The 121,896-nt window shown below is 46.5% G+C and overlaps 3 protein-coding genes across 5 annotated transcripts in view; 2 read left to right on the top strand and 1 right to left on the bottom strand.

The window, feature by feature from the left end:
- The first annotated feature begins 5,265 nt into the window (after positions 1-5,265).
- KIZ (kizuna centrosomal protein) lies at positions 5,266-61,181 on the top strand. Its single transcript, XM_086626574.1, has 15 exons — positions 5,266-5,426; positions 10,351-10,413; positions 19,329-19,485; positions 23,634-23,726; positions 28,182-28,557; positions 31,112-31,361; positions 35,733-35,867; positions 36,894-37,058; positions 38,389-38,539; positions 41,830-41,989; positions 42,405-42,407; positions 42,995-43,057; positions 51,254-51,353; positions 59,121-59,164; positions 60,941-61,181. Exons 1-15 carry the CDS (start codon positions 5,266-5,268, stop codon positions 61,042-61,044), a joined length of 2,025 nt encoding a protein of 674 aa, XP_086482700.1. The 3' UTR covers positions 61,045-61,181.
- A 5,252-nt stretch (positions 61,182-66,433) lies between these two features.
- Positions 66,434-118,017, top strand: XRN2 (5'-3' exoribonuclease 2). Of its 2 annotated transcripts, none has more exons than XM_086631940.1 (30): positions 66,434-66,525; positions 72,921-73,048; positions 73,130-73,241; positions 74,236-74,347; positions 75,476-75,534; positions 75,614-75,703; positions 76,795-76,867; positions 76,973-77,023; positions 77,368-77,525; positions 77,936-78,010; positions 78,116-78,249; positions 78,342-78,399; positions 78,490-78,597; positions 79,678-79,722; positions 80,894-81,025; positions 82,379-82,497; positions 86,576-86,711; positions 90,298-90,405; positions 90,486-90,575; positions 91,067-91,139; positions 93,929-94,012; positions 94,832-94,929; positions 95,018-95,097; positions 96,699-96,755; positions 98,850-98,918; positions 99,017-99,151; positions 100,524-100,651; positions 107,465-107,525; positions 113,023-113,164; positions 117,721-118,017. In XM_086631940.1, exons 1-30 carry the CDS (start codon positions 66,451-66,453, stop codon positions 117,781-117,783), a joined length of 2,853 nt encoding a protein of 950 aa, XP_086488066.1. In that variant the 5' UTR covers positions 66,434-66,450; the 3' UTR covers positions 117,784-118,017. The 2 variants fall into 2 exon arrangements, with proteins under 2 accessions (XP_086488066.1, XP_086488067.1); XM_086631941.1 differs by having other exon boundaries at positions 94,832-94,933; positions 95,022-95,097.
- A 3,503-nt stretch (positions 118,018-121,520) lies between these two features.
- The window catches only part of NKX2-4 (NK2 homeobox 4), a 1,144-nt gene continuing 768 nt past the window's right edge, over positions 121,521-121,896 (bottom strand). The window contains exons 2-3 of one of the 2 annotated variants that reach the window (XM_086631171.1): positions 121,710-121,896; positions 121,521-121,642 (exon numbers count right to left, since the gene is read on the bottom strand). The exon at positions 121,710-121,896 is cut by the window's right edge and continues 281 nt beyond it. In XM_086631171.1, coding sequence (XP_086487297.1) covers positions 121,521-121,642; positions 121,710-121,896 — 309 coding nt within the window. Of the gene's footprint in view, positions 121,688-121,709 lie in introns of both variants that reach the window. The other variant, XM_086631170.1, reaches the window with a different exon arrangement.

Raw genomic sequence — 121,896 nt, 5'->3', positions numbered from 1 at the left:
TAAATGCCGTAGTCTTGTTCTGAAGTTTTTTATTTAATCAGCCATTATCGCTGGCTTCTGCCTTGACACCTTCTTGCTGCAGGAACTCATTCCACCTGTCCTGTCGGCAGCGACAGCCGCCTTCTTCAGTAAGAATATGTATTTTCTATTTATGCATCAGAAACGAGTAATGATAGGTTTCAAGGAACTGCAACTGCAACGTTTAATAAAAGCATTTTATTGCATTTAAATTTATTAAAATTGAAACGCTGAATTCAACACGTTAATTGCTGTTTCCTTCCACGCGTTGACACTGACAGTTGGAAATGGATCCACACAACTGCTCCGCTGAGATACCTTCACTGGTGTTATTTGCTCTTTGATTACTAATGTATTATTAGTGCTCTTCATCTGGGACTCGATTCATTAACAAAAAGACTTATATGGGCATTATGTAAATTTTCTGTATGTCTGTTACATAGCTACCAGGGCCTGTGTTATGAATCTAATTGAAAAGGGGGGAAAAAAAGAAAGGAAGAAAGAAAACGTGTTCAGTTCTGTCCTGGCGTGTGGAGCTCTGGCTGGATGTACGGACACTGTCAGGAATCAAATAATTGCCGAGAGGAAAAGCCTCTTTCCGGTACATCGCAGCCACGTTTCTGCACATCCCTGCCCAGAGGACCCGTGACAAACCCCAGCCGGTGCATTGGGGCAGAAGGAGACCGACGGTGGCCACGAAACATTCCGGCTCTCTCCACTCTCCTCCGCGCGGCCGCTGCGCGCGTCGGGGCTCGCAGCTCGTCGCCCCTTTTGGGTTTAATCGGCGATTTCTCTTCAGTGCTGTTGGAGTCGTGATTTGGTGCGTTCCAATCCGGCCGTTGCCAGGCAGTATTTGTATTTCTCCCCATAAGTGGAACTCCGCTCAAATCCTGCGCCCGGAAAGCTCGTCGTTACGGTTAGGGCAGCAGCGCGAGGCGGGGGGTGCTCCGGGGAGGCTTTGTCCCATGGCACCCTGCGGGAGGACACCGACAATTTCTGCTTGATATAAAGAGTTTCCCATCTTCCCAGGACCAAGTGGCATCCCCTCCATTTTCCGGCGTTAGATCAGAGGCTGCGGCCGGCATGTCCTGCGTGTGGATCTGGAACACGGGCACTCCTCGGGACGGCGATCTCGGAGAGATGTAGCCAAGGGCCGGGGAGAGGCCACGGGGGAGACAGACAGGCGAGCTGCAGCACCTGGCAAGAAACAGCAGGGAGCAGAGACCAGCAGGGCAGGAAAAAAACTACGGCAGAGATCCTTGGCAAGACCCCAGTAGTGGAAAAGGCAGAAATGCAAGATCGTTCCCTCCAGTTTTTCTAGGTGCGGCCGTGCCATCGAGCCCCAACGTGTTCCTCTCCGGCCCACCGCAGGCAGCGGGTCCTTCAGCGGAGGCACACGTCGTCAGCCTCTTGCCCCCTCGTCTTCCCCTACAAAGATTCTTTTTCACTTTCTTCTCTTTCTCTCGCCCCTTTTTTCTCCTGCAGGTGAGCGCCCTGCGGCCAGATGCTCATCACAGGGAGGCCAGTCCTGCACCTCCCGGGACACTGTTACACCTCCAGAGGGAAGCAGGACGCTGAAAGCACACATGGTTTTCTCCCTAAATGAAAAAGAGTGTGTAAAGCTGTTAAGATCAGTGCACATCAGCCCTGGCATTTGAATCAAAGGTACTTTCGCTTGGCAGCTATTGGGGGAAAAAAAATATAACTTCATTCAAAGTGCATTTAATCAGACAAAAGGAGACAGATTTCTTTGACAGTTGTACAGCTCTTATCAGATCACATTGAAATTAAATTAAAACAATCAAAAAGAAGTGTTTAAGTACTGAAGGGAGAATACAAACAGAACACTCTTGGTAGGCTGTCGGGGATGTGAGTAATAAGATTATTCTTGAGTCAGTTGTGAGCCCAGCAGTGTCGGCGAGGGGGATGCCATCGCCAGGCTGGGGCTGCAGAGGGTGAGCTGCACCGGGACAAGGAACAGGATGGGACAAACATGGGGAGGACCAGGCTGATGCTCCTTACTGCCTTATTTTTTGTGTAATGAAACATCAGGCTGTTTAACCCTCTCTGCTTTTCTTTCTTCCACTTTTTTTTCTTCTCCTTTATACTGCCCGCAGCGCTGGGACTGGTGAGGTCAGGTCAGCACCATCCCCGTTAGTGTTACACCCCCTTCCCCCTCTTCCTCCCAGTTCCCCCAGCCCCTCCTGGCCTCTCGTCTCCACCAGGACCGTTTTGCCACCATCCCCTCAGTTTGTCACCATGACCCCTAACGCTCCCTCCCAGCTCCTCCCCAATTAGAGGACGCTCTGCCGACCCTTTCCCCAGCTTTCTTCTCCCAGGTTTGGAGCGAGAGATGCTGCGGGGAGGTGGGCAGCCCCCCCAAGCAGGCACCTCGGCAGGGAGATGCTGAGCATCCCACCTCCTCCTGAGCAGCACTCAGCCCCTGGAGACCCCTGCCCCACACATTCCCTCCCCCGTGGTCCACAATCACAGAAACCTCCCAGGGTTGGAAAGGTCCCCTAAGGAAATAAACTGTGCAGACCCAGGGATCTCACCTCCTGCCCTGAGCTGTCAGGTGGAGATCAGCCCCTTTCAGCTCAAACTTGGAAATCTCTGTTTGGGAATAAGGTTTTCCAGTATGTAAATATAATGTATGCTCATAATTTTAGATAGCGCCAGAAGCCTTCAAAAGTTGCGGTATCATTTTAGCAAGCGCAAATATTTTTGGAAGCAGTTCAGTCTTCCAGAACCAGACCTGGTACGTCACGGGCACGGGCTCCAGAAAGCCAGATTCTTTGCCTGTTTTGAAAAACAACAAGATTGTCGCACATGGAAGTGTTTTCTTGTCCAGGCACCTACGGCATTTGACACTCTGCTGCGCTGACCGTCAGTGAGGCACTCGCGCCGTGCGCCAGCCCGGCAGCGCGCGTGTCACGGCCGGCGTTCCGAAATGACAGGTTTGAGTGTCTCCCCTCCGCGTCGAAGGGGAGGCTGTTTATTTTGACGTAGATGATGGCAATGAGAGCCGTTGTAAGGGACCTTCTGGGGGGGAAAAAAAAAGCCGTTTAACTGGAGCAACCATCAAAACCTTTTTCTTTCTGTTTTATCTGCCCCCATGCCTGAGCAGGAACATCGTGTTGATGCAAAGGCTCCGGAGAAGTCTTACTGCTACAGGTAGTAAGATCCGGGGTGATCTTATAGCAGCTTTCCTGTACCTAAAGGGGGCCTACAGGAAAGCTGGAGAGGGACTTTTTCCAAGGGTGTGTAGTGATAGGACAAGGGGCAATGGATTTAAACTGAAAAAGGGCAGATTTAGATTAGATCTAAGAAAGAAATTTTTCACTCTGAGGGTGGTGAGGCAGTGGAACAGGTTGCCCAGAGAAGTTGTGGCTGCCCCATCCCTGGAAGTGTTCAAGGTTGGATGAGGCTTTGGGCAACCTGGTGTAGTGGAGGGTGTCCCTGCCCATGGCAGGGGGGTTGGAACTAGATGATCTTTGAGGTCCCTTCCAACCCTAACGATTCTATGATTCTAGGTAACTCTCAAGGAGGGCAGGGGATCGTGTCCGCAGCTGAGATGCCAAAGCCCCAGTTTTTCCCCAACATATTTTTAAAGGAAGGGGCAAGCTGTGGTGGGTCTGGGTTGCAAAGTCAGGATCTGGGGGAAAAATGCCCAACTTTGGGAACTTGGGCGAGCTCAGGCCCACGTTTCACCAGTTGGTTTTTGTGAAGGTGGGAGCTGGCGCTGTGATGGAGGTCTCCACAACACGTCCTTGCTTTCCGTGAACAGACGAGCGGGAAAGAACCGTACGTCTTTTATTATGAGCACGTTTTACGTGATTTCAACAATAAAAGGCTCCCAAAGCTGCAAATCCGTTGCCTGTGTGTTTTCTGGAGTACGTGAGCTCTTCCATGAGCTAAAGCCTTCCGTATCTCATGGAGCCGTTTATTTGGAGCGGATGTGCAAAGGCTCAGCCAGCAGCAGCTATGGTTACTCAAGTGCCAGAAGCTAATTTGGCGACTGTTGAGACAAACATCCATTCAGTGAAGCTTTTTACTTTACATTTAAATTCGGTTTATCCGAGTTTGAGGCTGAAGGTGTTGAAAAACACTAGGAGCAGTGTCCCATGGCACCAAAACCTGGCAGAGTAACCCCAACACACAGGACGGGACCGCCCTGAAAGAGCCCAAAAGCTCGTCTGGGTGCTCTTGAGCCTCCCGAACCCCCCAGCACAGGCACTGGCACCGGCACGTGGCTTGAGCCGTGTCCTCAGCCGCGCTGTTATTACCTCCTCGCTACAACTGAGGCTTTCATGTGGCAGTTGGCAGACAGAAGTTCTAATGAAGGGTAATTACGATGATGATCTCATGCTAATTGTATACTGATTGCTGTTCTAATTACGCGAAAGCGTTTCATAGCTATCCACGATTTTGTCTGTCGATGTAGCATTTCTTCTCCTTAAATTCGAACACTCTTGCGCTATTTGAACTTTGTTTATCGGGGCGCTGGAATTTATGCACTAATTTGGTGACTCCCTTTCAAAGGGACCTAAGTTTTTGTCTGAAAGTGAGGAAAAAGTGGGTTTCTTTGCTGCTTCGTTTACCAGCTGGCGATGTAGACGCTGACCCAGAGCTCACTTAGGTGGTGTGGTGTTTTCCACTGCCCGCTGGGTGTTGGTGAGAGCAGACAGGCAATTCAGAGGAGGAGGAACCCGGAACCTGACGGAGGTGCTGGATTTCTGTGCCAGTGGAAAGACGACACTTGCATTAGTCTTTTCCTGAAAACATGGTGGACAATAAACTCGGTAAAACAAACCGTTAAAGGGGGCCATGTTACTGTAGCTGTTCAGCTGCTCCCAATTATTTTTGGAATTAACGTCCCAGCGCCTTGCCAAGTCCCAGTTTCCCGTTTCCAGACGCACCGATGCCTGCCCGGCCCCCAGTTCCCGAGTGGGCCCCAGTTCTCAGCACCAGTCTGAGACCCGGCAGGGCAGTGCGGCCACGTTCTCTGCAGCAGCAGCAGCAGCAGCAGCAGCAGCCGAATGACCAGATTTAACCCCGGATGAGCCGACGGAGCCATAATTCGGCAGCGCGCGCTGTAAAATCTCCGCGCCCGCAGGTTTCCCGCAGCTCCCAGCTGCGCGCCCGCCGCCCCTCGGCCCTTAAAGGCTTAAAAACGCCGCGAAGGCCGCGCTCACGTACAGAAGCGGCGGGGCAGCTCCATGGCGGCTCCGCGCCCGCCCCGTCCCCATGGCAACGCGCGCGCGGGGCGGGGCTTCCGGGGCGGGGCCGGCGCGAGCCGCCGGCGTAAACAGGGCGGCGGGAGCAGGCCCGGCCCGGCGGCTTCCCGCTCCCCCCGCGCCGGGCACGGCCACGGCGGCCTCCTGCGAGCGCTGCCGCCGCCGCCACAGGTGAGCACGTCGCGTTCCCGCCGGAGACGGGGCCGCTCCCGGGTCTCTGTCCGCAGCGGGCGCCGGGAAAAGTTCGCGCGGCCCGTGAGGCGCTGCCGGGACGTTGTCACCGGGGCTTTTCCGTGCGCGGGGCGCCCGGCAGCGTGCCGGACTTCCGTCCCCTCCCTCCGCTTTACCGGCTGCCGGGTGGCCCGAACTGGGGCCGGCCCTGGCGGCCGGCTCGCCGGTACCCCCCACTGCCGGTGCCCGTGCTCTGAGTGACCCGCTCGGGGCACCGATTGCCAAATTCCCGGCTGCTTTAAGCAGATCCCGCCGGTGCTGGCGTTTTGCCGCTGGCCGGTTGGCGAGCGGGCACGTGCAGGCGTTTCTCCCGCCGTCGTCATCTTCTTATTCTTTCAAAAAAGTTATTTTTGGGGCGTTTCCGTGTCTGGGTGCTCCAGGGGGGCCTGGCTCGGGAAGAAGGTGTCCGGTGGTGGGAGCTCCGCGCCTGGGCCATCCCCGCAGCGGTGTGCGGTTAGTGGTAGCGCGGCAAAACCGCGGGAATTGGTGTCAATTAGTGCTGGATTTCCGGCCGGAGGAAGTCTCCTGAGATCCTTTATGGTATACTGGTAGGAAGTTGCTTTTTGGGCAGGACCTGTTGTCTGTCTGACGCAGCAGACCGGTCTCTGGTGTCCTGCTCCCGTCTCAAACACGTGGAATCGGCAGAGGTAAGACCCCCACGGCTGGGCGAGTCGAGACTTGTGTGGTGGTGGCGCTTTTGCAAAAATGCCGTGTGTGTCTTTGCTAGTATCCTCTTCTGCTCTGGCAGGCCAAACAGGAATAACTTGCTGCTTAACAGACTGGATAAGGATGTGCAAATCATACTTTTATTGTATGGAAATTATTAAAGATATGGGCCCTAGACAGAAAACACACTTCATCTAAATCACGGTGTTTGAAAACGAAGAGAGGGCAGATGAAAATCTTGAGTGTTCCAGACCGTGTGCTGATTTAAACTATGTCTTTGCGTGCAGATATCGCTCGTGTTAGGAGCAGAGATGTCTTGTGCTTCCCGAGAGCTCGCTCTGCCTGAAGTTTGGTCGCCCCTTTTGTGGCTTCTCTGTTGTCCCATCTGGGGCTGAGCTCACGCTGCACAAATGGACCACCCCCTCTCCAGCTCCTGCGACACCTCTGGGAACGTGGTACGCTTCAGACGTCAGCTCTGCCGTCTAATTCAGCGGCACCGAAAGATTCGGGAGTTATTTGGGGAAAGGGAATTGCAGGCAGGCAGACAGCATGATTGTGTAAACTGTGGTTCCTTTGGAGACCCAGCTGGACAGGTCTTGTGGCAGTAAATAGACTTTTCTGTCTCACACACTGCTGTGGTATGCACTTTAAAATATAAAGTAAAAGACGTATTTCTACCTGGTGGTGTTGACAAACAAGGAGTAATTCTTACGCCAGACTGCAAGTTGTATGCTGCCCTTGCCTCTGGGAATGGTGGTGCAGAGGCAGTTGCCTCTTCAGAGTTTCTCAAAGCGATACCTTTTTTACACTTTGAAAAGTTGCTTAGATAATACAAAAGCTTTCATTGAATCACTGGAGCATTTCAGCTTTTTAAGTCCTGCTCTGGAGTTCTGCACCAATCTAATTCCAAGTTGCCTGTTCTAAGACCTGAAGTGCCCACAGCTGCTTCACTCCTGGCAGCAGGTGGGCTACATGGGCTGGTTATGTCCCTGGTCTGACTCCTGCTCAACCAGAAGGGAGTTTTCTCGAGTATTTTTTCCACCTGTTCTCATAAACCTGATTTTTCTTTAAATGCTCGAATTATGAAGTGCTTGAGATGTTAGCCATCAGTTATTAAGCTTCTGATAAATAGCATGGACTGCCTGGAGACTTGTGCAAAAAACCTCATAACCGTACCTTAAATTACCTGTTAGGCTTTATGATTGGCCATATTTCATTTCCCAATGGTGGTACTTTGTCCAGTCTGAATATAAAAAAAAATGCATATGCAGGTCAGTGTTATCTGTGGTGCGTGCAAAATTTTATGAAGAATTAGGTTCGAGGTGTCTGAGATGATGGGTGAAACGGGGCAGCTTACCTCCTGTGTTTTATGCAGACCTGACCACGTTGTGATTACTCAGCACTTAATCTTCAGTGGCTGCTGGTGAGAAAGGCAGCGTTTGAGCCGTGTGGGCGATGAGGTAAATAGATGATGTGGTTAAGTGCTGTCCTTAACGCTGTGACCCACTTTGCAATTAGCCTGGCTCTTCAGACAGGGAGGCCAGATGCTTCACCCTAAGGGAGGCTTGCAGTAAACACAAATAGTGATGTGTCCTGGGCAGAGAATGTAAACCGGGTAGGGCTATTAGCCTCAGAAATATCTGCTGGCACCAGTTGTACGTAGAAGCTGGTGCTCAACAGGCCCCCTCTAACCCGCCCAGGGGCCCAGCACCATTGGCTAAGGCTCGAGCAGGCTCTGGCTAGTAAGGTGGATGCAGCTCAGTGCCCAAAGTTGATTTAATGTCAGATTGGTGTAGCAAAACAACCGTAAAAATAACATTTCTTACTTTTATGGGAAGATTGCTTTGTGCCCAAGTGTTGTGCAATTTTCTGTGTACTTATCTCAACAGGGTTTCGTGACAGGAGTACTGTTATTGCTACATTACGGATGCGGAGCTGGAGCACAAAGAGACTAAGGCCTGGTATCTCCAAAAACGTTGAGGCATCTTAGTCATGCTGGTTTAAATGGGAGGTGAGGGATCAGATATCACTACAGATCGATGCCTGGTGAAATGCCAGAGATTAGAGAGAGCTTGTGGCTGACCAGGGAATTTAATTCTGTGCTCCAATCCCAAACTAACGCTCCTCCTCTGTAGACTGAAGATTCAGGGCTGTTTGAAAATGAGCCACCTGGATCCTTAAAAAGTTCTGAAGTGTGCTGGTTTTGCCCACGTAAGAAAAAAGTTGATAACAGGTTAAAACGGTGCAAACAAACGCAAAACTACAGGAACAAATAAAATTTTCGGGCCACGAGCTTTGATGTTTTCATGTAAAGGAGGATGTGCTGGTGCAACGGAGCGGCCAGAGTGATTGCCAGAACCTGGGCAAGCGAATCTGCAAGTGAAGTAGTGATCCAGTGCTGGGGCAGAGCTGTGCTGCCAAACACCCTGAGCTGCGTGGTGATGGTTTTAGGCATCGTTAGTGATGACACCCAAATGCTGAGAGGCTCTTACCTGGTGGTTTGGGGGTTTTTATACTGTTTTGTCTTGCCTGGAAGACCTCACCTGTATATTCTCGTGCTGTCCAAATAGCTGTAGCAGACGAACGAAGGGGGTACTGAAAACCCACGCTGGCAGAAAGGAAGCGGTTGTTCAGGAGCTGAGGAGCGTGATGTGCTACCTGGGGTATCAGAGAGTGAGAAATGGGATTGGAGCCAAGGGCTGCTCGCGTCCAGCGGCTTTTCCATCCGTCAGGATATCAGCGTTCTTCATGGAGTCACGAAAATTACTTCTAGAAGTGTAAAAACAAGATCTTGAAATCTGCTTTTGCTTAGCTGTCCGTCATGTAAAAGGAAATTGAAAGGATGAGATCCCAGATGAAGCGTGGCTTTTAAATTGCATACATGACATGAAAACCTAATCTTGTTTCAGACAGAGGCAGGATCAGATGGGTAAAATGGATGCCTTGATCTCTCCGGCTAAGAAGCCGGAAGGGATTTTTTTCCTTGCTTTCCTCTGTGCAGGGCAGCTGGGAGGGGGCGGCTGTGTGTGGCGACGACACGGACACGTTTGGGGGGGAGTGCTCCAATCCGTGGGTGAGCGTGCCCGCCCGAAGGGGTGCGTGCAGTCTCACGTGCCTGCCTCCAGCCTTCCTGGCTAACGAGAAATTAAGATTATGGTTTTAATAAGCAACTTGGGGTACTCGCTTTGATTGTCGCAGGGTTCGTAACGTGAATCTACTGGAAGCCTCTGTCTCATCAATCGATTATTTTAATTGTTTTTTTTGCTCATGGGGTGGTTGCTCATCTTCAGGTGCGATTTGTAATTGTTAAATAATATCAGCTTTGCTGTTTTCTCTTCCCGAAAATAGATTCTCTTTGAAGTAGGCTGTAGGTGAGGTATGGGGTTTGTTCTTCAGCAGTCTGGTCACCCCCGTGGGCCTGTACTCTTGTGTTGCCTCTGACAGACACGGAGGGCCCCGCAGCGTTGTCACAGCCATCAACAGTTTTGGTGATTACTGGCATCTGCTATGCCAGCACTGCCTGCCAGGGCTCCCTTCCTGAAGGGAACCTCTGGATGCACTTGGCATTAACGCACACGTGTGAAATAAGGACTTGATTTGAAGTTCAAAAGGTGAAATAAAATACCTGGAGAGCGCATTGGGACTGTAAGCTGGGAAAGAGTTGGGATTTTTTGGAAAACTATTTTAATGTGTGGGTAAATTCCTACGAGAAGTTCTGGGGAGCTGTCTGTTCAGACGAGTTCAGCGCCGTGTTTCCTGCGTTGAAAGTGGTCGGGACTGGGAGTGGGACTGGGAGTGGGGAAGAGAGGGAGCTGAGCGCACGAGCTGCCAGTGCCGGGGTTTAGAGCCCGTGCTGGGGCTGCTGGAGAGGGCACCTGGAGCACCAGCTTAAGCTGGGCACAACTCTGTGGCTGTTGCGGTGGGTCTCGTGTGGGTATAGACGTGTTCAGGCATCGTTTCCCTTTGGAACAGCTTAGCTCTTGTGCCAGTGAGGAACAGAGAGAAGGAAAAGCTTTGAGGGTTGGGTTTTTTGTGGTAAGCTCAGCCGGCAGATCGATCTGTAACACGACCGATCCAGCAAAGTCGTGCGCTCTGCTCTGAAAAGGTTGTGCTCTGTAAAACACTTTATTTCTTGTGTTTCGAGAGTTGAAGTTGTGAAATGCTTTCATCTTACTCTACGTTGTTTGTTTTCTTCCAGTGAAGTCAAAAGGCTGGAATTGGAAAGGAAGCTGATGGAATACAGGAAGTCCGATGCATACCTGTAAGTCTACTTAAAAGCTTCTTATAGGTTACTTTGGTTTAGTTAAGGTCTTAGGGATCATGGAAAGCTTTTAGAAGGTTATCTTAAAGTTATTTTAGAACAATACATTGTGCTTAACATATGAATATAAATGTAAGATTCATGCCTCCAAGTTATTGGTGAAATAACTTCAGCAATAACATAACTACCTTACTCTTATAATAATTATAATTATATAATTACCTTATAGTGAAATTTATTATAGTCAGTAGTAATAGTTAGTAGTAATAGTAGTTAGTAATAACTAACATGCAACTTGATTTTGTGCAACTTTTACAAACTCGCTGTAGCATAGTTTGTGCTAGAAAGTCCCAGGGGCTTGGAGAGTCTGAAAGTTTTAGGAAGTCCTAGAAGATATTCTAAGGCCAGGTCCTGCTCCTTGGGTTGTTTCTGCATTGTCTATTTAATGTAAATTGTGTATATAGTCTGCACAAAACCCCCGAACCACAAAACCCCCGAACCACAAAACCCCCGAACCACAAAACCCCCGAACCACAAAACCCCCGCGGTAGAAACCACGAAACCCCCGACCACAGCAGTAGAGACCACAGTAGCAGAAACCACAAACCACAGTAGCAGAAACCACAAACCACAGTAGCAGAAACCACAAACCACAGTAGCAGAAACCACAAACCACAGTAGCAGAAACCACAAACCACAGTAGCAGAAACCACAATAGTAGAAACCACAGACCGCAGTAGTACAAACCACAAACCACAACACCACAATAGTAGAAACCACAAACCACAAAACCACAGACCACAGTAGTACAAACGGCAAACCACAAAACGGCAAACCACAAAACCACGATAGTAGAAACCACAAGCCACAAAACCACAAACCACAACACCACAATAGTAGAAACCACAAACCACAGACCGCAGTAGTACAAACCGACAAACCACAAACCGACAAACCACAAAACCACAATAGTAGAAACCACAAACCACAAAACCACAGACCGCAGTAGTACAAACCACAAAACCACAGACCGCAGTAGTACAAACCACAAAACGACAAACCACAAACCACAATAGTAGAAACCACAAACCACAAAACCACAAACCACTATAGTAGAAACCGCAAACCACAAAACCACAGACTGCAGTACAACAAACCACAAACCACAATAGTAGAAACCACAACAGTGGAAAGCACAACAGTAGAAACCACAACACCACAAACCACAAAATCGCAAACCACAAAACCACAATAGTAGAAGCCACAAACCACAAAACCACAAACCACAAAACCACAGACCGCAGTAGCACAAAACCACAGCACCACAAACCACAGCACCACAAACCACAGCACCACAAACCACAACCCACTATAGTAGAAACCACAAACCACAAAACCACAAACCACAATAGTAGAAGCCACAAAAACACAAGCCACAAAAACACAAGCCAAAAACCACAAAACCACAATACTAGAAACCACAAACCACAAAACCACAGACCACTATAGTAGAAACCACAACACCACAACCCACAACAGTAGAAACCACAACAGTAGAAACCACAACAGTAGAAACCAGAAACCACAAAACCACAATAGTAGAAACCAGAAACCACAAAACCACAAACCACTATAGTAGAAACCACAAAGCCACAAACCACGAAACCACAGACCACAGTAGTACAAACCACAAACCACAACAGTAGAAACCACAACCCACAAAACCACAACCCACAAAACCACAACCCATAACAGTAGAAACCACAACCCACAAAACCACAACCCACAAAACCACAAACCACAACAGTAGAAACCACAAAAGCACAAACGTAGAAACCACAAACCACAAAAGCACAAACGTAGAAACCACAAACCACAAAACCACAATAGTAGAAACCACAAACCACAATAGTAGAAACCACAAACCACAAAACCACAAACCACAATAGTAGAAACCACAGTAGTAGAAACCACAAAACCACGATAGTAGAAACCACGATAGTAGAAACCACGATAGTAGAAACCACGATAGTAGAAACCACAATAGTAGAAACCACAACCACGAAACCACAATAATAGAAACCACAAACCACAAAACCACAATAGTAGAAACCACAAACCACAAAACCACAAACCACAATAGTAGAAACCACAGTAGTAGAAACCACAAACCACAATAGTAGAAACCACAAAACCACAAACCACAATAGTAGAAATCACAAACCACAAAAGTAGAAACCACAATAGTAGAAACCACAAACCACAAAACCACAATAGTAGAAACCACAAACCACAAAACCACAAACCACAATAGTAGAAACCACAAAACCACAAACCACAAAACCACAATAGTAGAAACCACAAACCACAAGCCAGAAAACCACAAGCCAGAAAACCACAAGCCACAAAACCACAAACCACAAAACCACAAACCACAATAGTAGAAACCACAAAACCACAAACCACAAAACCACAAACCACAAAACCACAATAGTAGAAACCACAAACCACAATAGTAGAAACCACAAACCACAAAACCACAAACCACAAAACCACAATAGTAGAAACCACAAAACCACAAACCACAATAGTAGAAACCACAAAACCACAAACCACAAAACCACAATAGTAGAAACCACAAACCACAAAACCACAAGCCAGAAAACCACAAGCCACAAAACCACAAACCACAAAACCAGAAACCACAAAACCACAATAGTAGAAACCACAAAACCACAAACCACAAAACCACAAACCACAAAACCACAATAGTAGAAACCACAAACCACAAAACCACAAGCCAGAAAACCACAAGCCACAAAACCACAAACCACAATAGTAGAAACCACAAATCACAAAACCACAAACCACAAAACCACAAACCACAATAGTAGAAACCACAATAGTAGAAACCACAAACCACAAAACCACAAGCCAGAAAACCACAAGCCACAATAGTAGAAACCACAAACCACAAAACCACAAACCACAATAGTAGAAACCACAAACCCACAAAATACAATAGTAGAAACCACAATAGTAGAAACCACAACAGTAGAAATCACAAAACCACAAACCACAAAACCACAAAACCACAAACCACAAAACCACAATAGTAGAAACCACAAACCACAAAACCACAAACCACAATAGTAGAAACCACAATAGTAGAAACCAGAAACCACAAAACCACAAACCACAATAGTAGAAACCACGATAGTAGAAACCACAAACCACAAAACCACAATAGTAGAAACCACAAACCACAAAACCACAAACCACAAAACCACAAACCACAATAGTAGAAACCACAAAACCACAAAACCACAATAGTAGAAACCACAAACCACAAAACCACAAACCACAAAACCACAATAGTAGAAACCACAAAACCACAAACCACAAAACCACAAACCACAAAACCACAATAGTAGAAACCACAAAACCACAAACCACAATAGTAGAAACCACAAACCACAATAGTAGAAATCACAAACCACAAAAGTAGAAACCACAATAGTAGAAACCACAAACCACAAAACCACAATAGTAGAAACCACAAACCACAATAGTAGAAACCAGAAACCACATAACCACAAACCACAATAGTAGAAACCACAAAACCACAAACCACAAAACCACAATAGTAGAAACCACAAAACCACAAACCACAATAGTAGAAACCACAATAGTAGAAACCAGAAACCACAAAACCACAAACCACAATAGTAGAAACCATGATAGTAGAAACCACAAACCACAAAACCACAATAGTAGAAACCACAAACCACAAAACCACAAACCACAATAGTAGAAACCACAAAACCACAAAACCACAATAGTAGAAACCACAAACCACAAAACCACAAACCACAAAACCACAATAGTAGAAACCACAAAACCACAAACCACAAAACCACAAACCACAATAGTAGAAACCACAATAGTAGAAACCACAAACCACAAAACCACAAGCCAGAAAACCACAAGCCACAATAGTAGAAACCACAAACCACAAAACCACAAACCACAATAGTAGAAACCACAAACCCACAAACCACAATAGTAGAAACCACAATAGTAGAAACCACAACAGTAGAAATCACAAAACCACAAACCACAAAACCACAAACCACAAACCACAAAACCACAATAGTAGAAACCACAAACCACAAAACCACAAACCACAATAGTAGAAACCACAATAGTAGAAACCAGAAACCACAAAACCACAAACCACAATAGTAGAAACCACGATAGTAGAAACCACAAACCACAAAACCACAATAGTAGAAACCACAAACCACAAAACCACAAACCACAAAACCACAAACCACAATAGTAGAAACCACAAAACCACAAAACCACAATAGTAGAAACCACAAACCACAAAACCACAAACCACAAAACCACAAACCACAATAGTAGAAACCACAAAACCACAAACCACAAAACCACAAACCACAAAACCACAATAGTAGAAACCACAAAACCACAAACCACAATAGTAGAAACCACAAACCACAATAGTAGAAATCACAAACCACAAAAGTAGAAACCACAATAGTAGAAACCACAAACCACAAAACCACAATAGTAGAAACCACAAACCACAATAGTAGAAACCACAAACCACATAACCACAAACCACAATAGTAGAAACCACAAAACCACAAACCACAAAACCACAATAGTAGAAACCACAAACCACAAAACCACAATAGTAGAAACCAAAAACCACAAAACCACAAACCACAAAAGTAGAAACCACAAAACCACAAACCACAAAACCACAAAACCACAATAGTAGAAACCACAAAACCACAAACCACAAAACCACAAACCACAAACCACAATAGTAGAAACCACAAACCACAATAGTAGAAACCACAAACCACAAAACCACAAACCACAATATTAGAAACCACAGTAGTAGAAACCACAATAGTAGAAACCACAATAGTAGAAACCACAATAGTAGAAACCACAAACCACAAAACCACAAGCCAGAAAACCACAAGCCACAATAGTAGAAACCACAAACCACAATAGTAGAAACCACAAAACCACAAACCACAAAACCACAAACCACAATAGTAGAAACCACAAAACCACAAACCACAAAACCACAATAGTAGAAACCACAAACCACAAAACCACAAACCACAAAACCACAAGCCAGAAAACCACAAGCCACAAAACCACAAACCACAAAACCAGAAACCACAAAACCACAAACCACAATAGTAGAAACCACAAAACCACAAACCACAAAACCACAAACCACAAAACCACAATAGTAGAAACCACAAACCACAAAACCACAAACCACAAAACCACAAGCCAGAAAACCACAAGCCACAAAACCACAAACCACAAAACCAGAAACCACAAAACCACAAACCACAATAGTAGAAACCACAAAACCACAAACCACAAAACCACAAACCACAAAACCACAATAGTAGAAACCACAAACCACAAAACCACAAGCCAGAAAACCACAAGCCACAAAACCACAAACCACAATAGTAGAAACCACAAATCACAAAACCACAAACCACAATAGTAGAAACCACAAACCCACAAACCACAATAGTAGAAACCACAATGGTAGAAACCACAACAGTAGAAATCACAAAACCACAAACCACAAAACCACAAAACCACAAACCACAAAACCACAATAGTAGAAACCACAAACCACAAAACCACAAACCACAATAGTAGAAACCACAATAGTAGAAACCACAAACCACAAAACCACAATACTAGAAACCACAATAGTAGAAACCAGAAACCACAAAACCACAAACCACAATAGTAGAAACCACGATAGTAGAAACCACAAACCACAAAACCACAATAGTAGAAACCACAAACCACAAAACCACAAACCACAAAACCACAAACCACAATAGTAGAAACCACAAAACCACAATAGTAGAAACCACAAAACCACAAACCACAAAACCACAATAGTAGAAACCACAAACCACAAAACCACAATAGTAGAAACCACAAACCACAAAACCACAAACCACAATATTAGAAACCACAATAGTAGAAACCACAATAGTAGAAACCACAATAGTAGAAACCACAAACCACAAAACCACAAGCCAGAAAACCACAAGCCACAATAGTAGAAACCACAAACCACAAAACCACAAACCACAATAGTAGAAACCACAATAGTAGAAACCACAAACCACAAAACCACAATACTAGAAACCACAATAGTAGAAACCAGAAACCACAAACCACAATAGTAGAAACCACGATAGTAGAAACCACAAACCACAAAACCACAATAGTAGAAACCACAAACCACAAAACCACAAACCACAAAACCACAAACCACAAAACCACAAACCACAATAGTAGAAACCACAAAACCACAAAACCACAATAGTAGAAACCACAAACCACAAAACCACAAACCACAAAACCACAAACCACAATAGTAGAAACCACAAAACCACAAACCACAAAACCACAAACCACAAAACCACAATAGTAGAAACCACAAAACCACAAACCACAATAGTAGAAACCACAGTAGTAGAAACCACAAACCACAAAACCACAAACCACAATACCACAAACCACAAAACCGCAAACCACAATACCACAAACCATAAAAGTAGAAACCACAAAACCACAAACTACGGTAGTAGAAACCACAAACCACAGAAGTAGAAACCACGGACCACAAAACCACGGACCACAAAACCACAAACCACAAAACCACAAACCACAGATAACAGTAGTAGAAACTACAAAACCACAGACCACAGTAGTAGAAACCACAAAGCACAAACCACAGTAGAAACCAGAAACCACAAAACCACAAACCACAAAACCACGAACCATAATAGTAGAAACCAGAATAGTAGAAACCAAAAACCACAAAACCACAAACCGCAAAACCACAAACCACAATACCACAATAGTAGAAACCACACTAGTCGAAACCACAACAGTAGAAACCACAAACCACAAAACCACAAACCACAATAGTAGAAACGACAAAAGCAGAAACCACAGTAGTAGATACCACAAACCACAATAGTAGAAACCACAGAACCACAAACCACAGTAGTAGAAACCACAAACCACAAAACCACAAACCACAGTAGTAGAAACCACAGTAGTAGAAACCACAGTAGTAGAAACCACAGACCACAAAACCACAAACCACAATAGTACAAACCACAAACCCACAAACGACAGTAGTAGAAACCACAAACCACAATAGTACAAACCACAAACCACAAACCCACAAACGACAGTAGTAGAAACCACAAACCACAAAACCACAAACCACAGTAGTAGAAACCACAAACCAGAATTGTAGAAACCACAAAACCACAAACCACAATAGTAGAAACCACAAAACCACAAAACACACTAGTAGAAAGCACAAAACCACAAACCACTATAGTAGAAACCACAAAACTACAGGCCACAATAGTAGAAACCACAGACCACAAAACCACAGACCACAAAAGTAGAAACCACAAAACCACAGACCACAGTAGTAGAAACCACAAAACCACAGACCACAGTAGTAGAAACCACAGTAGTAGAAACCACAAACCACAAAACCACAAACCACAAACCCACAAACGACAGTAGTAGAAACCACAATCCACAAAACCACAGACCACAGTAGTAGAAACCACAAAACCACAGACCACAGTAGTAGAAACCACAGTAGTAGAAACCACAAACCACAAAACCACAAACCACAAACCCACAAACGACAGTAGTAGAAACCACAAACCACAAAACCACAAACGACAGTAGTAGAAACCACAAACCACATTAGTAGAAACCCCAATAGTACAAAGCATGAAACCACCAACCACAATAGTACAAACCCACAACAGCACACACCCCCACCAACCCCCCCCCCTAGACCACCCCCCCAACCAACACCAGCAACACGACCACACCAGAGGGCTGGGACGTGTCTCAGCCCGTGTCCCTTTCCTCCCACGTGCTTTGCAAAGCTCAGAGGCGCCTTTTCTCTCGGGGCTCAAGGAACGGAGGGCGCGGGGCGGGAATGGCCGGGCCCTTAGATTAGAAAATGAAGGTGTAAATTAAAGAGAAACAAAGTCTGAACAGGTGGGGAAACAGCACATGTACTTTCCTTTCTATTTTTATTTGTTTTCGTTTAATCTGACAGGTTTTGAACTGAAGTTTCTCTGAAAATATAGGCTGCTCGGGGGTTTAGGTTGCGAGTTTACAAGTGGTGGAAGCAGACCTGTAGGCAGGCTGAGACCCAAAGATGCTCCTGGGTGCCCCGGCTCACGTTTTCCCTGTGGCGCTCGTGCTCGCGGGGCTGCCCTGTGATCAGATGAGCAAACAGGCCTGGCTCAAGTGAGTCTGTGTTTTTGGGTGGGCGAGAACTGGTTTAGATGGAATTTCAGCTGCATTACTTTTGGCCTAATTTGCCACGTGGCCACATAGCCGGTCGTGTTGGCACAAAAAGGAAAGGCTTGGAGCAAGGTGCCCCTTTTGGTGGCAGCGTGGGTTTAGGTGGGCTTAAAGCAGTTGTGGAACCACAGCCTGAATGTCACCGTTGGTGCTACTCGCAGAGCACGTTCTCCTAAATACAATTTTCATTTTGATTTGGTGTCCTAGAGGTGTCTGAAAGGTCCATCCATGACAAATTTACAAGAGTGTTTAAATAAACTTACCCTTTCGAACGCCAAACCCCCTGTTTAAACCTGAAGGGACGTGGCAGACGTCCTGTAGCTTTGGGCAGCCGTGCAGAAGAACGTGTCTGCTCCTTCTGGGAGGGGTGGGGGGCAACTCCTACTCAAGGGTTAGCACGTACGTGTCTGTAGTAGACGCGTTTGTTTTAATTTCATGCTCTTTAAGTACGGTTTCATTTTCCCCTGTAGAACGAAACTAAAATACATGAAGCTGAAAAAGTACTTGAAAGAAGTAGATGAACGACGGAAAAGAGCTCTTCTGCGAAACCAGGCCCTTTTAAAGGAATTTGCCCAATTTGAAGCTTACATGAAGACTTTGGGTTCAGAGATGATTCAGAAGATGGAGGTAACTTTCTATAAGACTTAAAACGTTAGTGTTTACTGTTACTACAGGGTTGCTAAGTTGGTTTTGTCGGGGTATTATACACATCAGGACTTCAGGTGTTGGTGCAACCTCATCATATGTTTTGGAGTGCTGAAAGCGGTAATGTTTGGGAATTTGGGATGAACCCAAACTCTGCTGATACATGGTGTAGTTGACCCTGCTGTAGCTGCAGAGGTAGTCAGCAGCACTTCACAGGACTCTGCGTTTGGTGCCCTGTGCTTCTGAGTCTCTGGGAAGCGAGGGAGAGCTGAGATCAGGAAAATGTGGAAAAGGATCATGTGTTGAAGTGTGAGCGATAAGATAATAAGCCAGCAGTATCCAGGTTAGGACAAAAAGACGACTTGAGTTGTAATATTTTCATAAAGGCTTTGTTATAAAACTATTTCAGCAAGGCTTTTAATGCTTAAAAGTATCCACATGTATTTCATGGAAGTTGTTTCAGGACATATTTTTAGTTTTGTGGGAGTGAACTCCCTAAATAGCCACAGTTGGTCCTCCCCTTGCTTCTTGCTCTGTCTCCATCTGCAGAGGAAGTTGTAAGAGTAAATAACTTCTGTTGCAACAAATTATTGTATTTTAACTATCTGGGCTAAAGCTGAGTTAAATGAGGTCACACTTAGTTCTGTTACTAAACAGTCAACTAGCAATACTTGAACAGTGGTAAGGGAGAAAACCAGTCCTCCAGTATCCCAGTTGTATCACTCGGATGTTCGCTTTTGGTAACGTTTCTGCATGCACTCAGAGGTTTGATCCATGTGCCTTCAGAGACGGAAACTTTGAACTTTCCTTCTGGACTGGCAGAGCCAGGCCCAGGGAGCGTTTCTTCACCTTGTGTACTCGAATTGTGCGCCACAGCTGACACGGTGGGAGCGTGGTAGCACCAAGTGACTCCTTCAGAACAGCCACCACCCGACAGAATATACTTCTTGCTGCCTTTGCAGCACCTTCGTTAGCAAGGACGACCGCAGACGCGCTGCTTTTCCGTTCCCCGCTCATAGCCTTGACCGCCGTCAGCTCAAAGGTCTGCGTTTGCCAAGGGGGTCTTATTGCTGACTTGGCTGGATGAAGAATCAGTTTGAGAACTCGTGCTGGGAAGAGTTATCCTCATGAAAGAGGCTGACGAGCTAACACGTGCCTGTTCTGGTTTTTGATGACTGGTTTCTTAAAAATGACCACAACAGGTAGAAAACATGGGTGGTCATTGCATATGAAAAGGAAGAACAAAAGCTCTCAGGAGGACACTGAAAGTGACCCTTCAACAGCTACATTAGCCACCCTCTGCTGTTGGTTCTCCTGTTTCAGTTGGGTTTGGGCTGAAATTCTCGTTGCAGAAACAGTTGTCCAAAGTCAGCTCGATTCTGTTTTCTTTTTGGGGAAAAGTATGTGTCTTCTGGCAAGCCCTTACTGGACTCTCTCTCCCCATGATGAGTGGAACTCATAACGAGATGGGGATTTCTGTACCTACAATGTGTAGTCAGTCTACCTTAATCTCTTAAAATAGCATGGGAGGAAAAAAAAGATGATGTGGAAGTAAAAAAAGCATTGATAGTCATTCCATTTGTGTTGAGATAAAAAGACGTGTTACCGTTAGACCTGAATTGCTATGGTGGGTGTTGGTTTTTTTTTAACACTGAAGTAGAATTTGATGATTCTCTCAATTTTCCCAGCCTCACACCCTCATTTGCAAACGTGAACAGACTTTTTGCTTTTCCCGTTTAGCCCTGTTGGGGTAAATGGCTTTGGTCTTGTCCGTAGGGTTATGTATCAGTAATGCTGTCTGTAGGTTGGACAGTTAGATGTGTTGCTTTTTTTGTGATTAATGCAGAAACAGGATGAAACTCTTCTGTGCTAGTAAAGAGATTTTTTGCATGTCTTATCTTCATGTTTGAAACAAACTCGATCAGGATCCGTATTTAAGGTGGTACAACAGCCAGGATTTTTGTTCCCCAACTCGTGACCGAAGCACTCCGTTTAATGGGCTGCTATGAGAAACAGCCGAGCCCTGAGGATTTTTGAGTCGTGTCGTTATGTTGTCTTGCTGTTCACTGAACAACAATTTGGGATGCTGCAAAGTGATACAGACTGGTGATGAGCTTGGATTTTAAAAAATAAAATTGTGAGGTGTGGTCACGCCACTAGTATCTGGAGTCAGATTGTCGAGGAGGTAGAAACTGGGAGGGAAATGTGCGTGTCTGCTTTCCAAGAGCAGTCACATTCTCCAGAAATACTCGGCAGGGGCTACATCTGTCCCTCTGCCACTGCATCTTTTGAACTTGCTGGAAGAAAGGAGAGGAGGAAACAAATTAGTTGAAGCATTTTAAGCCCCTGCGACGTGGTGCTGACAAAACACGTATCTTTGTGTGGCTGTCTAGTACTCCGTTGTGGTTGTTTTTTATTTCTCTGAAATGCAATTGCATTTTGGGCAGTTGCTTCCCACTCTAATAAGCCAACGGGCTGGCTAACATCCCTTGTGTAGCTACAGCCCAGCCAGTGCCTGGTCGTTCTTTGAAGCCTGTTGGGTCTGGTGGCATTCACGGAGCATCTTTTCCTGCTTCGGCTCAGTATGTGCAGTGTAAAGGCTGTGCCTGGGAGTGTGTGCACGATTCCTCCCCTTTTGTTCTTTTTTTTTTAATTTTTATTTGTATTTGAAGCAGAGCAGGACTGGGGGTATGTTGTGATGCTAGGTTTCCCGTGTTGGTTTTAAGGATTTTTATTCTTAGCAACCCTAATGCACCCCAGTTTGGTGAGAGGTTGTTCCAGCCTACTGGTGTGAGTCCTAGTTGTGCCACGGGTGGATCTGCGTGTGCTGTTTTTGTTCATTACTTCCATGTTGGTGTTTCTGTGCCATCCATTTTATTTTTGCCAGGTTAGACTTATTTTTTTCTGAGCTGTTGAGCAAAGCACAGATTCCACGTCCTCCATGCTACAGCTATGAAAAGCCCCCTTGTTGTGGATTGCATAAGAATTATGGAGCATGTAATCGTTTAATCTGTCATGGAAGTACACAGAAAGAAATTATTACTATTTCCCCCTTTTTTTCATAGAGAGAGAACACCCTTAAGGAGTGCTTTATCATGACTATGTGCACAGTTTGTGTGTGGCTGTAGCTGACAAAACTTCTTTTGTTTCTGAAAGATTCACTTCTTTTCCCCTTGTGTTTTAGAGTCTGCGATTTGTTCAGTAATTTTGGGGAGTGTAAGTAAATTCACTTGACCTTTCAGGAAAATACAGTAGTTATGCGTGAGTTTATTTTGAGCATCTTTAATTCTCGTGTGGATAGTTTTTGTTTCTTAAAATTTAATGTTTAGGATTTTAGGAGCAGCTTCTGGAAATAGCAGACTTGCCGGATGCACCGCTGGAGCGAAGTGCAGAGCTGGTTAAGTTAATTGTTTGAAAGATTTATTTTCCTGCACGTTACCTGATGCAGAACAGGTCCTGAAGTGCTTTCGCTCGGAGCCGGTGTAACTCGTTACTGGGGCTTGCAATTACTAACGAACAGGATTAATTACAGGTGCTGTGTGCTTGGCTGTTGAGCAGCAGCCCCACGTGAATGCGTTACCTCTGGTCAATTAAACAATGGAGTGGAGGCGCGGGCGGCTTGGGCAGTTGTTTTAGGAACACCACAGCAAGTTGCCTGTCATGCTGGGTGGCTCTTCCTAACATCTGCCGTGTGTTTTTCCCTGCAACAGCTCAGTGAGTTGTAAGATGATGTCTGTAAAACAAATTCTGAAGCTCATTTCATCCCACAGCAGCGCAGTCATCGCCTGGGTACAGCAGAAGTAATTTGGCGTTAACAAATACTAGTTGGGGTGAAATAAATTTGAGTCAACAAGTTGTTACTGTTGTGTAGGATTCTAAATTGTGTGAATGAGTAAATGTGTATTAAAAACCTGCAGAAGACTGTACAGGCCACGTCGGTTGCTCAGGGGAGCAGAAGAATCGGGAGGAAGTGGGATCTCTGGCTTTTTGAACGCGGTCCAAGGGAAAATGCTGCTAGGACATTGCGTTTAAAAGTGCACAATTTGCAAAGTAATATTTGCTGATTCGTGGCGGGGGTTGTTTTTTTTTTTTGGCCTTCAATTTTACATAACGGATTTGTTCGCATTTAGGCATGGCGTGGAAGAGAAATTAAAAGCGTGTTATCACTTGGAGAGGGTAACTTGTCAGCAGAAGGTGACAAGGGAGCAGGATCCGACGAGCAGGTAACGGGAGGGAAGCGGGGAGGGAGATGGGTGGTTACACTGCGCTGCTCTGCCCCCAGCTGCTGCGTGAAGGGCGGGCATCGCTGCCCAGTCCACGCGTGGGCATCTTGTGGGGGCATCCGTAGTGTGAAATAGCGTTTAGTGCCTGAGTGAGGTAGGATAACCTGGGTAAAAAGTGCAATTATTTCAGCCAAAGGACCGGAATTAAAGAGGGGAGAGAACCTGTAACTGTTTATATCCATCATCTTGTTGGGTTTTGTAATTCCTGTGCCGAGTACTGTGAAAATGATCTTGACCGAGGAAGAAACGTTCTTATTCTTAATGAACGATATTTTTAGAAATGCAGCGGTCGGTTCGTACGGCGTGTTCGTAATTTGGTGCGCTTGGACCTTTTCTCAGAAGAAGCAGGAGGAGATTGCCTATCTAAGTAACAGACAAAAAGACTGACAAGGAATACTTAAATATATTCTGCCATATATCTGCTGTAATGCAGGCTTCTAATCCCTCCTCCTATCTCCATATAAATGATACAGTTCAAGACCATAGCTGTTTTCTTCACTAAAAGCAGTAAAGCTCTTTCAGATGAAATGTCTAAAAACATCTTGTAATAACTTGGAGCATGCTGGCAAGAGTAGTCACTTGTGACTATGTGTGAAACCCCCTCAGCCAGTCGATTTTGTAATAAGCAAAACTGGTGGCATCACTCCATTATTCAGAAAAGCCAACAGCGTGCTTGTCCCTTAGGCTACAGCATTCATTAAGAAAAGCTTACTGGGCTGAAAGCTGGAAACAGATGATAACGGGATATGATTTTCATATTTAATGCATTCCTTGGAAGAGTATGTGTGCTGCAGATTGATAGAAGAATCAACTGCTACTTTACGAAAAGACTTTCTAGTTTGCCCTATAGCTACCGATGGAATCATTCAGCCAAGAAATTAACTTTTTCTCCTTTTACCTGCTTTATATATCTGCTAAGCAGGCTGCCTGGCTGCCAGTAAATGTTATTATGCAGTTAAATGTTTGGTATTTAAGACTCTTATCAGAAAAGAAACAGAGGCCACGCTATTTTGTTTTTATAGTAGGAGGAAGGTTTTTGGTTTTCTTTCTTCAGTGCATTAGCAGCTGTTAATCTGAGTTTATAGGAAGTTTCCCCCGTAGATTAAAAAGTTAAAAACCTTGAATTTAGAGCATTCTTTAAACTGTAATATACAAAGCAATGAACCCGAGCAACCTTGACCTATATGAGCAGGCCTCCAGCAGCTGCGAATTACATTTTTAATTCAGACGTACGTGAAAAGGTGAGATTCTGTTTGAACCCGAGATTCTTCAGTTAAAAGCAGTAGGTGCAGGAGACGTGATTTCCAACCTATGGAAAAGTTTACGTAAATACTAGAACATCAAAGGCTCACGGTGTGACTTAGATTTTTTTTTTTTTTTAATCTGTTTTTTTTGGACAGTACAAGACCTTGGTGCTTACCCAAATATGTCACTTTATGTTGAATTACAGTTCATAGCTTGATTGTGGTCTCTTTCCTCCTCTGTCCCTTCCTTCTCTTTCTCATCTCCCTCCATGAATGCAAAGGTAACTTCAGTTAAATTGTGCATCCTTTTGCCTTGCCTGTGTGCTGTGTCTCAAGCCTTTATTCTCTAACTCCGATATTTTTTTCGGGCCGATTGTGCCTGTTGCTCACCACTTTCACCTCACTTAAAAGCTGCTTATTCTTATGTCCGAAATACGAGAGTTTATCCTCAGTGATGTGGCACCAAGTCAGTCATAGTATGTGCGTTTAGCAGCTGCTCTGTCCAGGATGCAAATCATCACAGCTTGGAACTGGTTTTATTTACCAGCACTGGTATCATAGTGGTTTCCTTTAGGCTAGTCAGAATGCCAGTGATCGTGTGATAACCTCGTCAGAGATGCATCTTGGAGAGCAAGAAGGACAGTCATAGGAGCAATCTTCTAGAGATGGTCAGTATCCCAGTGCCCCTGAAACACCAGTGTGAATGTCTGGTACTTCTCTGAGCCATGGGATACGCACCCTTTTGGACTCCTAATTTTTATGGGAGTCCTTAAGCTCAGAAATTATATACCCAAGCAGCGTTTGTTTAGAAAACCATGATTCTCCATGGAAAGGACTTGAGCACCAGTCTTTTGAAGCCCAGTGTAATGCCAGTTGAGGGTTGGAGGAGAGGTCCTGTACCAAAGAGGTCCTTCTCAGCTGGCAGAGCTGCGTAACCCGGGCTTCCGAAACCTTTGCGCAATGAAATCTGGCTTCTTCAACTTCAGAGCACTTTCTTGCAGTCTTCTGAAGGTTTTGGACTTGTGCATCTTGGCACTTCGTGTCCGTTGGACGTGGGGCACAGGAGCAGCTGTGGGTGGCAGAGCATCCTTCCCCGAGAAAGGGGGTGTCAGCAGGCAAGAGCAACGCCTGGCGTCTGGAAGAGACTGGCCTCTGGCTCGACTTCACCCCCCTGCCTTTCACCTGGTGGTCCCCTGGGCCCGTTGGTGAGTCCGAACAGAAGGGATTTTTTCTTATCTTTGTTCTCTCCGAAACACTTTAATGATAATAAAAAGGGATGGTATTTGTTACCGGAGGAAGGAGCGGGGAGCCTGCACTCCACAACCAAAAAGAGGATTGTTAAGTGTGCTTTGTGCAGAGACTTCATTTAACTCCCAGCTGGAGTGGCATGAAGTTCAGTGATTTTGTTGACTGTTTTAAGTCAGTCACCTACAGGTTTTTACTGCTTTGTTTTTAGTGGGAAAACAGCACCTAGACCATCGTGATCTGTCATACTTTTGCTTTGAGAATGCAAAGGCGGTGAAGAGAGTATTTATTTTCTGCAATCGAAGAGGAGCTCGTTGGAGATGTGCGTCTGCTGTGACTCTGCCAAGCACTTGTACCTGTCTGAATTGCATTTGCTTTGGAACACTACATCCAGGAGCTGCCAAATCCATGAAGTACTTGCTAGATGCGTTTTAAAGCAGCAAATCCAAGACCCGAGAAGTAATTAGGAGGAACCCGAGAACAGTGGTGATGGAATAAGCTGTGAACTTAATCTGAGTAGCAAACCTTTACTCCTTCTTAAAATAACTTCATGGCTTTTTGTTCTGCTTCTTGTTACGTGGAATTTGAGCTTTTTTAATGAAACTTGGTCACAGACTAGACAAGATGCCTTTGTTTCCTTTAAGCTGGGCTTGGCAGCTGACTTTGTATGGTAGGAAGAGGTCAGGCAATGAAAGAGAGGAGAGAGGTGTGGAGGTGACTGTAAATTATCTGGCTGTGATTTGGGGCTGAAAAGTAAGCCCTGCTTAGTATGAACAATGGTATTACGATAGCTAATTTTGGCTTTGCATAAACTGGCAGTGACCTTTTAGTAGTAGTGGTGGCAGTAGCCACTCCTCCTAAATTGTTCTGATTGAGTAGGTTTACAAAGAAAGAAAAGGCAAGTGTTAAAACACTGGGATTTAGAAGCAGAGTGGTTATACTGTTGGAACTGGTTTTGTGCAAGTTCAACAGTTCTTGGAGGAAAGCGCCATTTAAAATGTTTCTGCTCGCTGCCCAAAGTTGCCTTGTGGAAAACGCGATTTCACCTGCATGGTTTTAGCTGAGTGGTCCTTCTTCCTCTGGTGTGGTTTAACAGGCAGGAAGAGCAGAAGATGACAATAAATACGGTGATTTTTGCCTCATTCTTGTTTGCTTTGTTGACATGCTATGAGCAAAACTGGGTATATAGACAAGTAAACGATGGCAGATACACATTTCAGGCTCCCTGGGGACCCTTCCTCATCCCGTGGACTTCTAGAGAAGACCATGAGAACAGCAGGAGAAGGCTGCTCAGAGCAGCTGCTGCAGGTGGCTCCAGAAAGGCCAGCTGTGCCAGGGGCACTGCCACAAGGTCCTGATGATCATGCCTTGGCTTCAGGATGCTGCGATACCCAAACCGCAGGCTCCCAGCGGCCGTGCGGAGGCGTGCACAAGTAGAGCACAAGTAGAGCACAAGGGTTCCACTCGAGTCAGGAACTTCAAGGTGTTCTCAGTGGCTTTAGTGGGTCGATCTAAATGTCGTGCTGTGGCCCAGGGTCTGAAAAGCCTTTGCAGGAATCTAACCTTAAAAGTTTGCTTGTTTGTAAAAACCAGTTGCTGTTTAGATTAGTTTGAGTCCTTTGCATATCTCAGTCCCTTTCAGTCGGGTTAGGGGTGCAGTGCACTTTTGCCAGGGGTTGTTTTGGCTCACGGAGCTTCAGTTGAGGTCCGGGTCCTCATTTTCTCACTAGGATGGCAGAAATGCATGCCGAGGGTTTGTGTAATAGTAATACTATACAAAACACTTGAGTTCTGTGACACTTTTCTCTGCAGAAACCAACATCTGATCCTCTAGAAGCTCCATTTGCAGCACACTGCCTGTTGGGTTTTTTTTTCCTTTAAGCCATCTCCCTCCTGTGTTTTTCAGATGCCGTGGGCTGGAAGACAGACAGGAATTAGCACCGGGACAGCCATGCCAAGAGGACTGTATCATCCAGCAACAGTCTTGATGGGCTGCCACACACCAGCTGTCTTGGCCGACGGAGATTTGGGCGTGTGGCAGAAGCCCCCTGAGCCCACAGAGAGCTGCACAGCGCCTGGCTCGCCCTCGTGCTCTCCATCACTCGAAGGACTTGGTCCAGAGAGCAGAAGCGCTGATGTAGAGAGTGATGCATCAGTGGAGGGAGCAGGGAGAGGCAGGGGCCTAGCAGCCAGTGAGGAAGGCTCCAAGCAACTCACCTCCTCAGCGTCTGATCCCGAAGCAGCTGCTTCCGAGGAGGAACGGCCGCGGGGAAGTGTCCCAGGTACAGCGGGGTGCCTGCCTGTCTGCCTCTGCCCGGTGCTGGGGCACACTCATCCCAGCCAGTGTGATGCCCACAGCTACTGGTTTCCCCTGTGCGTGTGACACTCTGGTTTTCTTCCTCTTTTTTTCTTTTGACTCAGTTTCCTCCCAGGCCACTCAGCTGCATGGACAAGGGCTTGCTGGGGTCTGAGCCTGTTCGGGTTCACTATTAGAAAGTGAAGATCTCTTCACTGCTGTGCCCATGGTTGTCCCGAAGTGGTCTGAGCCTCATTTTAAGAGGTTTAATGTGAATCTGCTTCACTGGCTGAGTACTTCACTCCTGTTTCCGATTGATTTCCTTCCCCCTTAAACGCTTGTGCACAATAGTTCATCCGTTTCTGAAAAGGGGATTTGACAAGGCAGGCTGAGGGTTGATATGTCCCGATATGAGGCTGGATCGACTCCTACTTGGTGGTGGTTCTCTGCCTTATTCCCAGCTTTCCTGAGAAAGGCAGTGCAGACCTTCCAGCCGAGATGCTCTTGCTCTGGGAGAAGGTGCACGTCCTTTGTATGCTGCATCCCAACTTCTCAGCCTTTTTTTTTTTTTTTTCCCTTCCTTTTCCTTTTTTGCCCTGTCTTGGCAAAACATGTTCTCTCCTGTTTTACTGGCATGGTTGGTTACTTTGAAGTAAGCTAATGAATGTGGTTTTGAAGTCGCAGTGGCAAAGATTAGTCGCTAAGTAACAGTTTGTTCCTTTTTTTAAGGCCTTGCAGAAGTACTTTTCCCTGCCTTGCCAGTTAACATAGCAATTTTCAACTTAAGCCAGTTTTCCAAGCCCCCTAACAGTTGCTGAAATGGACTTATTTACAATGGAAACTGGTGGCAACCCTAATGATGCCAACTCCTGCTTCCCTGTAATGGTCGTGGTTTTCTTTACAGAGGAAAGCTGGCATCCCCACCTGATGGGCTTCTGGGCTACTTCTTGGGGATTGTCTGGCATCCTCTTTCTTGAGGGTTTTTTCCATTCTTTTTTCTTTCTCTAAGGGATTTTTGCCCCACGTTTTCTTTCATCTGGTGCATTTGCCACTTTTCTGTTTTAACGAAAGCCTGTCCTTGCTGGCACTGGAAGGAGACCAGTCCAGCCGGGCTAATGTCAGCCTTGGGCTCCGCCTGCGGCTCTGCAGAGCGCCGGTTCCTCCCCGTGGGGAGGGCTGATGTGGCCAGTGCTGTGTCTGGGGAAGAAAGACCCATTTCATTTCGGGAATGTGGCATCTCTGCCTTCAGAGAAACTGTACAGTTGGGCTCAAAATCAAAATGAGCTTTTTGTCAAACGGCACTGTGATCACCTCACACCGCCCGGGGGCCTTTTTGTGTCTGTCTGCTGCCAAACGCACGTTGCGGAGAGAACAGGCCCGTGCGGGCCAGGTTCGAACGTGGGGATGGGCTTGTTCCAGCTCTCCTAAGCCTGGCCTTCCATGCTGCAAGCAGGTGATGGCAGCTGATGAAGATGCTTGGCTGTGCCGCACCTGGAGCAAGCAGGTGCTCTGCTGCCCACTCTGCTGCCCGCTCTGCTCGCCAGCCTCTCCTGCTGCTGCCTATCTGCTGCTCAGCAGCAACAGCACAAGATGTAAGAAAGAACAAATCCCGTTTTCCCCAGGCTAACGAAGCAAGAAAACGGCCCATTTCTCCACACCCTTCAAACTGGAGGAGAAAAAAACTCCGTTCCTTTCCATCCTCATTTCCCAGCAAGGGCAATAGTGACATTTCTGTTGCTTCACAAATTTGGAAACAAGGCTGAGAGCGCATCCTGGCACCGGCCACTGTTTGGCATAAACCTTAAGTGATTTGGTTCCAGCAAAACTCCGTGACCAGGACAAGCAGAAATGCTGGTGCTGTAGCGTTAGCAGGTGTGCGAATACTGGTTAGTTTAAATGCATGGTGAATTTTACGGAAAACTGGGAATTTCTGTAGCCATACTGATTTGTTACAGCACTAGCTGGTCCATTAACTTTTGGCATTCTATAAAAAGATAAGTAGCGTGTGCCAGTTGTCTTGGAAGCATTATTCAAGCCTGTAGCCTCCTCTTTTAGAGAAGGCAATCGACATACAGAGTTTAAAGCCTCCAGGCATGTGTTTCTTCTGCAAGGTTTAAAAAGTGAGTATGACCGTAGCCTCTTCAGATCTACCTTTTTCTCCCTAGGAAAAGTTTTTCCCAGCTTTTCTGTTTCGTTGCTCCTCCGGAGATGATTTAAGTAGCAGGTCTTCACGCCAGTGGTGGTTTTTGAGGAGTGCCTGGTTTGTTTCCCAGCAGCTGGGAGCTGCAAACCCAAAAGGCTGAGCGGGAGGCCCGGAGCCTCCCTGGACTCCCTCTTGCGAGAGGAGCGCGGAAGGACACGGGGCGGTGGGCTGGGAAAGCCAAAGCGAGGGGCGGGCAGGGGGATGGATGCTCCTTCGCGCCTGTTAGGTGAAAGAGGTGAGCAAACAGCACGGGTAATCTTAGTTTAATTCCCTACACTATGATGTGCACCTTGGTCCTGCTAATGTTTGGGAATAATTTTTTATTATATTTTCACAGGACCAAAACGTCACCGGAGTAACCAGCGGACTTGTAAAGCGGCGACTGGGGAGAGCAGCGTTGAGCTCCCAGTCCCCACCAGCACCGCCGAGGTGACGCCGCGCGCTCCCGGAACGCCACCAGGAACGGCCTCACCAGCAGACGGCGGGGAGCGGGGCAGGGATGCCCACGCCACCGAGGGCTCCCCGCTGCAACCACCAGACCCTCCCGCGGTGCCGGAGGAGCCCTCGGTCAGCTCAGCACCGGATGGGTACGTCCTGGTGTATTTTCTCTCTGCCAGTACTCGTCCCTTAGCGTGTGCCCTGGAGGCTGTTGTCACAGCTTGGCTGTTGTCACAGTTTGCGTGGCACAAACTCATGGGCAGGTGGGCAAACTTCTTACCTATTTATTTAGTCTCTCACTACCTCTGTGCTAGTGGTTAAACACCTTCGGTCACTCGCTCAGGTCATACTTGGACAAGTTGAGTGTGTTTGTTGTTAAGATGCAATAGATGTTCTTTAATGGTACACAAATCTTATTTCAACAAGTTTATATAATAGTACCTACAGTTTACTAAACAGCGGGTTTTGTGTGGATTCCAATTTCCGATTGGTTAAATTTCTTGAGTATTTCTTTTGGAAACAGCAGAGAGAGAACAAGAGAGAGGATGAGGAAAACGCAACACAGATGTGAGGCTTGTCCTCTGCTACCATGTGAAAGTGGTGGGGTTTTGTTGCCAACAACTGCAATACCAGAGTATCAGCTGTAATGTCAATCACAGCTGGATTTCCGGCCTTGCAACACCCTTGTAAGACAGGGAAGCACATCCCCATCCCGGCGGGGCAGTACCCACCAGGAGATGGTCCAGGGGGTTTGCCCGGGTCGTGTGGGAGGGCTGGCTTTGCTCCCTCAGGGTTCCAACAGCCCCGTGCCAACTGCCGTCATCCCTTCCTGGGTCCCCACCTTGTCGTGCCGCGTTGCTGTGGGAACATCCCTCCTGCTTTTATCTCCTGTCTCTTAGTTTTGAAAGTCTCTTTGTTGCTGGTTCCCTCTGCGGTGCTTCGTGTCCACGTCCCACTTCACCCTGGCCGTCCTGCCACTGCCTGACCCCACAATTTTGTGACTTACGACTGCTGCCTTTCTCCTGCCCACTCTCCCTTAGCGACACGCTTCTGTTTCCGTGTCCTCTGTATCCTCAACACCCTTCTCCCTCCTCACCAGCGTTTTCTTGCCCTCAGGCACAGCAGAGATGTTGAAGAAAGCCTTTTCTGCAGGCACGTGCAGTGTTCCAGCAGGTGCTGCTCCCCTCGGGTCTCCCTACCTTGTGTGGGTGCTGTTCACGTGCAAAACACTCCTAGTTGGAGCAGTTACGGGGTGGTTCGCTGGTGGCTGTACGTCCGGAGAGACCACGTCCGGAAGAAACCAGTGTTATGTACCCCTGGAGAATGAGGAGTACTCTTTTGCCAGTTGTTTTTTTCTTCCCTTTTTGGTTATTTTCAGCTTTTAAATCTACTTAACGTGTCTGTTCTTCCTACATTCATGGTCATGTCGTCTTAGGTACTGATTTCAGCATTTGTTTGTATTTTGATAGATGACAGTTGAGCAGAGACTGCTGGCCATCAATATACACTTCTGTAACTTTATCATTTCACATTTGCATCAGTCTGTTGCTTGCTATGGAAACATCATCTGATTTACATCTAAATAGCTTTCACCCGGTTTTTCTTTTGTGTAACACCTGTTAATCATAACACTTTGTAGGGAAGTTGCATGGAGTGCCTGCCTTTGCTAGAGAAGTCAGAGCTGAGCGATGGTAATTTAACCTTTTGTCCTCTCCCTGTCAATGCTGGTGATGCCTGGCTGTTCATCAACTGATGAAAATATTGTGCAACGCTCTTGAAGCCCAGCTAAATTATACGAAAGGTTTCACTGCTCGCATTATCTCCGGAGCACGATTGAAACCAGAACGTGGAGCTTTCCTCTCACATTGTGCCAAGCTGAATGCCTCCGTTTCTCAAGGCCACGGAAGTGGCATCGCCGCCGTTAGCTGTTGCTGCAGAAAAGACACAAATTTTAATTTGTTTCACCTGAAAATTAAAAGGCAGATAAAATTTCAAAACCGGCAGGCACGGAAGGTCTCGTGGCCTTTTCCATTGTGAGCTTTCCAAGTCCGTCTTTCCAACGCACATGAAATGCAGCGTGCACACTCCAGTCTTGCAAAATAGCTCATGAGCTGAAAATCCTGGGGAAAAGTTTCCAAGCACATTGATTTCAATTATACAAATTACACAAACGATGAGAATGCAACTTTTTTTGGTCTGAGTATATCATGCCACGGATTCCCAGAATGAATAATACCACAGGTCTTGTGATGTCCCTTCAATCCGTGTGTTTTTCTCTTAGGAAATTCCTATGCTGGCTGAAGAAATACACAGGAATTTTGCAAAACGATTTATGTTTGGTGTCCTAAAATAAAATACCTGTAGCTTGGACTTTCCCAGTGCGGCGGTGTCGCTGCTGTGGCATTCAGATGAAGTAACGTTCTCCAGCTGTCATCTTTGGGCCGTCCATACGCTTCTGGTGTCTCATTTGGAATTGGTACGAGTGAGGGAGGGGAAAGGAGCTCTCGTGTGCCGGGATCGTGGCTCGCTTGGAAAGCAAAACAAAATCCTTGTTGCGTGTCAGGAAGGCACAAGTTTCTATTTTTGGAGAAAATGCCTTTCCTGCCTTACTGCAGAAATGCCGTTGTCTGTCTTTTAAAAAAAAGTTTGGGTTTTTTTCCCCCACAGTAAGTGTTTGCAGGTCATATTTTACCTCTGGGTGAGCTCAGCCTAGTTTCAAATTGCTTTTCCCAGTTAGAGGAGTGGTTATCACGATAACCTCATCAGGTTACTAATCAGAGAAAGGTGATGTTTCTGTGAAAGGTTGTTTAGCATAAGCTTTGCGCCTTGGTCGCAGCCCGCAGTGGGGTGCTGCAATTTTGCTGCCTTATTCTCTAAAATTACAGTTTTTAATATCTAAATTCCGTGTTTCGGAGCACCGCTGGGCGGATGCGTTGATCAGAGGTGGTACACACGCCTCTTCAGGCTCATCCCTCCAGCTCAGACCCGGGCGGGAGCCAAATCCATGTGTTTTCCATGCAGGTTGCAGCCCAGGAGCCCACTGGTGAGCAGGGGGCTTGCCTGGCTTGGCTGGGCAGCACCTAAGGGCGCCCGATTTCCCCTCCTGCCAGGTGAAGCCACCCGACGGCTCCGGTCCTCGGCCCGTTGTGTCGGTCTGAGCTGCTGAACCGGAGGCGAAAGGCTCCGTATCCTCTTACCATTCCTTACAGCACCCGGCCCTTTCTTTAGGGGCTTAAGCCCGGGAGCGGGATGGGGGAGAGGGTCTCAGAGAATTAGTGCAGAGAAAGATGATGACTATTTTAAGGCCTGTGCTGAGGGGGTGGAAAAAGGCAGAGCTTATGCCTGTGCTGCTTCAGCTGCATTGAAGAGGACTTAGCACAGATGGATTGTGCATTACAAAATGTAACACATAATTCAAGCTGTCAGCTTAATCAGACTGTTTCCAGGAAGCAACCTGTAAAAGAGAAGGACCTCTTGTTTGCTGACCTCTGATCCGTAGCCTGCTGCAGATTGTCATACATTTTGTTTTTCTTTATGTTGGTGTCCCTTCCTTCCCCTTCCCTTTTTATTATTGTATCCCTCTCGAGTGGCACCCTGGAAGGACCACCCAGCGGGAGGAAAACAATGGGAAACGAGCCGGCCGCTGAAATACAGCGTTTGTAAGACTGGGGGAAAAGAAAAAGCACTGTTTAACTGCATATGTGATCCCCCTGGTATTGTTTTGCTTATTAAACGTCTTGGAAACTCGACTAAATGCTCGACAGCTCCCACTTAATTGTTCACTGTTGCCCAACAGCCTGACAGAAAACACAACTTTCAGCGTAGCTTGACGCGGCCGCAAAAACGATGCGAGTTTTTGTGCGCGGAGCTTTTCACTTGAGACATGGTAAACCAAGGTTAACTCTGTAAATAATCAGCTTCTACATACAGGAAAAAAAATAATAAATAATAACAAAAAAAAATCTTTATTTTGCCTGTGGGGCTCTGCGGGCGCCGGCCCAGCTGGGATGTTGCTGGAGGAGACCTGGCCTGGAAGGGCCCCCACAAAGCCTGAATAGCCATTTACACCTCTGTGCGAGGATTAGCCCGCCGCATTGTTTCAATGTTTAAGTCCTGATTTGCATCATTATAGAGGTGCAGCTTCATCAAAACCCCTCTGAGGTCCCAGTTATGTCCCCATACCTGTAGGTGGTCACCAGATTTATTCCGATTGTGGAGGTGAAGGAATTAAACCACTCGGGGCTGGGTGATTTCAATGCAGCATCTCAGGCCCTGGCTGATTGTTTTGGATGGTTTGTTTGCTCATGTGCTTTTTATTTTTCCTTTCTACAGAGCTCAAGCGATGTGGTTTTTGCTGGTGTTTGCTTTGCAAAGCTAAAACGAGGGTGTTTGTTTTTCCAACTGGTGCGATGGGAACGCATGTAAAATACCTGTCGTGACTCCTGTCGCCACTCAAGTGGCTTCAAGCCCTGTCTGCTGTCCGTAAGTCACTTCAAGCCCTGTCTGCTGTCCATCCACAGGTGCCACGGGATGCTGCCAGGACTCTCCCGTGCGCTGCAGCTGACGGAAGACGCGGTGATGAGGACGAGCCCCCGGCACCGGGCGCTGTACCAGGGCGAGCACACGGGGACGGTGGGGACGGCGGAGCTGCTCAGGTATCTCCTGTATTCTAGTTTGCTGCTGTACACCCAGCGTAACGCCTGTAGTAATTTTGTTGTTGATTGCTTACACGCTTCTAATTGCCTTCAGGTGAGCAACGGCGAGGGGCTGTTACCGAGCAGCTTTGCAGGAGCCTGTTGAGATTTGAGCCAGGGGCTCCTCGCTCCTGCGGTGACAAATGGCCGGTGCAAAGAGCAAGCAGGCTCCTGCAAACAAACGTTGCCAGTTGCTAAGAGGCCTCCCTCCCCTTCCACTGTTTTAGTGTCATGGGGGAGCTGAAATATGGCACTTAGAAGCACGTACGCAAATTACTCCGACAAATACTCTTTCCTAAATGTAGCGCTTTTTGCAGCCTTGCTCCAGAGATCCCTTAGGTGAAGTAAATGCTTGTTTCCAAGAATGAGAGCATCCTCTTAGCTAGTAATGCTAATATGGTTTACTGAGGTAGACAATAACCAGAAAAATATTTTCTTCTTTGAGGTAAAAGAGCAAAGAGAATCACCAAAACCCACGTGTTAACAAAAACGGGGTCAGAGTGCCCTCACTGTCCCTCTGCTCCACCAGCTTTTAATTACAGGAACTGGGAATAGCTTTGTCATTTTATTTAAAATTATCTGCCAGCTTCCATAAACGAGAATTCCCGTGAGGATTTCTAGGGAATTAGGAGGAAGGGTTCCCGAACTGGAAATGCTGGAGACAGTTCCTGCGACGTAACCGCTTTGGCCGCGGCATGGCCGGGGCTGCGTGGCCGAGAGGCGGTTTAACCAAGCGGATGTGTGCGGGTTCCTCTCTCCCTGTCGGAATGCAAAGGTCTGAGATGGAACCTGGTGTTTTCTGAGCATCAGGTTTGACCTCCCTGTCCTGCATCTTTCGTGGAGAGCATCACGGGTGTTTGTCCCTCTGGGCTGTCCCTCCCATTATCCCGTTATCCCAAGGAAGCGTTACGGATTCTGCCTCCAAACCCCTGCTGGCTGGCTGGGCTGTAAGGAAACCTCGCCTGTACTACCTGCTTTATTTTGTAGCTTTTGTAATCGGGCCGGCAGTCTGAAAGAAGACGACCTTGAAGCATGCCAGGCAGTCATCCTTCACCAGCTTCGGGCTCTGTCGCGGAGCACGTGGAACGGGAGCCTCCGACCCGAGAAAGCCCTCGATGCTGGAGGCCGAGCGGCGGGGGAAGAGCAGACCAGGTACCGCAGGCACGAAACGAGCGTTTGGGCGCGATTAACGCCCTTTTCTTCCCTCCCCGGGTCCGCTCTGCCTCTGCGGCGCGGGGAACGCGGACCCGGGGCCAGGCCTCCGCTCGCACGGGAAAATAAAGACGTCCGAGTGCTGATCGTTACGCATCCTGGCAGCAGCCGTGCGACTGGAAATGAGGACATTAAGCAAATTCATTTGTTTTCCGTGTCACTCGCCAAGGGGGAATCTCATTCCGCCAGGCAGCCTTCGGGCCGGGTCCTCCCGTCTCGCCCAGTCCGCCGCGTCTCCCACCCCAGGCTGCTCTGGCAGGGAGGGAAACGTATTAACTTCAGAGACCTCTTAGCCAGTAATTTGTGATCTTCAACACGAGTCTCAGGCACGCAAGGATGGGGAATGTCATTCTGAGAAGCAAATTATTTTTCTGTGAAGCAGGAGATGCGTATAGCCTTTAAAAACAATAAGCCGCAGTTACTCAAAATGGGTTTTTTTCTTTGCTCTGCGTATGCCACAAGGACAAGTGAGAATTGGTTTATTTTATTTTATTTTTTTTTTAGATCTCTTTAATGCAGTAATGAAAACAATTTCCATTCTTTCTTACTTAGCTTCTGTCTAGACCTTCTTCCCTGTTACAGGCTCAGCAGCGCTCAAGTGTTAGCAGGATCGGGGCACTTGTGAGCGCTGAAGAATGGTCTATTTAACTGTACCTGGTTCTCCTTTCCAGGCTGATATGCCTGCGAGCACTACTACGTCGTTGTATTTCCTGAATGGTTTCTTAGGGACAAACACTTGTGGAGTTAATTGGAATTCACTCCTCTGTTTGTGAAACTTCATTAGAGCAGCTGGAAAAAACAAACATCTTTGGCAAACAAGATTGCAGTATTTATATTTTCTGCTTTAAAAGAAAAGGCACTTTTGCTCAAAAATAATAAAAAGAATTCTGAGAACAAAAAAAAAAAAAAAGACAAGGCTGGGGAAGTGATGCCTAGGGGGTGCCTGATGGAGAAAGTGAGGTCTGCCTGAGGCAGAGACCAGGGGCTGCAGAAAAGGTGTCATTTCTCCTGACCCGAGTCTCAGGATGGACCCGGGGCACAGACGTGATGATGATTTCCCCAGCCCGTCCTCCCCACGCTTGCAGAAGTCACAACTGACTTCTTACATTTTCCACTTTGGACATTGTTAGAAGAAAAAGTGTGAATTAGGGACGAAACATGTGATGGCTTTTCCCACTGCATGTTGACTGTCCAGATAAATGGGTAACGTGGCACCCTGAGTCTCACGTACGTGGGGCATCCCACTAACCGTGCTGGTTTTTTCTCTCAGGCCAGACCAGCAGTGGGACACGGACATGCTGCAGACTTACTTGACCAACCATGCCTTGTTCCTGAAGAAGCACCGAGTTCAGCTGACGGAAGAAGTGGCGGAGATGTTTGAAAGCCTGCTGGTTTCCGGCAGGAAGGCGCGGGACAGCCAGGTTGGCACTTGCATCTAATAACATCTAATAACATCTAATAACATCTAATAACATCTAAATCAATGACACCTAGAGACTAATTTGCACCTCTATGGTGAGACGGGCCCTGTGCTGCTGGCACGATCTGCTGTGTGGGCTTCGAGGGGAAGGACGAGCAGTCTGGGTTCGGTAATCAGCCTCGGAGGCGATTAGGAGGTGGGTACGGAGAGAACACGAGTTCTTCAGTTGGCTCAGGGCAAACACGGGCAGCACTTGGTGCAACAAAGAAAACAATCTCTTTAAGGTCTCCAGGAGGGTGTCTGTTTTTCGCCCTTCAAACCAGTTATTTATTTAAACAAGCTCACGCATTTGCTGTGGCGCAAATTTATCACAAGGCTGGTATCATCTGTCTTTCTCGGTGGCTTAGTGGCTTTTTTATCACGAATGATGTATTTTAATTTTTTTTCAAAACAGAGTTATGTTTGGTACACTGAGTACGCAGAGTGTTTTACAAATCATACCGTCCTCATTTTTTAAACATCAACACAAAATATTATAAACTGACTCTTTCAAACAAAACAAAAAAAAAAAAGCTGGCACCCACGAGTGCCCTGAGCTGTTTTGTTGCAAACCCAGAGCAGCCAGCTGTGTGGAGAGGGCAGGGCTCCGATTCCCGCTGCCTCTGGCTATGCTGTGCCAGGAGAGCCGGGACTCTGGCACAGGGGTGGTGTCCTGCTGCTTCTGCACCCCCCTGCGGTGGGATTGGAGGGGTCTGCCAGGCAGCCCACCAGTAAGGAGCTGGTCCCGTGCTCTTCCCCAGAAAAATACATACAAAAAATACTTTTCCTTTAATTTTTAGTGAGAAATTAAAAAGCAATTTGAACTGCTTTGCTGTGTTCTAGTTTTAGTGGCATTTGAAACAAATAATGAAGATGTAATATTTTAGTCAGTTGTACACTTTCAGTTGTAGCCAGGGTAACCTCTTTTTCTGCGTGTGGGTAAGTAATTTGTATTCTGTCCTTAAAACATTCAGTCAAGTAGGAGATGAGCAAGGAATGTATCATTGCACTGGTGACAGGTAAGCAAATACCATACACAAATTTATAATTGCATGTAAAAACTTTCACAAAGTCAAAGCTCAGTAACACGAGCTTTATGGGTGAATATATGCAGTAATAATCTGTTTATTGCCACACGTTACTGTGGGCCACACATATGCATTTAACATTTATATGACCTGTTAAGTGGATCCAGTCAATTAAACACCATGCCAGGATGCATCCTCTACTTGGAAACACTTTATTTCTAAGCAGGTTGCGCTGAGCAGGATCAATATAAGTCGCAAAACGTGCCTGTGCAGGAACAGTTGCCATACCATAAAGATGTATGTAACGTAGTAGTGAACTCATAAGTGACCTGCACCTAAGGATCTTGAATATTTACGACTCCAAAGCTTGAACTTTTGGCCCGTGTGGGTGACTTCTTTCTCTGAGGGTTTAAAGATCTGTCAAGAACCCCCCTGGACGGAGGTACTGTACAGCCAGGCAGGACGGTGAGGGTGCAGGATGGGGCTTCGAGCTCCTGACTGTACAAATAGACCTGGCAAGTCTGCCAGCTCCATCCCCATCAGCACATGTGGTCCATGGAGGTTTGGTGATGACCAGCAGGAGATCCACCTTATCCTCCAGTGCCTTCAGCATCTCACCCATTCCAGTGGTCACAGAGTCTGTTGTCTTCTCCTCACCTCTTATCATTAAATTTTGTGTCTTCTATTCTCTTACATCTCGCTGTCAGTTTTTCTCTTCTCTCAGGCGTCTCTCCTATTATTCCTGTTAAGAAAACTGGGTATTGTACCTGTGGAAATGGGACAGCTGTAGGGAACTGGCATGGTAGGAGCACCTTTTCTGGGCAGTGAGGTGATCTCTTGGCTGTGGAAGCTGTGGAATCCAGTGCCCTTTTCAGCCAGGTTATGCTCTGTAAGAATTGAGCCGTGTGGCTCGTGCAGTGTGTTAGATGTCTTCACACCCTGATGGAGATGTTGGCCACCCCAGACTCATCTTGTGTCCTGTGACTCTGAACATGGAGCTTCGGTTCTCCTGGTGGCACCCTCCCTTCTGCCGGGATGGATTATGATGTTAGAGTTTACGTTGGCTGCTTGTGTCTGGTGGTGGTGGTTCATGCCAGTTTGGGTGCTAAATGGAACTGCAAACAGGTAAACGAAGTACTTCTGGTGTGAGAAAGCCACGCTGAGATAAGCTGCTAATGGGAATTAATTTCTCTCACTAGTAAGGGTTTCCCAATCCTGCCTGTAATTTAAGGCATTCTTTATGTTCAGAAAACAAGACAAAATGTTTTGGCCTGAAGCTGTTCCATACCCTCAGGTCAGTACATACAAAATAATTTACAAAACCCAGAGGGCTCGGAGGTGTTGGCCCTCATCGCAGAAGGCTTGTTTTATTAAACAATTAGATGATTAGAGCAGAAAATCTCGTGGGTTTTAAAGACTCAGATCTATTTTATGTTACAAAAATAAACCCCAGAGGAGCACCCTACAAATAAAGGGTAGGAAGGATGCCCAAAAAGCCTTTGCTGCTCTTTGTGAAATAACAGACGCCAGGAAGGGTGATCTCTGCGGCTCTCGGAGCGTCGTGAAGCCCCACGCAGTACTTCAAGGCAGGTGGGTGATAACCTGAGAGCGTTGGCTTTGTTCTGAGCCAGCTTCTAGCTCGGCTGTGTTTAGGGCATGGTCAGCTCCCAGTGGAGGTACCGGCTTCCAGCTCCACTACGGCGGTGGGGACGGTGCTGCCGCAGAGCTGCGCGCAGGCAGGAGAGAACAAACTTCGGGAACGTGCGGATTAAAGCGGGACCCTCGCCTGGCCGAGGCTGCCTCGGGCAAACTGTGCATCAGGTTCTCTGCCTTCAGGGCCATCCATCTCAGGGGTGTTCTGAGCTGCAGTTCCTGCTGACGCCGTCGGTTATTGCCGCGTGCCTGAAACGGAGGGATTTCTTTTCCGTCTGTTGCTGCTGCGGTGTATTTGGTGCACCATTCTGTTTCGTTTACCCTGAGGAATACTGAAAATTCCCAGGAAACCTAGTGATTAAAAGAATCATTCAAAGTTTGTGTTACTTCAAGGTGGAATACCATTCCTGAGCCAGCACCGATTTAACTCCGAGGTAACTTAACATCTAACACAAACACCCTGGAAACACATTACACCGTGAAGTATAGATTAGCCTAAACGTATGTTGGAAAACGCTCGAGACAAAGGATAACAGGGCTGTGGTTATTTTTATTTTTTTTAATGCTGCAGGCTCTACCGGTGTCGAGAGAGGTCCTTCCAGAAGAGCGTGGGGATAGGTCATCTGCTGAGAGCATTGACTCATCTTGCAGCTCGCCGTCGATCCCCAGGGAGGGCAGGGAAGTGCAGCAGGCGAAACACGCTGCCCCGCTCGCCGGCACCGGAGAACAAGGTAACAAGTGTGAAAAGCTCCGGCCGTGCGCTCAGAGTTACTGTCCTTCTCTGTATGTGTGTGTTTTCTATCCAGATCTGCAGGGGACTGTGTTATGGCAACTGGCAGATTAATGTGGATTTGGGAAGAGCTTTGGGGGATTTTCCTGAGTCTCTCAGTGTCGTTTGTCGTTCTTGTTACTTCTCAAAACGAGCGATACCTCTTGCGACTGTTTTTTCCTGCAGCAGCAAAGCAAGCCTTGTGGCAGCTCCTAAAAACCCATCTATAGGTGTGCACCTATTTAAAAAATGTCTACCGTGTAGGAATCGTGGGATGTCTTCGTTGCCTTTTCTTGTAGAGCCGGACCGCAGAACGCGTTTTCAAAAATAAAAGGGCTCGTGCTGAGAAAGGTGTGCGGTGCCGTTTCAGAGCGTAGAAGGTGAAGGCGTTTGTGCAAGCCCCGTTAATTTCTTTGGATAAGGAAGTAATAGATTAGCCCGGGGTGATAACTGGCAACCTCGACTTGCTCGGTCTGCTCTCAGAGCATCCCTGACATCAAAGTCCGGAAGAGGCAGGCAATTAGGTTGCAACGCTCTTTACACAGCAAATGTAAACACGCTGCTTTGGGCCTCCTAAATTCACGCGACTTTTATCCGTGGAGGAGACGGAGACTTTGATTTAAACTCATTTTCCGCGGTCGGTGTGATATATGCTGCTGCTGCCGGACGAGATCGCAGAGTTACTGTGGGTTGTTTGTTTCCTAAATCCCATCGGGCCCTAAATTATTTAAGACATTTGGTTAGCTTGTCCTTTTCTCTGGAAGCTACAGAGAGGCAGGGTAGCCTGGCGTGCCAGGAAAGTTCACAGTAGGCGCCTCTTTTAAGAACGGTAATGGATAGCTTAGATCAATAAACAAGAGATAACAAAAGTGAGAAATTAAAGGGAGTAGGGCTTGAAAGCAAACAAACCAGTCTGATCACTGTGACTTTGAAATGGGTTTCATTATGGTGTGTTCGCATCCCGAAGTCACAAGCGGGCGTGAAGATGAGAGCAGGGAAGAAAGCGCGGTCGAAAAGATTCCTATTACAGGTGGAAGTAACGGCTGCATATTAACCTCGAATCCAGTATTCAACTCTATTATTTAATCAAAACATGACATTTTGGTGCTGTGGGGCCACTAATAGTGAGTAAATTCAGCTACTGCACACTGAGCGCAGAGATTAAACGTCAGATCAGAAAGTCCACGCTCACGTGAACATGAACCACGCCGGAAAATAACGGCGCCTGGTTAATTCCTTGTAATCATGTTACACATTTAAACCGTGTGAATATCCTGTCATTTAGCCTTTCGGGTCCCGGTATCAGTGTTACAAAGGTCATTCTCCGTGGGGAAGATCCAGTAATTACATGGCAAACTACAGATGTTTCTGATTTGATTCTTTTCTTTCCTCCAGTAATTGAATGTGTGTCATTAGAATAAGCGCGGGGACAAACCCCGCTGGCCGCGGAGCCGTGCCTGTGCCACCAAAGCTGCCTGACCACACCACGTTTTCAGCAACAAGGTTTTGTCAGGACGTGGTCAGGTCCTCCCTGACCACGCAGATCACGGAATCACGGAATGTTAGGGATGGGAAGGGACCGGCACGAGGCTCGCGCAGGATCCCGAGGCGTCGCCACTTTTCCGGCGCGGGGTATCGGTAACACAGTGTTCAGGGCAGGACTCTGCCATGAGCCTCACTTGGCTTTTGCACAGGTTTGGCCAGTGGTGGGCTGCTTCCTTGTGACCGTGGGGGTTTGGCTGCCTCTGTGCCCGTGCAGGAGTGTGCGAGGGCGGCTGCATGCGCAGCGCTCGCCGTGCCTTCGCCGCGCTTTCTCGGCGTCAGGACAGCCCATCTTTCAGCAAGCAATTCATTGCTCTACAGGGGTTTTCCTCTGCTCCTTTTTGAGCCCCATTGGCAGCTGAAATATAAAAACGTGCTTCTCGTATTCCTGAATTATACCGCAGCAGTAATATTCCTACGCTAGCCCAATAAAACTTGGAATTTTTTTTTTTCTGGAGTAGAATGCTTTCCATTTTCCTGCTTCTTAAAATGTCCTTCAGTCACACATGGCAACGTATTTCAAAACATGAATTGCATGGATTTTCAGAGGAATTAAAAGCCTCTTAAATCTCTTTCATGGAACAAAACAGACTTGTAGTTTGAAAATTGATCTAAAATTTTGCAAGTCTTGGGATTGGTTCGATTCTGTTTGTGATTTAAGAGGGCCCAAATTTGAGGACGGGGGTTTAAGCTCTCTAAACTGCAGACAGTGCCACCAAGAGCGACATCCGGAATGGTGCCTCCCTCCCACTAATGCCATCACCAATACTGGTTTTATTTCTTTTAAGGAGAATGCTGGCTCTTGAGTTTGGATTCCTGTAGCTGCCAATGCTTTTGGTTTGCTTCTCCCCACTCTGAATTTTATGACTTAACAGTACTGATTTTAGCTAAGATTTTGCACGGATTTGTCAGGGAATTCTCTCTTGCAGTTTTTCCTGCTGGGGGCCCTGGCAGTCTGTGCGGACGGTGCCTGGGTTGGGTGTCAGTTGGTCAAAAGCCAAGCCGTGATGGACGTCCCCCTTCTGCCATAGCTCTCTTCTGAACAGACATGCAAATACTAGTACTTCCTGTCTGTAAAAATGCTGAAAAACTCTCCCCAACCTCAACACCAAACCCAGTAACTTCAGTTTAAAATCCGTTCTTTCTGAATCTGCTTTATTTACTGTTCTGTCGCAGCGTGTTTCCAGTAGCCAGCGGCTGCCTTGTCCCTAGGAGTGAGGCTTTTCATATCTCACTTGAAAGCAAAGTTGCTCCTTTCGGATGCGATTCATCTTCAGCCCATGATCTTCTCCGGGCTTCTTGTTCTCTTCTGGCTCCTCGCCCTTCCAGCCTGTCGCTTTTTTCCTTTTTGCTCATCATTATTCGCTGCAGACTGGCCCTGGGGCACTGACATTGTTCAGTACCTAACATGAAGGCAGCATCTCTGTGTTGTCTTTTGGGCTCACATGACTTGTTTGAGGGTTTGGCTTTGTGTTTCTAGATGAGCTGGTACGTAATGTCCATTCTAGACATGACCATTTTGCCATACAGCTTTTTTAAGGGATACAAATTTTGGGTTTCTTTAGTACTTGCTGCATACCTGAAGGGCTGGAAGTGTTGGTTTGAAACACTGGAAGCTTTGGGGCTTTGGGGTTTTGATGGACCTCATTGTGAGAGCTGGGTGATGGCACTTCACAAATGCTTCTCTAGTTTTGCTTTATTTTTTTTCTACTGTTTTTCTTTTTTCTGGAACAGAAAAAAGAACCAAAGCATTTATTTATTTTAATATTCCATAAATGTTGCAGAAGTATTTGAGTTTTTTTCTTTAATGCCTGTCAAGGAGAAAGGAGATAGCTGCGTGGCTTGGGGAAAAAGAGCTGCTTGAGCCATAGCTGGCGTGGCGTTGGATGTCCCTTAGACAGCCCGTGCTGGTACCTGAAACGCTCGTGCAAGGACTGCCTTCACCCAGAGCTCTTCTAAACAGCCTTGGACTGAAACATCTGCTGAGCCATTCTCAGGTCAGCTCTTCTCTGGGACACGTGAGCTTTTCAAGCCCATAGTCCACGAGGGGCATGGGGTGCTGTAGCTGACAGCCTGAAGATGGTGGCTTTCCCGGAGCCTTGTCCTGAGCTTGCGGAAGGCCACGTTGTGACAGTCGACTTGAAAAGGATGATTTTTGTGGATGGTCTCCCCGGGGAGGAGTCAGCTGTTAATAGCTATCTCGTTTTCTACCAGGTGACGTGAGGATACAGGAGGGTGTGTGGACTCAGTCTCACTTTCTTCATGGGTGCTTTGTTTTTTATCTTGGGAAGACACGCGAAAGAAATTGTTCAGCTTTCTTGCTGCTCCTGAGGTAGGCGAATAATGCGAGATTAAAAAGAAAGGATAAAATCCATTGTTTTTTGTTTTGTTGGATGACTGTTTAAGAGTCTCATTTATGAGTAGGAAGCTGCTGATTTTATTGAAGGGGCAGGTTTGTTAAATCTTTAACAAAACCAGTTTCTCTCCTTACCCTTCGCTTACGTCTTTGATTTAAATAGAGGGTAGAACTATAAAGCATTTGAATACAAATGGTGTTAGTTACTTCTCCACTCATCAGCCTTCGCCTTCACCACACCTTGAATGTCACCTTCCATCTACTCTCCAGGTGTCGAACCTCTAATGTAGAAATAAGGAGGAAAAACCCTCTTAAGAAGAGGAAAAAAATTAGCTTTTCTTCATGTATGGAACATGAAAGGGCACAAATCCCATCCTGCCTCCCTTTTGAGGTCACCTTTAATGAGCCGATAATCCTGCCAAGGCTTTTCCCACACCCACACGTCCTTCCCGGTGAGGTCGTCCTTTGAGCTGGAAGTTAAAAGGTTCCCCAGGTTCCGCGTGGAGTGCACTAATAGAGGCATTAATAAGCCCACCGAACTTTTCGCTTCGTTTGATATCGACCCTCTTGCAACTGCTGTTACGAAAAACGTCCGCGATTAATCGCTGCTGCTGCCGCGGTCTCGCGGGGCTTCCTCGGGACAGCGTCAGGTTGTACGTTTTACCTAAATTTGTTTGGATTCCGTACTCCAGGAGGTGGTAGTTTGTGCTGCTCGACTTAAGTTCCCGACAGACCTCAGCGTCTTTTTGTAGTTAGGAATTCTGGCTGGAAATTTTTCTTCAATCTTTAAACGGAGGCAGCAGCTTCTGGCCGTATTCTCACTGGGTGGGTGGCTCCACTGGGAAATCCCAAGTCCACTGGTCATCCCAGTGTCTGCTCTTGAGAGGAGGGCATCGTACATTGGTGTGTCATGATAAGAGTGTTTTATCCTTTTTAATTTAACGGAAGGGGGGAGATATTCGTTGGTATTTGACCCACTTCTGGATACTGGTTACTGCAGTGTTCCGCTCAGGTTTTAATTTGAGATTTTTTTCCATCTGTTTGCTCCCCAAAGAGCACATCCTTCCATCAGATTTGCAGGTAGCCTTTCTCCTCTCTCTGTGGGCAAGTTTTTTGCTTTATTGCAAGGGAATTCAGCGTGTGTAAGAGCCCAGATATGCCCGTCTGGCACTCGCACCTCCGCCCCAAGGCAGGGGCGTGCAGCGGGTGTTGGTGTGCCCGCGGTGGCACGGCAGCTGACAGCCCACCTTGAATCCCACAGAGTTCTTGTAGTTTATCAGCAAGTGCAGTAATTAGCGCTGACGTGGTGGAGGAGCTCGTTCAGATTTCAAGTTCCTCCGGGCTGGAGCTATTGTCAGTTTTCCAGTTTGGTGCAGGACCCAGCAGTGTGGCAGCCCGGACCTACCCGGAGTTCTGAGCGCGAGTGCCGTAACTATTGCCAAGGTAACTGCAGAACCCCACAGCGTGCAGCTCGGCTGACCCGATAATGTTCCTTTCAAGGCATTATTGACTTTGAAGTCTACTGGCAGCTGAAATACCCCAGCTGCTAACTATTTTATTGATGATAAAAGCACGCAGAAAAAGCAAAGTTCCTTTTGGTGTGGGCTCTCGCTTGCGTGCGGCAGGAGGATGCAGATACGTGTCTGGGTTGAGTCTGTGAAAGCACTGGGGTCTTCTGCCCCCAGCCACCTCTCTTTGCATACGGGATCATTGATTGGTATTGGAAAAAATGAACAATAGCTCTTTATAGCTTCTGAGTGGCATACGAAGTGCTCTTGTTCTCTCCTGGTGGAGCAGCACCTATGACTTCTACGGCTGGCTTCCACGCTTTGTCGCTTTGGTCAAAGATTGCAGTTTTGCTCATTGCAGTTTTGCTCACAAACTGTGTGGGCCACACGTGAACCCTGTGATGAGCACAGAGGTACTGCTGTTTTCCCAGTCTGCATGTTGAAAACCTTTCCTGTTTCCAGACATGCAGAGTGAAGCACTCGGAGATTGTTCATGGGTGACCTGGTGTCTGCAGATGACTTATCTGGGCTGGGACACTGCAGTGAAGGGCTTGAACGGTGGGTTTGGTGTTTAAAAAGCATGGGCTGCTTGCTCTGTGAGAGAGGTGACACAATTAGTGAGATATAAATGTTGTGAGTACAGGGCCAATAGTCTCATCTCTTCATTTGCAGAAAACTGCATCACGTCACTTCTCTTGCCACCAAGACGGTCAGCTATGAATGGATAGATGCTGCCACCTAAACCACAGGGGGAAAACATGGAGAAAACATCTTCTGTTCAGTTCTGTGCTGGTACAGTATGTTCTGGGTCAAAGATCATTTTAACTGTTCGACTGAACAAAATAATAGTGGTTCATTATGCAACAACGGCGGGGTTTTTTCTGGAATTGATGGCCAATGAAGAAAACTACACTCGTTTTGTTCAGAACAAAATTGTAAAAACTGATATGAAAGCTGCTTTGACCCATACTGACTGCACAATTAATTCAAAGTTGAAAAGTGTGGGGTGTTTTTAATTAATAGTGGTATCTCTGAGCGGAGGGAACAATGCATAGGGGAAAAGATGCGCGGAGAGCTGCGTCGCCCGGGACACGCCAGTGCCCGTTCCCCTGCAGTATTGCTCGAACGATGAAGGAGATACCCTCACCTACAGAGGGGTGTGTGGCACGATGCTTTCCTATCCAGAGGGAAGAGGAATGCTCAAGGGCTTTCTCTCCTCGCAGTGTATTCCTTGTATCTTGTCTTTCCTGCCCCCTACGTTGCACCAGTCGCTTGTGCTTCCTCAGTGGTGAAGCGAGTATGGCTGTGCCCAGGTCGGGCTGGCTTTGTTGTCAGCGTGGCACATCCATAACCAAAACCCTTCCTTCCCCCCCGATTACAATGCGGACGTGTTCTTGGAGGCACAGGGGTTAAGCGGGTGAGTGGGGTAAGAGGAGGTAGGAGCCAGGTGCTTACGCGCTGTCAGACGCTTCGTGGGTGCCACAGCCCGGATGAATCGCCACGGCAGGCTTTCCCGGGAGGGGAGCTGGTGGGCTTCCAAGTTCCTGAAGATCTTCCACTTCGGTAGGACACGTAGGCTGTAAGCCAGCACAAAGATGCATGAGGGGGAAGGCTGGTACGGGTGCAAAAGCAGTAAGGAGAGCTCCACGACAGCAGTGGCGTGGCTCGAGTTCCGATAGAGCTGGCAAAGACCTGGGCTTTGGAGTGCCAGCTGGGAAGGTGTGATGGGTATGCCTGGAGCAAGGACAGGCTTCCCTCACTGCCCCGAGGGACGGGAAGAGCACTTGGCAGCAACACAGAGTTACTCATGCACAGGCAGAAGGGCTTCCCTGAGTCTATGGATACATTCCTGCTGCAGGGGACCCCGTCAGAGCGAGCTCGGAATGGGATGGGGCTCCCAGGCTGAGCCTGAGACATGGAGCGCTTCGGGGCACACGTCGGATGCCGCTGCTGCACCAGTGTGCCAACACCCGCCGAAGCTGCCATCCGCTCTGGAAACTCTCTTCCTGTTACCCTTGGGAAGGAGGAAAAGCGTGTGGTTCGTTAACGGACTGTGCCGAGGAGGATGTGTCCCTCTGCACGTGCGGGGCTGAAACGGGCTGGCTGGTCAGACCTGAAAATTCGTGCAGAGGCCGTTTGCATCGCGTCTTCCTTCGCAGGAGGAGCGAGCCACGGGCATGCCGGAGCCACGTCCGAGGGCACACGTAACTGGACTTTGAAGGTTGGCACGTCTCGCTTGCCGCAAGGCTTTCCCGAGGCAGAGGGATGCTCTCCCGAAGCAGCGCCTGCGCGGTCCCCAGGCAAGAAGTGAGCACACAACCTCAGCCACGTCGTGTTGCAGTTGGGATCTCTGCCCGAGGAGCCCTGGAAAACACACTCGTGTGAAGTGTGCTTTGCTGCCGGCGTGAACAGCAGCTTCCGGGAGTTCTGGCTTGGTCAGACTGAATTAGTTTGGTTTATTTCCCAAAGTCACAAACAAACAAGCGTAAATCCTCGTCCCTGTGCGGCCAGGGGTTCCTCGGTGCCTGCCCGCATCGCTGGGTCTGCGGCTCCGAGCTGCCCTCAGTCTTCCATCCAGGAGTCCTCCCTCCCCCCCACAGCTCCCTGCTCCTCTGCACGTGCACATCTCGGGGAAGGGGGGCAGGTGCTTTCCCTGTTTTTTCCCCTTCTTTTCTCTTTTCCCCTCCATTCTTGATTTATTTTTCTTTTTTTCCTCCGTGCGTTCTCTGGGAAGCGATCAGACTTTGCTCTGCAGAGCAGCGCGCTGCTGCCGCGGCAGCGCCTGTGCCCGAGCTCTGCCAGCTTCTGTGCCAGGCGGGCACCCACCACCTCTTCGTGGGAAGTGCTCGAGACCAAGCAGGTTTTGTGCCGCTGAAATCCACGCGCAGAGTGGTGTGATCCACCGGAGCCAACTGGTAACATCACGGCCAGTTAGGAAGTAGAGTGTCCGAGATGTACGGAAACACTAAATGGTCCCGCGTTGGAATGAAGCTGGGAACAATCAGGGCTTGTTTATAATTTCCCTACTTTATATATATGTGTATATATATGCAAAGCAGCCTTTTAAAGTGGGATTTGTACTCGAGCATCATGTTCTTTGGAAATGAGTACAAAGATGAGCAATTGTGCAATTCCAGTGAATGAATTCATTTACCTCTTTTTTTTTTTTTAAATTAATCTCTATGGAATGGAAATGAGATACACGGAGCAGAGAGGGCAGGAAAGAAAAGCATGGATAAAAAAGATTGTTAAATAGTTGGGTGTTTGGCTGTTTAAGTCGTAAAAACCCCAAGATTTGTGTCTCCCCAACACAGCTCTGGATTTCAAGAGAATGATTGAAAATACTGATGTATCAAATAATATTAAGAGAACTGTAACTATCAAAAATAGTTTACATTGAAGAGGAAGGAGAATAAAAATAACCTGGCTTCCTGGTTAACTAAGGTAAATGTGAACTCACAGATTAAAAAAAAAAAGAAAAAAAAAAAGAGGAAGACGACCCCTTAAAGTTTTGCTTAAAGCTGCCATGATGCAATACTGCTCTTAAGAGAATCTCAGTGTTTTCCTTTTTTCTAAAAGGAGGTAAAATGTGCAAAAATTTCACTCTTCACAAGAAATCATCATCAGGTAACTTGCCCGATAGTGAGGGAGTCTCTTTTTCTTGTGGTTTTAACTGATTTCCACCTAACCAGGAGCAGCCAAGGAGGCAGGTGCCGTACCTGCTCCTCTCCGGAGCGCGCGTCTGTCGGAAAATCGGAGCGTGTTGCTGCCGGCGGCTGCCATTCCCTGAAAATTTATATTTCCTGCTTTTACTTCGCAGGTTGGGATGTTGGCGATGAGAGTTGCCAAGCAAAAGAACACCAAGAAACGCGTTCGGAAACGAGTTCTTCATGGAATGAGAGAAGCCCTCCCTCCTCAAGGTAAAGTCGTGGAACCCTTTAGCGTTGGAAACGCTTCTGCAGAATGAGAAACACGGAGAAAAAAAACGGCTGAAGCTCCGCGGATTTTATTTTTCACTTGAGCCAGGGTGAAGGTTCGTATTTATGTTTATCTAATAGAACATCTTAAACTTTGGTACACCTCAGAAAATATTTGTGCCAAAGCCAAGCATTGTTTTGCAGCTGTTGTTTTCTCATTTTAAGACTCAATTGACATCTCAGTGAACCACAAATTAGCGTGTCCAGCTGCTCTCAGTAGGGCTGCTCAGGGGCCAGACAATGGGAGTTGTCAGGAGAGGGGCAGGCAGAAAACAGAAAGTCTTCAAGAAATAAAGTGCTGGGTTTCTTCTCCATGTATCCGGGATGTAAACTGGCTGTAACTGGGTAACGCTCTCCGTGGGCTCAGGATTTGGGGGGTTATATTTGATAATAGAAATACTGGGGTATCTGTAACACATCTCGCTCGCTTTCAAACCCAGCGTGCTTAATTAATGGCCTTACTCGTACCTAAAGGGCACAGTTTGGTCTGTTGTTTTTAAAAAAGAAGGAAAGAAAAAAAAATACTGGGGCCTTTTTGCGTGTGTTTTTTTTTTTTTTTTTAAACTGCCACGGTTCCCTTTGGGTCCCGGAGCGGTTCTGTTGGATGTTCCGTGTGCTCTTCCTCGGCATGTAACGGGAATCGAACAGCAGCAATCGAATTAGTGGTCAAGAAGCAACAGAAAGTAGGATCCAACACTGGCGTCTCGTGGAGTATCGGGTGGGCTTTAGATCCGTGTCTGCTCCTGTTGGAACAGCCCAGCGAGCGGGTGCTGCTGCTCGGAAAACCGCCACGGCAGCGCTCGGGAAAAGGCGTTGGAGCCTTTTGCTAAACCTTGAGCTCGGTCCGTTACGGCATCGCTGTCGTTCCGCAGCTTTTATTTGTGCTGTTACTGGTGAGGTCAGTTCGGATACGGGACGCAACTCCAGTTTTGCAAACGTTGTTCTGCGTTTTGTGTTACAGTCGCGGTATTTCTGTAATTCTTCAAGGACAGGAACTAAAGACAAGTCGTGGTACCACATTGATGAATGACGTTCTGGCTTTTGTTTAGGATTAATTCTTACAGTCTTAAGTTCAAACTCTTTTTCTTTTTTCCTGTTGTTTTGTTTTTTTTAATTTATTATCCGGAACTTTGTTTGGCGTTCCAAATCGTACCACCTAACGCTATCAAATGCAGGGTGCTCCTATATATGCATTTTGAAATGTTAAATTTTAGTCATTCACTGAAGGCCCGGGACAGGAGGAGAGAAGGATTTGGCCCTGCAGAACTTGCTGACGAGATCACTGTTAGGCATCTGAATAAAATATGTATAATTTAAAACAAACTTGTTTTTTATTTAAAAAAAAAGTCTCCAAGCTTTTTGCCCCTTTGGCACTGATTGCTATTAATGTGTTCAGCAACTTCTGCGTTCTTCAGATGCTGTTCATATGGCGTACGTTTTTTTGAACTTTTTTTTTTTGTTTCAAATCCTTATTTGTGACAGGTTTTAAAATAATTCACCCTGCCCTATAATTTCCTGCCTTTCAGTGCTGAGAAGCACATGTGCTTCAGGCGCTGGCACGCGATGATGCTGCTTTAAAAAAAAAAAAACCAACCTCTTACGGCGGCTTAAAGTTAAGTTTTTCCTAAAACGAGTCAGAACTAACGCACCTCCTGAACGTGAGGTTTACTGGGCGCCCCGTGGGAGGGACGGCGGAGCGGGAAGGGCACCGGGACGCGGGCGATGCCTTCGCCGCTCCCGCCGGAGCGCTCCACTTACCGCAGTCACTTCTCGGGCTTTATTGCCTTCACAAGTGGTCTCGAAACCCGCTACTCGAGGACCAACGCGACGGCGCGGCGCGGCCGGGGCGCTTTTTTACCAATTCTCCTGCGCCCTGTTTTGTCACTGAGCTGATGAGTGACCTCGCCGCAGACCCTGCCGGACCTCCACAAAAAAACATGGCTTCCTCTGATGTCCCCCAGACAATAATCGCGATGTGCCAGTTAAGCCCGGACTACAGCTGAGGGATTTCGCTTTAAAGCAGAGGCTCGGGCGCAAAAATGCATTTATAGCTCTTTGTCTGGCACCTCATTATGTGTGGGCCTGATTCATTAAGTAATTGGTTTGCAGTTGTTTACATGAGTATTAAGGCTTTCTATTCAGCAGCCTTTGAGAGATACATTGTGCCAGGGTGGCATGTGATGAATGCGGAATGAGGGGCCGGGGCCGGGTCCCATTGGCCAAACACTGCGCTCTGTTGAAAAGCCAGAGAAAGGGATTGGGTGCTGCTTTGCATAGCAATGACTTTCTTAATAAGCTTTACAGATTAATACACACAAGCTCGAAAAGATGCAAAGAGATACTCTTAGCACATTTATACATGCTCGCTTCACCATTATGGTACTGGAGACGGGAAGAATTGAGGGCTTTCATATTCGGTTTTTCAGTGCGTGTCTTCAGTGCATGAGACTTAATAGAATCCGATGTTTATTGTATTATAAATCACGGGGAAGTGGGCAGATCTGCAACAGTTTATTATTAAAGATTCTTTCAGTGTAAATCTTTTTCTGCCATTGTATTTCCTACAGCAAAATCATTTTGTGGTTGAGTGGGGATGAAAGGCATAATGTACGAAGGAGTGAGTCTTAATGGGAAGCTGCTCTCCGAGTAAAGACCACTTGTTCCCTTTTGTTCGGAGGTGCATGCCGGAGCTTCCTCTTCTCCCGCAAACGCCGTCCTGCTCTGCCTCCAGCTACAAAACTGCTTTTTCCCGGCTTCGCCTGCTTCGCCGAGAGAATATTTGCAGGCACGGAGATGCGGCTTTGGTTGGGAGAGTCCGTGTTTTGCGGCGGAAAAGAGGGCGTTAAATCACACAATTACTCGGGGGAAAGGTATCAGAAGTCAGGGCCGAGTCTCTCCGCCAGCGCGGGCCGCGGGCGATGTGTGTGGCATTCCGCCGCGCTGTAGCGATGGATGCAGCCAGTGGAGGTCACCAGCTTTCCGAGTAATTCCCAGTTTTCGATGCGAGCAGTTCATTTTCTTCTCCGACTCGTTTGCGCTGTCTCGTTTCAAAAATCATCTGGACATTAAAGCCGCGTTATCAAACGAGAGCCAAACAACAGTTTTAATTTGTCGGGGCGTAAACACGGCGTAAAATATTTTAAACTTTGGTTAATCTGTCTTCCGGAAGGAATCCGCTCTGCTCTCGGAAGGCTGGTTTTCAGTCGAAAGCTGCCTTTACCAAACACGCATGTAATGATGCGCAAATAAAAGTTGGCAGATCATAATTCATCCTCTGAGTTATTCTCAGGGGCGATGTTTCACCCCGGGACCACTGCTGGGGGCACTCTGGCCCCGCACAACCCACCCCTGTGTCCCCCCTCAAAACTGGCCCCGAGGTTGCTCGGCTGAGTCAGGGGAACGCGCCCGGTTTGGAGGAGAGACTCCGGAGTTTTGGGGCTGGGAGCGTTCAGGAGAGGCGTTTACCAGGAAACCCATGGAACATGCATAGCGCCTTTCCAGGCTCCCCGGAGGTGCACCCCGAAACCAGCCCCTCTCTGAGCGTTCCGTCCTCCTGCCGGACTTCCAGTGGTCACATCGCTCCTGTGAGAAGCCAGCTGCGAATTCGGGCACGTTGTTCTGATGTTGCAGATGTTTCCGTGAGCTCCTAAATCCTAACAGCCAGCTGTGGCAGAAACGGTGACGTCGCAGCGGCGGCACTCTACGAGGACCGGTGAGGAACGGTAACGGGCAACGGCGTCCGTCTAAATACGTCGCTGTTGCAGCACGGAGGAAACGGAGTTTATTTTCGTGGCGATGCCCTGTGCTCTGCTGATAGTTTCACCACGGCGCTGTGATGTTAGCAGTTTCTCTAGGCAAGAATTTTTATTTTTTTTTCCTTCAGCGTGGTATATCTAAACAGAGAACTGCCTTAAAGGTAGCTCGATGTAGGTCTTTGTCTCCTAAAATAAAGGTCATCCTATTTGCAGCGGGAATTACTTAAATTCAACATTATTACTCCAGTTCTGGGGTGATGAGCGGATTGGTTAGTCTATACTGACTTTCCAGGGCGGGGGATACTTCTGTGATGCCCCATTTCTGGTGAACGATGAGCAGAAAATGACTCCTGCTTCTGCAGGAGCCGGCAGGAAAGCGTACGGTCGCAGCGGTCCGCCACGGAGACCGTCCCATCGGAGGCACCGCGCCGCGCAGCCCGGCTCGCCTGCTGCCGAGAGGCTGGTAGATGTCTTGGAAAAAGAATTTTTAAAGATGGATCTGTGACTCTGCGTCCTCGTGTACCGCTGGGGGTTGTGAAGCACTACCCCGTGAAAAAGAAACCCTGGATTTGTTTCCGGTGGGATGGAGGCGCGCGGGCTTGGAGCCTCGGCGAGATGAGCCGGAGTGTCGGTGCTCCCGAGGCCGCTGCGCTTCGTTTTGTTTGGTTTTCTCATAAAACTTGGTATTCAGCTGGTGGTTTTCCCTCTTGGAAATTGGGTGGTTTTCATTATTTTTGGTTGTTTTTTTTTTTTCCCCTTGATGTATTGATAGTTTTCTTTGTGTCTTTTTTTTTTCTTGGCAATTGGGTGTCTTTTTTTTTTTTTCCCCATTGGAGTTTGGGTGTCTTTTTTCACTTAACACTGAAACATAGAGCTTCAACAGGTGCTATAGCAAAGAGATACTTAGCAGAAAATGTTTACTTTAGCCTGTTTTTCAGTGAGCTGCCTCAATCAACTTGGCTCTTGTTGGTCTGGTATTTTCCTCTTAATGTTATTTTCTCTTCATGGAGGGGAAAAATATTTCCTTGGAGCTTTTTCATTTCTTATTGTTGCAGCATCTTCAATACAAAAAGCCTGTTTCATCAGAGTAAAGGAGAGATTAAAAGGCCCTTTGAAGTTGAACTGGTTTGGGTTTTTTCTTTGTTAGAGCCTGGGTTCAGTTTGGAATTATTTTAGGGAAGAAGCAAATGTGTAAATGGATATCGGAGGGTCACGACGGGGGATTAGTCGAGGCAGTGGAGCTGGCCTTACTTCATTTATACTCCTAAAATTTCTCCGCGGAGGTCTGGGTGGTTATTGTGTGCTCAGGATACCAGATGATAACGTTCATGATTGAATGTGCCGATTTCTGAATACGAATGTTTTGCAACGTAGAGGTCGTCTTGCATCTTATCGGCCCTGACTAACGCTTCAGACGTAATTCAGGAATTTTATCCCCTGTTACAAAGCTATCTTGCAGCATTTTCCAGGCCTGGTTTGGCGGAGCTGCGATTTCTGATCTGGCCTTTCTGATGTCCTCGTTCCATTTTCCGTCTCTCCCCAGGCGTTTCTCTGTGTGCCCACAGCTTTCATGCCAAACCTTTGCTGATGTCCTTTTCTACATCTCTTTTTCTTTGTTGGCTGCTGCATCACACCAACGCCCAGCTCCCGGCACGCAGCGCTACGGCTCGGTGCCGTTCTGGGAGTGAATCCTGCTTTTGGGCACGGTGACTTAGCCCCGGGAGGATGAACCCCGGCACATGGATGGGTTTTGGTAGAATACAAACATCTGTCTTCCTCTCTGTCCTGTCAACGTCAAGCTGGGGCAGAAGAACGAAGGTTTCCAGACCTTCCTACAGCCGTGGTGCTCCTTGTCCACCACCACTTCTCCATGAAACCACTGGCCTTCAGCTGGACCTGGAAGACCTGGTGGTGCTTTGAGTTGTGCAGGAGGACCAAGCCAGCCAAGACCTGGCAGTCCATGGGTCGTCCCATGCTCCACGTTGTGCGTGGTGGTCCTTGGTGGCCCAAATGACCAACCCTTTGATCTGGGCTGGAACTGCGGAGAGAAGCAGAGCAAAAAGGTCATTTTTAGGGCCCTCCTAGCATGGCTGAGTAACGAAACCCCGCAGGCCTCCCTCCTCGGGGATGGGAGACGCGCAGCAGGCAGCGGAAGCGGTGGCTGCCAGCTGCCTCGTCTCGTTTTACTGAACTACTTGAAGATAAAACGGTTCTTGTGCAGCCTGCCACAGAAGTCACCTCTCAATTTGTAGCTCAGCAACAAGTGGTTTCTCGCTCTGCACCCAGGGGGAGAAAAACGATGCAGCCGCCAGAGCTGCAGCCTCTTGAGCACATTTTTATGGGCTAAGCCTGGGATACGTGGAGCACCTCCTGGGAAACGCCGAGGGTCACGAAACCTCACCAAAGCGAGCAAGGGTTAAGGGCGTTCAGCGTGTTGCGGGGCTCAACCCAGAGGCTTTGACTTAAAATACTGGCTGGAAGTACTGCCGAGTAAATGTGCTTGAACGAGAAGCTGAAGCGTAACGCAGCGTGGGGTTTGGCTCGGAGTGAAACGGAAAGGCGTTGGGATGGCGTGCTAGCAAAATGCCATAAACGCTGGAAGGCTAACATTTTTCAGGTTTTCACTTTAAAAGTTACTAATTAATTACGTCACACTCTTGATACTCGACTAGGACTTTACTTGTTACTAGTACTTAAGCCTCGGTTTGGTATCCTGGTTGAACTTTGGCTGCGTTTAATATTCTATTTCTGGGAATTTTTGCGTATCTGCAAAGAGGGAGATTGTGTGCTAACGGCATTCACAGCTTGTGGAAAAGGAATACGATTTAAACAGTGAATTTCTGTTCTTTAAGAGGAAGAGTGTCCGTAACACAGGGAGCTGTAACCCAGTGCAACTTCCCCCACTTTAAGTCCAGCTTTCCAGCTGCAAGCACAAATTCTTCCTGAATACAGTGGGATAAAACAAGCAGTGAATCATCTTGGCTTTTTTTTTTTCTGTATCTCCTTCACAAATACCTCCACAATAGCAGTTGGAATTAACTCCCTGCTTCAAGCAATTAGATATGAGCTGCTGTGTCTTTAAATGAAACGTATGAAATTTTTGACAGCTGATCGAGTCCGGTTGTGGCGGCGGCAACAGCTTCAAATCGCAGCTGGACGTTTGCTTCCGTTTCCCTAGTTGGCACCGTAATGTGGCAAAGACCTCCTTACCAAAATCAGCTGCAGCCTCACTTTGAGAGCTTATTGCAGGATTGTTAACACAACAGTCGGTTCTCCTCCATCGTTGCCCCCGCGCGACGATTTCGCGGCACCGACACAACACACGTGCTACACACAAAAGATCAAAGTGATTCCAGCTTGTCTGAGGGATTCAAAAGGGCCCGTGATGCTGGAGACACAGGAGCAGCCGTTGAACGGAACAGGACCGCGGCTGCATCTACATCAAGGTAGATCAAAGGCAGCCGGGAGATGGCACATTTCCATAGGGACGGGAGGATGCGATGGGAACCCAGGAGCTGGGCTGGAGTAAGGAGTGAGCAGCAGTGCAGGGTGCTTTTATTTTTGTTTGTTTGTTTTTTTTTTTCCCTCTACTTTCACTGCATTATCTGAAAGGCCACAAAAGATAGACGGAGCTCTCGTCCTTTGTAGCCTTAATTCACTACTGGTGTAAATGGGTGCTCTGACCAAGGAACAACTCCCGTTCAGGCTGCCGGAACATCTGGACCAGTGTCTCTGCTGCATGTGAATTTCTCCACCTTTTAGAAGACACAAAGGTCACGAAACCCTTGAGAAAATAGTTATTTTAAAAAAAAAAAAAAAAAAGTAGTTACAGAAGTTACTCTCGTTAGTTTTGTGGTTTTTTTAAAAACCTTACAGTTTTTTTAAAAAAAGTCAACTTATATTCTTTTAATTTTGTGACACGGCACTGATTATTTGAAATCTTTCTCTTTTACAGGGCTGAAACCAAGAAGAGAATGGTAACTGCCATAAAGTCCAAAGGTAAGAACCAAGGTTACGCTGTTTAAAACAGGCGTCGCCTTCAGGGTGATTTATACTGTAGAAAACCTCTAAGGACAACACTGTGGAACCATATCAGTACGGGCATAAGGAGGTGGGAAAAGGTGGGATTTCCCTGTCTCGACTCAGGAGCCAGCACACGGTTGGCAATGACGAATTCCAGCCCAGAGAGGACGCGTTTGGTGGGGCGCGTGGCGCGGAAGGAGTAGCGGTCTCTGTTTCGGGGTTCGAATCGAACGGAAGCGAGTAGCAGGTAGGAGAAAACCTAGAGAAGGAAAAACCTGACGTTTTCTTGATCTTCCCTGTGACGCACAGCGTGCACAAGTAGGTGTGTTGGCACAGTTACAACAGGCGGGCGCTCAAAGGTGCCTGTGCACCTGGAACAAAAAATCCAGAAGGATTTTTTTTCCACGAGCAAGCAGGCTTTCTTTGAAATTGGTGTTCGGGCCCTGCGTGTTGTCATCCTTCTCTGCATTTTGTTTTCCTCTTTTAACCACCACAAGGACCGCTGGTGTCTGAGGTCACCTCTAATGGAGCCTCCCATCAGCAAAGCCAGCACTGGGAGCGGGAGCTCTTTGCCCGGAGCTCAGCTCTAGGCGCTCCGCCGCCCCGAACGGTGCAGGGCACGTGTGGCACCGGAGCTGGCGTAAGGATGCCACAAACAACGGCCGCTCTGGTGCCGTTTGAAAGGCGTCTCTACGTGCCCAGCCCGTTTCCTTCTCCACTTGGGAGTTTGTGTTTTGGAGCCTTTCAGCGTGTTCAGCCTCTTCTCACGCGTTCGGTGCGGGAGCGAGCGCCGGGTGCAGCCGGCACCGCTCTGATGTTCCCGGCCGAGCGCGGACCTGCAGTCCGAGGGGCTGGGGATGTGGGATGAAAGATGCAGCTGCTGCATTTGTAGATAAGATGTTTGTATGGCTTGTGCCATCAGAAGTGCTGGAGGCATTAACGGTGCCTCAGACAAACGTGAGCTGGAGTCGCTGTGTGAGGTGTGAGAGCCTTCCTCCCTCCTGCCACCCGGATCCCTGTTCCTGAGCCTGATGCCTCGTTTGGGGCATCGACTTTGGACAAACAGCGGCCTCCGAGAGCCGTCAGGAACAGGCAGACAGCACAGCTCTGTAAGGAACACTTCCCCAGGTGCCCTGCTGGTCGCTTGTTTTCCGTGGGCCAAACGAATTGACGTGCTGAGGAATCTCCCAGGCACTCAAATCACCATTTCAATGGGATGCTGTTTGTTTCAGTCGAATTGTTTGCTAATTCCCAGAGCTGTTTGTTAAAGCCGTGCACTTCTTGGAAGTCGGTCTTGTCTGTATTTGATCCTGTCACAAAGTGGTGATTTTGCGTTTGTGACATCATTGCTATTTTTATGCCAACTCTGTGATGTCATGGCCCAATTGTGACTTCACCGCAGGGTCAAGCAGAGGCAGAAAGTGGAGCATAATAGACAAAGCTGTAATTCAGGCAGCAGCTGGTCAAGTATATTGCTTGGAGTGGAAATGTTCTCTCAAGCTACCTTGAGGAACAATGAAGTGGGACCTCTGAATGAGCCCACTGTCTGGCCACCGCGGCTCCGTCAGCGGAGACCACGATGTGTTGGCGGCGCGCTGCATCGGAAACACACACCTGGGTCTTGCGGTCTTCAAAACTCTGACCCATGTCTGTCTGCCTCCCGAGAGCTGTAAAATGATCACGTCTGTGACATAAGTGACATAAACATGGAAAAGATTTTATCTTTTTTTTTTTTTTTCTCCTCACTCTCAGCTTTCTGGGGCGAATCTGACGACAGCAGCTCCGAGATTGAGGCTGCTTTGCGGCCACAGACTCACAGCACAGAAGCAGACGACTTTGATGACTTCTACCATTAAGATTCCCCCGCTGGCTTTTGGGAAGAAATAAACAATATCACCTTGTACGTGTGGAGACCGCCGCTGCCTAGAGTGCAGCTCGTCATGTTATAGTCAAAGAAAATTTAAATACAAAGTAAATATTACTTGGCACTATACACGGCCTCCTTGTACATGTGCTTTCTTTTTACTACATGTTTTCCTGATTCGATGGCAATCCTGCCCCGGGACACTGAGCCTTTTTGTGGTGTGTTTGGGGAATAAATGAAGATATGTCCCGAGATGCCCACCTGCTCTGAGACACTTGCACAGCGCTTGTCTCTGAGCGTTATCACCCCGGAGGTTGGGGCTGTCTATAAAACAACCTCCTCCCGAGGGAGGGAGCTGGGTCCCTCCGGAGAGCATCCCGTTCCTTTGTTACTGGGGCTGGGAGCTCCTTGTCCGTGGTCCTCCGGTCCCAGCGAGCCCTGTGCCAGCAGGAAGGGTGCAGGACGCAGCCACGTGCCAGGCCACGCTTGTGCGCGGCGGAGGCGAGGAGGCTGTCGCGGGCGCGGAGTCAATCGGGAGCGATCCGGAATTGGCGGCGGTGCGTGACAGCCGGATCAGCCTTTCCTCCGTTTTGCTGGAAGCTGCTCGGGAGGGATGCTCCCTCCGCCGGCCCGGCCGCTGCTTTTGTTGCAGTGTGAGTGCAGAGACCGTCCTCTGCTGATCCTCCTATGTGTTCCGGCATTCCGGCTACGGAGCGAGACGTGGCTTTGAAAAAAGCAAGCGAGCGTTCTGGCTACGCATACATATGCTGCGCGGGGCGGGCTGGTGTGTTTGATCTCCATCTCCTTCTGCAACAGATCAAGAAGAAGAAATGCATAAAATGTACATTTCTAATTCAGCACGTTTGGGCACGGAGCAGCATTTACATGTGGCAGCCCCAGCGATTTTCTGTTCTTACTTGCTTTGTAAAATCCATGCCGGCGTTGCTGTGTGGACATCACAGTAATTGGATGACTCTAGGAGCTTCATGCATTTTTAATTTTCTTCTTTTAATTCCTTTTATCTAAAATTAAGTTCATTAAATACGAGATTTTCTTTCGAAGGGAGAAACCAGAGGACATATTAGAAAAAAAATCTGTTCATAATTACGGTAAGTTCAAAAGGAAAAAACAGCACCCCAATTAAACTCCGCAGCAAAGCAGTCCTGCGTCTTTGAATGCAGGCACCAGTCTTCAGGCCCAGTCCATCAAAAACAATTTCAAGATGGTAACAATATTCCATTTAATAAAAGGAGCATGTAGTCTGGGACAAGCTCGAGAATCTGAAATAAAGGCTCGGGGAAGGGTCGGAAATGAGAAGGAAGCAAGCTGTAGCACAGACATCTGCTGGCCGGCTTGATCTCGGGGTTTTCAGCCCAACGTTGGCAATGGTGCAGTGTTGGATGTTCCAACAATTGGGAAAACTCAGCTGCTGGGTGAGTGTACGATCAGGGCTGATGTCACGTGAGACAGCTGGACTCGACCAACACTGGGCTTTACCGAAGGCTTTCATGTCCTCCCCCACGGTGCCGGGGTTTCCGTGCCCGTTCAACCACAGGCTATTTTGGATTAAGGCTCCTGTGTTCCCTCCCTTCGGAGGCCAGCAGGCTGATACAGCCTCGGCCAGAGAAACAGCAAAGATCTCTCTGCCCTTCCCAATTTTTACCATGCTGGCTCCCCACATCCTGTGAGACCACTAGAGGCAACTTGGTCAAGGGAGGCGGGGTGTGCAGAGAGGAGGAGGCAGCCCATGGGGACCACAGGAGGTCTCCTGCTTCCCAGAGCAGCAGTTCCTGTGTGCCAGGTGAGGGCATGGGCCGTGCCAGGCTGCTGGAGAAGGTGGCACAGCTCCCGACTCTTCACCGCTACGGCCGACCTCAGTCAGCACTTGGACATCAAAGCCTCGGGGAGGGGGATCAGGGAAATGGCAGGACTGTCCTGCAACTCGTGATGCTTCAAAACAAATTCTGGGATGCAACAGCAGTATGACCAGAAGGGCGAGCACCCCATCACGCTGCTGCTCTTGGTGGACCTCCGGGTAGGCTGAGGGGCTTCTCAGTAGTCTTCTCCTGGCAGCATGTTGGAGGCTTATTGTCCTGTGTGTAGCATGGGCTCAATGTCACCCAGGAGACCTGTATCAGAACCAACGTCTGAACCCACCACCCGAGGGCTGGTGCCTGGGCCGTTGCCCCTTTGCTGCTTTTTCCTGATCGTCCCTAAGCTGTGGTAATTCATTCCTGAGGGTCCCAGCCATCTGCTAAATGTGTGTCACACCACAGACAGGCTCTCGCTACGTGATTTTTTCAGTGAATGTCAGACCAAGGTTCATCTGGAAAAAGCCTCCCCAGCAGCCTGCGCTGCTAAGTAACACCGCGTCAAATCCGCGGTGCCTTTGTAGTTTTAAGCTCTTCCTGAGTGATTCCGGGTTCTTGATGTCAGCCCGGTTTATATCTCCCTGCGTGATACAAGGCGCCCGTCACCAGTCTGTGGTGCTTTCCATTCCCTCAGTCCAGCTCAGCCACAGGCATGCAACCCGTGACAGGTGACGGATGGCTTTGGGAGCTTCTGCTCTGGCAATATCGCTCTTTCGGAGCTGAAGCGATAGCCGAGTTCCTCCGGAGCGTTATTTATTATACTCTTATTGTGCACAGGCTCATTAGATGCAAAACATCCTGCCAGTCAACTTTATTCTGCTCCTTCACAGCTGTCACGCTGGCAGCCCGGAGATGATGACGGATGATGCTGATGGACAGGGGGACCGTAATCAATACAGCCTTAACAGATTTAAATCAGCATGCCACTCATCTATGGAAAACACCGCAACGGAAAGGCTTCGCCTGTTCCTGCCGTGTACGTGCAACGGCTGGGCGCGAAGTACAGGAAAGCTGGGGAGGGACTTTTTACAAGGGCGTGCAGTGACAGGACAAGGGGCAATGGATTTAAACTGAAAGAGGGCAGATTTAGATTGGATATAAGGAAGAAATTCTTCCCTCTCAGGGTGGTGAGGCGCTGGGACAGGTTGCCCAGAGCAGCTGTGGCTGCCCCATCCCTGGAAGTGTTCAAGGCCAGGTTGGATGGGGCTTTGGGCAACCTGGTGTAGTGGAGGGTGTCCCTGCCCATGGCAGGGGGGTTGGAACTGGATGATCTTTGAGGTCCCTCCCAACCCAAACCATTCCATGATTCTATGAAGTCCTTCCTGCACGTATCATGCCGTGAGGCGAAACTTCGGCTCGTGCCCCTGTTCGTCTGCTCAGAACAAGTTAGCACAGAGGGGCTGGCAAAAACCCACCGGTTAAGTGCCGGTATCCCGTGCGCCACAACGGAGCTGGTGTGGGCACACAGCCCTGACTCCGAGACCCTGCGGAGCGAAGTGTGACACGCAGAAGCAGCGGCCGCACTCGGGAGAGCTTGGGAAGCGGAGAACCGCTGCGGAAGGACCTTGTCCCTGCTCCAAAGCGGGCGTCGGGCAGAAACTGCCACTGCTGTTTGCCAGCAAGGTTATTTTCCTCCAGCGGCAGACTCTGCCGCTGCTTCTCGCCCAAGATTCCCTATTTTTGGTTTGCTGGCGCACAGCTGGCACGACAGCAGCGCTCCTGCTCGGCTCATCCTTAAAAAGCTGTTCCTTCATGAGCAAGGACCGGGTTCGCCGCTTCGCTGAGGGCGCCAGATCCTGAGCTCCTGCAGCGTGAGTTTTGCTCTAGGATATTTGGAAGGGTTTGGGTTTGGTTTGTGGTTTGGTGGGGTTTTTTTAGCACCATGGAGATGGACTTTTCAAGGAAACGTTTGTCGCAGTATTAATTTTTTCAGCTCTTGCTTACGCAAGTAATTATAAGATAAGATGATCATGTTTCATTTGCTAGTGCTGCTGCCTTCTGTTTTCTTCAGCATTATCAGAAAAACAACTGATTGCCCATGGATACACACAAAACATTCGCACTAAGCTGCTCCACGCTGAATTCCAGGAGGAGAAGCACTAACGTTGGAAACTTCAATCAGGGTACGTTTTGTCAGGAACAGATAAAGGACAATCTCGAGCTGATACCGCAGATGTGCTGCTGATACAAAGTTGCTGGGGAAATTTATTCAAGTCACAGCTTTTATTACGAGGAGCGACAAGAGACAATGGCTTAACAACAGCTAAGTGAGGCTAAGAATAATGAGAAATACAATATTGGGTTAATTTGTTCTACAGCAAATTAGCCAGGCAGCAAGGTTCCCCTCCCCTCCCCAAGTCCGCCACGTTGACTCAATAAGCACCGCTGAGATTTTGTTATTTTTGTTAAAGATTCCCGGGCCGCTTTTCCATGTCCTTGCCCCCGCCACTGCCCTCCTAACGGAGCTGGCGTATAGCGACAGGACAGAAAATCTTCCCCGTGTTAATCCCGTTTAATTCCTGACGGTTTAGTTCCGTTTGAGCATCGTCAAACGGCCAACTAATAGTGTTTGCTTATGCTGCGGGCGAAGCGATGGGGCACGTTGCCTCCCGCGACCGTCACAGTTGCACCGAGCCGTTTTAGGATTGCGGCTTCTGGCAGCGCCCGCTCGGCTTCGCTGCCCCTGCGCCCGAGCCACCTCTCCTTCCCAAGGGGAAAAGGCCTGTGCCAGAGCCTCCCCCTTCAGTCTGGTGTCCCTGCTGCGGAGACAGGCTCCTGGGGCGGGAAGCGGCCTCACACCGCTGGCTTTGAGAGCGGCCATGCCCTGAATTGCTTTGGTCGTGTCTTCTGCCTAAACCACGCCACGTAAGTGGGACACTGCCCCTCGTTGGCAAGCCACTTATTTAAAAAAACAAAAACCACAAGGTTTTCTGTTACTCGAAGTAAGGTTTTCACACAGAGCCCTGTCTGAGGAAGGAGCGTATCCAGTGCTGCCTCAGACGCCAGTGCGGCCTCAGGATGTTCCCCTCTGCCTCTTGCCGGCCCTCAGGCTGCCATCTCTGCACCCACGGAGCCGCCCGACACGTCCGGGGGCGAGCTGGCGCCGCGGGCCCCTCACGGAACGGCCGAGGAAAGCTGCCTCTGCCGCCCGCTCTCCCCTCACGGAAAGGCCGAGGGGACCCAGACCCGCTCTGCCGCCCGTCCGCCCTCCCCTCATAGAAGGGCAGAGGACGCCCCGCTCCCGCCCCGCCGCCCGCTCTCCCCTCCCAGAAGGGCCGAGCACAGCCCGCCCCACGCCGCCACCCCGCTCCCCGCCCCGCCCAGCCCCGCGCCTGCGCACTGTGACGCGCCCGCCTCTAAGATGGCGGCTCCGCCGCGGGCGCGCCTCACGTGACCCCCTCACGCCCGCCGCCGCGGGCGCGCGCGCTGCCCCATGGTGCCCCGCGCTGCCCTCCGCCCCCGGAAGCGCCGCTCGTCCCGGTGCCGGCGCCGCCGCCGCCGCCGCAGAAAGCCGCGCCGCGGCCGCCATGGGAGTGCCGGCCTTCTTCCGCTGGCTCAGCCGCAAGTACCCCTCCATCATCGTCAACTGCGTGGAGGAGAGGGTGAGGCGGGACGCCCCGCGGGACGCCGGGCCCGGGACGGGCCCTCCGGCGGCGCTACGGGAGCGCTGTGGGCCGGGGGGCGGCCGCGGGGAGGGGATCAGGGTCGGGGCGCTTCGGGAGGCGTTACCCGCTGGTAATTAGCGCCTTCCCCGACTCGGCCGCCTCTTCGCTCTCCGGGGCGCTGCGGGTGCCTTTTCCGGAGGCTTTGGGGGATTTGTGTGTTTGTTTGGGAAGTTCCTGTTTAACCGGATGCCTTTAACCCCCGCGAGGGTGCGGAGGAGGAGTTCAAGCGCCTGCCTGGTGCTCAGTTGTGCCCGAGCGGTGCTGCGGCTCGGCAGAACGGGGTTTGGGAGCAGCAGTCGCGTTTCGACGGAAACTTTGGAGTTTTGGGACGGTTCGTCGCAGCGCGAGCCCTTCCCAGTTGGGTGGAGGGGCGGTGCTCGGGGCAGGGAGAGTGGGGTTGTGGAAGTGTTTGGTAAAACTGGGGGTGGGTGGGAGGGAAGCGATGGGGCCGCTTTTTGGTGTTTCCTGGGTAGTTCCTGTGTGTGTCGTTCACCGTCCTTTGCAGCAGCTCTCTTTGTAAACTGCGAGGTTTAGGGCTCGTCGGGAATCAAAGGGAAGCCGCCCGCCTTGAAAAGAGTAAGAAAGCACAAGTGGACGTGTTTGAAACCAGCTTGTGGGTGAGGAAGCTCCTCTGTCTCCGTGAGACCACCCGGTGTGCACGTGGATCAGTTCCGTGATGCTGCTCGTGCTGTGGGCTCTGGAAAACCAGTGCCAGCAGGAGTGGGGTGTTTGAGAAGGAGCTCTGCTGGCCGCAGTAGCTGCTCGGTCTGCGTAAGGTTAAAGTGGTGTCTTGGCGTATGTACGGTCATACCTTGGGCTCTCGTTCTCATAGCATTTGAATACTTCTCAGTTGTGTCATTTTCGGATCTGACTGATTATTTTTGTCAGTCTTTGCTGTATTAGTCTTTCTGGAGCATTGTACTTTACTCTGACTTTGTGTTGCTTTGTTTTTGTGTGTCCGCCAACATGGGATATCATGCATCCAAGACTTAAAGCAAGGCTGTGGTTGTGCTCTACCCTTGAGCAGCTTCAGCTTTTTTTGCTCATTGCTGGTGTTTTCTAGCATAGGAGCAATATCTCCTGTCCAAGCAGGGAGCAGGTTTTTCCAAAGACATCCTCTAAAATTTGGCTTCCCATAGCAACAGAAGGTGGGTTTTGGTGAAGCTAGTCCCAGCCTAGCTGCTGGACTCCACGGGTGGTCTTCACTAACCTGCAACTCATAGTCGATCCGGTTTATCGATTGCTTTAAGCTGGCTGCTCACTGCCTGCAGCCGATGGCTTGTGTTTATCCTCTCCCTTGCACCAGCACCAAGGTCCCTGTGGCTTTCTGGGAGCCCTTTCTGGGAAGTCACGCAGCGGAAGGAATGTTTGCTTGTGTGCCTTTGCTAGGCAGGTGCTCAGGCTGTTCCTTTGTGCACTTCGCTGCCACCACGGGAATGCTGGTGCCGTCCTAAGGGACACGGCAGGAGGTGGGAGGGTGACAGGGAGGATGATGAGGGTGTCTCCCTTTGGCGACATTCGTTTTGAATCGCTGTGCTGTGGGAGCTTCACGGTGCAGTGAACGTGGCGAGTTATTCTGGCCAGGGCTATCTTAGACAAAGCTTTTCTGAGAAGACAAACTCCTGAGTTGATACTTCCCAGACTGTTTTTCCTGTATGTTTTCCAAAATAGTTTGTATCATCTTTTGTCAGGTTGTACTAGGTGGGTTCTGCCCTTCTTCGTAACACTGTTTTTGAGGATTCACCTCCTGCTGTGGCTTCCCTGGGAGAGACACGTCTCACGTTTGGGAAACTCTGTGCTGTGAAGGAGGTCGAAATGAGTGAGCAGAGTAGAGAAGATAAGGGAAACCAGAGTGAAGTGATGAAATTATGTGCTGACACTGGCTTTTTTTGACTGTGTGTATTACCTGCCTGCCTTCGGCAAGGTTTCAGTGTGTGCGGGTGGTAGGCAGATCAGGTTTAGTGTTCAGTTCTTGTTACAGTCAGGGTGGTTTTGTGTTTCAAATTCAGGTGGACAACAACAACAGAATTGTCCATCTGGATTAACGGAATGTTGCACAGTTAAAGCTGTGAGTTACTCTTTTGCGTTTGTTACCGTTGTGGTTTCAGTTAGCCTCTCAGCATGAGGGAAGGGAGAAGTTTGTTTTACCTGTAGCTGCAAGAACTGAATTTTTTACTCCAGTGGCTAGATGAAATTTGGGGAACTGTTATAGAAAAAGGCAGTTTGTGGGCTTACAAGTGTGGCTTACTAGCTACTCACATGAATGCTTACTCTGGAGTGAGCTGGTGGCAGCTAGCAGTGGTCGTTCTGGTCGCTTTGCCAAACTCTTGTGTCACTGATGGGATCTGTTCTGAGGATCTGGGTAGCCCTCAGCTTAGAGGGCTCTCAGGGACGCTGTGTCACGATCGCGTCTGCCAAGGGCAAGTGGGTGCTGAGGGTACTGGGGGGAACTGGAGAGCGATGTGTCTGTACCAGCTGCACCTATCGAACGTCTGACTGAGGACATGGCGTTCGCCTTCTCCCAGCCGGGGCTGTGGATCTCCAGAGAGCTGATGTCTGGAGCAGTGTGCACATATCCTGCCCGTTGTCTTCAGTGGGAACTCGCAGGGATGAACAGTTCGGTCTTTTACTTATGGTCAGCCTCACAACTGGCTGCAGGATCCGAGCCTTTCCTTTGCCAGCTCCTCCTTTCCTTCGTTACTTCAAAGGTTGACTGGACCTCCATTCCAGCAGTGACGTTGGGCTGTAGAGACGGCAGCTCCGTCAGTTATCCGTGGTGTTTGTGACCGGGCAGGATGGCATCGGCGCTCGGGAGCAGCAGAGCGCCTGCGAGGGGACGTTCAGTTGTCATGTTCTGAAGCAGTGCTCTTTGGATCCAAAGGGCGCAAACAGAGTTTTAGCAGTGGAAAGTAGATTCTTTTCCAGCTTTGTCCTCACTGTAAAGAGTGTGTTCCAGTTTTGTCCTACCAGCTTGTCCAGCTGTTTCTGGATAATGCTTTAAGGAATGTCTGTTTAAAAGCAGTCACAATTTAAACGGCAAGTGTATCTACAGTCTGTAACAAGTACAGTTTTCTCCAAGAGCGGGAGACTTATCATTTTCATCACGTTTGTAAACATTTAGATTAATCTTCATTTAATCAAAACTGCTCTAGTGTTTAGGTAAAATAAAGGCTTGCATAGTCTTGCTTTTACTGAGATTGTATGTCTTTTTTTTTTTTAAAGTTGAGCTTGTAATAACAAATGTTCTTTATTAAAAGAAAAGGAAGAATCGACACACGAAACTGCAGGGTCAGATCCTGATGTCCTCATCCACGTTGCTTTCTTCCAACTTAAGAGCACGTTGCAGTTCCAGTAAGGACATTACACAGATAAATCATATTCATTACAGTTTTTTATATTAAAATCTGGTCATAAATTTGAGAGCGGATGAGGACAGTAGTGAGAAGCTGTAGTTTGTCTTACCGTAGATGAATTTAAACTTCTCTCACGATGTAATCAGCTCTATGTGTGTTTTAGGATTGCTTATAAATCTCTCTAATCAGAAATTTTGTATCTCCCTGTAGCTCGTCTCTTTGAAATATTAAAAAGTTGATCCTTGTTCTCTTACCTTGCTAGATTATTTCTTTTTCTTAAATCTGATTAATCGTCTTCTTAAGATGAGCAGGAAGAATAAGAGGAAGATCTTGAAGATAATATAAAATCCAGGAGAGAATGTTCTTAATCAAATTCATACAAATTAATAAAGCTGCAACTAAAGTATCATATTTGAAGATCTATTTTCAATGGTTTCAAAAGAGGCCGTAGATTAAAAGTGAACAGTTCCTTTCTATCACAAGAGATATCGCTCCCAGATACTTAAACCTTCTGCAGGGCTGTTACATTAACAATCTGGTGGGTTTACGAGGACGTAGTGGGGAAGCTGCTGACACAGCAGTATGCTAATGGAAACGGGATGGCTTTCCAAGCCGTCTGAAAGAGATCAGACTTATTTAGCTTTACCTTCAAGACTGACAATAATCAGTGGCTGGGGCAGTTTTATTTTCCATATCACATAGCTGTAAGCCTTTGATATCTTGAGGCATAGCTCTGGGAAGAGGTTTGATGGAAGATCTGTAGAACACCAGGCAAGCTTCTCGTGCCGTTATCTGATGCAAACCAGAATGAATACTCTTCTTTTGTAACTGGGGTCTTGGTTGCCCACAGGAGCTGTATTAGAACCTCAAGCTACAGTACAGTGTTTGCACCTGGCGATTAGTTTCTGCTAAAACCATGTGGGTTTTGTGTGTTTGTGTTCTAGAAAGGGTGATAAAGGGAGCAAACAGTGGTCCAGATGTCATCTGCCATGATTTGACTAGTTTGGGTGAACAGTCCAAGATAGATGTGAGTTTGCAGAAATTTCATATGTTTTAAAGAAATGAAATAGAGGGGCTTGGTGTTCAGTTACTTGAAAATGACTCCACAAAACTGCCTTGAAAGAATTCCGTGCACCTGTAACTGTGAAAAATGTAAATACTGGATAAAGGCTTGTTTTGCTTTAGAGGTTGTTGCCTTTTAAGACTGGGATAAGTTCAACCAGTTCTGCTGCTACTCTGGGCAGGAAAATTGTAAGAAAGTCGATGGTACGATCTGTAAGTTTGTTGTTGTGTTTGGTTTTTTTTTTCCTTTTGAGTCTGATCGTTTGAGCCCTGTGTTGGAGACGTGGGAAGCTCATTTAACGAGTTGTGGGCAGCAAGCCTGCAGCTAGAAGTTCAGAGGAAGTGCTTGGTGTTGGCTCCTCCGCTACCGATAAATTCCATGTGGATGAGAACCAGCGTGTGACATTTTCCCTCCTGTCTCGTGCAGTCCTGCAACCGTAGCCTTTACGTAACAACACGGCGTTAATTTTTTTAGGTTCACTTTATGCCAGGCTGTTCAAGAGTACACTTCATTCCAGCTTTGTGATCTGTTACAACCCTTTCCTGTCATCATTTCTCGTTTGACTTTTCCGCGATCAGCTCGTGTCTCTTCCGTCACTGATGCTGTCAGTGTTTAATTCAGTGGTTTGTGTGTTTGGCTGGTGGTACTGGTTTGAACAGGAGAGTGCTGGGTTGCTCACAGTGCCTCTGAGTGTCGCCAATTGCCTTTTGACCAAACTCAATTAAAAAATGCCAACAACAACAAAACCCCAAACAAAACCGCCCAAACTTATGATGAGGAAACGGAACCGAACGGAACGTGGTTGCTAATGCCCCAAGTAGAGGAGCCACCCTTGGAAACACTCACCAGTGTTTCAAAACCGCTTACTTGGGTGCGTGAGAAGAAGGGGCCGAGGTGGGTTTTTGGAGGGATGTCATTTTGCCAGCTCCAGGCTCTGCTCTGGGGCTGATTAGAGTCTGTTCCCTTCGCCCAGACAGTTCCTTGTCAGTGGCATGACAGCGTGCACGGAATAACCTGGGGTTGTTTATTCCAATTCAGCTGAGTTTTGTTTTCTCTGTACTCCTAGGTTTACCTTGTGTAGCCTGTTGTAAGTGTTCTAATGCTTTGCACTCATGAGTAAAGCATTTCCTTATTTTCGGAAGTGGAATGTAAGGACTGGATTTTATTTCGCATCTCAGGTATATCCACAGACAAACTCAGAGGCAGGAGTTGAAGAGCCATGGGGTGTGAGCATCCCAGTGCATTTGATAGTCAGCAAGAAAAGTAGGCATATATACCCAAATTGGAGACTGGCTGGTGGGATCCGAAAGGATCTCCTTTCTTTGTGTAGAGGAATCTGGGAAAAGTCCTCTTTCCAGTTAAACCTCATCGTCCTTTGCTCACCGGGATGTGCTGATACACTTTGGGAAGTTTGTCACGTCATCAGCTGGGCAGTGAGAAAAGGCAGCGGTGCAAGTTTGTTTGGATGTGTCCATCTGGGGAGCTAGGTGTTTAAAGTGGAAAGAGTTTGGTGCTTCTTGGTTAGCATGTTAGTTACAGCATCATATTATAAACTCTGAAGTCTGGCTGCTAAATTTCGAGGGAGTCAGTATGGTCCAGGCAATAGAAGGAACTACTTTCTTGAGTAGTGTGAGGTGTGGAAGCTTCTTGTTAATGATACAGAAATGAAATGGCTCTGCTGTAACTCATCATAGTATCTTCTAGTTCTGCTAGTTTATAAACTTCTTTTTTAATAGTGCCTCTTTTTTCAGTGTAAGCATGCATCTTCAGGTAATTATGTGCGTAGCTTGTTCCTATCTTTTCTTCTACTGTCCCTGAAAAAAAAAAACTTTTAGCAGTCTGTACACTAATACTTCTGTTGGTTATTTGTGCTACTTCTCTAACCAAGTACTGAAATATTTTCACTGTGTTCCCAGGCTAAAGAGTGCAATGGCATCAAGGCTCCGATCGACACAAGCAAGCCAAACCCCAACGAGGTGGAGTTCGACAACCTCTATTTGGACATGAATGGTATCATTCACCCTTGCACGCATCCAGAAGACAAGTAAGGCAGTTTTTTTGTCTCTTTACAAGCAGGACTTGTTGGTAGCATTCCAGATATTAAATTGAATGCTCTACGTTTTAGGCCAGCGCCCAAAAATGAAGATGAAATGATGGTTGCGATTTTTGAGTACATTGACAGGATCTTCAACATTGTAAGACCAAGGCGACTCCTTTACATGGCCATAGATGGAGTAGTAAGTATTGGTACAGTCAGTTCCTGGTGACAGCTCTCTGTAAAACCAGGGTAGGTGCCATCCACTCTTGTAAGATCCTTTGGGAAATAGCTTTCTAAATGAACAGCTACAGGTAAAACGTACTGTTAATTTCATTTTGGTGAGGGTGATTAATAGTATTCATGGGTTTTGTTGCCCATGGGGTTATTTGAGCTGGCTAATGCAATCTGTTGCAGTCTGAACTTTGCTTCTGAAAAGCAGGAAACTTCTAACACTCTGAAATGACTTGTGTTCCTCTGTGCTGTGGCTTTAGTAATAATTTGTGCCACAGGCTGGGAAAGACCAGAAAACAGTTTAAGCAGATCACTTAAAATGGGCAGTAGCTGAATTGTGCTGTGGAATATTTCACAGGCTAGCCTTAAGGCACGTTTGGAGCTGAAAGCTTGTCTTTCTGCATACCTGATCCTTATCTCCTCATGGTACATCAGTTACTCTGCTGGAAGATACCACCTTTTCTTAATAACTTTGCTTTGCTGAGTATTTTGATCCTTTGAGGTCCCTTCCAATCCCTATCGTTCTGTGATTCTGTGATTTTTCTATCCAGATTGCGTAGTCTCACTGAGAGGTGCCAGAATGGCCTAGCAGACTGCCAGTAGCAGCCTTTTAAGCTTTGGCTGTTTTTCTAGGCTTTTCAATTTCTCAAAGGTAAAACGAGTATCATTAAGTAAAAAGATTTTTAAACTGAATCCAAGTGCAGGAATTCCTGATGCCTGTGTCTATATAAAGTCAGCCCAACTAAATGTTGGCGTATCCTTTTAGAAACCCAACATACCTGCCGTAAGTAATAGCTAACTCCTGTCTGCCATAGTCTTTATATTTTCAAAAGAGTTATGAGTACAGTTGTAGGAGTTTCTTGTTGGAGGAAGGGTATGTAATAAATAATGGTTCCCAGATAGGAATAGGAAATTGTGTCCAGGTGCAATAAGTGAGCCAAGCATTATGATGCCTTTTTTAGGCTCCACGTGCCAAAATGAATCAACAGCGGTCAAGAAGATTCAGAGCATCAAAGGAGGGCATGGAAGCTGCTGAAGAGAAGCAAAAAATACGACAAGAAATTCTGGCAAAAGGTAGAACTGTGGCCATATCTGAGTGTTTTTTTTTCAAGTGAGAGTCACCTCGATTGTTTAGAAAGCTTCAGTACGGTTTGGAAAAGGGGTGTCTTGCTTAGTGGATGTTTGTCTGTACATCACTAGGAGAAGGAGGGGATAGCAAGCCTGCAGAAGGATAGATCTGTGTTTTCAAAGTTAAAACTAAGATAAAACAAAATGTCACTGTTTTTTTTTCCTTCTGTGTCCTGCTTGAAATGGATTTGTATTGAGTACTCTTAATTCCTGTAGAAAAAAATTGGACAGAAGAGCAGGGATAAAGGTAGTAGTGGGAAACTAACCGAAACTCTTACGGGAGGAAGTACAGATTTGTAGGGCTTGATGAAAGGAGAGCTGAGGCTTAAAAGCAGGGATCAAATGAAAATACTGCTGCACAGGAATAGTGACCTGCAAGCAAGGGTAGTTACTCGACAGTGGAAACTCTAAACTCAGCGAGGAAACAAAGTCAGCGCAACTTCCCGAGTGTGACAGTGATCTGAGTGGAGTGGAAGGAGTGTGTGCAGCTGGAGCAATTCCTGCAGGTGACTGGGAAGTGGAATGAGTGCCATGGCTCAAATGAGAGGCCATTGTGTAACCTAGGTGGAGGTTAAAAAGGGAGGACAAAGACTTTTTTAACATTTCTTCCTGTAGCATTTCTAGACTACGAAGATCCTTTATGAAGCTCAGAGATGAGAGAAGTTGGTGTAACCCTGTTTGTGAGCCCAAGTGAATAGATAGTGGAAACATAGGGGAGAATATGTAAGAAAATAATTATTTCCTAATGTTTTATCTCATTTAGCAAGCTTAGTTTCTTAGAGATTTCTTTCACAGTCTTTTGATAGAACAGATAGTGAAATCACTTTTCTGAAGTAACAACAACGTTTGTAAATGTACTGATACTTTATTTTAAGTTGGAGATAATATAATGGTAAGAGCTGGTTTAGGGCTTTTTTGTTGTTTGTGTTGTGATTTATTTATTTTTTAAAAGAAACTAACTTTCAGTAAGTATTAATTGTTATCAGGGGAGCCATCTGGGTTGTTGTCGTGCAAAAATGTTTTCAATGTTCCATATTGATTGACTTCTTCTGTTAAATGTTTTTATTGCTCTAGGTGGCATTCTTCCTCCAGAAGAAGTGAAAGAGAGATTTGACAGCAATTGTATTACCCCAGTAAGTAATCTTGCCCTCTAAGTAGCAATTGCCAGTGTCTGAGTGAAGGTTTAATTTCTTTTCTTCCGTCGCTTTTTAGGGAACTGAGTTTATGGACAATCTTGCTAAATGTCTCCGTTATTACATTGCTGACCGTTTGAACAGCGACCCAGGGTGGAAAAATTTGACAGTAAGTTTCACAGTTTCATACTTCAGGAAAATGAAGGTGATCTGTTAGGCTGGGTTGGGGTGTGATTGAAGAGTGTAAATTGAACAGATCCGTCTCACCTTCAGGCACTGTGCTATTATTATTAACGACCAGCCTCCGTGTTCTGCTGGGACTGCAGAGATACGTTTCATCCCAATAACACAGTCCAACAGCACCATTTGTTTGATTTCGTTTGAGAGCAATGAAAAGATTTGGTAGTAGAAGCCACAATTTGAAATAATGGGAGACAGGGTTTAGGAATACTTTTTCTTCTTTTTGGGAAAAGTGTCAAGATACATTGTGTATGTTTTCTTTTCACTATTTCTTTTTTAACTCGTTTGCTGCCTTAGGTAGGCTGCGTTTTCTCCGTTCTTCTCGTGTTGGATGACAATAGATCACAGGCAACAAAAATAACACATATCAGCTTTCCTGCCTTTCTGCACTTTGAAATTCTCTCCTCCTGTTCCTCAACCACTCCACTCCCACTGAGTTTTGTTTCTGACAACCCCGTGTTTGCTCGGTACGAGAGGGCAGAATAGTCAGTCTTCTCAGATGCAGCTGTCTGTTTTATTTTCCATGAGTTGACTGTTAAAGTGGTGTAATTAGAGGGCAGTTGACTCTGCTTAATTCCCTCCGTCAGACATGAGTTTTATAAATGCTAATGCTCATCTGGACATCAGCGTAAGGAAGTGTGTAATGTGATAATGTATCCTTGTGTCTGTGAGTTAGAGGATCCAAAGGGGAGCAGGCATGTGTCTGCTTTATCCATTAGTTCTCTAGTGCGTATTTCCATCGCCCTCATAATTTATTAGAAAACTTCAGATATGTTAATGAGGCCATAATTTCAGTGGTATTTGAATCAATATGTCAGCCTCATCCTAGAATTGGTAGAGGAAAATGAAGGTCAATTTATTGGTTCTAAACTCTTAAACAACTTCGTTTTGAATCATAATATTCTAGTTGAAACGTACAAATTAAGATTTCAAGAATTCAGTATATGAACTACATAAGTTATTAGGTTTTTTTCACAGTGGCGGCGTAAATTGTTGATGTAATCTGTAAATATTTTGCAGGTTATTTTGTCCGATGCTAGTGCTCCTGGGGAAGGTGAACATAAAATCATGGATTACATTAGAAGACAAAGAGGTAAAATTCAAATAAACATGATGACTGTGAACATTTTGTTTTAAATTAAGGTATGGTCAGTAATAATTTATTTTACGCGACCAAATGTAATTTTCTTTCGTACAGCTCAACCAAACCATGACCCAAACACTCATCATTGTCTGTGTGGGGCTGACGGTGAGTTCTCCTGTGCAAGCAGTACGTCCTGCTGCATTTTCTTGTGCTGTTTTGTGATAGAGTTGGGCTGCAGTTCTTAGGCTCTAACTTGTCTTTGTGTAAATAATCCAGTGTATTTGTTAGTTTTTGAGAGCCCTGTGTAATGTACATGGAAAGATCTCACACTGTCCGTAGCTGAAGGGCTAACTTGGACATGGTTGTGCTATCTGGGTAGTTTGTGGGTGAGCACGTCTGTGTGTTCACACTGGCTTAAGGTAGAATGTACTTTGCTTTTTAACTTTTAAAAAAACACTTTAATAATGGTTGTCCTTCATTATATTTAATTCTTCTCTTTTGATTCATAGCTGATCTGATTATGCTTGGGCTAGCTACACACGAACCAAACTTCACTATAATTAGGGAAGAGTTTAAACCAAATAAACCCAAGCCATGTGCTCTTTGTAACCAGATGGGTCATGAGGTTAAGGATTGCCAAGGTTTGCCCAGAGAAAAACAAGGCAAGGTAAGAATTTTGCTATTTCTAGAAGTTCTTTTGATCTGTAAGCTAATTTGTGTTTTAATGAGATCCTCCAATTGTTCTTGCTGTTGGTTTTGGCTGAAACACAACGCAAATTACGTTACTGGAATTACCTAGCCTTCCTAGCAATAAGTAAAAATTGTACTTCTGTAACACAAAATATTATGCCAGACCTGACATCCTCACTTATGGTGTCTTGTTTTTCTTTTTCACTGGTGAGAGCAAATGATCAGTAACTGAACAGGCATGCAAAGCAGCAGATCGCATGCTTGGCGTAAACATGAGGAACTGTGCTGGTGTACCTCTTACCTGCTCCCAGAGTAAGCCTCTAAAATTGAGCTGGAGGAACTTTAAGGTGAGCTTGGATGTAACACAACTCTTTCCTTTTGTTTTAGCACGATCAGTTTGCAGACAGTCTTCCTGTTGCTGAACAAGAGTTTATCTTCATCCGATTATGTGTTTTGCGAGAGGTATGTCGAGGCAGTTACTGTTTCTGCTTTATGTAAAGTAATTTTTTTTTAAACTCTGTACGCAGAGTTTGCTGATGTCCCTTTGCTTTTGTGTGTGTGTTGCAGTATTTGGAAAGGGAACTCACTATGGCCAGTTTGCCTTTCACGTTTGATTTTGAAAGAAGTGTTGATGACTGGGTCTTTATGTGCTTCTTTGTGGGAAATGACTTCCTTCCTCATCTGCCATCTTTGGAGATCAGGTAGCTGAGAATACCTGTTTTCATTTCCTGCAAGGATAGCTCCTGTGGTTTTAAATTATGAGAGTCTCATGCTGTTGTTTGTTTGTTTTTAGGGAGGGAGCAATTGATCGCTTGGTTAACATATACAAAAACGTTGTGCACAAAACTGGGGTAAAATTTTTTACTTTTTCTTTAAAAATATCTGGGTGTTTGCTACAAACATAGGTTTGTTTTTCAACAATGCTGTTTTCTAATTTGCAGGGGTACCTCACAGAAAGTGGGTTTGTCAACCTACAGCGAGTCCAGATGATCATGTTAGCGGTTGGAGAAGTTGAAGATAGTATTTTCAAAAAGAGAAAAGATGACGATGTAATTTTTTTATTACACTCTTGGAGTTTGATTTTAATTACTTGTGTTACTGTTAGACACTGACATGCCTTTAGCAGAATAAGAAAAAAAACAAACTTTATATTTTTTTGTTGTAATTTCTAGTGAAGTCCTCCGTATTCGAAAACTAATTGAGTGCTTCCAGTTGAATTTCTTTTCCTGGACTGCAAGGCCTGTTTTTTCTGATTGTTATCCCAAGTAACAGCAAAATGAAAATTGTGTGTGAGTTCTGTGACTGCCTACAGCTTTTTGAATAGCCACTATTAAAACTGAAGAAGGAATTGGTTTGTAATTTACTGCAACCTGTGGAAGTGCAAGCCACGAGCAGGAGTGGAATACTAAATTTGAATTCCAGGTGTATTCTTGCCTTGCAGGACCTCCTGCCATTTGAAATGTGTCCATGAATTGTTGTTCTTCTGGTCTGTCTCTGCAGTTGGTGCAGTTTTTTGCAGACATGTTCCGGTTAATTCATTAAGTACAAGAGAGAGAACACCTTGTGAATGAAAGAGTAGAATTGTATTTACTTTCCAGTGAAAAAATACTGTGCCAGTGCTGGCAAAACACTTTTTTTTTTATGATCACCTCAGCCTGCACTTCTCTTAAAGTGGAAATGCCAATTTGATGAAGTTTTCAGTTTCCTTGTCCCGAGAGTAAGAAATATCTTTCCTTGAGCCTCTTCATTGCCTGTTTCCAGGAGTTTAATGTCCCTTTTTTTTTTTTCTGACTGTTCCTGTGCGGGCAAGGAGCTTGTGTCCTTTGACACTGATGTCACCTTGGAGTAAGGCTATAGCTAAACTTCATAGATGATATAAGCCATTGCCAAAATTGTGGGGCTTTGAACACACAGCTACTTCCCCCCCCACCCCCATAAGTTTTCAGGGTAGTGTAGGAATTTCTATCCCATTTCTGCTGGATTTAGAGCCACAAGAGTTGACCTATGTGTTATTCAGAAGATTACGTGAAAACCTTATGGCCTTCTGGTCGGTAGAGGATTATGGTGAAAAACCTTTCTAAGAAATCTGTGTGCTTGACTGACACTATTTCTATTTATTCTCTATTTAGGATAACTTTAAAAGACGGCAAAAAGAAAAAAGAAAAAGAATGAAGGTAAATTAATTCCTTTCACAATGCAAAAACTAGCAAGAATTAAAATGTGTGCTGCAGCTTTCAGCAGATGTGTTGATGGAAGCTGCAGTTGTAATCGTGGCACTTTCTGGCCCGTGTGTAAACTATTCTAATGAGCTTTTTCATGGCTTTTCGTAGACTGGAGCTTCGAAAGAAGGAATTTTGTATTAAAGGCTTCATAAAAGGGAAAGGAGGGAGGGTGCTGAACGTGCTGAATGAAATCTGTATGTTGTGTCCTTCAAGTCTACACAGATCTGCAGCATCATGATTATTTAGGGATGTTTCAGTGTGGGCACTGTATAGGAATTGCCTTTCCATGCATTCACACAAGTCTTTTCAGCAATTGCATTGCTGAGAGCAGTGGGGTTTAGCATTAAGAGTTCAGGCTTAAATACGTATCCCAGTTGGCATTAAATGGGTTTGCTTGATTAGAGGCATGTTTCTAAAAAAAGCAAGGAAGGCTTTCCCCAAACCATAGTCAGCATTCCCAAATATCTCTCAACTGTACTAGAGGAGCATTGGCTGTTGTGGGAACGTTGGCCCTTTCTGACCCATGTAAGCCAAATTCTTTAAAATTATGTTATTGGAAGGATGTTGAGTTTTCATCTATTTGCAAAATGTTTTGTTTAAAAAAAATGGGACTCTTCTATGTCCATTTCTACGTAGCTGTGTTCTTGGTTAGGACGTTCAGATAAGTGTAGCTTCCAAAACTTTGAAGGTGTGTGATATTCCCACTCTGAGTACATCTTGTGTTTGTTTTTTAAACTACGTAGTTTGTGATTATCCCTGTCAGAGTGGAAGAAGTTGCTCGCTTTGCTTACAAAGAGTACATTCTTCTCAGTCAGTTAGGTGATGTCCCGCTTCCCCCAAAAGCTGCTGTTCAGCCCACGTAGCAAGAACACGGGCACAAAACGCAGGGTTTGTTTGGGGTTTTTTTGATGGAGCTTAATAAATTATAGGAATACAAGAGTCTCACTTGTGAGTGTCATGTCTGGTTGAGATGGTTAAACGTAACTAATTTAAGCTGAACTGAGTGAATGAGTAAATTACGCTGATTTTAGGTAACACATTAACCTCCAAGTTGTGAGAGCACGTTGTCACACGCACGGAGATTACATCTTTGCCGGTGTGCCTCTGTGTGTTTATCTTTTAGAGGGATCAGCCTTCCTTTATTCCTGGTGGACAGTTTTCTCCTCAAGCTCTGGGAAGTCGATCTAGCCCTCAGGCAATCAGTAACCCTAGACAAGCTGCCTTTGAGATGAGGATGCACGACCGCCAGAACTCTGTGAGTAGGCATTCAAAGGTGTTTACACCTGGAAGGGGAAGTCATCACATCCTGCAGTAGTCTGGACACCTTTTTCTCTAGCCCATCAAGCTTTCTTGAAAAGCAGACACGAAAAAAATCTATTTTTTTCAAGGATGTGGCTTTTAATAACCAATTTTTTGTGAGACTGCTTGAATAAAATGGTGTTCTTTGCTTTAATGTTTGGTATGATACTGCTCGTTAAGTAGTTCAAGGGGGGCAAGTGTGAGGTGAGTGTATCCAAGTTAAATCTGGTGGCTCTTCTCCCCAAACTTGCTCGTCACTCTGGAGTCAAACCTCTTTGTGAGTACATGTTTAGGAACTTCCTCAGTAGGTTTGTGAGACACAAACTGAACACCTGAGCTGGAGGTCTTTTAATATTCTTTTTGGAATCCGTGTCCGCACGGAGACATGGGTATCTGCACTTTGGAAATTTGTGGTTCTCGTAGCTACGTGCTCTTTGGCTGCTTTTGCCTTCCAAAGCATTGCTTTTCCATGGGAAGAGGAGAAATTTATATGGAAATTTTGGAAAGGTATTAGAAAGTGAGGGAAGACTGGAAACAAGTTGAGTGGTCTCTTAGAAGTCTAGATTGTTAACTTTAAGTAACAATTATGACAAATATTTTCTTTCTGGGCATAGATCTTCATCCAAACAGTGAACTAATTTTTAATTAAAGGTCCTTTTCGTCATAAAGATGTGTGTTCTGTTTCTTAAGTCTAAATAAATAAAATAGGCTTTTTCAAAGTATAATTTCTGCTGTTTTTCCCATTTAATCTTGAAACTTTTGCACATGGGTTAAGCAAATCAGTCTTTTAATGGAATGGGAGAAGTTGCTTTTAGACTCTAATATTAAAGTAGATAAATTTGAAAGGAGTTTGGAAGAAACACGGAGTATTTTTGCCAGTTCTGAATTACAAGCCGCATTTTTACAGTAGTCTGCATATGCATTTTTCACTGTTGCTGTAAAATGAAATTGCAACATAAGCTGTAGGACTAGAGAAAACAGTTGTGTTCCAAAATTGGAATATATCAAAAATGGCATGTTTTATCAATTTATACTGTCTTGTTTATTGCGTCTTTTTCTTTCTCAAATATACTGAACTTTTTGCCTGCGTGCATCGACGCCTGCCTCTTCTAATACAAAGATGTGGTGTTCTCTTCTTTTGCTACTTGACTTAATAGTTTAAGGATTGTGTAGCTTTTGCCTGGAGTTTTTGGGGAATGAAAAGTAATGCATGCGATTATCGCAAAGCTGTTAATTTTAACTTGAATTTAAAATGCCTAATAAATCCTTTTTCCCTCCCTCTATTTATCTGTATTAATTCTGACCCCAGACAACTTCATCATCTCCAAATACCAGCCTCACTTCTGATGGCAGCCCATCCCTGGCAGGAGGAATTAAGCGAAAAGCTGAAGATAGTGACAGTGAACCTGAGCCAGAGGATAATATCAGGTGAAGCCATTTTTTGTAGCACTTTGTTAGCAAATTGCTGAAATAGATGCAGTCTAATTAATGCCTTTTAGCTTAGAGAAGCAGTGCCTTCAGATGCTTTTCTATGATCTTTTTATCCACTGGTAATTAATGTGGAGGGTCAGAATATTCAGTAAATTCCAGCGAGATGTGTAAGCTCTAGCTGTTAAATCTGAGTATCTAGATTAGTATGCGTGCAGGTTTTCATCCTCCAAGCCACTGCTCCCTTTGAGACCAAGCACTAGATGGGCTTGACGTTCACTGTCAGCTCGGATTATGTGAGCTGAATGCCACTGTTTTGCAGTTGAATTTTGGAGCTCTTTAACCCATAAAATTCAGTTACGTTCGCGTGTGCAGCGTTATTTATCTCGACTACCACGATATGTTTTCCTCCACCTTTGATTTGCAGCAGGCCCTGTTTTGTCTATGACGAGTTCTTCAGAGGTCTTAGGCTGGCTGATCCCTCCATGATTAAGAGAGAGGGATTTTTTGAGAATTAACTGACAGTGAATTACCAGTGAGTGTGCATTTATCAAAGGTTTAAATCAGGCTATCGTCCTTTAAGTAGAGGGTGAAGGCCCTTATTTTTCGTTGAAGGTTCTGTCCTCCTCAACCAGGAGGTTTTTGTTTTCCATGGAGTCATGGGATGTAGGTGGACATGGGGAAAAAAAGAAAGGGTTACTTCATTGTGAAGTAGTCATCACTAGTGTCCAGCACTGTTGTCGTGACGTATTCGTGACATCTAGCCCATCAGATCTTCCAATACCAGGTATTTTAGAATCATAGAATCATAGAATGGTTAGGGCTGGAAGGGACCTTCAAAGGTCATCTAGTCCAACCCCCCTGCAAGGAACAGGGATATCTCCAGCTAGATCAGGTTGCTCAGGGCCTCGTCCAACCTGGCCTTGAACGTCTCCAGGGATGGAGCATCCACCACCTCTCTGGGCAACCTGTTCCAGTGTTCTACAACTCTCATGGTAAAAATTTTTTTCCTAATATCCAACCTGAATCTACCTCCCTCTATTTTAAAACCGTTACCCCTTGTCCTATCAAGCTCTCATTCTTGCTTTCTTTCCTGTATGTGCAGGTCTGAATGGATTGATTATTTTGTTTTTCGTTTATTTTATTTTTAATGAATCAAGCAAGATTTCTGTCTAAAATGAGGATGAATTTTAATGTTGCTTTCCATTTTAATTTTAGTGGAGATTCTGAAAGAAGCTTTAAGAGTTTTATAGCAACTAGTGTGAATGAACCATGGTGATTGACAGGTATCAATAGTCTTGACAAGGTTGATACTGTCAAGCAAAAGGGTACACTGCAGTCGTCCACAGTTGTTTAAGCTCTTTTGTAGCTCAAAATATTTGTTCAGATCCTTTTCTGAGTGGAAAATAGGTTTGTGCTTTTCATTGTAAGTAAAACAAATGCATAAATGGACTAATGGCAACAAAGTTGTTTACAGAAATATATTTTGTGTTTAGAATTACTTTAAAACTAGAAAAAATAGTTCTAATCAGCTAGCAGATTGGCTTTTGTTATCTTATGGAAAAGGTTTTTGAAGTTTATGCCAGTGTTTAGCTGCCAGGGAGCTCCTAGGATCAGATGCTTATAGACTGCAGATGTTCTTGACTCTGTCCTTCAAGACTTTAGCACAAGTAGCTCTGTCCTTGCTCAGCTGGCTTGCTTAAACTCTTGAAAACATCTCTTGATTTCTCCACCTCTTCATCAGTTTGAATCATCTTTGAACTAGCTCAGGTCAGATTTTAAAAAGCGTCCTTGTACGGGGTGTCAGCCAGCTTGAAACAGAAGCAAGAGGAATCCTTTTTGCAAAACCAGATTTTTAAAATCCCTGTACCAGTCAACCAACTTGAAACAGAAGCAAGGGAAGATCCTTTTTGCAAAACTAAAAGGATATATGTCATGTAGAGAAGCACAAACAGGTCTTTGCTCTGCCGTATTTTGTATTTCTTGCACTGAGATTCTGACAGTGCAGTCTGAGTTGACCTCACAGGCTACTTGTGTGCTTCAGGTTCCGTACGTAACTTGAAGCGCTCACAGCCTGTGTGGAAAGGGATCGTGCATGATGACTTTCAGACATGACAATCAATGCCAAGTTTTGAATTGTTGAGAATAAAATTATATATATTTAAAAAAAAATAAATCATTTTTAAGGGATTATATGATTTAAGCCGTTTCTAAATCAGGTTTGTAATTTGCTTTACTCTAGTTCGCTTGAACACCGAAGTTCATGTGAACTTTGAGTTATGTAAAACATGCACTATGGTGAATAATAGTTTTAAACTTAAAAAGAAAACCAAACCCAGAAACAAACAACAAAACAAATTAAAAAAAAAAATCGAGAGAGGTGATTCTTCCCCTCTACTCTGCCCTTGTGAGACCTCACCTGGAGTACTGCGTCCAGTTCTGGAGCCCCCAACATAAGAAGGACATGGACCGGTTGGAGAGGGTCCAGAGGAGGGCCACGAAGATGATAAGAGGGCTGGAGCACCTTTCCTATGAGGACAGGCTGAAAGAGTTGGGGCTGTTCAGCCTGGAGAAGAGGAGGCTCCGGGGTGACCTTATAGCAGTCTTCCAGTACCTCAAGGGGGCCTACAGGAAAGATGGGGAGAGGCTGTTCAGGAGGGCCTGTTGTGATAGGACAAGGGGTAATGGTTTTAAAATAGAGGGAGGTAGATTCAGGTTGGATATTAGGAAAAAATTTTTTACCATGAGAGTTGTAGAACACTGGAACAGGTTGCCCAGAGAGGTGGTGGATGCTCCATCCCTGGAGACGTTCAAGGCCAGGTTGGACAAGGCCCTGAGCAACCTGATCTAGTTGGAGATATCCCTGTTCCTTGCAGGGGAGTTGGACTTAGATGACCTTTGAAGGTCCCTTCCAGCCCTAACCATTCTATGATTCTATGAAAAAACACAAACAAGTGAGGTAGTTCTGCAAAGGAGGTCAGTTCTGAAGCGTGATATTACGATTGAGCCAAATGTTCTGTAGTTAACACTGACTCAGGATACCTTTTTGGATGGCAGTCTCTGAATTGCCCTGGAGTTTCCCCCAAGATTCCATCGTGTCTGCAAGGACTAACAACGTGGAGTTGTACGTGCATGTTCATAGCCCCTTGCTTGTGGCACAGCTCTTCTCTCCAAACTGACGTGTCACCCATCGAATGGCAGGGAACATGGATGCAGCGAGTGGATAAAACATCCAAGGAAGAAAAGCTCTGGGGTCTGTAGGCAGCGATTCCTCTTGCTGCCCATGCCCACAACAACAGCATTCCCCTGACTTTTAAGGTTTTTAGATCTGTGTTTACGGTTAATCTTCACAGAATATTCGTGCGTGAAACGTGCCACTGTAGCGCACTGTACAGTTTTTACTGAGCACTGCACGTTAGGACTGGGGGATTCGGGTGCTCGTCTCTCAAAGATGAGCAAGGGCTTGTTTTCCCCTGCCCCATCTGTAGGCAGGCGTGAGGGGGAGCTGTGTGAAGGAAGGATAAATGGTGTCTGAGATGCCTCTTTTGAGTAGCAAGGAAACGATATCATTTTCCTGCTTCAGAGGGATATTAAGAACAGAGGAATGAGTTTGATGTGAGAAGATACTCCAGTAAGATAAAAATTTTGGCCGAGGGTAGATGAAACAAAATAGGAAGGGAAAGAGTTTGTTCTCTTTCTAGTGGTTGGAAGAGTCAAAGAATGAAGTTCAAACAGCAGTTTTGGTAGTAGATTTCTGATAAGAAAGATTAAATTGCCGACGAGGAAAAATACTGTGTTGAGAAATCCTGAGAGCAGCAAGCGTGTGTTTGAAAATCTGCCCTGCTCCTAACAAGTACTTTGAAGATGTGTTTGTAGCTTCAGAGTTTCATCTGGATTTTCCGTGATCCCAACCATCAAATTTCGTTCTCTTGCTGTTGAGTATCAGCTTTTCTGCTTTCATTTAAATTGTATGAAATGGGAATTGAAGTAGCAAGTGACTTTGGCTTATATTTTAATTCAGATATGTAAATGTGTAGATATCAACATGTATTGACATCTCTTTGTGTTTGTTATGCAGGTTGTGGGAAACTGGTTGGAAGCAACGGTACTATAAAAACAAATTTGATGTTGATGCATCTGATGAGAAATTCCGTCGTAAAGTTGTACAGTCCTATGTGGAAGGGCTTTGCTGGGTGCTCAGATACTATTATCAGGTACTTCAAAAGTTCCTCTCTGAAACCTCAGTCGTCTTTTGTGTCTACACTCTCCTTCGTTTCAGGAAATAATAATAATTATCCATCGCTCGTTTTTGAAAAGCAGTGCTTTTTTTGAAGATATAAACCAAATAGGTTCCCATTCTATTTGACACTTGAGGTTTGAATGCAGTTTTTGTTTCTCCCATACAGTATCGGCACAGTTAGTTTATTAAGAACTGGTGCATGTTTTTCCTTTGCAATACGTAGCCATGCATAGTGAAACTGCAAATGAGTGAACAAAGGACAAAGCCTGTGAGATGCTGGTAAGAATTCGAAAGGAACAGAGTTGTCAGTCTCCTCCATAGAGTGTAATGATGTTCTATGGAGTGCATGGTGATTGAAGTAATCTGTATCTGCTTTAAATCTTTTGATAATTGAGATGTCAGATTGGCAAGAGATTAGTTAGACATATTGGGGCTTGTTGCACCAGTGGTTAATAACTAGCTTCGTGCCCTGCAGACAAAGTGAGTTATATTTTGTGTGTGACCTGGGAGCAGAATGTGCTCGAGCCGATGAAGTTTATCCGTCTCGGCGTGGCTTCGTAGCTTGAACATAGTGCCGTGGTGATAAAACTGCACGTTTTTCAGAGTTGGCTAGCACTTGGCCAACTTAGAGCACAGGCAGGGCAGTACCTTGCATGCCTGCAAAAAACTGTGCAGTCTTCAAATTAGTTTATTTTAACATGTAGTCCTTTCCCCCCTACTCCTGGGAACAAAAAGGGAGTGTGTTCCCTTCCCTTCACTGTGTTAATTAGTCGAGTTTGTGCTCTGACTTGCACGTCATGGTGGATGAAACTCCTACAGGTTAAAGTTTGCAAGTCTGTTGCAGTTGATCTGCAGGAGAGGTGAGCTGTCTGCACCCTGGAGTAGCTCCTTTTGCAAAGGACAAATGTCACCTGGACACCTTCATAGGTGGAAATTCCAATGATCCTGAGCACAGTTAAGGTTTGCTGAAAGCAAACCAACTGTGGCAAGATACATTCCTAGAACTCTGTGTGTTCCTATATGTCTCTAAAGTGTGTAAATAAATCTTCAAATTAGCCATAGATGTCTGCTTGCTGGGAAGCTGTCAGCATGACCCTCAGTGGTGCAGTGGTACAAAAGCACTGCAGAAGGCAGCCTGGATTTTGGGGGGAGCTGAAGGGCTTAGAGGAAGGGAGCGCATGGCAAAACTGAGATCGTATTTACGAGGTGACCATAATAGTTATACTCCTTTCAAGATGGAAAAATTAAGTTTGTTTTATTCCAAGAAGTGTGCCTGGGGGGGTGTGTTTGTCGCTTTGGGATCCATGACCTTGTGCAGACACCACAGCGGGCTTTGCAGCTGTTCAAACCGGGGTCGCATTTGCACGTGTGCTGTTGGGAGATTTGTGGCTTTAAATGTGCAGGAGCAGGAAGATGGGCATAAACCCAACTTAATACAGGCAAGTCCCTATGCAACACTCACTGGTTTGCTGGTGAAACCAATTTAGTGACTGAGATGTGTGTAGGTGACTCCTCGTCCTTCTGCGTTCGTAGATGTTCTGGCTGAAGTGACTGAGTGTATAGAAGTGATGGATGATTACAGTTGCAAAGAAAATAAATCAATGGGGTTGACAACAACTTGAGGCTTCAGGCAGGACCATAGTGCTCTCGAGAAAATTGAGGGGGAGCGCCAATAAGACCTCAAGGAAAAGTGACTGTACAGAAGATATTTTCTGGTTTAGAAGCGTTCCAAAGGAAAACTTGATGGAAGTACATGAATGTTTGGCTTCGGTTTTGCAGTTTTGCTTTGTATTCAGATTACTTGAAAAGAAGGCAAGTCTCTAGACCTTATAAAAATTACCTTGCAGATTTAAAATAGTGCAATAATGGGATACTTGCACATGCTGCTGTTTATACCTGCATAACAGGACTACGTGTGGGCACAATAGTGCAACCTGGTGTCCCTGGGCCAGCGGTTGGGTTGGTGTGGAGCAGCGGTCAAATCACTTTCTGCCCATATGGAAGTTACATTAGGAAACCATTGGACTGAGGGAATTTCAAAATTGTTTTGCTTGAGGATTTTTTGTTTGTGGTGGTTTATTTTTTTTCTTTTTACCATAACAAGAATTACTTCCAATAACTACTGCTTGTGGTCCATAAAACTTCTGGCGATACGTTATGTGCTTTTCTGTTCTCACAAAAAGCTAATCATGCAGAGCATGTCCCACTAGTGAGAACATCTGTTTGGAGAGGGGAAGAAAAAAAGGCGAGGGGCAGAAACGAGTCCACCTGGCTTTTGAAACATGCTGAAGCCATCTGAAGAATTGCATCAAATAATTACAGTCTCTGTAATTTTATACCGAAAATATCACTGGAGGAGCCTCATTGACATTTACTTACTCAGAACTGGAAGTCAAAATAGGAGGCTTTTGTTTCAAGTGATACTGCCAAGAAAATAAGCTGAGGAGGTGAAAACTTGACTTAGACCTTCTAGAGCTGCGTTTCCTTTACAAAGTGCGCCGTGTTCTGATGTGTTTTGAGTTTACTTTATTTTCTCCTTTTTGAGGATTATTTTGCCTCTTCCAAGTGAATGCACTTTACATTTCCCAGTATTCAAGACAGAAGAATAAGAGGGGAGAAGGAAAGTGTGTGTTAGTGCTTGTACTGAAGGAAAAGTAACAGTTCAAACTTTTCAACCCGCAACAAATATTGTTCACATTTTCACACCTTGTGGAGTATATCATATGAGGGCTCTCCGGTCCCCCGTTCCCAACTTAGCAGTGGGATTTTGCACTGAAAAACAGTAGTACAAACTGTGTGTTGCCAGAAAAATACTTCTGTTCCTGTCGAGACCTCTGTGATGGCTTTCTGACCATCATGACTCTGCTGTTTATCCAGCTATGAAGAAATTCCTCCTCTGTGTCATCGGTGTGTGTTTCCCCGTTAGAGATGTGGGAGCAGCTCTACGCAAGTTGAAAACGGGTCTGGTTCTTACAGGCTCCTCAGCTTAGCCCCAGGGGCTGGTTAACTCTATGGACAGAGTGTGGTTCCTTACTCTGGGCAAGAAATTCTGTTGTGCTTGCTTTTATTGGGCTTTGTGCACATGCTCATGTGGTTTTTTTTCTCGAGGGGGAGGAAAAAGGTGTGAGGTATGTTACAGTGTCCTGAAGCGAAGGTGAAGATTCTGCTGTAAGGGCTCTGGTGGTGTTCTGGTGCTACTAGGTCCTGTCCCTCTGGCTGTCTCCCTTAGTGGCTCAGACCTAGCCCATGGCAGGAGCACTTGGGCATAGAAGTGTCTCTGCCGTTCTGGCTGCCAAGGAGATGCCCAAGGTCTCCATTCCCTGCCCAGCGAACTCTCTCGCTCTAGTCTGCCTAGGAAAAGTTCAGTCCCAACCTGAAGTCCTTTGGAGGCAAGAGCTCCTTCTTTTCTGATCATGGGGGCTCCTCTTTCTCCCGCTTCATGCTGGGCTAAATTTTGTCATCTTCAGTGACCGGGCTACGTGAGGGGTTTTTGTGTTTGTTTTTGTTTTTTTCTTTTTTGATTTGTCTGATTTTTTGTTTCTGGTACTTCTCTGCCGTAGGGCTGCGCGTCCTGGAACTGGTATTACCCTTTTCACTACGCTCCGTTTGCTTCTGACTTTGAGGGCATTGCAGACATGCCTTCAGATTTTGAGAAAGGCTCGAAACCGGTGAGGCATCTTTCTTTTATTTCTTTATGATTTAACAGCTCGTTAGAAGCGTCTCACGTCTGCTGCTTTAATTTCAACAGTTCAAGCCTCTCGAACAACTTATGGGAGTGTTTCCAGCCGCGAGTGGAAATTTCCTGCCACCATCGTGGAGGAAGCTGATGACAGATCCGGTAAGAATCCTTGTGTTCCTCCCCGTAAGGTTATGTCGTCTTGCAGTTGTGCGAGCAGGACTTGCAGCTGCTTTCTTCAGGGAGAGGAATAATGGAGACCAGGAAGGAATGGGTTTGGTAGATTGCAGAGATTCTTCAGAGATCCTTGAAAGGGACTCTTCGAATTCAGATGTTTCAGTGAGAAAAATTATTTCCTGACTCTCTTACACTTTAGCAAGGTTGTTTACTTTCTTACAGAAACCTTACAAAACTTAGGTTATCTGGAATTGTTCTATCCTGCTTAATTTCTGGGTTTGCTACTCTAAGCAATGGAAGTGCCCTACCACGCTTTGTGTCTAAATGGCATTTAATAAAAGGTATTTCTGTTAGTCAGAGTTCTTTGCATCCTCCTTAGCTTTGTGTTTGCTCGCCCTCTGAGAAGTACATGGCATTCCGAATCCATTTCATAATTGACTTTAATGATTTTTTTATCATTGTTTTCTCAAATACAGGAATCAAGTATAATTGACTTCTACCCAGAAGATTTTGCCATTGATTTGAATGGGAAGAAATATGCTTGGCAAGGTAAAATTTCAATTTTCTTTTTTTTTTTGAGCTATAGTATACTGACCTTAGCCTTAAGAATCTATGTAAAAATAGGAAGAAAATGGAAAATTATCTTTGTAAGATAATGACACACCAAGTCACACAGGTAACTCGTGTTACTTGGTGAGGGGGAGAAGTATTTTGCAGCAGGTATATTTTTGAAAAGAAATTAGTATGAAGAACAAATTATGGTTCAGTAACTGATTCAGGATTGGCAATGATTAGTAGTAATTTCAGCAGTTATTCTAGATTTGTTAATTTGTCTCGAACTAGATTAATCATTTTTCTATTTTTATCAGCCTTACTGTGTAATTGTCTTTTGTCTCCTTTGCATTTAATTAATGGATCTCGTTCCTTTCAATCAGTGGCTCATTAGTACCTCGCGAAAAATACTCCGGGGAATATAGGAATATTCGGATGCATACAAAGAATGAAAAGAGAGTTACAGTATTTAATGCAGCTTCTTCCCTCTTCAGAGAATATTAATTTTGAAAGCGTGCCAAATTTTGTGGCTGGTTACACTATTCAGCCAATAGCGTAACATCTCAATTATAGGTACAGATAATTATCTGGGCACAAAACGAAACACATGAAATTCCATCTGAGCAGAAGAAAGCACGTTTTTACTGTGAGGATGGTCAGACACTGGGACATGTTGCCTGGAGAGGTTGTGGAGTCTCCATCCTTGGAGATATTCCATACCCGGCTGGACACAGTCCTGGGCAACCTGAGCAGCCCATGACTGTGCTGGAGCAGAGGGATCTCCAGAGGTTCCTGCTGACGTTAATGATTCTGTGATTCTTCCCCCAAGGCAGCTCACATATGTTTTGAAATAGCCACAGTTAGACATCAGTTAGTATCTTACTCGGGACAGCGTTCCAAAACCTAAGAGAATATTCCTAGGAATCATGAGACATGTCGCATAGCAGGTTTTCCCTCTGTAACCCTTTCTTACCTCTCTTGTAATTCTGCAACTTTCCATAGTACTTTTTTCCAGTTATCAAATCCACAGTCCAAAGTGGTGATGGTTTAAGTGGCTGCCACGTGCTTTCAGCAGCCTGTAACGTTACTTTTGATTAATTTGATGCTTAGTTGCATTATAAACTCTTTGTTCTGGATTGACATCTGGAATTCTCCTGCTTAAAAGGCAGCTGTGAAACAAGAAATATTTTCCGAACTGGAAGTACAGACTATCTCTGTTAAAAAGCATCTGGTGTACCTTGTCCTCTTAATGAAATGTTTGAAGATCTTCATTTTAGAGATGGGATTATGCTTCTGAAAGCTCAGCATTGATCCTTTTTGCAGCCTCCAGGGTTGTGAACACTTCTCATTTTGTTGTCATTCCACCAGTGTGTTACGAAGTTGAAAATAAATTGTTTGTTTTCCAGGGCAGGCGTTGTCACTGTTTCCCCTTACAAGCAGTTATGTTCCAGCTAAAATTTGAACATGACTGAGGTCTGGTGCAGTCTTTGATAAAGCAGTAGTCAGTCTGCACGGAGCTTGTCCTCGTACTTTGTGAGCAGGTCCTGCAGATTTCTTGTCCGGTGTGGTTGGCTCCAGCAGGCTGTGCAGCTCTGCTCCTCGTTATTTTACAGCAGGCTAAAGAATATTCTGATTCAGTTAAACTTCTGACGTATTTAACACTTTATTCGTGGCCTGTTCCAAACTGGTTTCGTTAGGAGAGGGTATGAGCTTCTGGTGTCATTACACCTCAGGTAAATTTTAGGTTGTCCCCCTTCCTCCAGCTCCAGGACAACAGCATTTGTTTTAATAAAGCCACGTAAAGATCCAACTTCTGAAGCAAAAGTGTTGCAGGCAGTCCAAGTTTTTAGATCAGGAATCTAAGTCTGTGGAAGTCCACAGTCTCTTTGGATGTTGTACCTTAGACGACAAACGTGTCCAAGATCTGCCTGCCAGTACATCTGCTACAGGCACCCAAAGGAAACTACGAATATCGGTTTAGTAGAAAGCCTGTGCTGTCATCGTGGTCAGGAAAGGCTCTGGTGTTCATGGTAAGGGAAATAAAAACTAAAATAGTTACTCCAGATTCCAACTGATAATAAGGATTGCAGAAGTAAGTCTTTGAAGAATTTTCAGAGTAAATTTCTTAGTGCTTTTTTGATTTTATAATAGAAGAAAACATATACTGGAGCGTACCAGGGGAGGTTATTTCATCCAGTATGATTGAGTGGGCTCCGAGATGTGCTGCTTAGTGAGGGATTTTGATCCTGAGAGGAGCCTCCATGTTATCTCGGAGTGAAATTAATAGCTGGGATGAATAGTCCCTAATGGATAATATCTGTATCACCTTGTTACTGAACTTAGAGTGATTTCTTTCGTTGTTGTCTCTTAATAAATTAATTTGAATAAAGTAGCATTGAGTTCTGTCAGGGGAGTATCTCTAGCAAATGAGACAAATAATGACTGTCTTACTGAGCTCATCTTGTTGCTGATGCAGGCAGGCGTGGGTAGAGGTTACTGCTTCCCAGTGCCTGCACAGGACTGGGGAGAGGATGGAGAGGAGCTTGGAGATGAGCTTACCTTTCTGACCTGCACTACTACTGAACTGTGTGTTGTTTTTTTCTTTCTAAACAGCCTGCAGAGTCACAGTCTCTGAAAATGTAGGATTTTCTTTTCTGTTACTGATGCAACAATTGTTTCTTGGGTAAAGAATCTATTGGAGCTTTCCATGCTAGTGTCATCTCTTTTTTTTCTTGTTATTTTTTCACACTCGTTTAAAAAATAAATAAAATATTCGGTTTTACTAGGTGTTGCATTATTGCCATTTGTTGATGAGCGACGTCTTCGAGCTGCCCTAGAAGAAGTCTACCCTGACCTCACTCCTGAAGAAAGTAAGAATTGTGACACTTTGTTACAACTTGTTATTAATACTGTGTTTCACCCTAAATGAGCAAAATGTAATAGACATTTGCTTGGATTGAATTACAACAGGCTGTAGCTTCTTCTCCGTGGATAGTGCTGATAATGAGAGTGGTCCTCAAGGGGGTTGGTTTTGTAGCTTTCTCTTACTCCTGTGTTACTGCAGTAGACCTGCAGAAGACTTGACCTGAAAGGTAGGATGCTGCCTAATTGTATTAAAAGCTTCTACCAGTATACACTGTCAGAGTACTTGTTAGGTGAATGTGCTGCAATCAAAAGAATAAACTCTGTTTCCAGGGCTCAAGTTGATGGTAAAACTTGGCAGGTGTGTGGGCTGTTCTGTGACCAGTGGGCTGCTATGTCTGGTTATGAGATGTGAAGCTTCGTGTTTAGCTTGTATAGACAAATGTTTCTCCATTGTACAAAAATATAATAGCTGGTTCTTGTAGGCAAACTGCTTGGGAGGTGTGGGGGTTTTGGTTTGGTGTTTTTTGTTGTTACAGCCTGTCTGTATCTTCAACGTTACTCCGTGCTACATTCAACATTCCTCCCATTGAACGCAAGATTCTTATTGTTTTACTATCTGCCAACTACCCTTGTGACCAGAGACTTCCCTTTCTGGGCAGAGACGCTGCCTTTCCAATGCTCTCAAGGAATGTTCAAAGCTTTCTCCTAAATCTCAACAGAGCTTTCCTTTCATGGAGATGTCGACAGGATGGTGTGCTGGTCTGCTGTATTCCTTCCTTCCCTCTTTCCTCTGAACTCTTGCCCATTGTCTTCATCTTTTCTAGGCAGAAGAAACAGCCTTGGTGGTGATGTTCTCTTTGTTGGAAAACACCATCCACTTTGTGACTTTATTGTAGAGCAGTACAAGACCAAAAATACAGAGGTAGGTTGTACTTGTTCTTAAGGGCTCGTGTAAGTGGTGGGAGTGGAGGTCTAATAAAGTGCTTCAGCTGGAAAACTTTTTTCCGTAGCCAGTGGATATGCCCCCAGAGCTGTGCCATGGAATCCAGGGAAAGCTTACACTGAATGAAAATGCTGTCCTTCCAGATCAGTGAGTATAGCTTTTGGTGTGGGTTGTTTGATGCTAAAGGACGTTTCCTTCAGTTATGTCTGCATTTAAATCAAAATCTCTTCGTGCCCACAAGAAGAAACCTAAAACTCCTGGCAAGGCAATGCATTTAGTTCTGAGGCTAAACATGCTTTCTGCTAGGTTTCATAGTAAGGGTGTGTTGTTATCAGCATATGTAAAAAAAAGAAAAAAAAAAAAACAAAAAAACAAACTAGGCAAGTAAAACTTTCACTCGGTGATCTTATGTTTTTTTATTTCAGAACTAGGCTTTTAAAGCAGCATCAGAAATCTTTAAAGTACTGTAATGCATGTATTTAATTGCTGGTGAATCTTTTTTTTGTCATTTCAGCTATGGAAGTCTGATTTTTATGTACTTAATAACGTTTGAACTTTTTAATTGGTAAACAGGAAGTATATAATAAAGGCAGTAGTGAACAGTGGCCTTATTCAGTAAGGTCCTGTTGGTTTGGCCTCTGTGCTTTTGTAGAAACGTCAATTTAATGTGGTCTGATGGAACTTCTAATAGCGCACGCTGTTTGAAAAAAACCCCACCAACTCTGCTTTTTGTGTGCTAATCTTAATTACATTAAAGAAAAAATCCAGATTGAGATATATTTTGCCATTTTCCATTTAGGCTATGGCACTAAATTCAGGACTGATACCAGCTACATGCAGAAAAAAATGCTAGTATTTTTTGTTTTGTAGATAATGCATTTAGTTTGAGAAACGATCAGTGTAATCTTCACGTTGTAGGGTGTGCATTCATTTATCCAACTTTGCTTAGAGGCATAAGCAGGTGTTCAGTGACTCATTTGCATTGAATGCACAAACACTCTGGTATTGTCGGACAGATAATGTATCCTGGGTCACACTCACTAATATACATTTCTCAATTCTTGTCATGGCTTGCAAAGAACACGAGCAAGTCGGAGCTGTTCTTGGAGGGAATAGCAATGCAGGAAAAAGAAAACTCTTCTGGCATTGTCTTCCCTAGGCAGGGCATGAGAAATGGGTTTTTTGGGGTTTTTTTTGCTGCATGCAACTGCATGTCAGCCTGTTAAATCTCAGTTAGAAAGGAGACTCTCTAAGTGCTGTGGAAAGCAGCTGCTAAGTTTTTTATTATGGTTTTTTTTTTTTTACTTCAAAGCCTTTTTCTTCCTAGTGAAGCAGGTTTGTGTGCCTGTCTGTCTCTCTGGCGTTCTCCTGCCTTCTTAGAACCTGTTGCTTGTTATAAGCAAACCCTGGCAGTACCTGGAGGTACTGGTGCAGTACCTGGAGGTTTCCAAGGTGCAGAATAGCACTAAGGTTTGTAAAGAGGCCACTGGGTAGTGGGAAGTGTGTGAACCCACTGCCAGACACTAGGGAATCCACACAGAGCAACTGCAAAAGTATTTACACTAAGAAATAAGAATTCAGTAATTCCGTTGCTCATAGAAGTATTCGATTTAGGGGAAAGGTAAGTTTAATTTTGAAATCCCTGTTGTGTCACATGCCTAGTTGAGGAACAGCAGCAGTGGAGAAAGTGGAACAAATGGTGAGGAATATGTGACATGATGTTTTGACAGAGGTTTTCTCTTTACCAGGACGGTGGAGTCTCCTGTTCCAATGCTGCGTGATCTTGCACAAAACTCTGCAGTCAGGTAAGTAAACAGTGGGACATAGAGAATACAGCCACCAAAACTCAGTTTGTTCTGCTGGTTTGCGTGGTTGAATTTGCAACAGAATCCATCTCTTAATAAAATCGGAGCTTTTGCTTTAAACGTTTCTGGCTTTCTGTGAGAACTGAATCCAAGATGCCATGTGGGGACCCCGTGGGCTCGGGCTGGGGTGGTTAAGCAGAGGGCATAGTGGGGTGCCCTCCAGAGATGTCCAAAGTGGTCGTTTGTCAGCACATCAGACCCGGTGTGCTGCATCCCTTCGGAAGTACCTCGTCTTTCCTGCTGTTGCTTTTCCGATTGCTCTCCGTTGGGACTCCTGGGTCTTTGGCAAGCAAAGAGCAGCACCTGTAGAACTCGATAGTCTGTGTCAAGCCTTTTAAATTGAAGAAAACCAAACATTCATGAGAGCAAGCCTCCGAGATGGAATTGGGTGTTGATTGAAAGCCCTCCAACTCTTGATTTTTTTGCCTTTTGGATTTTTATCCATTTTTATTCTTAGCAATTCCCAGAGGATGCCTGAGAATAGAAGCTTCATATCTTTCAGGAGTAAAGGAGTAATGCTAACTTTGCCTGAACCTGATGTTTGGGAGAATAATAAGAAACTTCAGAACGAATAAAAACCAGTGCGGAGTTTCCAAGAGTAAATCTTGTGGTCACGGAAGATTTTAATTACTCTTGCACTTGCCCGCAAATTTCTGTAGATGTAGTGAGTTGTATGTCCTTCTCACTTAATTTGGCACAGTGTAATAGGTATGCAATGCTCGAGCCTATAACCTTTCACTTCCTGAGCCACATAAGATGCTTGAGACCCTGAAAATCACTTGTGATCTGTCTGCGTAATTTTTTCCTCCAAGAAGGCATAACCCGGCTCAACTAGAACAACTGTCTACAGGCAGTAAGAAATGCTAAGTTGTCACTTGTCAGGATATTGTAGAAAGGATGTTCTGAAATGGGGATTTAGTTACTTTGAGTGATGAGTTAAAGGTAGTTTTTGGCTTTCCATCTGCCACTGTCAGGAGGTTTGAATTGTTTTACGCTTCTGTCCGTTTCTTTATTGCAAGGATTTTTCTTCCTGTCTTTTGAGATAGTATGAGCAGTCATGATTCTGTTCTTCAGTTCTTCTGACTTTGACTGAATTTTCCAAGGGACCATTATTCTCTTTCTTTGGAGTCTCATCCGTTCTCTGTGCTGAAAACCAGATGTATTTCAGCTGGAAGAGTGAGATTATTTTGCTTAGCTGTTTGCTTTTATCTTTCTTGGCATCCCGAGCATTCTTCTATATCAAATGGAAGGTAGTGAGAGAACAGGAAGCAGATTGGTGCTGTGTGCTTCAAACATGTCTCTGGTGGGACCTACTTGACGTTACACCAGGAGTCAGGAATTGCTGGGAGTGTGGGTCAGTTTTCCTAGAACACATCCAAACTGCTATATAATGCCTCGTACCAGCAGAAATTAAACTTCCAGCCACTTTTTTCTCTATTGCTGTTAGTTTGTCTAATACTAGACACCTAACTAGACCTAACACTAGACACCACTGCTCAAAGTCTGCTTGGTGTCACTGAAAATAGGTGCATATCCCTCCACGGAGCCTGCCTGCAACTGCATAGCTGCCTTTCAGGATGAAAGCTCCCGGGAAATCCCACTTTCGTGGGATTCGTACACTTTTGACTAGGCTGCATGCCAAGCTGATGTCCTTCCTGTCTGTACTGTGGCAGCCTTCGAACTTGATCAAGTACAATCAGTGCTTTGACTAGAGGATTTGTACTCAAGGGTCTGCAGAAGGTGCTTTCATTACCATACGTAGGACTAACTGTTTTCTAGCCATGCAACTTTCTTTTAGACTGGTTATCGACACAGAGGAGGGAAAAGATCACCCTGTGTAAAATAAGCGAGACGTCCAGCTCTGAGACAGTCAGTGTATCCATATGGAAGAAGTGCATTTTGCAGTTTAAGTCGTGGGTTCTCGAATCTTACAGTTTCTGTTGTGAGCATCACTGTTAATAAAGCAGCAATTAGTTTTTAATCTTGCTTGTCTTAATTATCATGTAAACCTAATCCTCGAATACTTTGTCCTAGTATCTCTTTCAAAGATCCACAATTCGATGAAGACTTTGTTTTCAAGGCAATAGTGTTACCTGGTGCAAAGTAAGTATCAGTTGTCAGTTTTCAAATCATTCCATTTTCTTTCATTAATCTGGGTATTTGTTCTGATAAGTGTTTATGGAACTATTTTTAATATTAAGGAAACCTGCTCCAGTTCTGAAACCGGGAGACTGGGAAAAAACCAACAATGACGGCAGGCCTTGGAGACCACAGCTTGGTTTTAACCGAGACAGAAAACCAGTGCATTTGGACCAGTCAGCATTCAGAACCTTAGGGTAAGACTGTCAGCACTGTTATTGACCATCTTGCTGAGTTGACTGTACCCCTTTATTGCTTTTTTAATTTAAATAATAACAAAATAAGAAACAAAGGGTGTGGGGATGAACTGTCAGAGATTGGGTGCTGGTGTTCCGTGTTGGAAACTTTGGCATGTGATATTTTAATTCAGTATCAAAGAAAACTATTACAATTATTTTGCTGTAAAGTCTTGCATTCTTCTTAATTTTGGGGCTTGTTTTCTTTTCTACTAAGTATTTCCAACTAACTTTCCCATTGGGTTTTTTCAACTTATTTAGTATACTCGCTTGAAGTACAGAAGGTACAGTGAGAATATTGCACACAGGTGATAATTAAGATTATTATGAAGACAGTAATGTCTCTTATGCTTTTAAAAATGGGTTTTAAAAACCCTCGTTTGAAGCACATGTACTACACCATACAATCTGTTTGATTGTCATTTTTCAAGACATGGCCACAGTCAGTTTTTATTAGTTCTCCAAAAGTCCAAGTAACTTTCTCAGGTGCTGCAGTGTAGTACAAGAACATTTCTGAGCACAGGATGGGAGAGTGAGCTGGGGTTATGTATTACAGTTAAAACAAAATGGTTTTTGTTGCTGGGGAGTGCAAGGAGCCATATGCTTATCGGAGCCAGAAAAGAGAATGTTTTAAAGGAGATTGTAGTACTAGCAAATAAAATTGAACTCTGTGAGCAACTGAACAGGAGTGTCTCTTTAGAGAGAGAAAATACCTTCTTCATCTTATGGCTCTGGAGGAGAAGGAAGAAGAGAAAAAGCACCCTTCCCTCCATTCGTGTGTTGGAAAGCGTAATTGTTCCAGTGCTGCACTTGTGAACCACCTTCTGTTCTTCCATGTCGTAGTTACAAAAAAAAGTGATAGCTGCATTGCTGATCACATACAATGTCTCGTTAAATCGCTCTCCAGGGTGGCAGATACTGCAAGTACCAAAGTCTTAATGCAAACGTAGTTCTGCACAGGAAGAACAGCGAAGGCCTGGCAAACGTTGGCACACGGATATTTGCAAATCTCTGTCAACTCTCATTTCTTGGGAAACGTGACAGCAGTTCAGTTCTACTGAACTCTTACACGGTTTGCCAGAAATACGTGTTTTTCTGCTTATCGTGGCTTGCTATGGAAACTCCAGAATCTGTGCTGGGACCAGCTCGCACAGCGCGTGCTTTGTTGGTGGTGTGCCTGGGACCCTGATCTGTAGGCGAGTCACTGCGCCGCGCTCGCGCGCATCTCCACCGGCGCGCTGGAGAGAGCCGGGGCGTCTGATGGGCTGGGGAGCAGCTGGGCCTTCATAAAAACATCCTTTTCTTTCTCCTTTCCATTTCCTACGCGGAATAGCCATACGATGCCAAGGGAAAGAGGGATGCCAGGAATGTATGCCAACGCGGTACCTCTTGGAACTTACGGGAGCCCCTACGCCAGACCGCTTCTGAGTGGGCAGCAGCAGATTCCTAAATTGTTGTCAAGTAAGTGGGTTCTGCTTTCTGTTTATTTCAGAGTTTGAAAAATACTACAGTTTTGGTTTGCTCTGTTGCACTATTGCAAATAAAAAAATGGATTCAGGCATCTGTCTTCATTAACCTCGTGTTGCTCTGCTCTGTTGCTCTTCCTTTATGGAACTGCTGTAGTGAAACGTGCCTGTAAGTGGGATCCCGTTTCACATACTGGGCCCAGTATTAAAATGCAGTAGGAAAAACAGCACTTTGTCTACGAAGGGTTCCTAGTGTCTGTTATCCAGAACACATTCAGTATGTGGCTGAACCTCAGCATCACCAGCACCTGCAGACTCAGTAGAAGCTTGGTGCTTCGCGTCTGACGAGAACAACAAGAGGGGGATGCTGGCCACAGAAAATAATTAACACACAAGGCGTGATGGTAGGACTGACAGAAGAGCTGTGGTTGGTGTTGAGGTGCCAGACTGAACCAAAATTGCCAGTTCACAGCCCTGTATTGGCTGCTCCTGCCTGCGGTAGGGGTTGCAGTTTCTGGCAGAGAGGTGGTAGGAGATGGTCAGGAGGTCAGGGATGCTGCTGCTGTTGGCTTTGCGAACAGGTGGGTCACTGGGAGTGGTAAGATAAATCCAATGTTACGTAAAGCCAAGTTCTTCATCCTGGGAAGGAATTGTTTGCACAAAAGGCTCCCAAAAAGGACACTAGTTAAGAGTCCTGTCTCTTCGCCTGCGATTAGGAGCTGCGTTTCTGTAATGGTGGGATTGAGACAGGAGGAGACATGGCTAAACTGCCTAGAAAGGTGCTTCAAAGGAAGAAGTTCTCACTGTTGAGCTGAATTCTTGCACTATCAAATTATGCAAGTGTTTGAAGTTTAAACAGCTGACAGATAAAGTTTGAACTCCCAACATTTTGTCACGTATAGCAGACCAGATTACTGCGTAGTGAGGCTGTCAGCCTTTTTATACTTGACTTGCATTTTTGCTGGATATGAAACAGCAAATAAATAATGTTTATAGCCACTCTGAATTGAACTTATTGTCCAGTCCCAAAGCAGATGAAGCACAGTTGAGTAATGGGTGCAGAAGCTTTCTTGTGTGAGGAATCAGATCGGCTTAAGTGGAGAGAGATTGAATGTGAGAGCCTGGAGCTGTTAACTATGATTAAAGGAAAAGAAGTGGGGTTTTTAAACAAGCAAGAAAAGTGATCTAAAAAGAAGAACGTGGGGAATCAGAAGGCAGATCTACTAGACAGGTATCACGTTTCTGTGTTAGTCTCCAAAAAGAGAAAGTCTGTGTGGTTTTGTGGAGAGAGAAAGTATTTGTGAGCCCATCAGTCCCTATACTGTTCAAGTCTTCTGAAGCTCAAGTCTTGACGCTTCGTGGGAAATACTTCTTTCAAACCAGTTAGGTACTTCTGAAGCTCTCGTCCTCGTGGCACCTGTGCACCTTGTGTTGTGTAGGAAGCACTCCACATGCAAACGTGCCCCAGTGCCAGCGTTCTTTCCAACTGAGGGGGCTTGAATCCAGTGATCGATACAAAATCCCAGTCCATCTGTTGGCCTCAGAGAAAGCGTCTCGTGGCTTTCTTTCATATGTCCCTTCCTCCTCTCGTCTCCTGCCCCTTCCTCACCCTCAGATTGCTTCAGGCATCCCCAGTTGCTGTTCTGCAGGTGTGCCTGGCAAATACGAGAGCAAGGTGCTTTTTTTTTTTCCCCCCCTTTCTCTCAGTTGTGCCACTTCCCTTAATGCTGCTTTTTCCATTAGGCAGAGGTTGATCTTGTGCCCTCCTGCTCGAGCAGCAAGAAGAGGTGCCAGGTCAATCTGCCAGTGCCAGCAGCCGCCGTTGCAGCACGCTGCTTCGCGCGCCGCCGCCGCCAGTCGTCCTACAAAGGCTCTTTCACAAAGCAGGGTTGTGCGCCTGCCGGGGCTCTCCGGGGCTCTTCATCCCGGGGTCGAGAAGCTGGTTCCTGGCACTCTCTGTTTTTGTGGGAGACCACAGTGCAACGTGCTGCAAACAGATTCTTTGTCGGTTAATTTTGTTGTGTTTCTCCCCCTCCTCTACAAAGGATACCAAGCTGTCCTAGGAGATTAGTCTTAAATTCTGATTAACTTCTGACTTTGACTGGAATGTGAAGTCTTTCTAAGTAACTACAGCAGTGGTTGGCTTAATCTATGCCAGGTGGCCGCATGTGTCTTGACTCCTCTTTTACCAGGTAAAGACCCTGGTAAAAAGAATTTTTACCCTCAGATTTTTACCCTTGCTTCCCTCAGCAAGTTCGCCGATGACACCAAGCTGTGTGGTGCCGTTGACACGCTGGAAGGGAGGGATGCCATCCAGAGGGACCTTGACAGGCTGGAGAGATGGGCCCGTACCAACCTCATGAAGTTTAACCAGGCCAAATGCAAGGTCCTACATCTGGGTCGTGGCAATCCCAGGCATAAATACAGACTGGGTGGTGATTGGATCGAGAGCAGCCCTGAGGAGAAGGACTTGGGAGTACTGGTGGACGAGAAGCTCAATATGAGCCGGCAATGTGCTCTTGCGGCCCAGAAGGCCAACCGCGTCCTGGGCTGCATCAAGAGGAGCGTGGCCAGCAGGTCGAGAGAGGTGATTCTCCCCCTCTACTCTGCCCTTGTGAGACCTCACTTGGAGTACTGCGTCCAGTTCTGGAGCCCCCAACATAAGAAGGACATGGACCAGTTGGAGAGGGTCCAGAGGAGGGCCACGAAGATGATAAGAGGGCTGGAGCACCTTTCCTATGAGGACAGGCTGAAAGAGTTGGGGCTGTTCAGCCTGGAGAAGAGGAGGCTCCGGGGTGACCTTATAGCGGTCTTCCAGTACCTCAAGGGGGCCTACAGGAAAGATGGGGAGAGGCTGTTCAGGAGGGCCAGTTATGATAGGACAAGGGGTAATGGTTTTAAAATAGAGGGAGGTAGGTTCAGGTTGGATATTAGGAAAAAATTTTTTACTATGAGAGTGGTAGAACACTGGAACAGGTTGCCCAGAGAGGTGGTGGATGCTCCATCCCTGGAGACGTTCAAGGCCAGGTTGGACAAGGCCCTGAGCAACCTGATCTAGTTGGAGATATCCCTGTTCCTTGCAGGGGGGTTGGACTAGATGACCTTTGAAGGTCCCTTCCAGCCCTAACCATTCTATGATTCTATGATTCTAATTAAACCGTTGCTTAAACCCTCGTTAGAAGAACACCTCCAAGCATCGTAGCCCAAAATTTCTGCTGAAATCAGCCCTTCTGACATTCACACTGAAGGATGCTCTTGCAAGTGGGACCACACCCAGACACTGTGACACATCCTGGATTCTGGATTGTGTGGGTTGAGCGAGAAGCAAACCTGTCAAGGTGGGAGCACGTCGGCAACTCTCTGAACCTCACTGCAGTAGGTGGTGGTCGTCTTGTTGAGCAGGAACAGTCTGCATGGATGGTGGAAATTCGTGGGCAGGATTGAGGACGTGGGCCAATTTCACCCAGACAGCATTCTGCCTAGGAGTACCAAAAGGTGTTCCTAGATCTGACAGCACAGCTATCTTCTTGCCTTTTGCAGCCACCTCCTTCAGGTCAAGCACAAGTGTCTCTGTTAAAGCACAGGTATCTTCAGCTAGAAAATCAAATCAGAAGGAACGGAAAGGCATGTGCTGAATCTTCTGGATGGGGCAGGTTAGATCTTGTGTCAAAGTCGCGTTCGTCAGCTTTGTAATTGGGAGAGAACAGCTGTGTGCTGTGACGTAGTTGGATTGGGAAATGCCCTGAACCCACACGAGCCTGAAAAAACAGAGCCGATGTGTTAAAATTCCCACATATTGTGGGATTGATGCAGAGCAACTTTTGATTGTATGTATTATGTTTTTATACACATGATGAAGTAAAATCAGACTCTAGAAGGGCAATGCGGTCAACCCAAGTGCCACCCCTTCCTGGAGAGCTGCTGTGGGTGTTCCTCACCGTTGGGCTCTGATTTGACTTCAATGTGCCAATTTTCAGCTGATGAATAATTGTCTGTGCTGATAACTTGGGGAGTCAAGTGCAGCGTGGCAGCGCTCTGTGAATGGCACGTTTGGCTTCCGCAGCGCAGGGTATCTGATGTAGGACTTTCATTTCAGTCAGCAAACTTGTCAATTAGCTGCGCGTGAAAAGTGATTTTGATTAGTGCAATCAGTAAACACAAAATCTCGTCTTTGATTGCCGCGCTGATTAGATAAATTGTTACTTGAGGAGCTGCTGGAGAAGGCAGTTTATTTGGCCTTATAGCTCTAGGAAATGCCTAAGTTTCGAAGACTAAAGAAAATATTAATTGTCGTTTCTTCTCCGATTTTGTGCCTTTTTGAAGTGCAGTTCACTGCTCCAAGCTTTTTCCCCTCAAAGATTGTTCTCTGTCAGCCATACAAATGAACAGTGATAAGGTGGCTTTAAATGTTTTTGTGATGATTTCATTAAACTCTTTCTTAAACTGTTCCCTAGAGCTGCAGAGAGATGTGGTTACAGCAGGAGAGCTGGGTCCTTCCTTTTTCCAATGGAAAGAAAGTGATTAAATAGGACACGTGTTTTTAACTGGCCCTTAAGCAGGGGTCTATCCGAACGGGAAACACTCTGCCAGGGCAAGACCAGCACTGGGCTTCTCCCTAGGACACCGTTTGGCAGGGGGATGGAAAATGTGTTAATAAACTGCAATTAAAATGTGAAGCACTGACCAGGGAGGGTCAGAGAGGGAGAAACTGTATTAATCTGTACAATTGTCCAAATACTTGTTGATCTTGCCTAGCTCAGCCTGCACAGAGGGCACAGGAGGGGGAAACATGGCCATTATTCTTCCTGGAATATAGGATTTATTTTTTTTTCCTGGAAGTTTGTGTCTCCCAGCAAGCAAAAGGAGAATTGAGCCTAGGAGACCTGCAGGTCTGGTTGAGGTGGCAGAGCCAAAACCTGACCCTCGTCCTGGGGGCTGCAGGCAGAGAGCTGCAGATGTGAGTAACTGCAGAGAGAGGGGCTTTGTGCTCTGGGCATGTCTTCAGAGCCTAGTTCTTCAGTATTGCATGGATTTCTCTCTGTGACACTTGGAAATTATTAGAAATAAAGTCATCTTGGGATATTTTTTGATTGAAAATAGTGACACTCTTTGGCTTTACCAAATATTTGTGGGTTTGGCTGAGTTTTTTAGCAATTTCATCTTTGTACCTTTTTTTTTTTGGTTTTTTGGTTGTTGGGGCTTTTTTTTAAAAAAAGCTTTCTGTTTAACATGGTGTCTTAATTGCTCGTTTCCCCCAAAGTAGCTGACAACACCACTATGGGCCTGGGCTTTCTGTGTTTCACTAATCTTCTGTGCAAAAGCAAACACAGCATCACTACAGCATCGTGTAGTTACAGCCTTTTTATGCACGTAAAAGTCCTTGTCGTTCACGGGCAGATCAGTACAGAAGTGCCACGTATCCATCTTTAGTCCTCGGGATGCTGTAGGCAGGTTTGGTTACAGTTCACATAAAATAACTAATTATACCTGATCATGAGCATCAGCTGATAACAGTATATATGTTTGTGTGTGTATATATATAGAGAGAGGTGTATGTTTTGATTGATGTGTGTGTGTGTGTACATGTAATTTTTTTTCTCTATTTTCCCTTTTCCCCCCCCTTTTCTTTCAAATGATTGCAAAGCTTTAGTGTACTTGAACACTGGCAGTTTAACAGGGCACGGCTGTCCCGTCGCAGTGCGTCCATTAGACAACTTCTGGAACCAGCTGTTGAAATTAGGTCAGACTTAAACACCATTGAAAATAATCAAAGGTGTCACTGAAACTGAAGCTTTTGATTGATGCACAACTCGAGTGTCGTGAGCTGACCGGGGAGCTATTGATTAGCTGCTGCTTTTATCCTGTTTACCGACCAGTTTATTTAGAGGAACAACCACCGTTTAATTGCGTGTCCTGTTAAAGCAATGTTGTTACTGCTACGTCTTTACAAAGAGTGAGTTTGGGTAGAAGAAACAATTGAGAAGTGGGTGGTCTTTTTCCCTGCAGTTTCTTACAACTGCAGCGCTAGGTCTCTGGCCAAGTTTTTACCCAAAAAGCTTTAATTCCGTCTGATTACATTATCTGAGGGATCATTAATACATTTTTTTATTATTATTATATTATCGTTGTCTAGGTTAACTTTTAAATATATTTTTACTATCCTTAAACATATTCTAAATGTAACACACTCTCTCTCTGAATAAAGTGTAACTGCTTTACTACATGCTCTGGTCGTTCTCTTAATTTACTTTGAGAATAAGTCAGCCTAATTAAAGGGAAACCTGCACATATTTTGAGTATTAACTGTTTGTTGCTCGCGAACATGGTGTGTCGTGACGATGACACAGCGGTGTGCAGGCGTCTGTATGTATCTCTGTTTTTCTCACATAGTGTCGTGGTGAATGTACTTGTAAGAAATGTAAACAGTAAATGAAATCTTCAGTTGTTATGGTAACAGACATGGGTTTGCATTTTTAAAAATTCAAGAGAAGATACTTGTGAAGTGTCCCAAGTGCTAACCAACGCTAGTTCTAGGAATTAAAATTCATTCTTCTTATAACTGAAGCTTATTGGACACGATAAAAACAAACAAAAAAAGTTGCCTTTCATTAATCCTAAGCTTGCCACTGATGGACAGAAGGGCTCTATCAAAACCCACGACTTGGTGGGATGTCTTTGGTGGTATATCCAGCGTGAGCTTTTCTGTTTGACTCAAAGCAAGTTCTCAGGCGTGTGTAAGAGCGAGCAGAGCACAGTTGTCGGAGTATATTTGCTCTTTTTTATTGCAACATTTTGTTTTACCCTCCAGATCTCAGACCCCAGGAGTCTTGGCGAGGTCCTACGCCCTTGTTTCAGCAGGCACCGCAGAGGTAAGGCAGGAGGGACTGAAGTTTTGTAAAATGGGGCTGGGAGGATGTACTTGGTTCTGCCAGGTGCTTCACGGTGTTTTTTTTCCCCTGTTTCGAACCTTGGTGTTTAAATTTGTTGATACCGTGCTGTACAGCAGGTGTTTTAAAGTTAATTAATGCCCATGATTTATTTATATTTTGTGAGTGCGCTGCGCGGTGTTCATCCTTTAAAAGGCTTGAGTACTTTGTATTAAAAAAAAAAAAAGGCAAAAACACTTTCCATTAAAACTCAGACTTCAAAATTAACTTTACTGTTGGTGCTTTGGTACCGTTCTTGGTTCTTTGGCCTTTATCTTATTGAAGCTTTTGAGATACTATGAAATTGAACACAGAGAGCTTAAAACTGCATTAGATTTTGGACAGGCTAAACAAATTTCTTTTTAGGAGGGCTGTGGAGCTTAATGAGGCATAACTAATGGTGTTCCACTTTTATCATTTCTGTGCCGCAACCTCAGCATTAGCACAGACCGGCCATTGATTCTTGCTACAAACCTCTTGAAGTCCTAATCAGCTTCTTTGGTACAAGTTTTTCAGGCCTGACAAGCCCATTGTAGGGCAGTGTCACTGTAGGTCAGTAGTTATTAGTTGCCACTGAAAACAGTTTCTTTAACTACTTAAGACTGAACTGAATTAAATGCAGAAGGGACTCAGGGAAGGATTATGGAATCTGCAGTCCAATAAGTGCCATCGAATAGAAGGAATGTGACATGGTTTGATAATAAGGGATGTTTTACGTGCGTTCCTTCGTTGGTAGGTTGTCTGTCCTTAAGTCAGATGGACTTTATAAACTCCAGCGTACCTGTGAAAGCGATGAATGATGACGTTTATTTGTATTTATGGAGGGATGAGGGGGTGTGTGAGATCTTTGAAGTTTCTGCTCGGAAGCACAACTTTTTTTTTTCGTGGTTTTGTTTGCAAATGTTAACCATGGAAAATATCAGCTTTTGGGAGAATTTCTTGAGCTCTCCACAGTCACACTTTCCATGGCAACCACTTTGATCCCCATTGAAATAAGTCCGGCTCCCTTGTCCTGTGCCACGTCAATGTGTAATATTGCATTATAAATTAATCTTGCATTACAAACTTTAATATTACTTTATCCATGGGAGTTGCTATTCCCACACCTTAATTAAATCCAATTTATATAGTACCATTTTGTGAACTATCGCTACAGGTGTGTAACTTGGCGCTACTTTTATAATGCTATATTTTTGTCATTTTACCAGGCTGTTTATTTTTTGCAAAGTGGAAGAGTTTCTCAATTCACATAAAAGTAACTTCTTTCAGCCAGAAATTCTGTTTGTTTCTCACTTGAAATACACTTGATTACTACAATCGTGATAATCGACCGTCTCTCTAACCAGATTTCTGTCACAAGGCTGCTGTGCTTGGTCTGTGCTATTATTTTTTGAAGTGACCACGCACTGCCCAGGTACTTCAGAGCATTTTTACAGAGAGAGTTCATGATTCGATCTGCGAACCTGTCTGGCGTGCTTCTAGTGTGGCAGCATTGACCTCGCTATTCAGTTCCCAAACTTGAGGCAGCTGTTGTCCCCTGAGGTGACTTTAAATTGAAGATGTATCATCTTCACCTAGAAATCAAGCTTTAGAGAAGCTTGGAGAATGTTGTTCCAGCTTTCGAGTGGCAACAGCATATTTACGATGCTTTCCCTCCCCGGCGGTGCTTTGTTACACCTCTGAGGGTTTATGGAAATCCCTAAGTCACCAGTTTCAGTGCTGAGATAGGTGATTCTGCCACGTTCCTGGAAGGTGTTTGGTTTGGGAAAGGAGAGCGTTCCGGCAGATGGTTAGGGCTGATGTTGAATTAGTTGCCATACCAAGATAAGCATGGAGACTTAATTAAGTTTAAACAGAAGCATAAAGATAGATAGGCTTGGTGCAGGAAAAAATTGGCTGAACCTCCCAAACTGAAACCCCCCCGAGAGGTTTTCAGTTTCCCAGTGGATTCCCAGGAGGAAGGAAGGCTGCTGTGCCCATGCCGCTGGCCCCGCGTGCTGCTGCGGCTTCAGGTGCTCCAGGAGCAACGAGGTGCCGCCAGGGAGGGCGGCGAGGAATTTCTGTTCTCCATCGAGGAATTTCTGTTCTCCATCCCCTCTGCTCCCAGGAAGAGAGTAATTGAGAGAGAGGCCAGCCCCTGCTCCAGCCTTTTCAGCTGAAGTGGGCTGGCAGGAGGCTACGATATCCTTCATTTGTGACATCAAGCAAAGGATAAGCGAGGAGCCCTGTCCCTGCCAGGAAAGCTTTGAGCCTTTGTGCTGTTTCAGGGTGGATGTTGCAGTGGGGGCTAAACTAGCTCTTGCTTCACAGGCCTGGGTGGGGGAAAAAAAAAACATGAGTGTAAAGCTGCTGCTTCATAGTGCAGATGATCTCGTTTCCTGTGTAAGGTTTCTTAACGTGAATTTAGTGATGCCATTCAGTGTGCAACGAGGAAAACAAAACCGGCGAGTTGCCACTGAACAGGACACCTTTCAGCGTGTCCTCCTCAGGCCCTGGTCTGACTGGGCTGCGTTACTGGAGGTTGCAGATGATTATTTCATGCTCTTGCCTTCAAACCCTTTGGTTCCCCTCCCCCCCAGAGGAGATTTCCAAAGAGGCTGAGCTTGGAACACAGAAATGTTTTAGTGTATAAAGTTTCCCAAAGTTATATTTCAGCTGTCCTGTATGTAGATGCTTTAGTTGAGTTGTAAGTTGACATAACTGTGGATAATGCATTTGAGCAGCTCTGCCAAGGCGGACTCATATGATACTCCAAGTGGCACAATTCTTTTTTGTGCTACCCGTGAGGCACAGCTTTGCTGCCTACAAATCTCCACCCTCGGGTAACTTCAGTCACCAGCCAGTACATCCGCTAAACGAACATGCAGTCAAGTGCTGGGAGGACTGTGATTTCCTGATTTCTGTTTATCAGACAAAAATATGAAATTCTGAGTTTTAAAAATAACACGTAGTTCTGTGAATTAAGAGGAGCAAAAAGGTGTAAGCTGCTTTTCTGGCTTTAAGATCAGAAAATGCATTGCGGCTATTTTTTTTTCCTCTTTTCCTACTAAGTTTATCCTCTAGAACATGTGATGGTTCTAACTAAAAATCACCAATTTCATTCTTTCAGATGGCCTCGAAGCAAAAATGCCCTGACATAATAGTGATATTAGTATTAATGTGTTTCATTTGTTAAATATCCCACCTTTTCACTAAGCAGCGCCTTATTAGAATAAAAAGTTGGAACTCTGTGCCAAATACATATTAATGTCAAATGGGATTTGTGCCAAACTTTCCCGTTCCAGGCATGTAGCAAGTGTTGGCCTGTGACCATCAGTCGCTGAAGGTATTTGCCACAAGCACGTTAGCAGAGTTGTAGAGGCAGAGTGACTGGCGATGGAAGTCCTAGCGCTGGGGCTATGTAGGTAATTCCCTGTAGTTTTCCTTAAGGCTGAGCCCTGTATTCTTCCTGGAGAGTCTGCTGGTTTCTAGGAATAATGGGGGGGAAAAAAAAAAAAGTTAGTGTTCAAAACACTTAATCAGAAGGAATATCATACTTAGAATAGTGCTTTAGAGTGTTTAGTCCCTGAAAGTGTAATGTGCTATTAACTTCGAAGGCAGTATTGCTCCTTCTGATGAATCATCCGGATAACGTTGTGTGTTCCTAGACATTCCTCTGAAGCTAAAAATAAACCTGCAACGTTCAGTGTTGCCATTTAGCTGTTGTGCATGTTCATTTTTTGCTGCACGGATTGCACATCGTATTTACCAGTTGCGTTTTTATCAGGCAAGACTCACGCTTTTGTAAACAGGAATCAAGTTATTTTAATTTCTGGAGATGGTAGGAGTTTCTCTTGCCTTTGTAAAATTCAGGTCTTAATCTGACCAGGTAGAGCAGCCCTCATGCAGGCTCTGGTGTGAACCCAAAAGCAATTTGCATCCAAAAGCAGAAAGTCTTCACGTTCGAAACGCCTGTTTTCATTCGTTTTAATCTTATGTTTACCTCTCTTGATTCCAACACTGTTCCAGCTGGTGAAATGGGTGTTTCAAAGTCCTTCCTCCCCCAGCATCGCTTCCTCAGTTGCTCAGAGCTCAGTTTTCCCAATGTGGTACAGCTGGCTGTGCATCCTCCCTCGGTCCTGATAGTCAAACCTCCTCCTGAACCGCCCGTACCTTTGAGAGAATATCTTGGATTCAGCCTCTGGGTAGGGTTCCTCCTCGAAGGCTGAAGTCCTGCCAGATTAGTCGAGCAGATCTAGGCAGAGGCTCTTCGAAGACGTACAAAATAACGTTCGGTTCAGCGGTGCAGCAGGTAGATGTGAAATGCAGAGCTCGTGCTCTCCGCTAGCCCTGCCTCGCAGCCGGCTGGCCGCACGCTGTTCAGCTGGCTCTCTCTCAAGCAGGGGTCAGAAAAGATTAACTGCCTCAACTGCCCGATATTTTTCCCTTTACAACTGCAAAACATAACTGCTCTGAGTTCAGTGAGGAGTCACACCCTTACCCATGCTCAGCTTTAAAGACTATATCATGGCTCTTTATATTTTTCTAAATATTTTTAATCAAACAATGATTCGATGCATTATACCTGTTGCTATATAATTGTAATGTTAGAATAGCTACTTGAAGGCAATTAAAACATTTCTTGCTGTTAGTAATCTAGGATGGCAAACTAGCTTGTAATGGATGTTGAATTTGCGTTCCCATATAAACTGTACACCAAATGTCAGTCAGTCCGTGCCAATTAGTGCTTATGTTGCTAGGTCACCGTGGTCAATTGAAAACGGCATCAATAGAACTTGAAAAGGTTTCTTCCCGATCAGACCTTCTGACATATTGAGCAGAATAATGGATGGGAAAAAGCAGCCAAGGCCCCTACCCTAGATTCAGAATACTCGCAGTAAGAATTCATTTGCAACCTGCAATTAACTGGAAAGAATGGACTCCCAGAAAGAGTCTGGACATTTAGAAAAGAAAGCTTCATTCTCCCGTATCGCACATGTTTGCTCTTTGGATGGTGCGTTACGTTTAGCTCACTCGGTGATATCTGGGGTTTCATCTACCTTCAAGACCGGTGCGGATGAACGGGCGAATTCGCCCCGAAAGTAAAAGATGGACAGAATCTTTCCAGGGAATTTGAGAAAAATCTCTGATTTGTAAAGCGAATTTGTTGCTTGCGTTAGTACCTGGTTCTGTAGCTTTCGGGCTGTGGTGAAGCAAATGTGGCCTTTTGATAGGAGAATCTTGGAAGATTCTGTTATTTTTCCCCCCGCCCCCCCTCATTTGTCTCTGAACGACTTGGCCACCTGCAGTACCACTGCAGGCACAGCTGGATGCGACAGTGCTTAACTGGGAGGCAAACTGAACCATTTGTCATAGGAGTCTGGAGAAACTGGGATTTTTGTGGTGCGGAACTCTCTCTGGCAGCTCAGTTCATGCTGCGGTGCGTTTCTTCTTTACACAGAACCGCTGGGGCTGCTCCTCTCCTTGCCTGGAACCGCATGCTGCAATCCCAAAACCAGTACCCGCCGGGTCAGTACCAGGGGCTGGGCGGCCCGATGAGTTACCCGCAGAGACCCGAGGATCGGATGGACAGGGGAAGACAGGTATGGAAGCGTGGCCCCGTTCTGCACGTTCTGCTCTCCGGCTGAGCGAGGCTTCCCTCGCGCGTGGTTGCGGCGTCGGTGGGCGTTCCTGAGCTGGTTGTAGCCCAGGAGCGGTGTCACCAGTGAAAGCAGGGGGACAGGTAAGCTTCCCAGTCTTGTCCAGCCCCCCCTGGCAAAGGCCCGTGCCGTGACCGTGCTGCCACTGCTTTGCATTAAAAGTAGATCCGTCGTGCTACCGAGTCGCACGCTTCTTGCAGCCTGGGGAAACGTAGTCTGAAGGCAAGGATTTCAACCAGATTTTCATCTCCTGTAAGGAAATCTATCAGCTACACGTTTTGGGGATAGAAGGGTTTATCCTCAGTGTTTATCTACATGATTTTTCCCCTCGAATGTTTATTGGCTTTCTCTTCCCTGAAAAACTACTTGAATGCAAACGTTAGATTCTAGTAGCCGGAGGAATAAACGTGTCTGTGAAAGTCCACGTGAGAATGGCTTTGTGTGGTTAAATGAAAACAAGTGAATGTGACAGGAGAACCTCATCCAAAATTATAAGTGACTTTGTCATCAGTTTATGAAAATGCCACAGAATGAAAATGCTTCTTGAAAGCAGCAGGTGATTTCACTTATGTGATTTTTTTTTTTTTTTTAGTGTGTGTGTGTTCCCAGTAAAAACATCATCTGCATATACTCTTGTACTGGAAATGTGACTATTTACAATGCTGCCTGCTAGTTTCAAATAAATTTCAGGGATCTGTATTAAACTTTTAAGTTCTGTGGCCGTTTTGGTAAGTCAGAACTGTTACTCAGCTGTGGGAAGGTTGCTGACCAGTAATGGGAAAGGAGGAGGAGTGCCCAGCTGCTCAGTAATAGCACTATTTCCCAGTCCTTTATACTGAGACTAAGGTTCAAACTGTTTGAAATTTGCCTCCTGCTGGAACCTACCTCAGAGACCTCTCATAAAGGTGCTCAAGACTTCTTAGCTTATGCTCTTAGTTTTTCTTTTCTTCTTCCCAGTCTGCCCGTCTCCCAGTGTGCAAACACTTGTGTTAACATGGTCCAGCGCCAGCACAGCCAGGTCTGGTGTTGGATTTCTGGGACTGTTTCTCCATGCTGTTGGAGAAACAGTCCCAGAATTTCACGTAGGTGTAAATTCTGTCCTGCAGTGTGTGTGTTGAATGACACCCCCATCTCCTTGGCTGATGCAGCAGGGACTGCAGGCACAACGCATCGGAATCGTAACGCCACACAGCGTGCGTGGAAGTTGTCTTACAGCGTTTTTGCCACTTCTCTGACTCTTTGTCTGCTTTGTTTTTCTGTTCTGTTCTGGTTGGGAGCCTCAGGTAGCGCTGTCTGTCACAGCCACTTTTGCACCGTGACGTTGGTAACGCTGTGGGGGCGTTGGGGCAGCTGATACAGTAAAACCACACGTTGTCAAACCAAGTTTCTAAGGGCTTCCGAGAGCCTTTGGCCTTTGTGGGGAAGGTTTTTGCAGAGTGCCATGTGCTTCTCTGTCTGGTTCAGCTTGTTGGGACGGAAGCCCAGCAGAAGCAGCCTGTGAGCTGCTAATTCCGCTCTCCGCATTGTCTGCCGAGCGCGGGATTCCATGGCGCTATTCCCTTGTTAGCAGCAGTGAGGTTCCCTTCTCCCCCCAACTCTTCCCCTGAGGATTTCTGGTGCAGAGAGAGCTTTTGAGACTGGAGTAAGAATTGGCTTTAGCTGGTTTGGTTGTCATATGGGTGTTGCAGCAAGAAACAGGGGAAAAAGAGAGGCAAGCGTGCTACCGTGCGCTCTTGCTCCAAGTGTAGTAGGGAGGCATGACCAGCACAAATCCTTCCAGGACTGGTTTTGGCTATAAGCAAAACTGGGCAGTGTGGGTTATGATCACATTAAGCCTAATGGGGAAAGCGTGAGGCTTGAATCCTGGCTGTGCTGCCCAACTAGTCCCCAGTGTTGGTGGTTTGTTTTTTTTTAAGTATATTTCAGATTGGGTGAGGTGTATTGACAGGATCAGTTTTGAAAAATCTTCCATTTTGTGTTACACAGGTTTACCCAAAACACTGGAGACAAAAGGAATAAATGCATAATTGCTCTAATCCGTCACAGGGGCTGCTGTAATAACGTAGAAAAAAATCAGTGGAGGATTTTGGTGCTGGTGGAGCCTGGGTGGTATTTAATTAGGGCTGGAAAATAGATACTTGAAAAAAGTCCGTCTGCTACGCCATGCTCTGCTCTACCCTGTGTCCTGGGGGGCGTAGGTGGGTGTGTTTGCAGAAGGAATCAGTGCTTAAAGGAGTTTGTTCCCAACCTTAACTCCCCAGCGTAACAGCTGCAGCTGGAAGCACAAAGGCGAGCAGGAATTGTCTGGCTGCAGCGTTGGGCTCGGGGAGGGCATCCCCTGGCAGCTCACCTTGGGCAAGCTGTCTCGTAACGGGGGGGTCTCGGAGCACCTCTGCCCCCGTGGCTCTCCAGCTGTGTGCCACCAGAATGGTTCCATAGGAGACATATTCCGGGTTGGTGACAGCGGAGCCTTGCCCGAAACCTCACTCACCTGTGGCCAGCGTGGGACGTGTCCACTGGGTGGTGGGACGAAGTTGGAACTGGGTGGTGGCAGCGGTTTGGTTTGTGCTCACATACGTGGTGGCTATCAAGGACCAATACTTGCAGCTCAAGTAAACTCGCTTCCTTAAAAAATTTCCTTTGCAGTCGTGCTGCTTCCCAGCTGAATTTTATCGCCTTTTAAATTTTTGTGGCCTTTTTTTTTTTTTTTTTGTTATTTTTTAAACGAACTTTCAGATGTCATTATTTCCTCCAGGCTTGACAGCACTGCAGTAAAATTAGAAGCTACCTTAAAGGGTTTAGGGTGCAAAACCAATAATTGAATCCAGCGTTGCTGCCTGTAGATTTCAAAGCTTTAAAGCCTTGAAAAGGGATTCAAGTGGAAGTGGTGACACATAGCAGCATAAATAATTATCTTTGGTCCCTTTCACCTCTGAATTCTTTTTTACAGCGTACAGAACATGGTCTGAAGAGGTTAATAAACGCGCTGCTGCAAAGTGCTTACAAAATTAATGCAACTGCCATGGATATGGGTTGCTCTGCGGTAGTGGGTGTTTGTTGGCATCTTCCAGCTGTTCCAGAAAACGATAGAATAAACTCGATGGTGTTGTGCAGGTGTTGGATGGTTTTATTTTCGTCTGCAATAGTACACAACTGAACGTCCAGATAAACACCTCGTGCAGTTCTTGCAAGACCTCTAAATTTAATGTTCTGTATGGCGATTGCTGCTGCTTGTGTAACTGGGAGGATTTTTCGAGGGTTGTAGTCAACTTGTTTCCTTTTTTAATTAATTACAGTCAAACCCAAAAGCCTTCCTGGTAGTGGAAGCAGAGTATTCTGCTCGTCTCCTTCAGAGCCCTTTAAAAACAGGGTGTAACAAATCGTTTTCTGCCCAGAAAGGCGTTTTTGGTTGCCTGGCACAAGTGGGTGGATGCCAGCCTCCCATCACAGGTTTGCTCGCCGTCTCTCCAGTTCCCGTGGTTCCCTCTGAGCCCTGGAGCACGGGGTAAAGATGGATTTGTCTCTTAAAGAAAGGAAAGGAAGCCCCTCTGCCCCTCCCCACCAAAAAAACCTCTATATGGAGTTAAAAACAACTAAACAAAGCCCTGTAGCTGTCGTTAGTGCATCACATTTAGTTAAACTTTCTGGTCTCTGCAATATGTCAGGTTGTGAAATAATTTTAAATGTTTCAAGGGGACTTTTTATGAAACTTTCCTGTAATTTTTTTTTTTTTTTGCTGGACAGTCGATGTACAGAATGCCTCATCTAAATTTAAATACAAAAATATGTCTGATCTCTAGTGATTTCCGAGGTGGGATTCAGGCATCATTATTTAAAATGAACGAGCGCTGAAAAATGCTGCTTCTGTAACAAATACGTTGGTTTTTTTTTTTTCCTTAAAATACTTATCTGTAAAAACGCGTGCCTTGCTTCGGCATAAAATTGCTTTCAACTGCAACACAAAGCTGCTAGTCGAGGGAAATTATTTTGTTTTCCTCTAAAAAAAAAAAAAAGAAACCTGACTAATCCTGCTAACAAACAGCATCCAGGCATCGCGCGTCTCGCATCGACCGTCCGCGAAACCGACGTTTACACCGCGAGTACGCTCCGTGTGCAGCCTCAGCCGTACGTACGGCAGAGCCCCCGCTTCCCAAGGAATTCCAAACGAGGGCTTGGGATCTGCCCCTCAGGTGTGGGATGTGTGTGTGGCTTTGCCGTTCGGTGCCTTTCTGCTTCCAGCGGGATGGAGAGCGAAGAGCGACGGCAGCGGCTCGTCGCCGTTCGGCCAGCGCGGTGCAGCCGGAGGCCGGAGCCGCGCTCCCGTTTCCCGGGGAGCATCCGTGGGCGCCGCGGAGGGACGTTCGGCTCTGCCCGCGGTACCTTTCCATGCAGAGGATTTTTGTTTCGTTCTCGGGGGGGTGCCCGGAGCTCAGCCGGCTTGTTTGCTGGGGTTAATCCCAAAAATAAACGCTTGCTTTTGTTTGTTTGTTTGTTTGTAGGCGTACGGCCCCGGGAGGCCCTACCCGCTGCCACCTCCCTCAGGAAGATACAGCTGGAATTAGCTCTTGACCCTTTTTTTTTTTTTTTTTAAAGTATAGAAAATGTCTGGGGTTTTTGTTCTTTTGTTAATTGGGGGGGGTGGGGGAGAATGGAATCCTTAAGAAACATCCCTGTACTTTTTAAACTACGATATTTGTTTTAGATGTGCACATTTCTTACCGAACTGATGATTTTTATCTTTTCTTTCGGGGGAGGGCTATGTCGCTTGGAAATAGCGTGTTGCAAACTGGGAGTAAACTGCTCGACTTGCTGATGTCCTGTGGGACGTTTGATGGGGCAGGAGCGCTGTTCCATCTCTATTACATCTCCAAGCTGTGCTTAGCTGTGCCTGTCGCTCCCAGCTCCAAAATCCTTTACTTCACACGTAAGAGCCTGAAAACGGACGCGGAGTTGCAAAGAATTTTTGACATCGGATTTTATTAACTCCTGGGAGGACACGGCGGGCAGCCTGCGGAGCACGGCGGTGTAAAGACACGTCTGCCAGTATTCCTTGTCGGATGCTTCCTTGAATTTCTCACAGAGAGAGGAAATTTTTTGGGACTTGGAAGTAAAAACATTTCAACTTTTACAACTTGTGCCTGTTTTTGACTTTGCTATTGTAACATAAACAAGCACGGAAGGTGTATTTGTCCGTTTTGATATATAATTTAAAATAGCTGCAAAGTACAGAGTTTCCATTCATTTTTAGCACTCTTTCTAGGGATTTTTCCGTGTGAGTGTACCAAATCAGTAAATATTTTTATTTGCTTTATAAAGTGGCTTTTGAAATTCTGAGCGGTATCGAGTGGTTTATTTCCAGCCCCTTCCAGAACGTGTTTGTGTCTTTCACCTCTACCTCCGTGCGCGCGTTTATTTTAGTTTGTTGGAAAATAATTCCACGCAGCACTTAAAATTTTTGTTTAATCCAAAAAAAAAACCCAAAAAATGATGAGACCATCCAGCTAAGCGAGCAGCATTAACACTAACACGACACCTTTCCCTTGTGCCAGGCTTGCACTTTTCCATGAAACCCATGTATCGTTTGCATCAGTAAACTTCAAAGCTCTGCTGTCGCCCCGGCGCTCCTGCCAGTCGTTTTCCAGCCCCTTCCTTTAGGGCCCGGCTGTTAATCACCGGCAACGAGGAAAAAGACTGGACCAGCGTAACCTTGGGAGGAAGAAATCATGAAACTGGGTTCATTATTTTCAAGTGATTGAGGGTGGAGCGGAATCCTTCATTGTCATGCAAGAGCTGCCCTCAGCCCTCGCCAATGGCTGCCTCTCTTTGCCAGGGAAATATTTGGGTCTCAAATAAGTAATTTTGCTTTTTTCGAGCGGAACAAAACCAGCGGCGAACGTGAGTTTTCATGCAAATGGGGAGGCTGGAGGAAGGAGCGGGGTGGCTCATCCTCGCGTCGCCCAGGGTGCCCCCCTGCTCCCAGTGATGATCCCGGGGTGCGAGTGGGCCTTTGTCCCTCGCTCCCTGTGTTTGGGAATGGGAGATATGAAAATGGAGCTGGATGAACATTCGGGGGAGGTCTCTTTGGGGAGGGCTTGTCCTTGCAAGTTCCCCCTTGCCCAGCTCTTCACCCCTTTGGTGAAGACCCCTTTGGAGTCTCGGAGCTGGCGGGTGTTCCTGAGCGGAGCGTGCCCTTGGCCCTGGGAGATGCGGTGCCCACCCGGACCCTCGGAGCGGTGCCCGGAGCAACACACTTGGCCAGGGGCTTCGGTTCCCCTGCACCATCGCGCAGGGGTGGGTCGTGGGGCACCACCGTGGAGCATCACCCCTCAGCTGCCTGCATCCCCCACACAGGCGTGCAGCCCTGCTCTATCCCAGCGCTCTCCAGGACCCGGAGCCACTGGAATATGTGGGGACGGCCCTTGGGGACAAGGTGCCTGTAACAGTCCTGAAACTGCTCTACCTCTCTATATAGAATGTTTTCCAAGCTGGAGCTGAGCCTGAAGCCTCACCCCACCGGCCTCAGATCCATCCCCTTCCCAAGGGCCATCCCCCTCCTGCAAGGAAGGGGGGAGAGCCTCGGGGGTCCCGTACAGCAGCAGCCGGGAGGGGAAAGGGGGGATACTTTTCCCGGGATCCCGGGTGGGGAACGGCGAGGATCCCCCGTTTCACCTCCTGGCCCTTGGGATGCTCTCGGGAAGGGAGTCGGGAGCAGGTCCGTGGGCTCGCAGAGACCCAAATCCGTTTTTTTTTTCCGCCCCAGAATCGCTCCTTCACGGCGCAGCCCCGGCGGTCCCCGAGGCTGGGGAAGCCCCGGAGGGGCTGGGGGGGGTTCAGCGGATCCCCCGAGGATTTCGGAGCCGGGAAGAAGCGGGGGGGGGGGGTGCGGAACGAAATCTTCTTAGCGGCTGGGAGGGAGGTGGGAAAAAAAAGGAGTTTTGGAGCTGTCCAGGAGCGGTCAAACTGCATCCGTACGTACATCGAGAAGGAAGCAGCCAACTCTTGAGAACGTTTCCTTTTATTGTTTGTTTTTTTTTTTTAAAAAAAAAAAAAAGAGAGAAAAAAAAAAAATTAAAAACTGCCGGAAACTTCCGAGAAGCGTTTCCCGGTGTGCTGGGTTTCCTCGGGGAAGGGGCGAGGGGACCAACCCCGCGGCCCCGATCCGTCCCGCCGCTGCCCGCCGTTCCTCCTCCAGCCCCGGCGGCCCCGGTCGCTGCGGGGCCCGATCCCCCCTCTCCCGGAGGGGAAGCGGTGTCCAGCCCCGGGGATTACCGGGGTCTCCGTGACCTCTTGCAGCTCGTCGGAAGTTCGGCGAAACGCCGGGGTTTGCGGTGCCGTCTTGGCGGCGGCTGCCCGGGGCGCGCACCGTGCCCACGCGCGGACGCTCGTTCGCTAAGCGATATTTAACAACAACGATAAAAACGTTTTTCCCCCTGAAATCTGAGCACCGGCGCTCCAGAGCTCTTCTGCCAAAACTCCCTCCGCCGCTGCCAGGCTTGGATTTGTTTTATTTTCGTGCTCCAGCCGCTCCCCGTCCTCCGAAAGGCGGCGGCCGCCCGCCGCTCGCCCCGCTCGCCGCCTCCTCGGCCTCGAGTCACAATTCAATTTACTTTCCATCGAATAACAACGAAATTGCACGTCGGGGGCACCCTTATAAAATTAATTCTGCCGAGATAAGTTGCACTTCAGAAGATTTATTGTTCGCGCTCAATGGGTCTGTAAAAGGTATACGCGCACCGGCGCGGGCTCCCGGGCGCGTTGGGGTTTGGCTGCCGGTGCCCGGCCGCGGGGGAGCGGGGCCGGGCCGGGAGCGGAGCCCCGCGGCCCACCGGCCGCCCCCCGGCTCCCCCTCCCGCCGGCCGGGCGCCCCGTCGGGGCGTCTCTCCCGGGCGGGCCCCCGGCGGCCGCGCACGCCGGCCCGGGACACGGAGCCACGGACACGCGCGCACACGCACACGCACACACAGACACACACGCAAGTAGCCGCGCAGACCCACGCCCGCGGCCCCGCGCCCACGCGTGTGCCCGCGCCCGGCCGCCCGCCCCGCTGCGGCTCCGCCTTTCGGCTCCAAGTTCCCAAAAACCCGGAAAGTCTAAAAAAAAACCCAAAAACCGCAGCGAGGCCGGAGGGCCGGGGGTGCGCGCGCACGACGCGGGGGCCCGCGGGCGGCCGTCGGGGCTTCCCGCAGGCCGGTGCCGCCGGGCCGGGGCGGCCGTCGGGGCCGGGAGGGTCCGGTCCCGGAGGGCGGGGGCGAGGCCGGGGCGGGGCGGGGCGGGACGGGGCGGGGGGGGGGGGCGCGGATTACCACGTCCTGCCGTAGAGCAGGTTGGGGCTGACCATGCCGCCGCTGTAGTCGACGCCGGCCGAGTCCATGGGGGCCAAGGCGGGCACCGGCGGGCTGGGCGAGAGCTCCTCCAGGTCGGCCGCCTGCCCCAGCGAGCCGGGGTGCGGGTGGGCGGCGGGGGCGGCGGCGGCGGCGAGTGCCGCGGAGGAGGCGGCGGGGGGCGGGGGGGGCGGGCTGCCCGGGGGCCGGGGTGCCGCTGCCCGGGGGCGGGCAGGGCTTGCCGTCCTTCACCAGCACGGGCACGGCGACGCGGCGCGGCGAGTGCTGCTGGCAGAGGCCGCCGCCGCCGCCGTCGGGGTGCAGCTGCTGGGCGGCCGCCTTGTCCTTGGCCTG

The sequence above is a fragment of the Tauraco erythrolophus genome, chromosome 2 (genome assembly GCF_009769465.1).
Source record: "Tauraco erythrolophus isolate bTauEry1 chromosome 2, bTauEry1.pri, whole genome shotgun sequence".
NCBI classification, from domain to species: Eukaryota; Metazoa; Chordata; class Aves; order Musophagiformes; family Musophagidae; genus Tauraco; species Tauraco erythrolophus.
Note: the sequence above shows the minus strand (reverse complement) of the source record. Positions and strands in the feature narration are given on the sequence as shown.

Bases quoted from the DNA above. Each gene is read 5' to 3' on its own strand.
- KIZ (XM_086626574.1), top strand. From the start codon at position 5,266: ATGGCAACGCGCGCGCGGGGCGGGGCTTCCGGGGCGGGGCCGGCGCGA. The intron at 10,414-19,328 runs GTAAGTCTACTT...TTTCCCCTGTAG, and splicing joins AGGAAGTCCGATGCATACCT to AACGAAACTAAAATACATGA. The intron at 31,362-35,732 runs GTACGTCCTGGT...GTCCATCCACAG, and splicing joins GTCAGCTCAGCACCGGATGG to GTGCCACGGGATGCTGCCAG.
- XRN2 (XM_086631940.1), top strand. From the start codon at position 66,451: ATGGGAGTGCCGGCCTTCTTCCGCTGGCTCAGCCGCAAGTACCCCTCC. The intron at 73,242-74,235 runs GTAAGTATTGGT...TGCCTTTTTTAG, and splicing joins ACATGGCCATAGATGGAGTA to GCTCCACGTGCCAAAATGAA. The intron at 91,140-93,928 runs GTAAAATTTCAA...CGGTTTTACTAG, and splicing joins GAAGAAATATGCTTGGCAAG to GTGTTGCATTATTGCCATTT.